Source organism: Myotis myotis, unplaced genomic scaffold (genome assembly GCF_014108235.1).
Source record: "Myotis myotis isolate mMyoMyo1 unplaced genomic scaffold, mMyoMyo1.p scaffold_m19_p_1, whole genome shotgun sequence".
Taxonomy (NCBI): Eukaryota; Metazoa; Chordata; class Mammalia; order Chiroptera; family Vespertilionidae; genus Myotis; species Myotis myotis.
Window position 1 is genome coordinate 178,652,138 of NW_023416313.1, and position 129,394 is coordinate 178,781,531.

A 129,394-nucleotide genomic window follows, 5' to 3' on the forward strand; every position below is an offset into this window, starting at 1 on the left:
GTGCTGGGAGGCATATTACCCTTTTACTATATAGGATAGAAGCCTGTTGCACGTGTGGGGGCTGGCTGGTTTGCCCTGAAGGGTGTCCTGGATCAGGGTGGGGGTCCCGCTTGGGTGCCTGGCCAGCCTGGGTGAGGGGCTGATGGCTGTTTGCATCTGGTCACACCCCTTTCAGGGTGGGGGTCCCGCTTGGGTGCCTGGCCAGCCTGGGTGAGGGGCTGAGGGCTGTTTTCAGGCTGGGGGGTGACTGAAGCTCCCAACCTGTCCTTTTTTCCTTTTTTTTTATTCTGAGCCAGCTTTAGCTCTGAGGCTAGGCTCCAGCTATGAGACCTCCGTTGCTGAAAGCAGGTTTCTGTCCTTTGTTTACCTTCTGTATTTGAAACAATGTTGCGGTCCTGCTGGCTGAAGCCCGGGGTTTTGTTTAGCTTCTATATTTGTTACAATGTTGCTTAGAGTGCAGCTGAGAGGCCGGCAAGGCAGGCGGGGAAGCTTGGCTTCCTCCTTCACTGAAGCAAGCAAGCCTCCCTGTTCGTGTCAGCTGCCTGGCTGCCGGCCGCCATCTTGGCTGGTAGTTAATTTGCATATCGCCCTGATTAGCCAATGGGAAGGGTAGCGGTCGTACGCTAATTACCATGTTTCTCTTTTATTAGATAGGATGTTAAAGTGGCTTCTTTAAGAAGAAGAAAAAAATAAAAAATATTGCTAAGAAAAAAATTCTCACTGACAAGGGCAAACACATAATAAAAACAATGAGTCAACCAACACTAAGGCCAGTAGAAAGGCTAAAAGGCAAAAGTAGGAAAGGAAGATCATGTGTAATTACAACAGCAAATTAAGGGATACACACAAACACACAAGAAAAACATAAACATAAATGTGCAGGGGGTGAATAAAAATGGTAGTGATTCTAGAGTATGTTCAAACTTAAGCAACTATCAACTTAAAATAGACTACTATAAACATAGGTTGGTATATATGAAGCACATGGTAACCACAACCAAAATCTACAAGAAATAAAGAGAAAGGAATCCAAACAACACTACAGAAAGTCATCAACAAGAGAAAAGAGCAGGAGAATAAGAAAGGAACAGAGCCCTAGCCAGTTTGGCTCAGTGGATAGAGTGTCAGCCTGCAGACTGCAGAGTTCCGGGTTCAATTCGGGTTAAGGGCACATGCCCATGTTGCAGGCTCAGTCCCTAATAGGGGGCATGCAGGAGGCAGCCAATCAATGAGTCTCATCATTGATGTTTCTATCTCTCCCTCTCCCTTCCTTTCTGAAATCAATAAAAAAATATTTTTTAAAAGAAAGGAGCAAAGAACTACAAAAAAATCAAACAATCAGAAAACAATAAAACGGCAATAACTACATACTTATAAATAATTACTTTAAGGACAAAATGCTCTAATCAAAAGATGAATGAATAGCTCTTTCTGCTGCTGTTTTGGTTCTGCATATATGTTAACCACACCAAGTGCCTGGTGAAGCTACCACCAGACCAATATTACATGAAATGTTTAAAGGGCTTCTTTAAGAAGAAGAAAAAGATTAAAAATATGAATAGTAAAATGGCAATAACTACAGACCTACCAATAATTACTTTTTTTTTTAATTGCTTAAAGTATTACAAAGGGTATTACATATGTGTCTTTTTTTTTTCCCCCGCCCTTGACTATCCCCTGGCCTCCCCCACCCCCCAGCGTCCCATGTCCATTGGTTATGCATATATGCATGCATACAAGTCCTTTGGTTGATCTCTTATACCCCTCCCTCCTGCCCCCCAACTTTCCCCGGCCTTCCCGCTGCAGTTTGACAATCTGTTTGAGGCAGCTCTGCCTCTGTATCTATTACTGTTCAAAAGTTTATAATGGTCTCTATTATCCATGAATGAGTGAAATCATGTGGTATTTTTCCTTCATTGACTGGCTTATTTCACTTAGCATAATGCTCTCCAGTTCCATCCATGCCGTTGCAAATGGTAGGCCAATAATTACTTTAAATGTAAATAAGTTAAATGCTCCAATCAAAAGACATAGGGTGGCTGAATGGAGAAGAAAACAAGAACCATACATTTGCTGCCTATAAGAGACCTAGATCAGATCAAAATATAGATACAGAAGAAAGCAAAGGGATGAAAAAAGATATTTCATGCAAATGGAAATGAAAAAAAAAAAAAGGTAGGGGCAGCAATACTTATATTAGACAAAGTAGACTTTAAAACAAAGGCTAACAAAAGACAAAGGACATTTCATATATTATAGCCAAGATATGGAAGCAACCTAAGTGTCTATCAATAGACAATTGGGTAAAGAAGATGTAGTACATATATACAATGGAATATTACTTGGCCACAAAAAAGATTAAAATCTTACTGTCTGCAACAACATGGATGAACCTAGAGGGTATTATGCTAAGTGAAATAAGTCAGACAGAGAAAGACAAATACCATACAGTTTCACTTATATGTGGAAATTAAAAAAAAATTAAAAATTATGTTGATTGTCAATTATAATTGAAAAATAAAAAATATATATCTATCAATATGATAAAAGCATAATATGCTAATTAGACTGGACAGCCCAACGACCTTCCATATGTCCTTCTGGATGACCTTCCAGATGAAGCCAGGGCTGTGAGGGCCGAGGCAAGCCGCCACAGCTGCAAGGGCCAAGCTCCTTGCACGAATTTCGCAAGATATATTCGAAAGATATATATATCTTTCCTTGATTTTTTCCTCTCCCTCAATTTGTGTAGCTCATCAGTCACTAAATTTTGTTGCACAGTTCCTAAATCTCTCTTCAGTTTGTCTGTTCCTCTGCAGACTCCAGCTATTTCCCTGACTCAGGCCACCATCATCTCATGCCTACAGTATGCCGAAGATGTCCTATCTGGAATCTCACTTTCCATAGCTGTGCAAAGATCTGACCATGTCACTTGCATGTATAAACCCAGGACTTGAGGTAAACTCTAACCTGCTGACCTTTCCAGTCTTATCTCTCATCCCTCTCCTCACATTCCTAGGACATCCTGAACTATTTTCTTTCACTAATGAGGCCTTTTCATTTGTCCTTGCATTTCTTGCCTGCTTCCTAGTTTTGCTAATTTTGAAGATGAGACCTGAATGGGTGGGTGTTATTGTTATCAAAACCTCACAAGTTTGGATTGGGTGCCCTTCCCCCTTCCTGTATATTCTCATAGCACCCTATACTTGCCTGTCTGGCTTCCCCACTAGACTGTAAGCTCCATGGAGACAGGAAGACATCTGTTTCATTGGTGTATTCCCAGTGCCTACCATTGTACTTCATACTTAGTAGCATCCAAAATGCATTTTGAATCAATGAACAAATGAATGGTTGAGTAAACATACATCTATCAGCACTGCCAGAAAACAAAGCTCACGTGAATTCATTACTATATTGTGAATTACTGGTAGCTATGTCAAACCCTTACTTGATAAATTGCTAAAAATGTGGTATTGCTTTTTGCCCCCTTCCCCAACAATCCCCCAGTTCTGAGGAATTCTTAGCAAACTATATTTGTATCCATGGTGTGTGCTTTCCTCCTTCCCCCAGTCACCTTTTAGGGATTTAACCCACAATATCACTTAGTACCCTATGTTTTCAGGTCTTGGGGAAAACTAATAGTAAGTTCATAAAAACTTAAGGAGAGCTGAAAGAGATTAACCAAAGAATTTGTAATACTCTCAGCAATAAAATAAAATAAAATTTTAAAAACCTTAAGGAGTCTGCACACTATTCTTAGCCTCAAATCTCTCACTTGTAAACCAAATTGTTGAAATCAGTGTAATGTGCTTTGTAAACAGCAATGTGAGGTGCTATTATTCAGAGAGAACTTGAAATAAGTTTCTCTGGTAAATAAGAATGAATTCTGAAGATGACTATTTTATTGGTTATTTTGCCAGTTTGGTCTAGTTCAGCCGCGGGCAAACTATGGCCCACGGGCCGGATCCAGCCCGTTTGAAATGAATAAAACTAAAAAAAAAAAAAAAAGACTATCCTTTTATGTAATGATGTTTACTTTGAATTTATATTAGTTCACACAAACACTCCATCCATGCTTTTGTTCCGGCCCTCCGGTCCAGTTTAAGAACCCATTGTGGCCCTCGAGTCAAAAAGTTTGCCCACCCCTGGTCTAGTTGCTTTCTTCTTCTATTCCAACAGACCTCAGGTAAAGAAGTCTTCACAGATGGCAGTGGGGGTGGGGGCAGACTCATTTCATTTTGCATTGCCTTCCCATTTTTTAAATGGACTTGGGAACTAAGATTGAACCAAAATATGGTCGAGATAGCATGAATACACATTTCCATGACATACCTCTGCATGAATTGCTAACTTCCAAAGTATTTGAGTAGGTTTTAACCAAGACACATAGATCTTGGCTAAAATTGAGGTAATCAAATTATTAATCTAGTGATAAAAGAATGTCATATTCCAGTGTCATGGCAGTAATTATAATTTTAAAAAGCAATAGTTGCTATAATTGACTATTAAATCTAGTTCCACGTTTCCTGGGAGTCAGGTAAAGCCTGAGTGTGATGAGTTAACTCTCAAATGTATATATATGAATGTGTCAGGAGGAACAAAACTCTTTCTAGCCCTGAACTTAAATAGTAAAGCATGGATCTATTAGAGATATTGAACAATGGGACTGAGGGGACTGGGTGCTGCCATCTTTGACGGTGGGGCAGTCAATTAGCATATCCCCTCCTTATTGGCTGTGGGCACTGCCATCTTTTGCGATGGCATGAGGGTCAATTAGCATATCTCCCCTTAGATATTGAACAATGATAATGAATCAGTTTTATAAAACATGCAGAAAAAAATAGAGATGGCCATTTCTTGTATAAAAATCTTTATTTGAGCCAAGGCACAAGCACATTACACTTCCGTGAAAGCATTTCTGCATGGAGCTGAAATAATGGAATTGCATTTGATAACTTTGATTCAGGATAGAACCACAAGAATCTGTCTAATGGTGAGTCACCCTACCTCTTTGAGCTGTTGTCTCTACCTCAGTTTTGATGGATGCTGGATAAGATATTTCAAAATAAAGAAGTATTCTGCGGAGTAAATGAAAAATACATATGTCTATTTTAAATGAGCAAAGGCGGCATTTTACCATAAAAATTAAATACCCGCAGATGTATAATCTGAAGGCCTATTTCCAGGTGACCTGTAAAACATCTTCATTTAAGTCCCAACTTTTGCCTACTGGTGTTTTTCTTTTTAATGTTAATTTCCAAGAGCTTTATTCATGGTAGACATTAAATAATGAGTAGGACTGGCTAACACAAATAGCACTTAATGTGCAGGCACAATCCTCAAAATAATCCATGAAGTATTATTATTAATATTCCCAATAAACATGGAGAAAAATCTTAGATATGAATGATCAGAAAACATAACCTCCCGGTTTTAATTTTTAAATCTCTCAGAAATTGTTAAATTAATATAAAATAACAAATGTTTGTAAGTTCCACTTTTTAAATTATTTCATTAATTGAACAGATATTCTAGGTGCTGCAGAAATAACAAATAACAAAACAAAGCCCCCGCGCTCCAAAAGTTTATTGTTAAGGGTGGAGACCAATGAGCAAGTAAAAACAGAGCAAGGAGATACTCCCCTTACTTTAGGGCAGTTATGGCAAACCTATGGCACGCGTGTCAGAGGTGACACGCGAACTCATTTTTTTGGTTGATTTTTCTTTGTTAAATGGCATTTAAATATATAAAATAAATATCAAAAATATAAGTCTTTGTTTTACTATGGTTGCAAATATCAAAAAATTTCTATATGTGACACGGCACCAGAGTTAAGTTAGGGTTTTTCAAAAATGCTGACACGCCGAGCTCAAAAGATTTGCCATCACTGCTATAGGGTGATCAGAGAAGGCCTTCAAAAACAACTTTTTTGAAGACTTGGAGTGGGGGTTGGGAAACAAAAGCAGCTGGCCAGCACAACTCTGGGAAGGACAGCGTGTTCCACCTCTATTTCATCCTTTTCCTTATCATGAGTCACCGCTATCCCAACTTGGGTCTTATTTATGATGAAGCACGAAGTTCCCGCAGCTATGCAAATAAAAAAATTTGCTTAAAAAAATTCCTTTATTTAGAAATGGAATCGTGTCTCTGTCGGGTACTGTTTTAGTTGATCTGGAATGTTACCCGGCTCCGGCCCCAAGGTGTCTGGGGGGACCTCTCCTCCTGTTAGCCTTACAGCAGCCGGCACCATTGGACTGATCTCTGTGGACGCGTAGCGAGACGTAAGGGGGCGCTACAGCTCCGGCACTAAAGTCGCCCTCAACGCAGCTGCGGGCCCAGGTGGGCTGCAGACGCTGGGTGAGACCAAAAGCCTTTCAGGCGGTGAGGCCCGTGCCCAGCCCGCGCCCCTGCCCCCACCACTCCCCTCCGTCACGCCCCTCCCCGTCCCATCCCCTTCCGCCACGCCCCATCCCCCTCCGCCACGCCCCATAGCGCCCCGCCCCTCCTCCAGGCCCCGCCCCAGCCACGCCCATTCCCCCGCCACGCCTCATCCCTCTGCCACGCCCACATATCCCCGCCCCTCAGCCACGCCCACCCCCTCCGCCACGCCCCATACCTTACGCCCGCGCCCCCACGGCGCCCCGCCCCTCCATCTAGCCCCGCCTCTCCGCCCCGCCCCACCCCCTCCGCCCCCCGCCCCGCCCCGCCCCGCCCCGCCCCGCCCCGCCCCGCCTCGCCCCGCCTGGCGCTCAGCTCAGCTGCGCTAAGCACTCCGCGTCTTTGCCTGGCTCCGCGGGCGCGGTCGCCATGACGGCGGCCGTGTTCTTCGGCTGCGCCTTCATTGCCTTCGGGCCCGCGCTCGCCCTCTACATCTTCACTATCGCCACGGACCCGTTGCGCATCATCTTCCTCATCGTCGGGTGAGGCGGTTGCGCTGGGAAACCCGGAACCGGGGCTCCCCTCCCCCGCGGGGGGTTCCGACCCCAAGCTTCCCCACCACACGGCTCGACCTTGGGCTTTGCGGGGGGAAAGGGTTGAGACGGGGAGAGCCGAGACCCGCCTCCGAGGGTCGGCAGGAGCGGCACGAGAACTCCCGTCCCCCGAGGCGGGCTCGGGGAAGGAGCTCACACTGTGGGTCTCAAACCCCCTGAGACTGGGCTCCTGAGTTTTGCTTAGGGCCCGTGGGTGGGCTGTAGTGAGTCGTGAAACCACTTAAATTGCATGAAAAAAATGTGGATACGTTCAAATACGCATCTTTTATTTTTCTGAAGTTAACTTCAGATATTGTCATCCCAAAGGGGTTAAGAGCCCGGGCATCTGGTGCTTTCAAACATCTCGATGCCCGGCCCCTACCCCAGGTCCGCTGAGTGGGAATGTCCAGGGGGCGGGATCCAACCTGCACCGACACAGAAGCACCTGTCAGTGCGCCTCTTCGCGGGAGCTTGGTCAGCACCGAACTCTGGCGGCGACTATGGTCACAGCCCGGTTTTCCTCTGTCCGGCGGCTCTTGCTGAGGCTCCCTCCTACCCTACACACTTGAGTCTCACTCACTCGCTCGGCACCGGGAGAAGCAGCCAGGCTAGGCCAGGGATGCGCACTTTTTCTGAGGCTCTTCACCTCTCACACCTGTGTTGAGTGCTGCATCACACTACCATTTAAAAAGCCATAGAGACTGGGCAGAGGGTTTGTAAAGCTTGTTATAATCGTTAGAGCCCACGGGAATGTTGCAAAAACCAGGCCTGGGAAACTGATCTAGATCAGAGCGCAGACTTTCAACTTCTGGATTTTATACCAATCACTCTATTAATAGAGATACAGACTTTTTTTTTCTTCCCTGGGAAAGACATATTTGCACATCAATGAGCAAAGCATCACTTAGGAGGAATAACAAATATTTCCAGCTAGACAGTGCTTGGCAGATAGTCTGCAGATGTACTTAATAAATAGCAGGGTCACTGAAAACGAGTGATTGTTAGGAAGAATCCTAAATTCCTTTTGGATCACATGTTCATCTCAACAGAGGAAATGCACCACTGACCCACTGATTAAGAACAGTGGATCCAGAACATCACTTTACGAGCACGTAATTTTTTTTTTTTAAATTAATCCTGTACTTATGCTTACGTGTGACTTCTCCCCTTCCTCCCCCCCCCCCCCCCCCCATTTTCAGAGCTTTCTTCTGGTTGATATCTCTACTGCTTTCCTCCTTTGTCTGGTTCGTGGCAAGAGCCATTACTGGCAACAGAGATGGACCGATAGAGAAATATCTGCTGATCTTTGGAGTGTTAGTCTCAGTCCTTATCCAAGAAATGTTTCGGTTTGCATATTATAGACTTTTAAAGTAAGTGAAACATTTGTTTACCCCTTTTCCCCAGTTAATTTGAAGTATGTTTTAGTAATTTGAAACATTAATGCAGTGTGGTTTTTGAAGATCCATGCCTTCCTGCACAGTTTGTAGCCAAAGGATTAGAACATTTTTAACCTGAAAATATTGAGTATTTTAGCTGTGGATACTCCTTCCTTCATTCAGTCATTCAAAAAATATTTTTTTTGATAATTTACTCAATGCTAGGCATTATTCTAGGCACTGAGAATAATATATCATGATTAAAAGACAGTTTCTGTCCTCATGGAGGTTATGTTATAATGGAAAGTGACAGGCAACAAATGAATGAGTAATTCATTGTGTATTAGAAGATAATTGCTATGAAGAAAAATACGCTAGAGAAATAGTCATTGAAACAACAACAAAAACTGTTTCACCTTAGAATTTATACCAGCTTCCCTTTGCCACCGACTAAAATAAATAATTCTTATAGATATTATGCCTACCATTATTTTGATTGTATTAGGGAAAATAAGGGTTCATTTTGTGATAGTTCATGTGATTTCATATCTGTAATAGAAAAACACATTTGAAAAAAAAGCTATGGGCATGAGTTCCCCTTTAGGGAACTTTAGGCCAGAAAGCAGGCCATCTAGGATTCATGAGGCCGTCACATGAAACCAGTGATTTGAAACACAGCTTGAACTTAGAATCATGTTTTCTTTCAGGCAGTCATGAGATTGGCTTTGATTATGTAGTAAAGTTTAGTAGAATGATAAATGTACTCTTTCCCTTTTGGCACATGAGATAGTTAAGCCACTCCATGAATTTCATGGATGTAACCAAGACAGAACCTCAACAATATCTCTTATAATAACTTCTGGTAATCTGTTCTTGCCAATATGCTAAGCTTTCAATATTGTTTACTGGTTGCTTTAAACAACAGACATTGAAATTTAATAATGAAGCAATTTAAATTACAAATTGAAAACCATGAAGCCATTGCTTAACAAGCAAAAGTCATATCTTAGAAAAGATTTAAATATGAAATTTCCATTAGTTCATGGAAATATTAAAAAGCAACCAACAGCTGTCAAGGATAAAATTTATGTTTCCACAGGAATACATTATCCTTATCAGATCAACATTAATCTGTGGTTGTATGGAGCATTTTAACAATAGAATATTATTAAGGTAATCAAAATCTTCCTCTTTCTGACCTCTGCCCCACTCAAGAAACATACAGTCAAATGAAATCTCTGTCCCCTGGTGGTTGTCTCTTTCACAGCTAAATGTTCCTCATTTCTTCACCTAGTCCAGTGATGGCGAACCTTTTGAGCTCGACGTGTCAGCATTTTGAAAAACCCTAACTTAACTCTGGTGCCGTGTCACATATAGAAATTTTTTGATATTTGCAACCATAGTAAAACAAAGACTTATATTTTTGATATTTATTTTATATATTTAAATGCCATTTAACAAAGAAAAATCAACCAAAAAAATGAGTTTGCGTGTCCCCTCTGACACGTGTGTCATAGGTTTGCCGTCACTGACCTAGTCCTTGGAAGACATGTCTGTGGCTTCCAAACCTTTTCCAGCCCGTGTTCTTTTATGTCAGTGGACATGTCCCTCTTGGTCAGTGCCTGGAGCCTGCCTGTGCTCCGGACCCAGCAGAGCACCCTGTGATCACAGTGGTGTGGAGGCCGGTGGCCCTTTCCTCTCTGCCTGGGCACCGTTCTCTTCCGACCTCAGCGTCAAAGGCTGCTCTGGGTTTCCTGTCAGCAACATCTCTGGCTCATGTTGGTTTTGCATTTTCACATACGGTGATTCTAATGTTGAAGCAAAACTTTGAATAGATTTTCACAGTTTAAGACATGGATTTAGTAAGCCTTTAGGACTCAGGGTATCTTATTTCTTCACAGTTCCCACCTGAAATGCAACTTTTTTAAAAAAATGTTTTTATTGATTTCAGAGAGAGGAAGGGAGAGGGAGAGAGAGATAGAAACATCAATGATGGGAGAGAATCATTGATTGGCTGCCTCCTGCACTCCCCACACTGGGGATCAAGCCCATAACCCGGGCATGTGCCCTGACCAGGAATCAAACTGTGACCTCCTGGTTCATAGGTAAACGTTTCAACCAGTGAGCCACACCGGCCAGGCTGACATGTAACTCTTTATTGGTACTAACCTTTGGTTCCAAAGGGCTACCCACTGAACATCGGTTGACATTTTAATGAGGGTAGTGAGGAAATAGGGCCACATGCAGAAGGAATTATGGCTGTCAATCTGCAGGCTCTCATGCCAGCAAGTTCAGAGAAGCCTCTTTGGCCTTCCAGAAAAAGCATGTTTACTGCTCCAAAAGGACCTTTGGAAATTTGCAAATAAGATATTAGAACAAACCTGTATTAGCAGGAGCCTTTGGAATGCATCTTTAGCAAGCCTTTGGAATTTTGTACAGTATCTTCCTAGAAGATTTTAGAAATGTTGGATGTTATGTAGTTATGTGTTAAAACAAGTTTGAGAATTATTATGATACCTTTATTCATGGCTAACATTTATATAGATGCATTTAAATTCTTCTCTTATGCTACACTATCTTCAAATATAGGAACTCTGGCTTAATCAATATTTTAAGTGTTCCATTGCCAAAGTGCATTTTGAACGTTTAAATTTAAAGTACGTCCTCAAATTTTTGTTATCTGACGTTGATACCAAGATGAAAATGTGGAGAGTGTGCACCAGTATTTTTTTTACATTTATGGACTTGAATCAAAATATTTATCATTGCAGTCTACCTAAGTTTATTTTATGGTCAAGTCTTCAGAACAGTACTTCATCTTGAGTGAATGAATTCTGACTTTCAGCCTAGCAAAGAGTTGCATTGTGAAAATTGGCTACAAGTAGCAGCCTTTCTATCTTAATTTCTTTTTAAAAATCCAAGTTATGGTCCTGTACATTGCCTAAAACCTACATTCGAATTTTTTTTTTGGCTTGATTGAAGTTTTTGTAGTTTAATTCAGTTTTGTCTTATAATGCTAATACCATAAATATTTAGTAATTTGAGAAGATTTTTCATTTATAAAATAAGACAATCATTGCTATAATTTCTTAAGAGGCATATTTTTTTAAAAATTTCTACAATGATGTATTTAATTTATATGCATATTCCTTTGTACTGTCCCTCTCTTATACACAAGTACAAAAAAAAAGAAAAAAGAATCAGGACAAAGGAGAAAGATGGAATGATTTACCATAGTTTTTCAAAGTTTATATTTTTAAAATCGGGCTTTTTCTTTTTTTTTCTTGGAAACTATCGTAAATGAAAACAAAGAATTTTCCACTTCAGTACAATGGTCGTAGTAAGAACACTGTCCCGCACACCATCAGTCATGTGTTTTGTCAGGAACACGGAAACGGGTGGTGGTTTGTACTTTCCCACTTCCTGATCTTAACATGGAGAACGATCAGTGCCATACACCTTTCCTCCCACGAACTTGTAATATAGAATGAGGACGTTTGTTAACTTCTGAGTTTATATATTTATTTTTTATTTTTTTTCCCAGCAGTTAGACAGTCTATTTTATTTTATTTTTTATGTATGTATGTATTTATTTATTTATTTATTTTATTGCTTAAAGTATTACAAAAAGTATTACATATGTCTCCTTTTTTTTTTCCCCGCCCTTGACAATCCCCTGGCCTCCCCTACCCCTGAGTTTATATATTTAATATATTTGGCGTAGTACTTTGCTATTCCAGATAGCAAACATCTTTTATTCATTACTGAGCAATTTATATAAAACAAAAATCCTCCAAAATTTATCGATTCTTTTATACCATTATACTATCTATCCATTTGTTGATGGAGAGTATTGCTGCTATGTGTCTAAGCTTTAATTAGCCTTTAACACCATTCCCGTGACACATACGTTTGTTGTTCAGGAAAATTGGACGTTTTAGTTGGTTACTGCTCCAGAGAAAGAGGTTGGCAGTCATTGGCTCATGATCCTACCAAATGGAGAATGAAATGGCAAATTGTTTCTTTTGAGTCTAGAAAAACAAAAGACTCTTTTTCGTTCTGCTTATTACTATTTTGGTTGACCTCTGCATTGCCTTTAATTTAATGATATTTATAGTAAATATAACTTAAGTGTCCCTTGAGTCAGGGTCATTGTCGCAGAGATTGTAGCCAACACGGGTTAGTAATAGTGAGCACAGTGGACCCGACCAGCCACACCTTACATTCCTAACACATTTGTGTGGGGAGCAGGGAAAGTTTGTGAATTGTCCACAGCGAAAGCACAGATGTGATCCCTCTAAGGATCATTTCTTGGTAAGCAATTTCCTCATCTTTCATTCAGGTATTCATTTAGTTTCTTTTTTGATGGTAGCATTATATTCCCCCCCTGATTATTTTTCCCCTGAAGCCTGTATGGGCGGGGAGGGGAGGAATATGAATCAAATATGTAAATATTTTAGAATCAGACAACCATATGATTAAATACCCATATAGGAGTTTAGACCATCATTATTATAGGATTTAAGAGAAAGGAGAGATAGTGATTACCAATCATTGGTAAAGACGGTTTCTTTGAGAAATTCCTGCCTGAAATAGACTGTGAAGTTTGAATACAAGTGAGGTTCTATAGAGTGGAAACCAGAAGGGAGGGTGGCAGAATAAGTATAGCCAGGTGGAATTATAAGGAAGTACCAATACAGCGGGGTTGAAGATGTATCTCTCTGGGAAAAGGAAAAATTTCAGTGACAGCCCTGGATGGTGTCACTGAGTTGGTTGAGCATCCTCCTGTGCATGAGAGGCCACCGGTTCCAATTCCCCATCAGGGCACATGCCTGCATTCCTGGCTTGCTTACCAGTAGGGGATGTGCAGGAGGCAGCTGATTGATGATTCTCTCTCGCTGACATTTCTCTCTCTCATTCTCTCTCTCTAAAAAAAAAAGTCAATAAAAAAATTTTAATATTCAGAGTGGTAAATGCCATAGGATATATATTTTTTAAATTTTTGGAGGGTTGACATTGCTTAATAGGATCATATAGATTTCAAGTGTACATTTCTGATTCAAGACCTGTATATTGCCCTGTGTGTCCATCACCCAAAGTCAAATCATTTTCTGTCACCATATATTAGTCCCCCTTAACCCTCCATCCCCTCTCACCCCCTTCCCTCTGGCAACCACCACATTGCTCTTTGTGTCCACGAGTTTCAGTTTTATATCCCACATATGAGGGAAATCATATGGTTCTTAGCTTTTTCTGAATGACTCATTTAGCGTAATATTCTCAAGGTCTATCTATGCTGTCACAAATGGCAGTATTTCATCTTTTCTTATGGCTGAATAGTATTCCATTGTGCATATGTACCACATCTTCTTTATCCAATCATCTATTGAAGGACACTTTGGTTGTCTCTATGTCTTGGCCACCGTGAAGAATGCTGCAATGAACTTAGGGGTGCATATATCTTTGTGAATACATGTTTTCGAGTTTTTCGGGTATATACCCAGGAGAGGGATTGCTAGGTCATATGGTAACTCTACTCTTAATTTTTTGAGGAATCACCAGACTGTTTCCCATAGTGGCTGTACTAGTTTACACCACTCACTCCTGAAGCAGTGCTCACTCCCTCCCTGTTCCTCCCAGCCAAAGGAAGGAATTGCTGGCTACTGCTGGTTTCCTCGCCTCTTCTGGCCAAGGGGGCTGGGGCCCGGAGCCCCCCACTGCAGGGTGCATCCATGGCCATCTGAGCTCTCCTCCCTTCTCGCCTTCCCATTTGTTCCCGTTTTCCCACCTCTATGTGCTTCAATGTGTGGATCCTGCAGGCGTGCCTCTATATTGAGCAGGGAGGCCTTTGTTGAGTTATAGTTGATCAACTTGTTAAAGTTTCAGGGGGAGAGACCAAGGTGCTCTCTCATGCTGCCACTCCTCTGATCACCATAGGATATTGAACTAAGTATTTACTAATCTCAGGAAGTAGTCAGAAGTAATGCTTTTTTCCTGAGGTCTTGTTTACTTATATTTTTCTCTTTTATGTGAAGATTAGATAAAAAGTAAAAGTGGGTTGGAAATTTTGGTTGACTTTAGGTTAATTGCAAATTTGCTGTTTTGTTTTTTAATGGATTTTGGATTTAGAGTATAGCCTTACCAAAAGACTTAATAAGTGTCTGGATTTTGAAGTATTGCATGTATTTTCCTGATATACTACTTTTTCTTTAAAAAAATTATCTGTGTGGTTTTATTTTAGGAAAGCCAATGAGGGTTTGAAGACTATTAATCCAGATGAGCCAGCACCTTCTATGCGACTGCTGGCCTATGGTAAGTTAGAATTGCATGGTCATTAAGAAAGAAATAAAATTTGGCATGAAAGCCATTTTTGTCTTTTACATCTTTGTGGATATAGTATTTTATTGCTGTCTGGTCTCTTGGTATATATTGTTTATTTTTCTAGCTTTTCAGGGCCCTTATGTAAAGGGGGAAATGATTGCAGGTGATGTTTATCTGTGTGTCCATTAAATATTAGCCAGGTTTGAAAGTTAAGTTTTTAAGACTCTAGTTAACTAACAATTTCTAAGTGAGATTCCTGTTACCTACTCTCGATGGTTACCATGACTTTGGCTGGACTAGGAGGACTCATTATATTGCTATAGTTAATACCTCTGCATATTCTTTAGAATTATGTTGTGTGTGTTTTTTTGTGGGGGTGGGAGGTTGTTAATCCTCACATGAGGATATTTTTTTCCATTGGTTTTCAGAGAGAGTGAAGGTGAGGGAGGGAGGGAGGGAGGGAGGGAGGGGAGGGGGAGAGAGAGAGAGAGAGAAACATCCATGTGAGAGAGACACATCGACTGTGCCTCCTGCACACACCCTGATTGGGGCAGGGAGCAAATGGCAACCCAGGTACATGCCCTTGACCAGGAATCAAACGTGCGGCCTTTGGTGCTCCGGTCGATGTTCTAACCTCGGAGCCACACTAGCCAGGGCTAGAATTACGTTTTTAAAATTGGATCTAGGTCTGTAAGTTGAATCGGCCAGTTTGGCCCAGGGATCACTTCTTACACTGCAGTCACACTTCACGTACAGTTCCGAGCTCTAAGCCATCACACTTAGGCTGTTATAACTAAAGCCAGAGCTTCAGCATCGTATCCTTCCCCATTTCACCTGTTGCTTCTGTCTAGATCTTTTTCATTTCTCTGCTACATCCCACTAGTCATTCCCTTTCCTCTTCTCACTCGATTCATCATTTAGCCAAGCACCTGCCTCTTCTGAGCCGGCTTTCCACTGTTTCCCCGATAGCATGTGCACCTTTTCCCCTTCCACAAAATAGTATTTCCCAGTCCTTGGAAATTTGAAGACAAATCATAGCGTGAAAGGGTTTAACAGTGTTTTTTTTCTGCCTCTTTAGTTTCTGGCCTGGGCTTTGGAATCATGAGTGGAGTATTTTCCTTTGTGAACACCCTGTCTGACTCCCTGGGGCCAGGCACAGTTGGCATTCATGGAGACTCTCCCTACTTCTTCCTAAATTCAGGTATGTGCCTGGTAGCTGTGAATGTTGAAGCTTCTGATCTAATTGATCATCCTGTTGGAGTTCCCTGGCTTAGGAATTCAAGCGAATAGAAATTTATGTTATATTTTCTAATAGGCACCACAAAGTAAAGGATAGGAAAAGAAAAACTTTGAGAGGAAGAGATCACACAAAGAGCTTGTATGCATACATGCGTAACCCATGGACACAGGCAATAGGGTGGTGAAAGCCTGGGGCGGGCTAGAACTAGAGCATTATCAGGGACTTAGAGCCCCTTGTTCCTCATCACTCCTTCCTCGAAGGTAACCTGATTCTGTTACTAATTTCCTAGTTTAATCAGGTTTGAAAGTCAGGTTTCTAACACGTATACATGTTTTGTTTTGAAAGTTTTACCTTCATGTATGTATCTGAAAGAAAATTAGTGTTTCCTTTTCTTGCCTTTGAACATTTAAAAATAAATCATACTATCTTTTTTAAAAAGAAATTGAGAGGAAAAATGATAATAGATGAGTTGACTTTTTAAACTCAAAGATGCAGTATAAAAGGACCAACTCATTTCAAAGAGCCTTTTTATCCACAAGATAAAAATGGTCATCATGATGTCGTGTTCACATTTGAGAGTTGGTGATGTACATAATTAACATAAGATTTCTCCTTAAAAGAATCTTTTAAAAGTACTTTTTAAAAAACTCACCATATGTTTTTTTTATCCGCACAAGTTATATCATTGCAATAACATTTCACACATTTTTCAAATTCAATCATTATTTATTGTCTACACTGAGGTAATTTCTATCCTCAAGGAAGTTACCCTTTATAGGAAGAACAAGACTAAAAAATGATTAAGCTTTTCAGTACAGCTTAATAATAGAAAAGATATACAGAGGTATGACCAAATTTAAAAAAATATTGCTGCAGAAGTTTAGAGACATTCTGCATGTTGTAGTGACCCCAAACCCACTGGACACTTGTTCACCATTTTGATACAGGCCTGGGCATCTCCTGCCTTGATTACTATCACCCACCTCCACTTTCCATGTGAATCCATCCTGTATGCAGCCACCAAACTATATAAAAATGTGTCATGGTTTCCCAAGGTCTGCAGGATAAAGTCAAGGCCCTTTGCATCTGGCTGTGTGATGAGGATGGGAAAGTGGGTTAGTGGGCCATACTTATTTAGTGGTGCTTCCAACATAGCAAATTATCTTTTTTAAAACATTCCATAATTAGAATATTTTTTAATGATTATAGTACTGAGTGTCAGTTTCTTAGAGTAAATGTAATATTAACAGCTAAAGTATGTTAGATTCTAATATAAAACAAAACAAAACATAATCAGGAGATTGTGTTACTGCAACAGTTTTCTTATTTTCTTAAATTGTCCTGTTAGCCCTAACCGGTTTGGCTCAGTGGATAGACCGTCGGCCTGCGGACTGAAAGGTCCCAGGTTCGATTCCGGTCAAGGGCATGTACCTGGGTTGCGGGCACATCCCCAGTAGGAGGTGTGCAGGAGGCGGCTGATCGATGTTTCTCTCTCATTGATGTTTCTAACTCTCTATCCCTCTCCCTTCCTCTCTGTAAAAAATCAATAAAATATATATTTTTAAAAAATTGTCCTATTATACTGCTACATCAGCAACCTTTGGATATGAAATAGTGTTCTCCTAAGGCAGCGGTTCTCAACCTGTGGGTCGCAGCCCCTTTGGCGGTCGGACGACCCTTTCACGGGGGTCGCCTAAGACCATCCTGCATATCAGATACTTACATGACGATTCATAACAGTAGCAACATTACAGTTATGAAGTAGCAACGAAAATAATTTTATGGTTGGGTCACAACATGAGGAACTGTATTTAAAGGGCCAGAAGGTTAAGAACCACTGTAAGGGAACTTACTTTTCTGCCACCTTTTTTCACTAGAGGGTGCTAATTCACTGTCGTGAGCTAGGCCGTTTTCCTAGGACTAGCTTTCAGTAATTCTTTTGGGAGAAGGTAAAAGAAACATATGCTAGCAATTTGAGGATTGTATTTGTAATTTCTATAAATTCTCAGAAAATTTTAAAGAAAATATTTGTCCGGCTGGCGTGGCCCAGTGGTTGAGTGTCGACATATGAAGTAGGAGGTCACGGTTCGATTCTTGGTCAGGACACATACATGAGTTGCAGGTTCGATCCCCAGTGTGGGGCGTGCAGGAGGCAGCCAATCAATGATTCTCTCTCATCACTGATGTTCCTATCTCTCTCCCTCTCCCTCCCTGTCTGAAATCAATAAAGATATATATTTAAAAAGAAAATAAAGTATTTTAATGTCTAAGTTAGGATGGCAGGCTGACCTGCTGTGAATATGGACCTGTAGAGTGAAAGAACAGCTATTACTTTATCATGTGCAAGAGTTTCTTATTAGTATAACACTGTTCTTTGTAGCATAAACATTTAAGAAATTGCCTTTTATCGTATTTTAAAATAACTCCTAATTTGTATATATTTGCGTTTGTTATTTATGATTGTCATTGTTACCATTTATTTAGCATGAGCCCATTTTGAATTTTTCAGTTAGATCTATAAGTTTATATGTTGTTTAACATATTCCATTACAAATAAGGAATATGGGGGCCATTAATTAGTATACCTGTGTTAGCGTAAGATATAGATTATATGGTAGCTATGTGTACACAGGTTTTCAAGTAAAATTGGTATAGGACATTGTCAGTACGGTGAATGACCTAGAAGCTGTGTCTTACGGAGCATGATAGGTAGCATAGGTAGGTATCGTTTATAAATAACATATATATGTATAAGTTCTTTTTTATTTGTAATGGTGTAGTAGGCTAGCATTAACTTGGTAATGCCATATAGAGGCAAAAGGATGGGAATTTGAGTCCTAAGCTCAAGTATTATCCTGGCTCATTAATTTTGTATTCTGAACAAGTCCATTTGATCATTTCAAAAATAATTATTAAGCACTTTTATTCAATAGGAGTTATACCAGGCTATGAAAATACAGCCCGGTAAAGGCAGCAGGGAATAAAGACAACAGCTAATTATAGTAAAGTGCGATAGACACTATGATGAGGAAGATCTATAAGCCCACAGAACACAAGCTCTGACCCAGGCTCGGATGCTATTGTACTTCTCCTTTGTGGTACTTACTGCAGTTGTATTAATTGGTCAACTGTGTAGTTATTTGTTTAGGTCTTTCTCTCTAAGATGCTAAGGACTGTCTGTCTTGTTCACTGCAGTATCCTCAGCACCTTGTGGAATATTTTGTTCTTAGGTAGATCCACAAATATTTATTTTATTTTATAACTTTATCTTTTTAAATATTTGTATTGATTTCAGAGAGAAAGGGGGAGGGATGGAGAGATAGAAACATCAATGATGAGAAAGAATCATTGATTGGCTGCCTCCTGCACGCCTCACACTGAGGATCAAGCTTGCAACCTGGGCATGTGCCCTTGGCTGGAATCGAACCTGGGACCCTTTAGTCCGCAGGCCAGTGCTCTATCCACTGAGCCAAACCAGCTAGGGCTGTCTTTATTGTTTGAAAGTATTACAGATGTCCCCTTTTTTCCCCATTGATCCCTTCTAGCCCTTATTTGCTCCCCTCCCCAGGCCTTCACCATACGAGGCACAGCTTATGGAGGAAATGATATTTTAGTAGAGAATTAATTGGTGAATACAGTCATGAACTCAGAACGGATACTAGGTTCTGAGAAATGTGTCGCTAGGCAGTTTTGTCCTTGTGTGAATGTCACAGATTGTACTTACACAAACCTAGATGGTGTTGTCTGCTGCACACCTACGCTATATGGTACAGCCTATTGCTCTTTGGCTATAAGCATGTATAGCATGTTCTTGTACAAAATAGCAACAGATTAAATCAAGCACTAGAGAAAATGATACAATCAGGAGATCCGGTAAACATGAGAGGTCTGAGGCTGCTGCTGGTGCAACATGGCACAGAAAGATTACCATGCCTTTCTGTAGGAGAAATCAATATGGTCCGACCACATATGGAATATTGTGTTCAGTTCTGAGCATTGTATTTAACAGGAATACTGAAGAACTAAAATTGGTATAGGACATTGTCAGTACGGTGAATGACCTAGAAGCTGTGTCTTACGGAGCATGATTGAAGGAAGGAGGAATATTGAGCTTGAAGAAAAATGAAAGTGTGAGGAATGTGGGAGATTCCATTTTTGTTCCAATTTGTCATTTCTCTGTAATAGAATTATACAGCCACATCCTTGCCTGGCCTCATGGTGGCCGGAATGTACTTCCCTGCCCCTGACTTTGAGCTCACTCATGTGACTTGCATTGGCCGATTAGTGGATGTGATATAAGTCGGGGGCTTAAAAAGCACTGGTATGGTTGGCCTGCCCTCTGGGGCTCTGCTCATGTGCCATGAGAACATGCCCCACATAGTCAATGCCCATGTAACCTGGACCCCAGAATGAAGATGCATAGAGCAGACCTGAGCCCAGCATGCAGTGGGGAGCCAAATCCAGCAGCCTGCAGCAGAGCTGCCCAGCAGAACCCAGCCTTCATTAGTCAACTTCAGACCAGTGAGCATGAGAATAAATCCTTGCGGTTGTAACCCAGTGAGTTTTCTCATTTATTCACTTTTACAGTATGTTAAAGTATAAGCTCTCCAATGTGGCAGTTTATTAAATGTTTGAATTTTTATTTTATTTTTTATTGAATTTATTGATGTGACATGGGTTCACAAAACCATATAGGTCTCAAATCTACAAGTCAGCAAAACATCATCTGCACACTGCATCGTATGCCCTTGACCCAAAGCAAAGTCTCTTTCTATCTCCATTTATCGCCCCTTTGCACACCTCCACCTACCTCCAACCCATTTCCCCTCTGGCTGTCACCACACTGTTGTGTGTGTCTGTGTGTTACATAATGTTTTTTAAATCCCTTCACTTTCTTTCATCCACCCACTCCAACTCCCTTTCCTCTGACAACTGTCAGTCTATTCCATGTATTCATGCCTCTGTTTCTATTTTGTTTGTCTATTTATTATTATTCTATAGATTCCACATATAAGTGAGATCAGATGATACTTGTCTTTCTCTGACTGGCTTTTTCACTTAGCATAATAATCTCCAGGTCCATCCATGCTATAGCAAAAAGTAAGATTTCTGTCTTTTTTTTTTACAACCAAGCAGTATTCCATGGTGTAAATGTACCACAGCTTTTTTTTATCCACTTATCTACTGATGGGCACTTGGGCTATTTCCAGATCTTGGCTATTGTAAATAATGCCGCAGTGAACATAGAGGAGCATATGTTCTTTCAAATTAGAGTTCCAAGTTTCTTTGGTTATATTCCAGAAGTGGCTTGTTGGGTCAAAAAGCAGTTCCGTTTTTAATATTTTGAGGAAACTCCATACTGATTTCCACAGTGGCTGCACCAGTCTGCATTCCCATCAGCAGTGCGCTGAGGGTTCCCTTTTCCCTACATACTTGCTAGCACTTATTGTTTGTTGATTTGTTGACAGCCATTCTGACAGGTGTGAGGTGATCCCTCATTGTGGTTTTAATTTGCATCTTTCTGATGATTAGTGATGTTAAGCATTCTTTTCATATGTCTATTGGCCACCTGTATGTCCTCTTTGGAGAAGTGTCTATGCAGATCCTTTGCCCATATTTTAATTGGGTTGTTTGTCTTCTTGGTGTTGAGTTTTATAAGTTCTTCATAAATTTTGGATATTAACCCCTTAACAGATGTATTATTGACAAATATGTTCTCTCATTTGGTGAGTTCCCTTTTCATTTTGTTAATGGATGGTTGTCTTTTTGCTGTGCAAAAGCTTTTTAGTTTGATTTGGTCCTACTTGTTTATTTTTTCCTTTATTTCCCTTGCCCAAAGAGACATAACAGTAATAAATGTTTAGATTTTTAAATGAAAGTTCCTTATAAGCAAGACTATCTCAAATAATTACATTACCAATTGCAAAGTGGTAGAAAAAAATACAGCATCTATTAATCACATGGAGAAAATGATAGGCCACAGAGATTAATCTGCAATTTTTACTCTTTTCTGAATTTATTAGAATGTTAATCCTATGTAATAAAAAATAGACTGAACGGTGGAACAACCGGTCACTATGATGCATACTGACCACCAGGGGAGCTGCCCCCTGGTGGTCAGTGTGCTCCCACAGGGGAAGTGCCACTTAGCCAGAAGCCGGGCTCACGGCTGGCGAGTGCATCACGGCTGGCGAGTGCAGCGGTGGTGGCCAGAGCCTCTCCCGCCTCCGCAGCAGTGCTACGGATGTCCCACTGGCGGGGAGTGGCTTAAGCGGGCAGTCAGACATCCCCTGAGGGCTCCTGGACTGCAAGAGAGTGTAGAGTGGGCTGAGGGACCCCCCTCCCTCCCGAGTGCACAAATTTCTTGCACTGGGTCTCTAGTTTCTTATAATAAATGATCACAGCTAATTACACTGGCTATGACACAAGGATACTCTATATGCTGTACTATGTTATCAATTTTTATCATTAAACTAGAGGCCCGATGCATGAAGATTCGTGCAAGAATAGGACTTCCTTCCCCTGGCTGCCGGCACCGGCTTCCCTCCAGCACCCGGGACCCGGGTCTTCTCTCTGGCTTCTTGCCTTCACTCTGGCTGGAGCTGCCTTCCACCTTCACTCGCCGCCCTCCTGTAGCTCACTCCACCCCCTACCCCAACCCCCTCATAGCAGGCGTCTGGCCCCGCCCCTGCCCCCGGCCGCTCAGTGCCTGCATACCTCCTCGACGCCCACAGGCCCGCCATCTTTGTTGAGTTAATTTGCATAGTCGCTCCTGATTGGCTATGGGTGTTGTGGAGAGATGGTCAATTTACATATTTGTCTATTATTAGTGTAGATGTATGTTTTTATTACATCTGTCATGTAATCATCTGTTTTCAAGCTGCTCAAATAACAGAATGGAAAATTGTACTTCTGGAAAGTCCTTTCACTAAACCGTGGCCTATTGTAGTCTCTAGTAGTCTGTGATATACTATCAAGTATGCAGAGCACAAGTAGCCCTCTCAGTTGATGCACTTCCATCCTTTCTGTTGCTCAGGTCAAAAACTTTGGAGTAATTCCCAACTCTTCCCTTTGTCTCCTAGCTCACATTCAGTCCAACTACAAATCTTATCTCCAATTTCTATTAAAATCTCACCCCAGTTCTTATGGGCTTGCTTTTGCTTTACATATGACCAGAGGAATAGATGGTTTGAGGGCTAGTTTGGAACAGACATTTAAAGAAAAGTTAAATCTGATGATGCTGAAATATTCCAGACCTGAGATAAACATGGGAAAGTCCTAGTTAATTTCAAGAAGTCAATCAATGAAGCATGAATACAAAGTAATAGAATCCTGAGAGCCCACACTCACTGTCTGCTGCCAGATCCCAGGTTTCAGTGAGCACTACTTTAGACCCCATGCTCCCACTGCCAATGCCAGCCAATGAGTTTTGATGTGGTTTATTATGTAGCATTTTTAAAAAATATATATTTTATTGATTTTTTATAGAGAGGAAGGGAGAGGGATAGAGAGTTAGAAACATTGATCAGCTGTCTCCTGCACACCCCACACTTGGGGTGTGCGGGGGGATGTGCCCGCAACCAAGGTACATGCCTTGACGGGGATCGAACCTGGGACCCTTCAGTCTGCAGGCCGACGCTCTGTCCACTGAGCCAAGCCAGTTAGGGCTTATGTAGCATTTTTGTGACAATAGCTGACTAATAGAGAGTTTCAAGTATTTTTAAATGTGTCACTTATGGAAAGAGTTGACTCATGATTCTTCAAGAGCTTTCCTAGGTCCTAGGCTTTCTTAGCACTATTGATATTTGGGGTCAGATAATACTTTGTTGTGGAGCTGTCTTGTGTATTGTAGGGTATTCAACAGTACCCCTGGTCCTATGTACTGTATGTCAGAGGTACCCCACCCCCAGCTGTGGCAACCAAAAATGTCTATAGACATTGACAAACGTCCCCTGGGGGCAAAATCATCCTCGCTGAGAATCACTGAGTTAGAAGGCAGATTTGGGTTCAGTTTGAGAATGAACATTCTACAGTGACTGTTTTAATGAAACAAACTCCTAAAATGGAATCATTTGAAGTAAACCCTGTGGGATCTACTTTTTCATTGCATAGGCATCTAGATCAAACAACTTCTAAGGGGTTTCCCCCTCACTCCACACTGATGAGCTAATTTGAGGAGAGAATTTCTTTATTTTCAACATTTGCCAGAGGGATTTTAAACATAAAATTATATCCTTGGCAGTCTTTTTGGCTCATAAACATACTTTGGGGGCATAGTCATAATATAAAATATTAACTGCTACTTAAACACCTGTAGTCATTCAAATTGTTTTCAGGATGTCTCCTTTATGATCTAGTTGGTATTAAGAGACAGTACTATGCCTTTCTTATGGACTCTGTATTATGAGATGATTTTTATTTTTTATTTTTTTTATTTTTTTTAATTAAATCTTTATTGTTCAGATTATTACATTTGTTCCTCTTTCCCCCCCCCCATAACTCCCCTCCTCCCAGTTCCCGCCCCACCCTCCGCCCTCACTCCCCACCCACTGTCCTCATCCATAGGTGCACAATTTTTGTCCAGTCTCTTCCCGCATCTCCCACACCCCTTTCCCCCCCAGGAATAGTCAGTCCATTCCCTTTCTATGTCCCTGATTCTATTATAATCACCAGTTCATTCTGTTCATCAGATTATTTATTCACTTGATTCTTAGATTCACTTGTTGATAGATGCATATTTGTTGTTCATAATTTGTATCTTTACCTTTTTCTTCCTCTTCCTCTTCTTAAAGGATACCTTTCAGCATTTCATATAATCCTGGTTTGGTGGTGATGAACTCCTTTAGCTTTTCCTTATCTGTGAAGCTCTTTATCTGACCTTCAATTCTGAATGATAGCTTTGCTGGATAAAGTAATCTTGGTTGTAGGTTCTTGGTATTCATCACTTTGAATATTTCTTGCCACTCCCTTCTGGCCTGCAAAGTTTCTGTTGAGAAATCAGCTGACAGTCGTATGGGTATTCCCTTGTAGGTAACTGAGTTTCTTTCTCTTGTTGCTCTTAAGAGTCTCTCTTTATCTTTTGCTCTTGGCATTTTAATTATGATGTGTCTTGGTGTGGTCCTCTTTGGATTCCTTTTGTTTGGGGTTCTCCGCGCTTCTTGGACCTGTAAGTCCATTTCTTTCACCAGGTGGGGGAAGTTTTCTGTCATTATTTCTTCAAATAGGTTTTCAATATCTTGCTCTCTCTCATCTTCTGGCAACCCTATAATTCTGATGTTGGTACGCTTGAAGCTGTCCCAGAGGCTCCTTACACTATCCTCGCATTTTTGGATTCTTTTTTCATTTTGCTTTTCCGGTTGGGTGTTTTTTGCTTCCTCGCATTTCAAATCATTGACTTGATTCTTGCGCTCCTCTGGTCTGCTGTCGGGAGTCTGTATAATATTCGTTATTTCAGTCCGTGTATGCTTAATTTCTAGTTGGTTCCCCAATATAACATCGAGGGTCTCATTAGTTTTCTTGTAGATCTCATTAAGTTTATCGGCGGCTTCTAAACAGTTCTTGAGAGACCTTAAAAGTGTGGTTCTGAACTCTATATCTTCCATTGACAATTTTGTCCTGTTTCTTTGTCTCCACATTTTGTTATGCTTCCTTGGTGCACCCCCTAGTGGTCTTTGTTCGCAGTCTTATAGTTAAATCTTGATTGTTGTAGCTAATTCCAGGGAGGGTTTGACCTCCAGGCCAAGTGGCTATGAGAATCAGCTGTGTCAGCAGTGAGAGAACTTCTGTCCTCTAGGGAGGTGCTAATCTAGCCTTTGCCTGAGGCTATCCGGCAAATGCCTGTGTGCAGGGCTTGGGCAGGGCGGGTCGCACAGGATCAACAGGGTGGGCCAGAGAGAGCAGTTATGGCGGCTCTCAGTCCTGTCCCCAGGGGCTCTGCCTCTCTGAGTCCCAGCACCCGCTGCAAAGCTCGGAGAGAAAGCTGCACTCACTCTGACCGAAGCCAGACAGTCCCGCTTCTCCCGTTTGAGTCTGGGTCCCTAAAGACTCGCCTGTATCTGGAGCTCAGAGTCTGCGACTCCCTCCCAATTGAAAACGCCAACCGCGCCCTCCGCCGCCAGCCCACTCCGCGCACTCCGCACCTCAGAATTTGACTTCAGCACTGCGCCTCCTCTGAGTGTCCGTATGCGTTTCTCTTTCCTCCTAGTTGTAGGACTTCCACTCAGCCGGCGTTCCTGTGGTTCTGGGTGCTGTCCCTTCTGTTTTTTGGTTTCACTTTTGAAGTAGTTGTTCAAAGCAGCAAACTCCGGCGTTAACCTATGCCGCCATCTTGGTTCTCCTCATGAGATGATTTTTAAAATGTCTCTTTAATCTTGAAGAATGTTATTTGACTAGTAATATATGTACATCTGTATTACAATAAAGTAGGTCATAAAATTCTCTTACATTTGTTAAAGCAAAGGTTTAAAGTTAAATCCCTGTTACAGGAAAGGCATTTTCATTTAATTTAGTTTTGTGGCCTGATTTCTACTTGGGCTAGGTCATTAGAGATTGAATCCAGGGAGTTTTTGTAACCAAGAGGGATCGAGGAGTGTCACCGAAACTTGACACTCCAGACTCTTATTTGGAAAAAGAAGTCTGAAACCCATTGCTAGTCACATCCTTTCTGTTGCTGCCCTCACCCAGCAGCAGCCCTTGGCTCTTTCTGGCATGGTTAGAGATACTCTGAAGTTGTCAGGGGAGGCCAGAAGATAGCAACTTCTGTGCTGGCAGGATCCAGTAGTACGATTAGTTGCTATCTTAGGTGATTGTCTTTGCAAGGGCAGAGAAGTAGAAATCAGGAATGAGAGAGAAAGGGGAAAATGAAGATATTTATGAATCTGTGTGCTAGAGTATTTGGGGTATATTCAGGAGGGATGAAAGAACCAAACAGCTAAATGTAGCCTCTTAAAGATAACACTGAAACATTTTGCTTAGAAATAGGTTAGATTGAAATATTTTGTACCAAGAGAATTTGATTTTAAAAATTATCAGTACAGGAAGTCCATTATCAAACTAGACAGCTACAGTTTCACACATACAATACTTATTAGAATTGTTTATCTTTTTATTAATGTTTCAAAGTATTACAAATTATGGAAGCTCCTTTCATTAATCTGGATTATAAACTAATTTTGATAGTCTTATGGTTAATTTAGAGAATTTTTTTTTTACTTTTAAGAATATTAGAACAAAGTAAATTTTAGGGATAGATTCACTGAAGGAACTTTAGAATTTTATATTTAGGAACATGAAGTGAGAAAGGTTTTGTAATTAAATGATAGTACCCTATAGATACTCTTTGTAAATTTTCATTTCCAGTTGGAGTTAATTCCACTTACTAGAGAGAAGTATCAAATGGTATGTATGTATGTGGCAGAATAGTTTAGATATCCACATCTCTGTTTCTGTTGGACCTTGAACCAATTATGGAGAGAATAAACAATAAAATTCCAGTATTTTAAATAGCACATTGTAATAGTAAAGACTTATGATGACCAAGGGAGTCAGCCAGAAACTAGTCCTAGCTGAATAAATAAGCAGTCCAGTAGAAATGTATGTTGTTTTAATAATTGCCCAAGAGATCAGATATTGTGTTAATAAGACAGTAAACAGTAAAGGTAGGGAGAGTTCCATGAGACTGTGTTTTTGTTTTGTTTTGTTTTAATATATTCTTACTGATTTCAGAGAGGGAGAGAGAGATAGAATGATGAGAGAGAATCATCGATTGGCTGTTTCCTGTATGACCCCTTCTGGGGATGGAGCCCGAAACCCAGGCATGTGCCCAGACCAGGAATCAAACAAACTGTACCTCCTGGTTTATAGGTCGATGCTTAACCACTGAGGAATACTGGCTGGGCGAGACTGTGTTTTGTGCACCATGATACCCCCAGTGCTTAGATCAGTGCCCGGCACAGACAGGCATAGATGTAGACTGTACTTTGGAGACAGGGCCAATCCATAAAAGGTATTTTTGGGGCCAGGAAAGGGCCTTGCAAACAGAAATGTGGGCCCAGAATTTGGAAGATACGTCAGAGCTAAGGATATCTTGAGGATCTTTGTCTGAAACTCACAGGAGAATGCTCTTTTAGATGAGAATGGACTGAAAATTCCCTAAGTTAGAGCATTTTCCAAGTAGCTGAACTCCAGGACATGGGAGCGTGATTGGCTGGTTTAATGTTCACGGTAACGCATAGGGGTGGGCAAACTTTTTGACTCGAGGGCCACAATGGGTTCTTAAACTGGACCGGAGGGCCGGAACAAAAGCATGGATGGAGTGTTTGTGTGAACTAATATAAATTCAAAGTAAACATCATTACATAAAAGGGTACGGTCTTTTTTTTTTTAGTTTTATTCATTTCAAACAGGCCGGATCCGGCCTGCGGGCCGTAGTTTGCCCACGGCTGGCATAGACAGAAGGGCAAACATAAGCTGACAAATAGATGACACATTTATGGTGCCATTGCTTTCTCTTGCCATTGGATTGACATCTAGGTTTTAGGAAAACCGTACAGTGTGAACGGTTGTGCTGTGCAGATTGTAGTTTCTACACTGTCTTTTCTGATACAGTACACTTAACTCCTGAGTGTCTTCAGGGGTGTCAGCTCTGCACCATCACTTCACCAGACATCTATCTTCAGGGCAGCTTCCCTTTCCAGGATCATCACTGGGTCAAAATACATCGTTTTAGTTTAGTCAACCTTGTCCTCAGCGTAAAAAATCCCTTTTCTACTTTAGTTAAAGTATTTACCATCATTTACAGAAAGGATAGCACACTATCACTAGATGTAACAACTTGCTTTTCTCAGACCACAACAGTTAGGTCTTTTTAATATTGTTTTGTGTGTGTTTTACTTTGTATAAGTGAAATAATAGTCATTTTTCCACAATGTTTTTCCTTCCACTCAGCATTATATTCTTGAGATCATTTATATTATAGATTATATAGTATTCCATGTGTGAATATATAGTACTACAGCCTATGTTTTCTGGTAATGATGGACATTTTTTGTTATTACTAAGAGTGCTGATGTAAATATATATATATATGTGTGTGTGTGTGTGTGTGTGTGTGTGTGTGTGTGTGTGTATCTCTGTGTGCAAATATATGAGAGTTTCTCTAGAGCAGAGGTTCTCAAACTTGACTGCATCAGAATCAACTGAAGGGCTATTTAAACAGATTGCTGGGCTCATTGTGTCTAATCCTGGGAGTTTGGTGGGGGTCCCAAAAATTTGCATTGCTTTTTTGTTTGTTTGTATGTTTTGTTAATCCTCACCAGAGGATATTGTGCCATTGATTTTTAGAGAGATTGGTAGGGATGGGGGAGGCAGGGAGAGAAACATTGATGTGAGACACATTGATTGGTTGCCTCCCGAATACGCCCCTATACGGGCTTAGGATTCAACCTTCAACCCAGGTACATTCCCTTGACTGGGAATCGAACCCAAGACCCTTCAGTGCACAGGCTGATGCTCTAACCACTTAGCAACACTGGCCAGGGCCCAAGAGATTGCATTTCTAATAAGTTCTCAGGTGCTAGTGATCTATTGATTCAAGAACTAACTGCTTCAGAGTCCAGATCTAGCTGTGGAATTGCTGGAGTGAAAAAGAGTGCGCAAATTTTTAACTTTAGTAGGTAACGCTAGATTGTTTTCCTACCAGCAGTGTGAAAGAGAAGCATCAGACCTGAATTTTTGCCAGACTGGTAGGTGTTAATGGTGTCTTATTACATGGCCAAAAAAGGGAGCTCTGTGTGCCTTTTCTTTTTTCATGTTAAAACTTTCAGAATATGTGGAACTTCACCTTTTAAAATGAAGAATGTTATCCAGGACACCCCCCCCCCCCCCCACAATATTCCACAGGAAAAGCTGTATGCGCTAATCAGATTCAATTTCAGTTGCCTCAGAAGAATTTTAGATAATTATGGCAATGTTGAATATGTTTATTCTTCCATTTGGCCTTTTAAAAAAATCCAAGGAGAAATTTCACTTCAGTGAAAACTAGTTTAAAACAAAGATATTCCTGCCCTAGCTGGTTTAGCTCAGTGTTTAGAGAGTTGGCCTACAGACCAAAGAGTCCCAGGTTTGTTTCCAGTCAAGGGCATGTACCTTGGTTGCAGGCTCTTCCTGGGCCTGGGCCCTGGTCAGGGCTCATGCAGGAGGCAGCCAATTGATGTGTTTCTCTCACATTGATGTTTCTCTCTGTATTTCCCTCTCCCACTCTCCCTAAAAAAAAAAAAAAAAATCAATGGGAAAAAAATCCTTAGGTGAGGATTAACAAAAACAAACAAACAAACAAACAAATAAATAAATAAAGATATTCCATTTAATTGAGAAAAGTGTCTCTTAATTAGTGTGGAAGGCTAATTTAGAAGAAGCTGATTAGATATCACAATAGGTTTATTGCATTCCTCAGAGAAACTTATTTTTGTTGTTGTTAATCCACACCTGAGGATATTTTTCCATTGATTTTTAGAGAGAGTGGAAAGGAGGGGGGGGGGGAGAGAGAGAGAAACATTGATTGGTTGCTTCCCACACACACCCCTCAGGATAGAGCCTGCAACTGAGGTACGTGCCCTCGACTGGAATTGAACCCAGGACCCTTTAGTGGCCTGGCCAACACTCTACCCACTAAGCCAAACTGGCTAGGAGTCAGAGACACTTCTTGAAAGCCAGATTCAAGTTGACTTTTAACAGGTTCACATTCTAGAGAAGCTGCTGCAGAGCTGACCCCTGGTTTAGAAATGTTGTTTTCCAAGTTACATTTGAGCGAATGTGTGTCCTGGTCCTGCTTCTGTCAGGTGGCAGCGAAGCTCCCCCAGTGGTGTGGACCCCCAAGAGCCTGTGTACCACGACCAGGTGACGTGTTCAGTGGGCTTTGGCGTCTGCTGTTCGAATGCCTGAGCACTAATGGGTGGCTGTCTTTCAGCTTTCATGACGCAGGTGATCATATTGCTGCACATGTTCTGGGGCATCATATTCTTTGATGGCTGTGAGAAGAAAAACTGGTACCCCCTTCTTGCAGTTATTCTGACCCACCTGCTGGTGTCAGCCCTGGTGAGTACGGCCACTGTGCTCAACCTGTTTTTTGGAGCTCAAGTCCACCTGTGTACAGTGGTAGATTCCACCCTAAATGAAGTACATGCTCATGGGAAAATGAGGAAATTCAGAAATGTTATTTGAAAGAATGGATGAATGATAGATAAATCATCTAAGTCTTACTACAGAAAGACAACTATTAATTTGTTGGTAGATCTCATTAAAGATGTTTCCCTAGTGTCTTTCTTTTTATAATGGGTACAGTCAAAACCTGAAATAGTCTTGAATTATGCTTTGTCGTGTAACACATCTTAAACAATCTCCATGTTCTTATAAATATTTTTAATATATAAATTTTAATGGCTTTATATCATCACAGAAAAATTGTATTATAGAATGCTTAACTGACTGATCCCTTCTGTTTCTACTTTTGGTTATTATAACACTGTCTTGGACATCTTTGTACATGAAACTTTTAAAATATATTGTTCCAAGGAATGGAATTATAAGGTTAAATAGTATGAATATTTTTAAAACCCTTGATGCAAATTGCTAAAATACTGCCCACGGGGTTGTATCATTTTTACTCTAACTGATCAATAACAAGAATGACCATTTCAATCCCTTCTCTCTGACATTATAATAATGCCAATTTTCAAGAGAAATGTTTAAAAAGAAAACTTGACTAGATACATTTTTAAATAATTTTGAATGCCTTGGGCCTGACTTTTATTATAGTTTGTCAGATATTTACATCAGAATCATTCCCATCACTGCCTTGTCCAGACCCTTATTATTTCTCATCTAAAGGATGTAAAAGCTTTCTTCTGATGGTGCCTGTCTTATGTTTCTCTCCTCCCCACCCATTTAGAATTTGTATCAGGTTTTCTTACATTGGCCGCCTTGTCCTGACCCAGTCTTACTGCCTCTCCTACCAGTGGTACAGGATACTAACGTTATCCATAATATGATGGCAACTGTGTAAAGTTAAATCTTCATGAGAGAAAAAAAAAAAAAGATCAGAAAGAGAGTGCATGAAAATATTAAATACATTTATCTCTGGGTGGATTCTTTTTTTTTTTAATATATATTTTATTGATTTTTTACAGAGAGGAAGGGAGAGAGATAGAGAGCTAGAAACATCGATGAGAAAGAATCATCGATCAGCTGCCTCCTGCACATCTCCCACTGGGGATATGCCCGCAACCCAGGTACATGCCCTTGACCGGAATCGAACCTGGGACCTCCCAGTCCGCAGGCCGACGCTCTATCCACTGAGCCAAACCGGCTTCGGCAATTCTTTTAACTCCTTATAGTTTTTGCCATGTTCTAAGTTTTTTACAACATACATTTTATAACCAGAAAGGAAATTACATGAAAAAGCAAATGTCCTTATGAATCCAATGGACCGTTCATTTGACAAATAATTATTAAGTGCCTTCTATGTTCCAGGTACTGCTCTAGGTGAATAAAACAGTTTAGTGACCAAAACAAAGATCACTGCCTTTATAAGCTAGTAAGAAGGAAGGGGCAATAAGCAATAGACATAACGAGAAATTATATAGCATCTAGAAATCGGTAGGTCCTATGAAAGAAAGGAGAAGTGGAGCAGGTTAAAAGGGATCCGGAGTGTGGGAGGTGGAGGGATGGCGAATTTTTGGATTAGTAGTCAGCATAGGCTTCAGTGTGAAGGTGACATTTGAGCAAAGACTTAAAGTAGTGGTAGTTCTGCAGCTGGTCTGGAGAAAGCATCCTGGACGGAACAGCCAGGGCAGGAGGTTGAGCATGTCTTCATATAGTTATTGGCCATTTGGGTAATCCTTTGTGAAGTGCCTGTTCCAGTCTTTTGCCCATCATTCTATTGGGTTGTCTGTTTTGTTTGGATTTTTTTTGGGGGGAGGGGGGGGGGGGTCTTTATATATAGAATGTCCAAAAACTGTATACACACATTGAATTTGTATCAGGTTTTCTTACATTGGCCTCCTTGTCCTCTGAACCAGTCTTACTGCCTCTCCTACCTAAAACCTTCCAGTGGTACAGGATGCTAACGTTACCCTTAACACGATGGCATCTGTGTAAAGTCAAATCTTCGCTTAGTAAAATATATTTAATTTTCAGAATTGAGCTATCAGCTGTTAAAGAGTGTATACATTTTTTTTGGGGGGGGGGGGCAAACATCCTGTACTCTTTAAAAGAGGGCTTTGTCAGGTGTATGCATTGCAAATAACTTCTTCTACAGTGTAGTTTGTCTTTATAGTCTCCTGATGTTGTCTTTTTATGAACAAAAGTTATTTAATGTAGTCTAATCAATTTTTTCTTTATGTTTTGCACTTAAAATTCAGTGGATTTAAAGTATAGAATTATTCTGAAGAAGAATCCAGAAAATGTTCAATACCTGCCATGCCCACAGATGCCTCTTGAGAAAAGCGTTCTTTTTACATAGGTGCTACCTGCAAATCAGCTATTTCCCTGGCCAGAGCTTGTAAGCAGTGTTGACACCTTAGCCGGGGACATGTACAGGTCGGGTGAGTGAGGAAAGTGAGGAGCTTTGGAGGCACACCCCTAGCCTCTGATTCGCAGAGGTGTACGGTGACAAACTGGCCCAATCAGGTCCTCCCTTTTGTTAAGTGCAAATGCTAGGCTAGATGCAAACCTGTCTCCCCACCTGACCCTGGCCCAGCAGAGAATCCCTCCTCCTGTAAAGGTCAGCTCCTCCATTTGGGTTCTAGACCTAATTCTTTCCTACTGAAGACTTTGCTCCTTTGACTGTCCTCTGTCCTCCTTCACCAGCCTTTCCATCTCTGTACCAGCTAGCAGACATATCTTCATAAAACTTCATTATTGCCTTCTCCCCTCCCAGCACCACCTTCTTTTCCCCTGTCCCCCATCACCGCAAAACTTCTCAGAGTGATCCCCCAGATTGTCTTCACTCCTTCACCTCTCATACTTCTAGCCCAATCTAGTTTCTGCTCAACCACCCCTTTAAAACTGCACTTGTCAAGGTAAAAAAGGACCTTCGTTTCTCCAAATCTAATGGGCAATGTTCTTTTTTCATCTCAGCAACCTTTAAAAAGAGTTGACCACTTTTCTGAGACATTTTTCTATTCTGACTTCTGCATCACACTGTCCTGGTTTTCCTCTGACCCCACTGCTGGCTCTTCTCAGAGTCCTTGCTGACTCTTTTTTAATAAGTCAGGCCAATGGAGTGGTGTTGACACTTCCGATGTGTTCCTGTGATACCGAACAGCACAAACAATTCATACATGTTCTCAGGGCTTGATCTTGACTTTTCTTTTCCCTTCTCTCTGCAGTAGCTCCCTGGGTAACTTCATTCGTAGCCATGGTTTTAAATACCATCTATGGACTGTGCCTCTATATTCCTGTTTTTAACCCAGGCCTCTCCTCTCCCATACTCATATATCTAACTGCTTACATGACATCTGCCTTTTGAAATCTGACAGGCATGTCACCCTTAACATGTCCTCTTTGGACTAGATTCTCACCTACCACTCCAAGCTTGGTCTTCCTCAAGTCTTTGTTATCACATTAAGTAGCACCACCATTTATCTAAAGCCAGAAACATCGCCTCTCACTGTCCCTCACATTCCATCCATCAGCAAGTCAGTTCTTTCCATCCACTCTCCATCTCTACCTCCACCTAGTCTAACTCACCATCCTATACTCTCCGTCCAGTACAAAATCTTCCTCACTAGTCTCACTGCTTTCACCATTGCCTCCTTTAATCTTTCTCTGCAGTTTAAAAATCTAACTCAAGTCATTCAGCTCCCCTACCGGAAACACTGTGACCCTCCATTGCACTGAGTGCAAAATCCACACTCCTTACCAACATGCTTTGTAGCTGGCTGCCCTCCTCTCCGACCTCCTCTCATGTGCTGCCCCTCCATCTCTACACGTGATTAGCATTGACTCTTCTCAGGGTCTTCTCAGCTGTCCGAGCTCCTTTTATTCCCTCCCTTAGTCTCCACAAGGCTGGCTCACTCCTCCTCCTGCATGTGTCTCAGTTTAAATGCCACTTCCTTGGGGCCTTCCTTGACCACCCTAATGGATCACCTCATTCTTACCTGTCCTGTCACCATCACAATTATAACTGTTCTGATCTGGTATTCATCACAGTTTGTAATTATGTAATTAATTTAGTTGTTTCTTCATTCATTACCTATCTCCCTTACAGTGTATGAACTCGTCAGGATAGAAACTAGGGTCTTCACTATTGAGTAGCCCATTACCTCTCAGCACCCCGTCAGTGTTTTTCAAATCAACTTTTGGGACCGACAGCAGTTGTGCAGCTGAAAAAGAGATGCTGCTGTTCCCTCGTGTTCCCTCAAATACTAAGGACTCATACTGAAGTAATTTGGACTTGTCTGGCTTTCTTCCACATTCTAAGAGCTAACTGGTTCTTGCACAGAAAGGATTATAAATGGGGCCCAGTTATATAACATGTATCGTCTGGTGGGTATTCCAGTAGGTTCTGGCTTCTCATTACCTCCTAGGGTTGCCATTCGAATACAGCACAGCCCAGATCTATAGGTGTCTGCTGCCTAGGTTAGTCCGTGTGTCTTTGTGGGTTCTGGTGCTCCCCAGGACAGGACATACATCGCATGTTTGGTGTTTAATAGCAGCCCAGCTATTACAAGTATTTCCTATTTCCCTTTGTCTTTGGTTATTCACATGTTTAATATGCTAGCCATTATTACCCACACTGGTTTATTTCTCCTTTGCAGACCTTCCTTAACCCTCAGTATGAAATAAGTCTTGTGTCAGCATATATGATCATGGTGCTCACTGGCATCTGGGCATTCTTCGTTGCTGGAGGCAGCCGCCGAAGCCTGAAACGATACCTACTCTGCCAAGACAAGAACTTCCTCCTCTACAGCCAGCGCTCCAGATAACCTCCCAGAGCCAGCACTCTCAAACAGTAAGCTGCATCTTTAGAGGAAGCATAACTGTGCCTTTTTCTAAAAATTCCTCTTCCTGGTGGAATTGACTGAAAAACAAAACTATCCAGCTGTGATATGGCTTTCATGCAGCAGCTCATCCTGCCTGCACATGAGAATGACCTGGTGGGGAAACAAAGAGAACACTGGTTTCTGGGCTTCCCCCTCCAGGTGTAATTGGTCTGGGCATTCGGTGATTTTCAAAAGCTTCCTCGATGACTCTGATGTGCAGCCAAGTTGAGAACCATCAGTGTCCAAATAGGAACTTGCTGAGACCACCATGAGTGAATAAGAACCCAGATGTTTAGCTGTCTCCTGACTCACCTTGTGCTGAATGGCAGGCAAGTCCTAGCCAGCCTTTGTCCTTTCCAGTTCTGAAGTCACAAAAGGCCATGAACTGTTTCCTGTACTTCACTAGTACCCTGTCTTATAAGAACATGGTAGGCTGTGCTTCTAAATGCAATAATACATTGCACTGGAGCACTATGATAATTTAGCCAAAGTAAGCTATTGACTAACAAGCTGTATTAGTCTGTAGTTTTTCCATTCTAGATTTTGCTTTCCGAGGCATTACATTGTTTTTCAGCATAAATTCAGTTTAACTAAAAAACCAATCATTTTCTGACTTCCTGGGAAGGTATTCTGAAACCAGGAATTTTCATGCAATTCTATGAGTCTTTTCTGAGAGTAAGGCTTTTCCCGGGCCCGCAGCACAGCGGACTGCTAGTTGCTGGGCTGGTTGAGGTGAATCCCATTGTCTGCCTCCGAGCAGTGTGGCAGCTGCTGAGTGATGTCCCTGCGCCAGGTTCGCTGGAACTGGAGGAAGTGTATGAGGAAAACGAACCAAGAGGGTGGCGTGGACATGATTTGCTCCTGTGGAACTAACCAGCACTTGCCCTGAATGGTGTAGTGGAAAATTGGAAATAAGTTTTCAACTGCCAAATTCATGCTTTTACATAATCTGTCTAATCTGTAGATCTACTAAATGTCTCTGAGTGTTGGTAGCAGATACATAACTCCATTTATAGGAATACCCAAGGTGTTTGTTCGGCTTCTAATTTGATTTCCTTTATAAAGAGAAAATGCCATGAATTGTGCCTTTACTCACTTGAAAAGGTTTCCAGTTGGTGGCTTTTAGGAAGCTTATGGTGTGAAATGGAGATTTCCTGCACATTAAAGTGATAACCTCAGCAAATCCCATATGTGCAGCAGACCATCCAAATGAAACAGGAGCAGCAGTGGCGGGGCTACCAGTGATAGGACGTATGGAAGAACTGGATCAACTGTAATGGGGAAAGAGTCATGAGCATGTGCGAAATGGAAATGTGGCCAGTATTTTGGGCTGCCACTCACCATCATTCTGGGAACCAGAACCTTACCGTTGAACTAGACCTTTTGCAATGAAATTCCCTCCTGTGTTTAAATTACTAGAATTTCTCAGTCTAGGGACTCAAGAACAGTTGTATTTCTAGCAAGGCTACAGTCTTGCCTGAAACAGCAATTGCTTAGTCCCCTAAACAATTACAGTTATTCTCCTAAAGTCTACTTCAGTCCTAAGCCAATGGTTCTGCTGGAGTTTGCAATTTTCCACCTTAATAAGAGATTTCCCTTAGGCTAGAAGAGTCATAGGAAAAGCAAGAGATGTAGAGACCAAACAGTGAAATTTACTGTGCAGAGTTGAGGGGAACAAGATTCCCACTGAATTGAGCTTTATTCCTATTGGAACATGGTATTTTTTGATGAACACAATAAGAAAAATACATAGTTGGTTATTGCTATTGACTTAAAATCTCTTAAATGGTTAGTCTGATAAAGTATTTGCTGGCCCGTAAAGTGTAGAAAAATCTGAGAATGTTAATATTATTCATACTTGACTTCTGAGGATGTCCTCTGTGCATTGATAGTTTCATATTAAATAAGGAAGCTGAGATATTGTAAAATCTCACTTATAAAAACTTCTCAGGTGAGAAGAAAATTTTCTTTGATGGTGAGACTGTTGTCTTAGTTCAGGAAGTTACTTAATAGTCCTTGATTACCTATGAATAAAGGAACTTGTAATCCCGATTTCTCGTAGAATGTGAGCATTGTCATACTTAGCTTCAGCACTGTTGTTGCAAATAGCCTCAGAGCCTTGCTTTGCCTAACGCCAAGAAAGCCCAGAGGGAGTGTACGGTCTTCCTCTGTTACTGTATATATATTGAGATGCAATTTTTAAAAAATTGTTATCTATAATGAGCTTTTTGAACCCTGATAGTATTTGGAGAGAGGGAGGTGGTGTTGATGTCGAATGCTCTCCACACAGAGCTTCCTCAGTTTGGAGGGACATGTAGTGGACCTTGAAATGTGACTCGTGTTGCCGCTCTTGAATATGTTGCCACGTGAATAATAGAGATTGATTTTGTTACTCTCTATACATTTGTACTTATTTTTAATTCATTTAAATTAGTCGTAGTAACTGGAGAAGTTCTGTTACCTCGATCCTGGCCTGCCTGTCTGGCAGGATAGCCTCTTTTAGTGCATCGTAATGAAAACATTGCAGAAAGGAATAAATGGTGATATCTGCAGACTGCATAGAAAATAGCTTTTGTTCTCAACGTTAGTATCTCTATTCTCAAGCACATTTAAGTGTTTGCTGAGAGTGTCAGATTCACTCATAAATGCTAGGTGTTCTTATCCACAGAGTTGATAGCACTCTCAAGCACTTGAGAGTTCTAGTTTTTTGTTAGCTGTGTTTTTCCTGGTCCCCACCATTCCTGACTCCAGGTAGACAGAGTACATGTCACAACAAAACAATTTTAAAGTGCTTTGCTTAGAGCACTTTGTTTATTGCAATGTTTACATTTCTCATTTTATAAAAGGCTTTTTACTTCATTCTATTAAATATTAGTGTTTAGAGAGGTGGGTATTATCTCTATGTACGTACAATAGGCATCATTTAATATGTTATACTGTTATATATACTTGCAATATCAGACCTTGCAGTCAGTACACAATGCAGTACACTCTTTCCAGACCTGTATTTTTCAGTGAACAATAAAAAGATTGTTTGGCACTATTCATTTTCCATGTGTCCTCTCTTTTTTTTTGGAATAATGTATCCTTTGGTATCTATTATTACAGTTTTTGTCCTTTATAAAACTTGGCTGTACATTCTGTTGTTTATGACTGTCAGCTCTGAGACATTTTTTTGAAAGATAAGTCTTTGTTATCTGGTTTAAAATCATAAGACCTATTTCATTTCTGTGTGTCCAGAAGCAGTTTGGTGCATAGAAGTTCCTTGAGATGTGGAGGAGAGTCTTCCAAGGTCCTGGAACCTCACCTTGAAAACTATAATTGTAAAATAGTGAATTTATAAAATACCATGTAATTGTGGCTAAAGATGGGAGTTGATTGACAAGGAGAGTGCAGTTTAGTTTCTACCCAGTGACCCTGAGCAGCCTATAGAATCCTTTTCCCCTTCCCCTTGGTGAGGAGACAGTGCAGCTAAGAGATCGAGCTTGGCCTTTGCCATCAAACAGGCTGCACAGAGATTTTTGTGCTGAAACAGAAAACCACGTGATTCCTGTTCACTCTGGTTTGAAATGAGGCTCCACGTTTATGTTGACTGTGTTATTAGATGAAATAGCCCCAGGGACCAAGGGCTCTTTGCTCCTAATTTGTAAGCCAGGGGGCAGGGGGTGTGTGCATTCCTCAGGTAACAGACCAGATTTGTGTACAATTTTGTCGGCCTTTCTACACTGAAACTGTGGCTCTAGTTTAATTGCTATTTCTGGTATTAGTTGGGACAGGAATTTCCCTGTGACCAGCCTCAACACATGAGAAACCTCCAAAGGAAAGACGTGTATATTTACCTCCCCCTCATTGAAAATGCTAAGTAGAAGAAACAGCTCAATTGGCTTATGGTCTCCGTCTCAGTAAAAGAATTGGGGGGTTGACACACTGTAAGGCCAGCATGTCAAACTCAAAGGCTAACACGGGCCAAATAAACGAGGCATGCAGTCTACTAGTAAGGTGACCATAATAGACTATGAGCCCTGAGCAGGTCCTGGCTTCAAGGCTGAGTAACGTGCAGGTGGTACTTGTTGCTTAAGTGTGGACGACTGTAAACCCTGCTACTTCTGCCAAAAGTAAAACCATATGTTTTCAGTGCTTGAGCACAGAGATGGGGTTTACAGTTTTAACCAGGGCTTCCCATGCACAGACAAAGGATGACAAAGAAAATAACAGGTGGTAGAGATCTCTGCCCTTGTGGAACATTTAATCTAACTGCCCAGATTGAAACACATAAGTATTACTTTAAGGCAGCTACAAAATGCACTACCAATTTTGAAATAATATAGAAGAGCTCCAATACATAAGATGGTACTTAAAATTTAGGAGTGGATGAAGGGCACCTGTGTAATGGATGTAGATCAAGAGGAAAGGTGGGAACTGAGGACAACCCTGGCTGCTCCAATTGAGAGGGTAGAAAGGGGAGGTGGACTTGTCACTGAGGAAAGAAGGAAAACCAGGAAAGTTTGGTGGCCTGAGAGCCAGGGGAAAGTATGTGAAATAATGCTAAATAATGAATAAGGTGAGGAGTAAGAATTGGTGGTTGCATATGAAGATATGGATTTGCTGGGTGACATTAATAAAAGCAATTTCAATGTGGGGACAAATAGCTAAATGGAGTGGATTATAGAGAGTGGGAGATAAGGAAGTAGGCATAGTATATAGAGTACAGATAACCATATAATTATAGTAGAGGTATGATAGCCTGAGGAGGATGTGGGGGAAAGAGAGGGGGTGTTTTCTTTCTTTCTTTCTTTCTTTCTTTCTTTCTTTCTTTCTTTCTTTCTTTCTTTCTTTCTTCTTTCTTTCTTCTTTCTTTCTTTCTTTCTTTCTTTTCTATACAATAACAGTATAACAGCATGTTGTATGAAGATAGGAATGACTCAGTGGAAAAGGAATAATTGATGATGCAGGAGAGAGTGAAGATACTTGTCAAAGCGAAGTGCCTAAGGAAGGAATAGAGTGGAACATTTTGAGCATTAAATGCTTATTAGGTAAGTAAAAATGGTTAAAATCAATGCCTTAAGCTTCTACTTAAGAAACCAGAAAAAGAGGAGCAGGTAATAAATAAATAAATAATTTTTCTAAAAAAAAGAGGAGCAGGCAACAGCTAAAATAAGTAGAAGAAATGAAGTAATGAAGAAAATAGCAAAAATCAGCTAGAAAGCAGAAAAACAACAGAAGAAATCAATAAAACAAAAATCTGGTTCTTTGAGAAAAATCAATATACTTGGTAAAGTTCTGGCCAGATTGATAAGGGGAAAAGAAGGCACAAATTAGGGATATCAGGAGTGGGAAGAGACATCACCACAGATCTTATATCTACACTAATAAAAGAGAAACATACAAATTGGTGTCATTCCGCTACGCCCACCAGCCAATCAGAGCAACTATGCAAATTAAGTCAACAAAGATGGCGGTTAATTTGCATACGGCCCGAGGGGATAAGCCTAGCCTCGAGGCTTGGCTTCTCCCCTATGGCTGGACCAAAGGCCTGGGTCCCAGGTGCCGGAGGAAAACCAGTGCCAGCAGCCAGGGGAAGGAAGGCCTATTGCATGAATTTTCATGCAATGGGCTTCTAGTTAATAAATAAAAAGGGAATATTATAAAAAAATTAAAGCTAATAAACACTTAGATGAAATGGACAAATATCTATCACTAATATACATACAAAAGTCATCAACAATGTTTTAGCAAATTGAATCCAGTAATATATAAAAGGTATAGTTCATATGACCAAGTGGAGTTTATCCCAATGATACAAGATTGTTTTAACATACAAATATCATTCAGTTCACCATAATAATAGACTAAAACAAACAGGATCACATCAATAGATGCAGAAAAGTTTTAAACAAAATCTAACACCCATTTTTTATTTAAAAAAAAAATTCTCAGCAAACTGGGAATATAATAAAAAAGAATTTCTCTAACCTGAAAAGGGGACATCTATGTAAAACCTACAGCTAATGCCATACTTAAAACGATAAAAGAGTGAATGTCTTCTCCACTAAGATTAGAAACAAGTCAAGGATGTCCACTCTTCCCACTTTTATTCAACATTGTGCTGGAGGTTCTAGCCAGTGCAAAAAGACAAGAAAAGAAATAAGTCATACAGATTGGAAAGAAAGAAATAAAATTATTTATTTTCAGATGGTATAATTGTCAGTGTTGAAAATCCTAAGGAAGCTACAAAGAGGTGACTAGAACTAATTATTGAACTTCGTATAGTCATAGGATTCAATATCAACAGACAAAAATCAATCATGTTTTTCTACACAAGCAGCAAAGAATTAGAAATTGAAATTGATTGGTCCTCTAGAACTAGTTTGCTTCTCAAACTATCTGAAGTGAAGAGCTATTTAAAAATTTTTCTCCTAACCCATCACAGATCAATACTTTTGTAAAACACAATAAAAATGCATTATTACAAAAACGATAAAACAGATATTCAAATTATAAACCCCAAATTGGTATACAAAATTACATTTCATTAAATAAAATAAAAACAAGGTAAAAGGAAAGAATTACAAAAACGTACATGTTCATTGAAAATGTATTTATTAGCAATTAATACAGAATCTTATTGCACTCAACGTCATGCCAGATGTTGTGCTAGATGTTGAGAATACAAAAGTGAAACTATGGTCCTAGCCATTATAGAGCGTATGATATGTATCCTATTAGTCTATGTAATTACAAATGTAAGCCCTGGAGATGTGACTCACTGGTGGGAGCATTGCCCAAGCGCCGAAGGGGAGCGTTTTGCTTTATACATAGTTATTTTTATTTTTTTCAATGAGTATACATTATTTATGTAATCAGATAAAACCATAACTAGGCACTTTCTGATTTTTTTGTCTTTATTAGAAAGTGTGTGTCATTCAAAGTCTTTCACAATCTGATCCCAACCACTTTTTCTTGCCTCCCACCATCCTCTATTCTCCCTTCCCACACATTCTCAAAACACATCCCTGTGGCCTCTGCTTACCATGCCCCTTGGACTCTCAGACCTCCACATTTTTGCCTTTGGTTTTAGTTCCAAACAGAAAACATCCTATTCCTCCGTCAAGGTCCTGCTCAAATGTCACTGTGAAGTCTTTCCTGATTAGACTCAGAAAAGTGGCTTTCTCCACTGTGATTTATTAGCATATTTTTTAATCAAAGAATAATTACAGTAAAATGCACAGATTTGAAGTGCATAATTAGATGGGTTTGGACAAATGTGTAACCACCATGTAGATACAGAACATTTCCTTTTCCCCAGCTGGTTCCCCGCCTTCCTCAGAGGGCCACTGGCTCCAACGTCTATCACCACAGATTAGTTTCACTTGTTTTAAACTGCATATAAATGGACTAACACAAAATGTACTCTTTTGTGTCTGACTTCTCTCACCCAGCATAATTTTCTGAGATTGATTCATGTTTTTGTGTGTATCAATAATTTGCAACTTTTTGCTGAATAGTATTCCGTTTTATGGATATACAGTTTGCTTAGCCATTCTTCTGTTGATGGGCACCTAGTATCCTCTTCATACTACTCTTCTTCTTTTTTTTTTCTTAATTAAATCTTTATTGTTCAGATTATTACATTTGTTCCTCTTTTTTCCCCCCATAACTCCCCTCCTCCCAGTTCCCGCCCCACCATCCGCCCTCACTCCCCACCCACTGTCCTCATCCATAGGTGCATGATTTTTGTCCAGTCTCTTCCCGCATCTCCCACACCCCTTTCCCCCCCAAGAATAGTCAGTCCATTCCCTTTCTATGTCCCTGATTCTATTATGATCACCAGATTATTTATTTACTTGATTCTTTGATTCACTTGTTGATAGATGCATGTTTGTTGTTCATAATTTGTATCTTTACCTTTTTCTTCTTCTTCCTCTTCTTAAAGGATACCTTTCAGCATTTCATATAATACTGGTTTGGTGGTGATGAACTCCTTTAGCTTTTCCTTATCTGTGAAGCTCTTTATCTGACCTTCAGTTCTGAATGATAGCTTTGCTGGATAAAGTAATCTTGGTTGTAGGTTCTTGGTATTCATCACTTTGAATATTTCTTGCTATTCCCTTCTGGCCTGCAAAGTTTCTGTTGAGAAATCAGCTGACAGTCGTATGGGTACTCCCTTGTAGGTAACTGAGTTTTTTTCTCTTGCTGCTCTTAAGAGTCTCTCTTTGTCTTTTGCTCTTGGCATTTTAATGATGATGTGTCTTGGTGTGGTCCTCTTTGGATTCCTTTTGTTTGGGGTTCTCTGCGCTTCCTGGACCTGTAAGTCTATTTCTTTCACCAGGTGGGGGAAGTTTTCTGTCATTATTTCTTCAAATAGGTTTTCAATATCTTGCTCTCTCTCATCTTCTGGCACCCCTATAATTCTGATGTTGGTACGCTTGAAGCTGTCCCAGAGGCTCCTTACACTATCTTCGTATTTTCGGATTCTTTTTTCATTTTGCTTTTCCGGTTGGGTGTTTTTAGCTTCTTCGCATTTCAAATCTTTGCCTTGATTCTTGCGGTCCTCTGGTCTGCTGTTGGGAGTCTGTATAATATTCGTTATTTCAGTCCGTGTATGTTTAATTTCTAGTTGGTTCTTTATCATAACATCGAGGGTCTCATTAGATTTGTTGAGGATCTCATTAAGTTTATTGGCAGCTTCTAGACAGTTCTTGAGAGACCTTAAAAGTGTGGTTCTGAACTGAATATCCTCCATTGACAGTTTTGTCCTATTTCTTTGTCTCCGCATTTTTTATGCTTTCTTGGTGCACCCCCTAGTGGTCTTTGTGTGCAGTCCTCCTGTAGTTAAGCCTTGATTGTTGTAGTTAATACTAGGGGGATTTGACCTCCAGGCCAGCTGGCTGTGAGAATCAGCTGTGTCTGCAGTGGGAAAACTTGTCCTCTAGGGAGGTGCTAATCTAGCCTTTGCCTGAGGCTATCTGGCAAATGGCTCTGTGCAGGGCTTGGGCGGGGCGGGTGGGTTGCTCAGCCTGGGGATCAACAGGTGGGCCGGAGAGAGCAGTTATGGCGGCTCTCAGTTCCGTCCCTAGGGGCTCTGCCTCCAGAGTCCCAGCAACTGCTGCAAACCTCAGAGAGAAAGCTGCCTTCGAGTTCCGACTGAAGCCAGACATTCCCGCTTCTCCCGTTTGAGTCTGGGTCCCTAGAGACTCGCCCGGATCTGGAGCTCAGAATCTGAGACTCCCTCCCGATTGAAAGCACCAACCGTGCCCTCCGCCGCCAGTCCGCTCCATGCACACTCGGTACCTGAGTATTTCACTTCAGCACTGCGCCTCCTCTGAGTCTGGGTATGATATTCTCTTTCCTCCTAGTTGTAGAATGTCCACTCAGCCAGCCTTCCTGTGGTTCTGGATGATGTCCGTTCCGTCTTTTAGGTGTGTTTTGATTTGGTTGTTCAAGGCAGCAATCTCCGGCGTTAACCTATGCCGCCATCTTGGTTCTCCTATCAGTTGGATTCTTCTACTCTTCTTTTTGATTTGTGGTTTCTGTCTGTCTCCCCAAGTGAGATTGTGATACCAGTTGTCATTGAATATGGGGACTCTATCTAAATCATGGCTGCATCCCCATCATGCAGTCTGTGCTCAGCAAACAGTAGTGTTCATTAAATCTTTGCTTTTGAATAAGAAGGTATGAGAAAGTCTGTTGGAAACTACTTTGAATGATAGATGCGAGATGAAAGGAAATGCCTTTTCCTTTATTCATAACCCTTCTGACACCAAATGTGCGGGGTTTTCGACACCAAGCAATTCTCCAGTTCCTGATGGACACCCACTGGGATGTTTTACAATTTCACTCAATTCTGGTACTGACTGCCCGAGGTTAGTGCAGACGCCACAAAAGCAAGGGCTCAATTCCACAAGACTCTCGCCACTTCAGACACCAATCCCAAGTCCCAGGTTGTCACCTGTATTTCTTTTCTTTCTAAAGTTTCCACATATGCACATAGTTTTATTATTTTATTTTTATTGAACTTATTGTAGTGGCATTGGTTAATAAAATTATATAGGTCTCAGGTTCTGTAATACACCGTCGGTATATTGTATTGTGTGTTCACCACCCCAAGTCAAGTCTCCTTCCGTCACCATTTATCTCCCCTTTACCCTCTTCTCCCTGCCCCAACTCCTTTTCCTTCTGGTAGTCACCATCCTGATGTCTGTGTCTACGAGTGTTTTTTTTTTCATTGTTGTTGTTTCTGCTTAATCCCTTAATCTGACTAACCTGCTCTAAATTGTGGATTCCCATGATCCCTCCCCAAGTCTGATCATTAGTTAGAACAGCTCACAACACTTAGAATAGCTCACATTTACTTATAATTCATAAGGAACACAGATGAATAGCCAGATAAAGGGGAATATAGATCGAGGCATGGAGAAGGAATTCAGAGTCTGTGCCCTCCTGGGTGCACCACCCTCCCAGCACCTGCCTGGATTGGAAGCTCTCTGACCTGTGGTTGTGAGGCTTATATGGAGGTTGCATTATGAAGGCATGATGGATTAAATCACCGGCCATTGGTGACTGAACTCCCTGGGGTCGGGAGTGGGGCTCACTAGTCATATGCTTGGTCCCTCTGACAAGCAGCACCCTCCCATCCAAGCACCACCTCCTTAGCGTAAACTGAGGTATGGCTTCGGGGCTTATCATGAGGATATTTAGCAACTCTGTGCCAGGAACTGGGGACCAAATAGCTACTTCTTGGTGTATAACAGTATCACAGGAGATCAATCCACATTTCCCGCAGCGACTAGGAGGGAACGGTAAGTTCCTGATCATGCATGCTCTCCGCAGAAAGCATGTACCATATTCAGGAAAGATTTTCAGATAGTTATGTGTTGGGTAGTTAGGAGGGAGGGGAACTGAGATACCTGAGAGCTGTTGTTGGATGTCTAGGTAGCGTGGGAAACTGGTTTCAGGAGGCACTAACTGGTTATGTCGCCTGCCTCTCCAGAAGAGTCTGCTCCTTCCAGAGGAGCCGGCTGACTCTGTCATCACTGACACGGAGTTGCTGGAGAGGTCTCAGTCCGCCCTTGAACCCAGGGGCCCTGTGTTTGTTGTCTTCCTTGCAGGTAATTAAAAGTTAATATTTGAAATGAGTGAACTCAGGCAGAAATAATGACTTTGACTTAGAGTATCGAGAGGTCACATCCAGCCAGGTGAATAGAGATCACGCAGCCTGGGCTCCCACCAAGTTTCTAGATGGACCAGGAGGAAAAGCTCTGAATGGACCTGCCAGAACGGGCGGGTGTCATCTGGCTGAGGTTGGGGGAGACCGGCAGGGTGTCATCTGGCTGAGGTTGGGGGAGACCGGCAGGGTGTCATCTGGCTGAGGGTGGGGGAGGCGGGCGGGTGTCATCTGGCTGAGGGTGGGGGAGGCGGAAGGGTGTCATCTGCCTGAGGGTGGGGGAGTATTTTTCCTTTTTCTTTGGCAGGTTTATTGAGTTATCATTGATATAAGATAGATGACACATATTTAAAGTGTAAAATTTGAACAGGTTTGACATATGTGGAGAAACCATCACCACCATCAAGATAATGAACACACCTTCACCTCAACCATTTCCCCGGCCCCCTCGCAATCCCTTCATTCCCCCCGTCCTCCCCACCTCATCCCCAGTCAACCACTGATCTGTTTCTGTCATGATAGTTTGCATCGTTTGGGATTTTATACAAATGGAATTATACTGTGGATGTGTGTTCCTTCTCTCCAGTTCAGCCTTAGGAAAAGGGAGGGTTCAATGAACGTGGCCTTGGGAACCTGCGCTGCTGCATGAAGAGGTGAGGGTACCCTCCCAGGTGCTGGGCTGACTCCTTTGCTCACTTGCAGTTGTCACTCCTTGGTCAGACTTTCCTGAACAGCGGCCAGGGTTTAATGTTACCAGTCAGATTGGAGGCAGGGGGTGGCTGTTGACTTTCCAGAAATCATTGGCAGAGACGCTTTAGTGCCTTTAGCCTGTGGGGTTTTATGAGGTTACGGCATGATGGAGATCAGCACAGTAAATTCTATTACAAGGTGTTTCCATGTCACCGGAGCTGTGGAAGCTGTGCAGACCCTAGCACTGCAGGAGCTGTGAGGCCTTGGCTTAGCCCAGAGCCAGAGCCCTGGGTTCGTTTCCCACCTGTAAGATGAGGGCCTTGCTCCCTCTTCCCTGGGTTGTTGGAGTGAAGGTGCATTGAAACAGTCAAAGGTATACAAGTGAGAGGCAATACTGAAGCCCTGGGTGACCTGCAGTCATAATGATATGCTGACCTGGTTGCAATAAGTTGTTATGGTGAATCATTCCATACCACAAAGCACTTGGTCCCTTCTCTCTGCCCAGTCATTCAATAATGAAAGGGCATGGTGAAGCATGGGACCCTCCTCACCTTCCCCCCCACCCTGGGCCATGCATGCCTGCCAGGCCGTTTCCAGTGTGGACATGGATGGTGATGCCAGAACAGTGCCCACGGCACAGGTGACACCCGTTTCCCTGCAGGCAGCCCCAGAGGTCTGGTTTCCTCTCCTAAGTGGATCTCAAGACTTCTCCCCCCCCACCTCGAAGGAAGAAGGGGACTTGTTCTAACAGAGGCACCACTGACAATTCAAGAGGTGCTGGTCCCCTGGGGGCTGGAGTGGAGATTGCCTTGTCAGGTGCAGGAATGTCGGACTGAGGAGATGGGGGTTGGGCAGGTTGCAGTGAGCCCTGGGTCAGGGTCCCGCAGCATCAGGTCCCTGGCAATTAACCGGGCGCCCTTGTGTCCACAGCCAGAGCTTCCCCACAAGGCACTGGGATGCCCCAGGCTGGAGTCACTGCTGAGCACCTGGACCCCAGGCCATGGCCCAGAGGCATGGCCAGGGCAGGGAGGTCTGGGGAGCGCTCCTTCCTGAGCCAGGGAAAGAGGTGGAGGGGGCCTGCAGCTAGCTGGTCTAAGGTCAGCTGGCCTGTTCGCCTTGGCCTGATTTTCCACCTGCCCTCTTTCCTTCCGCCCTTGCCCTCCATATCTGCCTCCCTGGGTCCTCCTAGCCTCTGTCTCCCACCCCCTGCCCCTCATGCCAGTGTTTATTTTTGTGTGCAAGTCCTCCAGGTCTAACCCTCTCAAAGGAAGAGGCCAGTGTTCCACATCCGCACGGTGGCTGTGCTGCCCTGGCCACATGGGCGGACGGAGCACTGGAGTGTGGTTAGTGAAATGAGAGAGACTCCGTTTATTTTATTTTCATAAGTTTAAATTTAAAAGCTGATAATTCAGTTATTTGGAAAACTTCTGGGTGTGTTTGGAGCAAGTATGTGAACCTGCTTTTTCAACTGTAAATTTTATGAAGTCTAAATATAGATAAAATGTTTTCAATGAAAACGTAGCATCTGAATTGAGATGTGCTAGAAGGGTAAAATACACACCAGATTTCAGACATGCTGTGAGGAAAAAAACCACGAATGAAATTCTTTCATATCAAAATATTGATCACATGTTGAAATGATAGTATTTTGGATCTACTGGGTTACATAAAATATAGTAAAATTAATGTCACTGGTTTCTTTTACCTTTTTTGGTGTGGCTACTAGAACTTTAAAATTTCACATCTTGCATTATATTTTACTGGAATCCTGCTGGGCTGTGTGCTTAGATTGCCCATTTAGCTGGATTTCGATGAGGAGGCAATGGCCGCACTGAAAGAGGACTGGAGTCTCCTCGGCCGGCCTGTGGCTCTTGTCACCACACTTGCCGGTCCTCACTGCGAGGGAAGGGAGAGCAGGGAGAGGGGGCGAGGGCTGGGGGGCAGGTGGGGGTGACTTGTGTTATACCCATCTCTGCCCTGGGGCGACTGAAGTGAGAACCGGGAGCTTTTCTAAGTAAGTCAGGTACACAGTGATGGCCTGGCTTCTTTAGCAAACCAGACTCTGAAATCTGGACTTGGACAAAAGATGGCACGGAGGGCGATAGTGTGTTTTGTAAAAAGAATCCAAAGTAAGGTCACATTCAGGCAACCAAGAGAGGCTACCACCTACGAGGTATAATATCTGGTAAAGGGACAGAAGACCCGTTTCCTGTGTTCACGGCCCTTTGGTTAAGAATAGCTCCCTCTTTTCCAAGCATCTGTTTATCTCTGACTTAGTTTTCAAGCTCTTTCCCTGATCGCTCTAGACCAGTGGTTGGCAAACTGCGGCTCTCGAGCCACATGCGGCTCTTTGGCCCCTTGAGTGTGGCTCTTCCTAAGCCTTAGGAGTACCCTAATTAAGTTAATAACAATGTACCTATCTATATAGTTTAAGTTTAAAAAATTTGGCTCTCAAAAGAAATTTCAATCGTTGTACTGTTGATATTTGGCTCTGTTGACTGAGTTTGCTGACCACTGCTCTAGACTTCCTGGCTCCGGGTAAGCGGCTGGGACCCTGGGCTGCAGGCACCGCAGGCCTCCACCTGCAATAGAGGGATGGAGGACTTCAGTGTGTGTGCCTTCGGAGCCAGGTGCTGAGACCTGGAGGCAAACGGCATTGCTGTTCATTCTGATGGGTCACTTGTCACGCGACCCTGGGAACTGCCGAGTGCCTTGCTGATAGTAGTGCTTTACCCTCACCTCCAGAAACTCAGTCTCCTGTGAAAAACTTTATTTATAATTTCTCATATTTACAGTGTCTTCATTACAATCATTCTTACAATAAATACATAAGTGCTAAACAGACCTTCATCACAGTGGCCGACGCTCCGTCCCAGGCACAGGGACAGAGGGGTGCTGCAGACCCCGGTGCTCCCCAAGGGTCAGCCAGGAGGCGCTCAGAGAGCTTAGTGAAGGGGAGAAGAATTTAAGGTCTGAACTTGAAATGCCATTAATAGTCAATGCAGCAAAATCTTAGAATGTCTATTAAGAAAACAGGTGCAGGTTTTTACTGTTTGATCAGAGGGTACTAAAGAAACAAAACGGAGAGACTCCTGACCCCCACTAGTGAGAGGCGACGAAGCCAGGCCTTCCCGCGCGCCCTCCCCCCACCCAGGTTTCCCTCAGTGGCGACTGGTGTCAGTGGGTCAGTGAGAGCCTGAGGAAAGGCTTCCCAGTCCCATAAGGATTAGGAGGGAGGTCGCCTGTTGGTTCTGGGAGCCTCTGCTTGCTTCCCCGGCTTTGTTTTTTCTCAGCCGAGAGGCCCAGGAAGCCAGAGCCTGGGCTGTGCTGGGGGAAGGGGGCAAGAGAAACGCCACTGCTCTCACCACCCAGTAAATCTCTCTTCTGATGAAAGAAGCCATTGCCAGGTACAGTGATCTCTCTGTTCTCGTACAAAATTCATCTACCGAAGGCGTAGAGAGCTTTTGGCTCTGGAGTGGCTGCTGTTGGTGTCTGATGGGCCCCGTTGGGCCGAGGCCAAGAAAGCTTTGCCTTGTTCCCCTCGCTGGTCACTGGGCTGTCCCTGCTGCCATCTGACCAGCATCAGGTGCGCTGACGGCAGCATGGGAGGCCCCCCCAGGCCCCAGCCCTGCCAGAGGCCTCGCGAGCACCCACGTGTCCCAGGCGCCGCGGGCTCATTTGTAACTCCGCCAGGCACACGAGCCCCAGGCCCCAGCCCTGGCGTCACTAGGGAAGTCGTGAGAGCAGAGAGTGGCGAAGACGTGTGAGAGTCAGAGGGAGAGCAGGAGGGGAGGAGGACAGAAAGGGACCCGTGCTTCAGGAGGACATTCCATGCTGTCAGATGAGGCTGGGGACCAGCGGGTTCTGTGAACTGGGAGGTGCTGACCTGAGAGGCTGCGGTGGGGGCCCCTCCTCGGGCCTGGGACTCCCTGGGCTCCTGAGCTCTGGCATTGGAGGGGACAGTGAAGGAGTTGTCTCCTCAGGAACTGCCTTTGGGACTTGGGGGGGAGACCATGAGGGATCTTTGGAACATTCCTTTGGTTTGGTCCCTGCATCCCATGCTGCCAGCCCAGCACAGATAACTCCCTGCTGTCATACCTTGAAATATCTTTTAACTAAGCTGTGGCTCGATCCTGAGGGTCAGGGAAGTAGCCGAGTCCCAATCCCACGAAGGAGGCAGAAATGAAATTTAGGCCAAAGGGACAAAGCTCATCAACCACTTTGCTTCTGCCTGTTTCCTAGGCTCTCAGAGCGCACGTCCGCTCCAGGAGAGAGAAAGCAACAGCACATTTTCAGGGCTGGGCCGATTACTGATAAACGCTACGGAGCATAAACCCTCACTGCCCTGCGGGCGGGCGGGTGGGCGGGCGGGCTCGGGCTTCCTAGTCTGACCTTCTCACACTCACAGCTTCCAAGGTTCCTCAGACTGTGTCTCCCACGCTCTCTGCAGTCTAGTCAGCGTGTCTGACCCCAAGGACAGGACTGGGAAGATGCCTCTTCCATCTTTCAAAGAATATCCCCTTCCTTTTGTCTCAGGCACCTTGACCCTGTGCCTGTGCTCCCCCCCCCCCCCCCCCCCCACACACCACTGCCCAGGTGGCAAGGTCAGACTAAAAGTCCTGTCACAGCAGGAGGATCAGAGGAAGACAACACCGGCTTCCCTGAGGCAAGACATGAGTCTCCAAAGCACAACGAAGTAGAGGGCGCACATGCGCACACGCTGGTGTGAAATCTTGGACAAGGAGCTGACCTTCCAGGACTTTCGAAACCACACCTGAGTGAAGCCCTGGAGAAGAGTGACGTTCAGTTATCGCAGCCCCACAGGCGGCGTGGGGTGTGTCCCCAGAGTCCAGACCTCTTCCAGTCTCACAGATGAAGGACACAGCTCCGAGTTCCTGCTCCTGGGCGAGCTCTCCCATCCACGATCGCCCTGGGAGAGGCCGAGCATCAGGGTGGGGGGCACCCCACGGGTCTGAGGTGTTTGTGGGGTGAGCTGCATAGAACCTTCGGGTAGTTCAAGTGCCCAGGGAGCCGCCGTGATGAAAGCCATCATTCACTTTTTTGCCTAAAAGCATCCAAAGCGAAGTCCTCCCTCGGCGCCTGCAGCGCCAGGACCTCAGGCGTGGGCCTCCGCCTCCTTCCTGAGGGCCGGTTTGTAAATGACGCCTTTATTGCTGCCACCTTTCTTGCTGCTGGAAAGAGAAGGACATGCACAGCTCATTAGTCAACGAGGGGAGAGAGGCCGAGCGCAGCCTGACTCAGCTATGAAACGAGGCAAGTTTTAGGGGCCAGATTCCTGTCTCGGGACCTTTCCTGTTGGTTTTCGGAGGGAATGGCAGCAACTAAAGCATTAACCAAAATGGGACCTGTTCGTTGTCCAACTGTTCTTTTTTAACACCTGACAATACTAGGCCTGCGTGTGGGAACCAGCACTCGTTACCACCCTTGCTTCAAACCTTCGACTTCATAGCAGGGTTCCTGGCAACCTTTTTTTTCATGCCAGGAAAAATCAGTTGGGTTTTAGGGGAAAACAATAAACATAACAATGAAATAGGAGCAAAGGGCACTATAGCTAAAGTGAGTGAAAAATAAAGTTTTCCTTCACTTTTCTTTTTGGATTCATAAAAGACAAATACCATATGATTTCACTTCCATGTGGAATCTAACGAACAAAATAAACAAAATAGAATCGTACTCATAGATACAGAGAACGGACTGACAGCTGTCAGGAGGTTTAGGGGCTGGGTGAAAAAGTGAAGGGATTAAGAAAAACAAACAAACTTGTAGACACAGACAACAGTACCAGGGGGAAGTTGGTGGTGGTGGTGGTGGTGTGTGTGTGTGTGTGTGTGGGGGGAGTGTAAAAGAGGGTAAAGGGAGGATAAATGGTGATGGAAGGAAACTAGACCCTGTGGGGTGAACACACAATATTCAGATGATGTATTACAGAATTGTACACTTGAAACCTATTAACCAATATAACCCCAATAAGTTCAATAAAAAATATACATATAAGAAAAGAGGACACACCAGATGTAAAGATCTTGGAAGACAGCCTTGCTGCTTACATTTAGGCAAATGGGACGCTTCCCCCCACCCCCCACCACCACCACCAATAGCTTTGTCCAAGGTTTTAGCCACAGCAGCAAGGCTGGCAGAACCTCCAGCACAACGACCCTTGTATGACCAGCATCTCATGCAAAGGAGGCCTGAGCCAGGGGTGTTGGTACCGGGGCAGGGGCTCTTCACTGTGCAGGCTGCCTTCCCAGACAGAGTCATCCTCAGGGACACATACGCCACCCACTCCTATTTCAAAGCAAAACCAGCTCACCTCTTCTTCCTTCTGAAAAGCCAGATGAATACTGCCAGGACGATGCAGAAGCCAAGAATGCAAGCCAGGACCAGCGAAAGGATGATTCCTGGGGAAGAGGCAGCAAACACACGTTACATTCCTCCCTTCCCCTTCCTCTCTCCCCACAGCACATGGATGTGACATCAAATGACAGGTACATAATCATCCACCGGAAGGTGCAATTTCCCCATCTCTGTTCCCAGGTTCTGGCCTTAGCAGGACTGGCTGGAGTACTTAGAGAGGGCCACGTGCAAACTGTGGGCCTTCTCCAGCAGGGGTTCTCAAATTTGCACCAGGATCGTCTGAAGAGCTTGTTTAAAATGTAGACTGTTTTGAGTCCAGCCCTCAGAGACTCTGATTCCATCTGGGTGGAGCCCAGGAATCTGCATTTGTATTAAAGCTCCTCAGCTGATGCTGGTGTACGTGGTCCATGTACCACCCTTTGAGAAACCCTGGGCTACAGAATAAGAACTTGCTCTACCTTTGCTTGTTGGGTATAAGGCCCACTGGGATGCCTCTGTATCAGGGTTGCCCGCCCCCCCCCCCCCCCGCCAGTTCCATTGCACAGTCCTAAACCAGGGGCCCATCCCCAAGGTCACCTCGCCAGTCCCCGACCTCCACAGTGGGCCCAGGCATGTTCTCAGGCAATGGCTTTCCACCATGGCCAACAAAGATTGGAGACAGGCTCTTTGGATGCACACATGCTGTACAGAGTGATTAGGTCTTTCATTAGAGGAGCATTTGATTGGCGGATCATCTTTGAATCAGAAAGAGACTTGAGGATCAGACCCACAGTGTGAAGGGCCGGAGCCAGAGCAGCAGCACAGAGAAGCACAGAGGAGGGTCAGGAAGTGCCACAGGCCCAGATCACACTGAGAGTCACAGCGATCACCCGCGGCAGCATGCACGGCGGCAGCCACATACCCAGGCTCAGTCCTGCGTAGGTGAGGTCTCGCTCTTCGAAAGGGAAGGAAAAGGTGGGAAGTTAACCGAGTCAAGCCGTGGCGGGCATGACCAGTGTTTTGAAGCTCTACCTTTCGTTGGGTTGGAGGTATTAGGCAGACGGGGTGGAGGGAATTGCCCACCGAGGGGATTCACACAGTGGCCCCTCCTTCTGATGTTCTTTGATCACAGCAGTTTCTCTGCTTGGGCCGGACTTCAGCTTTTCATACAAAATGGCCCAGGTGGCAGGTGAGGAAGGCTAAGCGTCAGCGTCTACTTGGCAGGCTGTCACCTGCCTCTCTGGTACCCTCCCCTCTTCCTCAGCAAGGAGCCAGCCATGTCAGGCTGGCGGGGCTGGCAGAGCGTAGCTGGAACCTGTCCCCACACTTCTGCTCCGTCCCCAGCCAGTCTTGTTGTCCTGGTCTGGTTCTATTATTCCTCTGGCCCCGCTGGATAAACGAGAAACTCCTCCATACCAGCCTCCCTTCTGTGCCAGGTGGGACGAGGGGAGTGTGGCTTCTCTCAGCAGTTATTGTTGCAGATAAATGGGGCGAGTTGGGCGTCCTCAGTGGGGCTGAAACAGTGCCCAGTGTCTAAGGAGAAATCCCGTAGTCAGCCTATGGGGGACCTCCCCGGGGGAGGGGCATGGTGACTCCATCTGCTCCCGTAGGACAGGGAGCCCAGTCCTGAAGCCTCGGGGTGCCCCAGCCTGCTCCATCCAGTTCTTAGAACCACTCATCCTCCTCCCAGCAGGGCCTCCATCCAAACCCAGCCACTGCTTACACACCCCTCTGGTCTGGTGGCTTCTCTGATTCAGGAGGAACTTGCGGCCTGTGTGTGTGGATGTTTGTTCCAGTTCACGGTGGAGGCAGGAGTTGTGTAGGAGGTGGCTACCCAGCCTGACACTAAGGCACTGAGACCCTGGGCGAGCCCTGGCCAGGTGTGAAGGGCCAGCAGAGGGCCAGACCCTTACCCTGGGATCACTTGACACCCTAGGGAACCAGACCCGAGACAGCCGGTGAGGTTCTGCTCACGCTTTCTGCCATGTGACCAGCGCCGGGCTGATTCCCTCGGGGCCGCCAGCCACTGTCCTTTCCTGCTATTCTGCAATCTCATAGTGAGTCTGCAGCCTCCTGGGCCAAGGCCGGCCCTGGAGTCTCTGGTCTGACTTCCCAGGTGGTCCCAGGAGTTGTAAGGATGAATGGCCGGTGTGGCGAGGAGCTGTCCTCAAGCACAGGGTGACCTGCTCTCTGGGCTCTTATCAGCCACCACCGGTAGCCCATGGCCCCCCAAGTGGCTCCCCTGCCTGAACACAAGGCCCGTGTGTGGCCTGGGAGGCACTCACACACGGCTTTCCCCTGGGAGTGTGTTGTGTTTGTGCAACTCATGCTTGTTCCCGCTCGGCTGCGGCCTCTGCTCTCGGGAATTTGGTATTGGGTGTGTTTTTCCTTTTAAGGTACCTGGAGGCGACCAAGGCCTCTAGGATCTTAAAAACAACCACCACCCAGAAAACCCCCAACTAGTCATGGTTGTCTTTCTAGGCCTTTCCATGAAATACACCTTTGTTCTTTGTTCCTAAAACTCCAGATGCCTGTGGTACCAAACTAGTTCTCACCACATGAGACTATAACCAGGAAGCCCAACCACTTGGCTAAGCCGTCCAAACCGGACAGTTTCTACCGTCGTCACCTTCACAGTCACCTCACACGTCCTGGGAGCCACCGGCCCCAACAGCCAGCAGGGCTCCGGGGCTGGGGGAGCTGCCCCGCGCCATGGCCTTGGGGAGCGGGGCAGCCTGTGGGGGCCGGGCCTCCGGGAATGGGCTCCTCTCAAGAGCCCCGCTGGGTGGCTTGTCTGGAGGGAGAGTCCGCTTTCCCGGTTCCCTGAGCGGTGCCTGTGCTGCACTAGGCCCTGTGCACAACGCCCGATTTTCTCCAGGGCTTGGCCGGGCTCCTTGCTCCAGGGCGACTACTTGTCAGGGCCCAGGTTGCGCCTCCGTGGAAACAGCGAGAAGAGAGCCAGCACCAAGACGAGGGGCGCCCCAAGACCGGGACAGAAGCTCTCAGCCACGACTTCTATGCAGCTTCAACAACGCAGCTTGACTGAGCAAGCAAAGAGCGCCAGCCACTCCGCAAGAGGGATGGGGGCAAGGCGCCACCTCCTCAGACTTGCGCCCTGCAGAAGCCCAGGGCAGGAAGGTGTTGGGATGCTATGCCTGCCCCCTGCCCCACCCACCATCACAGAAGCAGGGCTTCTCTGCAGAGCAGGGTGAAGCCATGGGGCCGGGGTCCCATGGGAGGCAGACACCAAAGCATCTACGAACTAAAGGGAGAGGGGAAGCCAGGGAGACTCTGGGGTGCAGGGAGAGCTGTTGGGGCGACCGGAGAACCAGGCCCAGAGAGAGAAACCAACGCCTGCATCACAGCAGCCTCTGGGATGCTGCAGAGAACAGGCGTCAAAGATGATGCCGGAGAGAAATTCATCTGCAGATGAAACACAGACATGGTTTGTTTCTGACGGTGAACAAGACAGGCAGTTCCCATTGAAGACCGGTGGGGCAGACAGGAGAGACGGAGGCGGGCTGGTGGACAGAGACGGACACGAGAGCCCCTGGATGAGAACACAGAGGAGCTCCTGAGCTGTGTAACGGGGGGGGGGGGGGGGGGGGGGGGGGGGGGGGGGGAGCGCTCGCCGGGCAGACGTGGGGGAGCCGTCCGCGCTCCATCAAGTGCTCCGGCGCATGTCAGGGCGAGCAGAGACAGGGCAATGCGACACGCAGAAGGAAACCACACAGACACAGAACGGGACTGTCACATGCCTCGCCCAGGAAGGTACAGCTTAGAGAGATGGGCAGGCTGCCGGCCACGGGGGCACTGCTACCTGGTCTGGCTGGCTCAGGAGCTGCGTCTTCCACTGGCATCTCGCTGGACCGAGGGATGCGGCTTAACTGCTTTTGAGGTCTTCTGAGGCCTCAAGTGCAAACAGAAAAGTCCAGCCGAGGAACAAGCGCCTCACTGACACAGCTCGCGGTTCCTGGAACAAGCCCAGCCTTTCCCAGGCTATTTGCAATTCTGTTCACTCAAATGGGATTTTGAGTAAAAAGGGATACAGTCCTTTTCAAAGTGTTTCTTTAAAGTATGGACGGTTTGGGTAGGGGCCATGTTACCTAGTGAAAATGGAAAGAGGCAGGGAGAGTGGGGGTAATCCCATCCCGAATGGCAAAACTCTGACTGTCATAGACTCAGGTCAGCGACATGCTAGCCCTCATCTGGATGATGCTTTGGTAAGAAGAGCAAGAAAGAAGCCCTCTGCCAAAACCGGTTTGGCTCAGTGGATAGAGCGTCGGCCTGCGGACTGAGGGGTCCCAGGTTCGATTCCAGTCAAGGGCATGTACCTGGGTTGCGGGCACATCCCCAGTGGGAGATGTGCAGGAGGCAGCTGATCGATGTTTCTCTCTCATCGATGTTTCTGACTCTCTATCTCTCTCCCTTCCTATCTGTGAAAAATCAATAAAATATATTAAAAAAAAAAAGAAAAAAGAAAGAAGCCCTCAGTCATCGCAGAACATCACCGTCTTTGGAGGACCTAACCGGGGACTTTTCCTTATTAACACTACAAAGAAATAATCCAGTAAAGAAGCAATTTCTACAAATAAACCGGCCAAGAAGATACTACGGGATTACCTGAGAGAACTGGTTTTCTAAGACCATGATAGGGACTAAGGGCCCTACCCTTCCAGGTTGCAGGAATGCATGCCCAGGAGAGGGAGCCGCCCCGCTCTAGGGCCTAGGTGCGGGCCAGTAGGCGCGGGTTACAGGGCCAGCCCGGGGTGCTTGGTAACCTCCCTGCTGAAGGAATGATGGGTGGTGAGACTGGGTCCTGTATCCTCATCAGGCCAGGGCAACTGGAAGCCTGGTAGCATCTCTAGGCAACTCCCTCCCAGGCCTTCAAAGCTTGGCAGCTAAGTGCCCATCTCTAGTTTTTCTTAAACAAATGAATGGATTTTAATGCTGTTGGCAAATTGATAACAAAGCAAAATAAAGATAAAACTAAAATGTAACAGTCCGCCAGGCTTATGTTCAAATCATTCTGCAGAGAAGACACTGGCGAGGGGAGGGGAAGGGAGACGGATTGGTTACATTCTTTCAAACTCATCCTGAGCACCAGGCACAGTGCCAGGCACAGAAAGCGAGAAAGACACCAATGGTCCCTGTCTGTACGGAGCCTGAAGTATGTGGACAAGTTAGATACTTTCCTGTTTCCGTGTGGTAACAAATCGCCCTGCGGCGCACTCAGAGTCAGAGACGGCGCGTGACCCCAGCTTCTCTGAGGGAGACTATGAGTCGCCATCCGGGGGATCAGGGAGACTTCTGGGAGGATATGATTGGAATTGGGCTTTGAAAGAATTTTCCAGGTGGAAGAGGCGAGGGGCCTCCCAAAGGGAATCGTGTGGGCGACGGAAATGGGGTGCACACACGGAGACAGCTGCCATGTTAGAAGGGGGCTGGCACCGTGTGGATGGGTGCCGGGCAGACGGTGCTGGACAGGGGAACCGGGCCACCTCGCCAAGGCAGCGCCAGCTCCCGGCCTGACCCCTTTGCCCACGTCGTTTCTGAGCACGGTCTGCTCCGGGCCAGGGGCTTGTTGTTAGGGGCAAGGTGACGCCCACGGCGGGCTCTCCCAGGAAAGCTGCTCCCTGGGCGTTCCCCTCAGAGCTGGGCCTGGGCTGTGCGCAGAACGCACGGGGTGTGGCGGCTGCCTTAGATGAAGGGACTGGGACTCACTGCTCAGCACGTTGATGATTTTGCTCCTGACCCGTCAGCCCCCGTCTCCAGGGGCAGCTGGAAGGCAGGCGCCCCTCTGGCCTCTCAGTGGGATACTTTGGAAGAACGGATCCTTTCCCATCTCATAGAGTTTATTTATAAATAGGAACTTGGAGAAACACAAGGTCAAGAAGAACCACACAGCATACATTCTGGTCTCGAAAAATTGGATAATTAGCCATCTTAGCTTGGCAAGCTTTTGTTCTACCTCTTTTTTAAAGGTTTTCTAAAACTACCCGGTTTCCTTAGGGTCAAGCGGAATCTGACTGTGCTACTCCACACATTTGCTGTGGGTGAGCGCCCCACCCCACCCCACCCCACCACCACTGTGCAGCGCTCTTGTCTACCTGCACCTCAGCCGGCTCGGGTCCCACTGCGGGGCATGCAGTTGCTCAGCGCAGGCCCACTAAAGACAGGATTATAGAAACTTTTTGGCTTCCTCTTGTCCCTCAGTATTGAAAACAGGGCTAGACAACATGAGTGCTCAGGTTGGATGGGCTCTAGCTTTGTCGCCCATCACCATCTGGACCCAGCGTCGGTGTCTGAGGCCAGGAAGAGTCAATTTGCAGAAACCAAGAACTGGGCCCCTGGACTGTGACTCCACCCCTGCAGCCCCTCCCTTCCTCATGGGGGCATCTGACTTCCTGTGAGGCAGGCGGGGATGGTCCCGGATGTGCTCCTCTCCCTGGATCCCGCCTTCAGGACAATGAGCCTTGTTTCCCCCCTTCAGTCCAGCTTTCCATTTGTGTCACTTAGTGGAGGCACCTCGTAGGAGCTGCAGATGTGCCTGGCACACCTGGCACCGCCCCGTAAAGAGTGGGCACTGTGACCAAAGGCAACGACGAGAGAAAACCTTGTACTAAGGGAGGGAGGGGAATGATGAGGGGATTCTGAGGGAAGTTGCTACCTGGGCGGCGTCTGGACCCTGGGAAAGAGGTTTGTAATCTTAAGGGTGAATAGTTCTCTCTCACCCATTTCTCTTAGCCTTGGACATACCCGATTATATAAAAGAATATGCAAGTTCTAAAAGAATATGGGGCCCAGAGTCCCTCTTGGGTTTGGTGGTTTGACGTGAGTAACCCCAGCCTTATTGTTTCAGGGGTAACCTTCTCAATAGAGTCAGCACCAGGGCGTGTGACGTAACGCTCTGGAGTCCTGTGGTAGAAAAGTCACTGCACGCTCCTGGGGCAGTAGTTCTCAGCCAGGGGCAACTGCCCCTCTGCCCCCAGAGACATCTGGCCACGTCTGCGGGCAGTTTTGGCTGTGACAGGTCGGGGGCTACAGGCATCTAGTGGGCAGAGACCAGCTGCTGCTAATGCTGCAGTGCACAGGTCAGCCCCACCGCGAGAATCACCCAGCCCCAAATGTACGGGCTGGACAGCCCTGCCGCAGGGCTAAGTCAGGGTTACACTACACCCCCTTGAGGACAGGACCCAGGTCCTGTCCGCCTTTCTGAGCACAGCCGAGGAAAGGGCAGGGCCAAGTTAAACGACTCCATCCCAGTCGTTCTAATCTGGTTCAGTCTCAGATCCTCCTCTCAGTCCATGCACTTTCTCTCCCAGAGGATTTCCTTAACGTTACTTTTCTCCTGGCAACGTTTTCCAACTCCGCTGTTCCCGATAACTTCCAGAGAAAACCCTGAGGGAGCCACACCTCATTGCAAACATGTCTCGGAGATAGTGTGTGCAAATAATCAAGTCCAAACCGATCCAGGCTCTCACTGAGCAACAGGCTCGCCCACACACCTGCAACCCCCACACACCTGCAACCCCCACACACCTGCAACCCCCACACACCTGCAACCCCCACACACCTGCAACCCCCACACACCTGCAACCCCCGCACACTTGCAACCCCCACACACCTGCAACCCACACACACCTGCAACCCCCGCACACCTGCAACCCCCACACACCTGCAACCCTGTCTGAGGCAGCCGGTGTGAGAGGGCCTCGTGAATGCAGTGCCCTGGTTTGGGGCTTCGCTCTTGTGGGGCTGCCTCCTCATTGCTCCTTGGTAACAGCCCCATTTGCTGCCCGCATCCTTTGGAAGTGAGAGGGAGGGGAGAATTCTGGCCACGTTTCTATAATCAGCCTCCAAATGAACAGGTTTGCCTTGGACTGCCGTGGAGTCCCACTCCAAGGAGAGAGCTGGGCCCAGCCTGGGCTCTTGCCAGCAGCAGCTCTGGGTGAGCCGGGCAGTGCGGGCAGTGGCAGCGCTGCATTTGGGCCTTGATCTTGACACCCTAAAAGCTGGGACTCGGTCTGTGGGCTGCTCCCTTCACCACCTGGCGGTCTACTGAAGCACCCCGCTACACCCCCGACGGCACCGCCCACTCTACAAGCGCCAGCTTAGACCTGAGCCGGTCTAAGAAGATGGCTAATTACTCCCCACGCCATAGCATATTGTTACAAGTGGGGGTTACTTTGGGATGCCAGCCTCAAGTTCCTGCGTGGCTTCTTCTCATCCTCTGTAACTGCCCTCAAACACTGTCCCTGCAACGTAAAGGCAGGATGGGAAGCCGTTAGTGTCCACTCAGGATCAGTGCATCAGCCCTGGAAGCGGTCGGCTCACCAGGCCTGCCTGGGAGTCTACGGCCGAGGAATCCAGGGCCAATGAGGGACATAGTTTGCCCACATCATACAGTCAGGAGGAAACAAAGCGAGTTCTTGAACCTCCGTCTCCTGACCACAGGGGAGCATTTGTCACCCTGGCCCCTGTGACGTGTATAGACGAGCCCGGAGAAGAGAGCCGATTATTATCTCAAATCACAAGCCACGTCCACCCGGTCTACATGGGCAAGTCCCTTCTCTGCAGGCAGAGTCCTCAGGTTTGTTTAAGAGACGAAGAATTTCTGTTTAACCTTTGGCACTATATACTCTGTTTAGAGGAACAGGAAAAGAGAAGGTTATATCCGGTTAGATCCCAGAGGGAGAATTCTGCACATCTGAGGCTTTTAAGGAGCCCTCTTAGTCACATCACGTACATTCTCAATTTTCAGGAAGGTCTGTGGTTCACAGATTCCGTTTTCAGGCAGAAAAAGGAGGGAAAAGGGGGAAATCACCTTAACTAGTGGTATCTGGAGAGAACACAGAAGATAAATTTGTGGGCAGTTCTTGATTAAGCAACTGACAGAGAAGGACATGCTTGTGACCAGAGGTATGGGTGATTCAGAAGGGCACGCTTCTAAAGCTTTCTGACTAAGGCTTTGAAATACAATCTTCAAATGTTTAACTAAGCTTAGTGGGTGATATTTATAATCTCACACAATAAGAAAGGAACAAAAAAGGTGGACCCGGTGAGGCACGGAGAGCTGATTTTCTGGCACATGGGTTAATGGGAACGTCTTGAAATATGAACACCTGGCCCAGTTCGGCCACCAGTGATGTGTAAGAGGATGACGTGGTCCTTCCACGCACCTCCCTGACCACTTGAGGCTCCCAAGGGGGGAAAGCTCACGCCTCTGCAGCGAGAGAGTAGAACTGGGGGTTTGAAGAAGGGCGTGGGCCCCCGGAGTGCCTCCTGACCCCCTTGTCCCAGACCCCTCGCCTCCTGCAGTGTCGATGGAGGTGCCGAGCAAGTAAAGATGGTAAGTGTCCTTCTGGGGAGTTATGGGTCTGGGTTTGAAAGGGAGAGAGGGGCTTTCATAGCAGGAGGAATAAAGCAAACTGTAGGTTTCCTTCAGGAGCCGCTGTGTGCCTGTGCCCAAGCAGCTTCCGGGGGAGGAGGTCGAAAGGCAGTGATGCAGGCGCTTCCCTGCCTGCTGGACCGAGAGTGGCTGTGCCCACGGATGCGCCTCCTCCCAGAGGAGACCTGGACATGGATGGTGCTGGTGGCCAACCACCCAGCAAGGCTGGGGACGGGCCTTGGGGCTCAGAAGGCCTGGAAGGAGACGTGAGCAATGTGATCGCAAAAAAGGAGGCTCCCATGTGCCTCAGGAGAAGAGGTGGGTCTCCAGAGCAGAGAGGTCCCGGAGCATTCTCCCTCTCCCAGCTGTGGGACACTCCCAGGCTGAATGAGGGCTCCGGTCTGTGTGCCAGGAGGCCCTGGCGTGTTCCCTACAAAGGCTCAGGGGAGTCAGGAGCACGAAGGGAGATCTCAGTGAACCTCCCCCTCCCCCCCAACTAGCTCCTCATGAACCCTGGTTCCTTTGTCGGCCAAAGTGCTCGTAACCCACCCAAGGGCATTGGGACAAAGCCTGGGGCGGGGCAGGGGCAAGGACATCTTGGCACCACACGCCCCCCACGCCCTGCATGTCCTCACCTTGTTGGAAGGAGATGTACACCAGCCTCTCATCAAACTTCTGCACCTGCCGGAAGTTGTTGACCATTCCCCTGGGGGATGGGTCGTTCTCATGTGTGCAGTACAGAGCTGTCTCCAGAGCCAGCAGCTGTGGGAGGGGAGCACACACCCTCAGGCAGAGTGAGGGCTCCCTGGCCTGACCTCAGGAGGGGGCACTGCCCTTCCCCCCACACAAGGCTTTGGCAGAGCCTCAGTAGAGAGAGGAGGGAAGGCCAGAGAATGGCCCCTCCCCTGCGGGCCTCTGGGTGACAGGCACTGGGTAAGGTGGCTGTCTGCCCACCTCCCAGGCTTGGGAAGGTTGGTGCAGTTACCTCCAGGTAGTGCTTGCCATCTGTGTGCAGGGAGGGAAGCCTGGGGTGCTGGAGGGGCCGACTCTAAGTCAGAGGGGCCTGGAGCTTATTCTGATGGGGCTTCCTCCCATCAGAAGGAAGGGAAAGAGGAGACAGGAGTTGCTCAGGTCATCTGATTGCCAGTCCCATGGGTTTTCATCTGCCCACATGGATTACAGAGTGTTTGCAAGGCAGTTTCCAGGTAGGATGTGACTGCTTCCCCACACGTTTCTCCCCTTGATTCACCACATCTTTATTCCTGTCTGCCTACTTGCTGCCTTTATCTAGGTTACTCAGATCGGTAGCTCACAGGACAAAAGGAGCCACTCTGCGGGGGTGACGGTGGGCTGGGCCGTGAGCCCCGGCTCCTGGCCGCTTCCTTCTTGAATTGAGGCTGCGTGTAGAGGGCCGGGCAGTGGCCTGGAACTCTTGGCTCTGTCACTAGCCAGCGGTGATCCCGCAGATCTCCTCAGATCTAACCCTCACTTTCATCCCCTGTACGATGAGAGGGGCTGAGATGACTGCCAGGCTCTGGCCCTCCCTCTCGCACTTGAGGGCGGAGACCTTCACTCCCTCATGGCAGCAGCCCCAGCTCCCCGGTTCCTGAACCGATTCAACCTGACCGTGCCTTTATTCCCACCTACCCACCCCCACCCCCACCCCCGCCCCCCTGCAAAGGAACCGCACTCCCTCCCACCTGGGAGTGAACACCATCCACCCAGGGATATCGTGGGAAATGCAACTTGGCAACTCTATTTATAGAACGGTGGAGATGGATTCGTTTTCGTTAGACTTGATAGCCCCACACAGCGCTTCCCGGGTGCCTGTGGCATTTGGGAGGTTGGAGTCGTAGCCAGTGAAACTCTAAGAGAGGAAAGCAAGCCCTTGGGGAGCCATGGGGGATACCTGTGGCCTCTGATGAGGAGGGGCCGACACTCACCTGCTCCTGGGAAATGTGCACGGGGTTCCGGAACACCGTCCAGAGCACCGTGGGGTTGCAGGGCGGCGTGGTCAGGGACCCTCTGTAGCGGTAGTACTCGGCCGGCCTCTCGGGCAGCAGCTCTTCAATGCTGAAGCCGGGAATGTGCACTTCTTGGCCTGGAGAGACAGGTTGGGGGATGTGTCGGCCTCGCTCCTCAAGCAGAGGAGCAGCTGAGCATGTGACTGAGCCTAGAAACGTGGAGGAAACTAGCCCCTTTCTGGGCCATCGGACCCATGGGCCTGGTCCCAGACACCTGCCCTCAGCATTCGTTTTTCTTCAGGTCACACGGGAGTCACTACCTCCGCCCCCACAGAGGGCGAAGCAGCACCCAGGACGCCTCACCTCTGTACTTGACGTGCTGAAGGTGACTGAAGATCTTGTCGTAGGAAGGACTGAAGGAGCCCGTCTGCAACAGAGACAGGGCGGGTTGAACTGGGAGAGATTTCTATAGGCCGAGCTGGACTGACAATGGCAGTGGGAGGGCTTGGCTGGGGCCACGGTCACTGCTGCCAGGCCTCCCTGAAGAACACCCTTTACGAGGACAGTTACGATGGTTCTCTAGACTGGCCCGGGGTTGGTAGAACGATCCTGCCTTCCTGTAGCTCAGGATGTGCTGTTTCCACCCAAGGCGCTGGGCTGGAGTGCCCCAGGGGAAGGGGTGTAGCCTGTGCTCCCGATGACCCGCTGTGCTCCCGAAGGCTTGTTCTCTAACCAGAACTCGAGGGAGGGAGCCTGCGCTCATGCCGCCAAGCCAGGCAGCGTGCATGTTGAGAAACAAGGCACACACTGTCTCATTAGGGAAAATACTGCAGGGGAATCGGGAGAGGGTCCCATTCTCTGGGACTAGGAAAGAACTCGTTCCAGGATGGAACTTGGATGCCTGGAGTTGTGTCAGGGGTTCAGGCATTTGATGGAACAGAACTGAATGATTCCTTCTTCACCACCACCACCACCACTACCTCCCCCTCAAACACACACACACACACACACACACACACACACACACACACTCACACACACACTCACTCACACTCACTCTCACACACACACACACTCACTCACACACACACACACACACACACTCACTCACACTCACTCTCACACACACACACACACACACTCACATGTCCTGTCCAACTGGGCAATTCCCTCCCTTATGCATTAGGGATGGGGACTAGGGCTCATTTTCCTGATGCCACGAAGGACATGCCCCTTTCTGCTGCTCAGCCACAGGAAGTGCTGCTCCCAGGCCAAGAAAGAAGGAACTCTATGGGGAACACCCCCCTGCTCTGGAGGCAAGACACCGGTTGCACGGAACCAAATGCCGAGTCTGATGTCATCCCAGCTTCAAACTTCACGTAAAACCCCTCTTAACATCTCTTACCTCGATGAGAACAGCTAGGACAGCGAGGCCGTCTGACTCGTTACTGGCGATGCTGGCGTTGGGGTACAGGTCCGAGTTATAATGGACAATGTGCAGCTGCAGTGGGCGAGAAGCCGCTATGAGGGGATGGGTGACTCATGGGAACCTCTGGCTTTTGCAAGAGACTGGAGTCCCATGAGCAGGACCGACCTCCCCCCCAGGTAGATCACGCCTCTCAGACCCTCCCCTCATGGCCGCCACAGTTTCCCTTTTCCCTCATTCCTCCCTGCAAACTGCCAGGCCAGACTGTCCACCTTACTAGCTCATTGTATCCCTGTGTCTGATATCCTGCTTGGAAAGTACCAGGTGCACAATATTGAATGAATGAAGAATGAATGAATGATCAAATGGGTTTTTATACTAGCCTGGAACTTTGGAACACTTCTCCCTTCTAATTTTCCTTACTTGTTCTGGAGCCGGGGCAAAATGGCCTCATGTGTCTGGCCCCTATGCACTTGATCTGGAAGCAGTGGGGGCTGGGGCAGTAAACCTCTAACTGTGACTTAATTGTAATTGTATCCTCAGTAGGACACGCATTTATCCCTCAGGTAGAGAAAATCGCAGGTCTAATATTTGGTCTCAAGTGAAAACAAGTCTACGGAAGCATTAAGACATTGTTGGGACAAATTCTGACAACGTTTATAACCTGCTTTTTAATCCTAAAGATGGTGTCATTTGTTCTCCAAAAAACCATCTTAGCAAACAGATCTGTAGGTTTGACACATGCATTTTTGTTGATTCTTTGCCTCTTTTTCCATCTTATATGGTTATATTTAGAATTCAAGAATATTTTATTAAATACAGCTCAAGTTCAATGTTCAAATACAGCTCAATGTTCTCCACTTTTCAAGTGGCCCTTCCTAATTTTTAAAAATTACATCGAACTATTGCTCTTTTTATGTGGACCTCTATTCAGAATTTCTTAGGCCCTCCTACTTCACCATCTTCCCCCCTCCCCCTCCCCGAAGGATGCAGCCTCCCCTATTGTCCAACACCATCCTTGCCTGGCATCGCTTTGGCAAAAGGAACAGAATCCTATATGGTTAAAACCCCGGAGGTCCTAGAGCCTTATTTTTACAGCTCACCTTTGAGCTTGTGGGCACTGTGTTCAGACTAATCGAGAGGAGGTGAAGACGAATACAAACGGAGGGAAGCCCTGCCGCGAGGAGGGCGTTGTCTTACACACACTCCACCCAGAAGAACCTCCAACTCCCAAGGACCCTCCATAGAGAACCCGCCACTTTAGGGTTCACCTGATGCACTGTCTCTATTATTGACATCTATGGTCCATCTTCACCAGGCTCTTGGCCTGATGATGTGGCTTAATAGCAGAAAATACAATAACTAGAAATATTTTTAAATGTCCAAACCCTCCAGGCCTACACCCTCACTCCTCTATTCCCCAGGGGAAAGTAGGGGCCTCCACTCGGCAATTAGCCTGGAAGAACTCGCAGTCCTGGGGGTTCAGAGAGGGGCCTGGCCTGGAATATGTGCACCTCCAGCAGTGCCATGCGACTGGGCCAGCATTACAGTCTTTCCACATTTGAAGCTCAACCTGTAATTAGCCTGAGGCATTAAGCAGTTCAGCAATTAAGAACAGAGGAGAGCGGTCATGTCAGTATTTACTGTGAGCTCCACTGGCTCATAAGTTGTATTTATCTCCTCGTACTGCCCTGTAAACATTCAGAACACACCCCAAGTTCAAGACCATGGGAGCTCTGACATAAAGCAACTCTCCCCTCTCCCACCATCGCACCGCCACGCCTCCTCCTGTCTTCCTTTGCCTTTTGGGTTAGTGCTTCAGGGCTACGTAACACAGTGCTCTGCTGACACCCCAAGCTGTCCTCGGTGAGTCTCTGGTTGCCATGATGCCCTGCACATTACGATGTCAGCCATCCCTTGGTTTGTGGCCGAGTAAAACAGTAGCCCTGGACTTGGGTCCCAAGTTCCAAGCACAGCCCATGTTCAGGGACAGGAAAGATGGGACGGGAAAGACCTGTGCCAACAACATGGCATGTGGAGAAGACTGAGAAGTTGGGGGAGCAGTTAGCCCAGGGTAATTCAGCAGGGGGTGCATCAGCTGGACGAGCTGGTGGATCTGTGCCAACAGAAGGGCGATGTCTAGAAAACGGGCCCCCCTGGAGCACTGCCTTCTGAGCAGCATCGCTCAGCAGACGATACAGAGACAAACTCAGCCTGTTTAGGAGAGAGAGGGGACCGGACACCGCAGAGGAGCCGCAGTGTGGCCGGAGTGGCTACACCGTCCTGTGCTGCTCACGGCCAGGTGTGGCTGTGGAGAGCATGAAGGCAGAGCCCCCACCACCACCTGTCACTGATCTTACAGCCCCTCCCGCCCCTGCCCCCATGCTCTGGTCTTATCTGCACACCAGCCAAGGGGAAGAATGCCAGATCACCCACCCTGGGCAGCTTCTGCCAGCCTGGCCGCCCCACTCACCTCGGCAGCGAAGTGCTTCCCACCAACAGTGTGCTCGGAGCCGTGGGGGTCATTCTGGTCCCCCCAGTGCAGGTGCAGCTGTGTGGCACTGTAGCGGGATGGCAGGCCCTGGATATGCATGCCCGGGGGCAGCTTCAGCTTCACTGCGGGGAGTGGAGAGGTGACCTTCAGAGTCAGGAGACAGCACCTGCTCGGGTCCCATACAGGGGGCAGGTGGATACAGCAAGGTGGAGACCCGGGAAACACAGCCTGTGGGTCAGGCACAGGCCTCCTTCCCTGAGAACATCTCTGTTTCACTAAAGCAATCCCAGCGGCACCAGCACCTTCCTGGTTCCCCTTGGAAAATGGAAAATGATGGCAGGAACACTGATACTAAACCAATGGATGCTCGTTCACATGTCCATGCATCGCACACCTGACCGTGAAGACAGAACCTTTAATGAAGCGCCTGCCAAGCTGTAGAGTTCTATCACAGCAACAATAGTAATTGCCATTTATGAAGCATCGACTCGATAACAGATCCCAACATACATACTCTCCCGTCTTCACAGTACCCACCCATATGCCCTTTTTCCAGGTGAAAGCTCAAGCCAGAATTCAGATCCAGGCTTGTCTGACTCCAAAGCCTGGGTGCGGGCCCGCAATGAACTGTGTGGCTCCTTGAGTTCATGATGCCCAAGAATTCCCTCCCACGCCACAGCCAGTGGCCAAAGGGGCCTGTCCCCCTCCTCCCCACCCCCCACCCCCCCACCCCCGCATCCCAAGACACGTGCTTCTTCTGACGGGTGCTGCCCTGGCAGAGGGGCTGAGCCCAGGACCCAGGCAGAGTGGTCTGGGCCCCTCCCCCTGGTGCCTCAGTGGAGCCCCCTCCCTGGCAGATGGACGAGGGCAGGCAGGCAGCCTAGGGAAGCTGGACACCTGCAGGTCTCTGGGGTCTCTCCCTCACCTGAGTGGCCGTTGTTGATCAGGGTCAATTGCTCATTGGCAGACACGTTATAGCCCTGGAACTCAAGGGGCACCAGGCTGGCATCGTACTGGAGGATGTCACTGTGCAGGTCTATCGGGGACTGCATCAGGCCCCCACAAGACGGGTAGCTCTTGGGCCAGCTCTTCTCCCCGGCAGGACCTGGAAGGAGAGATTCAAGCCCAAGGTTTAATCAGTTTCCACAAACAATTTTTTTCTAACCTTCTAATTCTGCGTTCAATAGAATTACACCTTTTATCTTCTTACTCCCCAGAGGTCTGTTCTCTGAGGCCCAGAGATCTCAGCCTACAGAATTAGGTCCAGCCAATGCCCCAGTCCACTTGCTGGTAGTGATGTGGGGAAAGGACTAGAGCAGCAGACCAGGGTCTAGGGCCCACCAGCTCTGCTTTATTCTGTACGTTGTTCCTATTTCGATACAGCACATCCTCCCCACATGAAGACCTGTTGACTTTCACAGTCTACCTGTTGTGAGCAGGGATCGCCCTGGGCCTTAGGGCCTCCAGGTTGCACAACAGCTGGAGCCCCTGCTGGCCCAAGCATGCATTCTAGTGGGAAGAACTTATGAATCTGCTGGGACGCCCAGGTGGGAAAAATCGGTGTCGGACTGACCGCAGTGCCAGGTAGGTCTTTGAGGCTAATGGGTTTACAGGTAGAATCTTCCTGAGAGGAAACCCTTGAAGATATTGGCTCTTGATACCCACAGCCAGGGTAAGTACAGAACCCAACCTGATAGGGATACTTTTCAAACATCAAGTAATTACAGGCCTGGAATCACAGAGCAACGTGCAAGGTTCACACTGAGAAAAAGTAAGACGGTACTACAAACTGATTATTACGACCTCATTGACAAACTATCAGTGAGGAGGCAGACTTAAAAATAAACCCTCCATGGCCCAGGCCCCCTGATGACTACCAGGTGATAGTCCTTCCTCTGGAAATGAAAACAAATAATCCCGTCCCACGGTCAGCTAAACCTTCTCGCTCCCACAGGGGAAAGTCTTTAAAGAATGTAAAAGCTATGTTTAAAAGATTATCTCCATGGTAATTAAACAGATTTCAGGCTGAGGTTTCTCCCGAAGAGCAAGTAATTGGCATGTCACGGCTTGTTAGAGTGGATGGTGGTGCCCTGTGGGCCCTCTCGGAGTTGGGAACCCAGCATTGCCTTCTGGGGTCCATCCATCAGTGCTCAGCACAGAGAAGGGTGGCAACTAGAGCAGAGGAGGAAGGAGCACCACTGCTTCTGGGGACCCTTCCATAGACAACAAGACTGTGAGTGCGTGTCCTGGCCCTCAGCACCTCAGTTCCCTGCACTGCAGTCTCTAACCATTAGACCTCTTCTGAGAGTAGGGAGAGTCAGAAGCAAAACTCAGTGCCCACATTCATTTAAAATGCTGCGAGGAGTATGTCCTAGGTCGGGACGCATGCAGTAGAACCCTTCTAGAACCTTCCAGGCTGTCAACCTTTGCATATACCTTTTCAGAAATGCTAGAGCTGGAAGGGACATCAGAATCTCCAGTCCAACCTTTCGCTGGACACGTTTCCTCACTTGCACACGTCAGTCAGAGTTTCCACTGAACTATGCTGTTTTTGTAGCCTAGGCCTCAAAGCGCTGGACTCAAGGCAACTCAGCTGCACCAAGATGGTGACTGGGGAGAGGCTGGAGGAACCGAAGCAATGGGGTAGCCGGGGGGAAGACAGTGATTCGGCTGAGGGCAAAACCAAACTCTTCAGGGACAGGAGGGAGCAGGGAGGTGTCATACAAACCCTAAGTGTCAGGAAGAGGCACATGGAGTGGGGGCAAGCCCTCCAGAGGAAGGCAGCCGCCTTTTCTCGCTCACTGCACCACCTGGGCCCACAGTCCAGGTGGCAGAAGCTGCCAGATGGGCATGAATGGAAATTCTCAGGAAGTAAAGAGGCCATGAGAGGACTTCTCCGTGCACACATGACTAAAGGGAACCAGGTTAGAAGAAGGACTTTCTTTTCCTAGAGCAGAGTTTCACGAAGAGAGCGTTTTCGTGGTGACTGCCCCAGGAGCTCCTTGGAGACTGGGCCATCTCATTTTCATCTCTGTGAATCCAGGTTGTGATGGGGGCCACACACCTAACAGGCATTTAGGAAACATTTTCCGAAGAATGAACAATCCCGGAGAACAGAGAGCTTGGGAAAAAGCTTGGGAAGAATTTTTCTCCTTTATTTTGTTCTAACTACCCTTCCTTGGACATTCGGCTGAATGAGGTGTTTGGAGACAGGAAAAGACTAAGGTTATAAAAGGCAACAGTGGTGGCCAAACCTCCCAGGAAAGAGAAGCAGCTCTCTTGGACCAGGACAGTCCGAGAACCAGATTCTGGCACCAGCTCAGTGACCTCCAGCCAGTGACATCCTGCCCGAGTCTCCTTTGCCCTGCGTACAAATGGGAGGATTGGACAGCATGTTCCAAGCGTCCCTTCTGCCTCTCAAGCTCTGGATTTATTAAGATTACTAGAACTAAGCGCCTTCACCCTCTGAATCAGGCGAGTTTGAACGAGTTGGAGAGGGTTGCTCATGCCACAGCAGCTCCTGGGCTTGTGACAAGGAACCAACTATGGGAATGCGGTTACAGGGCGCCGCTACTCCGGCGCTGGCTGGAGAGTGGGCAGCATCTGCATCAGGAACCTGCCCTGGGTCTTGGCTGCCATCCACAGAGGGCACGCGTCCATGAGCACCAGTCACAGGCCCTTAGATAAGAGGGCTACGCCTGCAGCTGCTGATGCAACTGCTGATGCTTTTTTATATATAAGGTATTAAAATATATATTGATTTCAGAGAGGAAGAGGGAGGGAAAGAGATAGAAACATCAATGATGAGAGAGAATCATTGATCGTTGCCCCCTGCATGCCCCAGACTGGGGATAGAGCCCGCAACCGGGGCATGTGCCCTGACCAGGAATCAAACCATTACCTCCTGGCTCATAGGGCAACACTCAACCACTGAACCACGCTGGCAGGGCTGCTGAAGCTTCTTTATTTATCATTGTTGTTGTTTTAATGGTCTAGAGCTCCTTACAGCTCTACAACTCTACCATATCAGCAAGGTAAGAATTGCCCCATTTTATAGATAAAAATGAGATGAACCGATTTGCCCAAAGTTAGACTTTGGCTGAGTTGCCCTGCCTGAGTCACAGGACCAACATGCCCTCTGTTTCAGCACTTTCCCAGGAGATTCTGCGCACCCCTCTCCTCCCTTCCTGTGCGCTCCTTGAAGACAAGAACCATGGCTCACTCATTCCGCCTTGACCGCAATGAGCAGGCCCTCGCGTGCTCACTGCGGGGTTTTCTCATGCTAATTGTGTGCTTGTTTGTCCCCAGGGAAGCACACACCTACATAATCTCCTAGCTTCCCATTCCCAGATATAATTTTTCCCCCTCAAGTTCAAAATTTGCCCTCCTAGCTTTCTAGTTAACATATATGACAATTTGTTCTGTCTGGGACCTCACTGGAAAAGAAACCTGGTCGCTGTCCTGTAGCCTGGGAGATGGCCTGCCAAGTATGGGCTTTATGGCAATTCCTGGGACCCTCCGCCAGCAGGTGATGGCTGGTGTCCCCCTCTCACATGACTGGGGATGTTGTCAAAGCAGCCTCCATCTTTGTGGCTTGTAAGTGAGAACAAGGTGCCATGTGGGTGGGCACCAGGCAACTAGTATCAGGGTGTCAGTGGGAGGCTTCTTTCTGCCCCCAGACTCTGTCTGGCAATGTGTGACCCACCTCCACAGTAGCACCGGCCTCTTCGCTGGTAGTTGAAGCTCAGGCTGTAATTTTTCAACTCAGTCTCAGCTTTCACACTCATGCCTTGTGTCTGCTGCCAGAAGACCTCCCTTGGGAACAACTCTTCCAAAAGAAGCATTTATTTCCAGCTACCTAAAAATGTGGCTTTTCTCTTGAGGGTTGGCTTTGCCTCTTCGATTGGTTGGATTCCTCCCATGATCATGATAAAGGAGATCATGTGTATCTCCCAGTTTGTTTCCACATAAAAGCAAGGCATTATTTCTTCCCAGTTCATGACTTTAACTGCTTTAGGCAAAACAGAAGAGGACCGAATTTCTGTTTTGAAATGTAACAAGAGATTAACATGGCACAGTTTTAAATGCCTCTTGTGATTTCTGATTGGAAACGATCAGGCCCAGGGTGTAAGACTTGCATTACCCGAGGCCCAGAATTTTTTTACGGAAAATTTCATATGTATACAACAGTAGAGAGGAGAGCACACCCCCAGCTTCAACAACTAACAATTCTTAGTCAATCCGGCTTCATCTACCCTATACCAACACTCCCCTGTTCTTGGATAATTCTGAAATGAATCCAAATATATGTCATTTATACATATTTCAGTATGTCTCTCCAAAATATAAGGACTCGGAGAAACCAAGATGGCGGCATAGGTTAACGCCGGAGATTGCTGCCTCGAACAACCAATTCAAGGGTACACCTAAAAGACGGAACGAACATCATCCAGAACCACAGGAAGGCTGGCTGAGTGGAAATTCTACAACTAGGAGGAAAGAGAATATCATACCCAGACTCAGAGGAGGCGCAGTGCTGAAGTGAAATACTCAGGTGCGAAGTGCACGCGGAGCGGGCTGGCAGCGGAGGGCGCGGTTGTTGTTTTCAATCGGGAGGGAGTTTCAGACTCTGAGCTCCAGATCTGGGCGAGTCTCTAGGGACCCAGACTCAAACGGGAGAAGCGGGACTGTCTGGCTTCAGTCGGAACTCGAAGGCAGCTTTCTCTCCGAGGTTTGCAGCAGTTGCTGGGACTCTGTGAGGCAGAGCCCCTAGGGGCGGGACTGAGAGCAGCCATAACTGCTCGCTCCGTCCAGCCCTGTAGATCCCCGGGGACCCGCCCTGCCCAAGCCCTGCGCAGAGCCATTTGCCGGATAGCCTCAGGCAAACGCTAGATTAGCACCGCCCTAGAGATCCAGCACAGAAGCTCTCCCACTGCAGACACAGCGGACTCTCATAGCCAGTTAGCCTGGAGGTCAAATCACCCCCGGTATTGCCGACAACAATCAAGGCTTAACTAGAACAAGACTGCGCACAAAGACCACTAGGGGGTGCACCAAGAAAAGATAAAAAAATGCGGAGACAAAGAAACAGGACGCAAATGTCAGAAATGGAAGATATAGAGCTCAAAACCACACTTTTAAGGTCTCTCAAGAACTGTCTAGAAGCTGCCGATAAACTTAGTAAGGCCCTCGAAAAGACTGGTGAGACCGCCGATAAATGTAGTGAGATCCTCAAGAAATCTAATGAGACCCTCGATATTGTGATTAAAGAACCAACTAGAAATTAAGCATACACTGACTGAAATAAAGAATATTGTACAGACACCCAACAGCAGACCAGAGGAGCGCAAGAATCAAGTCAAAGATTCGAAATGCGAAGAAGCAAAAAACACCCAACTGGAAAAGCAAAATGAAAAAAGAATCCGAAAATACGAAGATAGTGTAAGGAGCCTCTGGGACAGCTTCAAGTGTACCAACATCAGAATTATAGGGGTGCCAGAAGATGAGAGAGAGCAAGATATTGAAAACCTATTTGAAGAAATAATGACAGAAAACTTCCCCCACCTGGTGAAAGAAATAGACTTACAGGTCCAGGAAGCGCAGAGAACCCCAAACAAAAGGAATCCAAAGAGGACCACACCAAGACACATCATCATTAAAATGCCAAGAGCAAAAGACAAAGAGAAAATCCTAAAAGCAGCAAGAGAAAGAAACTCAGTTACCTACAAGGGAATACCCATACGACTGTCAGCTGATTTCTCAACAGAAACTTTGCAGGCCAGAAGGGAATGGCAAGAAATATTCAAAGTGATGAATACCAAGAACCTACAACCAAGATTACTTTATCCAGCAAAGCTATCATTCAGAACTGAAGGTCAGATAAAGAGCTTCACAGATAAGGAAAAGCTAAAGGGGTTCATCACCACCAAACCAGTATTATATGAAATGCTGAAAGGTATCCTTTAAGAAGAGGAAGAAGAAGAAAAAGGTAAAGATACAAATTATGAACAACAAACATGCATCTATCAACAAGTGAATCGAAGAATCAAGTGAACAAATAATCTGGTGATCATAATAGAATCAGGGACATAGAAAGGGAATGGACTGACTATTCTTGGGGGGGAAAGGGGTGTGGGAGATGCGGGAAGAGACTGGACAAAAATCATGCACCTATGGATGAGGACAGTGGGTGGGGAGTGAGGGCGGAGGGTGGGGCGGGAACTGGGAGGAGGGGAGTTATGGGGGGGAAAAAGAGGAACAAATGTAATAATCTGAACAATAAAGATTTAATTTAAAAAAACAAACAAACAAAAAACAAAATATAAGGACTCAAAATATCGTTACCACTCTTAAAAAGAAAACAATTAATTCCTTAATGTTATCAAATCCAGGCAAAATTAAAAATTTTCAAATTTTCTCATAAATTTGTAATGGTTTATTTGTAAAATTCAGGGTTCAAATGAGATCCACATATAGCAGCTAGTTGCTGTGTTCTGACCTAGATCTGAACTGAATAGAGCAATGCCTCATCAGTGAACAATTGAACCCACTATTCCAAGACTCAAAATCTCAGAGCCAGGCTGGCTCAGTCCATTCTTTGCCCTCATTTGGTCCTGGAGCCAAGTTTCCATCACCACCACAACCACCTCCACCAGGCCCTGGAGCCAAGTTTCTATCACTACCACAACCACTTCCACCAGGTCCTGAAGCCAAGTTTCCATCACCAACACAACCACCTCCACCAGGTCCTGGAGTCAGGTTTCATCACCACCACCACCTCCACCAGGCCCTGAAGTCAAATATCCATCACCACCACCTTCAAAAGGTCCTGGAGTCAAGTTTCCATCCTCTCCACCAGGTCCTGGAGTCAGGTTTCCATCACCACCACCACCTCCACTAGGTCCTGAAGTCAGGTTTCCATCACCTCCACCCCCTCCACCAGGTCCTGGAGTCATGTTTCCATCACTACTACTTCTACCAGGTCCTGGAGTCAAGTCTCCACCACCTCCACCCCCTCCACCAGGTCCTGGAGTCAAGTTCCCATCACCTCCACCACCTCCACCAGGTCCTAGAGTCAGGTTTCCATCACCTCCACCAACTCTACCAGGTCCTGGAGTCAAGTTTCCATCACCTCCACCAAGTCCTGCAGTCAGGTTTTCATCACCACCACCACCTCCACCAGGCCCTGGAGTCAAGTATCCATCACCTCCACCAGGCCCTAGAGTCAAGTATCCATCACCTCCACCAAGTCCTGGAGTCAGGTTTCCATCACCTCCACCACCTCCACCAGGCCCTGGAGTCAGGTTTCCATCACCTCCATCACCTCCACCACCTCCACCAGGCCCTGGAGTCAAGTTTCCATCACCTCCACCAAGTCCTGGAGTCAGGTTTCCATCACCTCCATCACCTCCACCACCTCCACCAGGCCCTGGAGTCAAGTTTCCGTCACCTCCACCAAGTCCTGGAGTCAGGTTTCCATCACCTCCACCACCTCCACCAGGCCCTGGAGTCAAGTTTCCATCACCTCCACCACCTCCACCAGGCCCTGGAGTCAAGTTTCCATCACCTCCACCACCTCCACCAGGCCCTGGAGTCAGGTTTCCATCACCTCCATCACCTCCACCACCTCCACCAAGTCCTGGAGTCAGGTTTCCATCACCTCCACCACCTCCACCAAGTCCTGGAGTCAAGTTTCCATCACCTCCACCACCTCCACCAAGTCCTGGAGTCAGGTTTCCATCACCTCCACCACCACCACCACCAGGCCCTGGAGTCAAGTTTCCATCACCTCCACCACCTCCACCAAGTCCTGGAGTCAGGTTTCCATCACTACCACCACCTCCACCAGGCCCTGGAGTCAAGTTTCCATCACCACCACTACCTCCACCAGGTCTTGGAGTCAAGTTTTCATCACCTCCACCACCTCTACCAGGCCCTGGAGTCAAGTTTCCATCACCTCCACTATCTCCACCAGGTCTTGGAGTCAAGTTTCCATCACCACCACCTTCACCAGGTCCTGGAGTCAAGTTTCGATCACCTCTACCACCTTCACCAGGTCCTAGAGTCAGGTTTCCATCACCTCTACCACCTCCACCAGGCCCTGGAGTCAAGTTTCCATCACCTCCACCACCTTCACCAGGCCCTGGAGTCAAGTTTCCATCACTACCACCACCTCCACCAGATCCTGGAGTCAGCTTTCCATCACTACCACTACCTCCACCAGGTCTTGGAGTCAAGTTTCCATCACCACCACCTTCATCAGTTCCTGGAGTCAAGTTTCCATCACCTCCATCATCTCCACCAGGTCCTGGAGTCAAGTTATCAGCACCTCCACCACATCCTGGAGTCAGGTTTCCATCACCACCACTTCTACCAGGTTCTGGAGTCAAGTTTCCATCATCACAACCTTCATCAGGTCCTGGAGTCAAGTTTCCATCACCTCCATCAGCTCCACCAGGTCCTGGAGTCAAGTTTTCAGCACCTCCACCAGGTCCTGGAGTCAGGTTTCCATCATCACCACTTCTACCAGGTCCTGGAGTCAAGTTTCCATCACCTCTACCTCCACCAGGTCTTGGAGTCAAGTTTCCATCACCTCCACCAGCTTCACCAGGTCCTAGAGCAGCCATGGGCAAACTACGGCCCGCGGAGCCGAAAGAGCAGAGGGTTCTCTTGCTCTCCCCTCCGCTCCTTCACCAGCAGCAGTGTTAACATGTATTAGTTCACACAAACACTCCATCCATGCTTTTGTTCCGGCCCTCCGGTCCAGTTTAAGAACCCATTGTGGCCCTCGAGTCAAAAAGTTTGCCCACCCCTGTCCCAGAGTCAAGTTTCCATCCCCTCCACACTCCAGGTTAGGCCCTCGCCAGGTCACACTGCAAAGGTTCCCTGCAGGGTCCCTGCCTCAGTCTTTCCTGTGAGCTGCCAATCTCCTCTCTAATAACCAGGGGCAGCCCCGCTTCTTTGGCCGTACTCCATCTCTCCACTCCCTTTCCTACAGCATGCCCTATCTCATCTCAGTAAAACAAAGCAGAACCATAGCCGTCTGTCATGACCTAAAACCCTTCAGATTGTCAAGGCCTTCAGAGGCCCTCCCCAGTCGGCCCCATGGTTGGCCAGTTCCCCCATCCTCAGAACAAGCTGTGCTAACCAACCTTCCCAAATGTTCTTATGCTAAGAGTTTGAATGAAATGCGTTCTTCTTTCCTCTTCAGCTTTCCAAATCTCGTCCACTCCTCAAAGTCCATCTCAAGTTCTGCCAAAGCTACTGAAGTGCTTTCTCCCTACCCTGAACACCTTAGCCAGCCTCTGTTGGTACAGTGACTTAAATTGTCATTTAACCTGTTTCACCCAGGACTGTCATCTCCAGGCTAGAGCACAAACCTGTTCCAGACTAGAACTCCAAGTCCGCAAGCTTCAAAGGCCTTTTGAAGACTGGAACTTTTGTCACATCTCTCCCCCAAGCCTGAGCACATAGCGGCACTTACTAAATGCTTAATGAATTGATGTGAAGGATTTCTTAAGCTCATTTCAGAAATCTAGCCATAAAGAGATGAGAGAAGAGTGTGGGTGCATACATACATATGCATTATAGGAAGATGAAGATAACAGTAAAACTTTGGTGTTTTAATGGAGAGATTGGAGCATATTTCCACACAGAAGCAATGGGAGTAGAGCAGGAAGGTGGATCAGGAGAGAGAGAAGCTCATTAATGGAGTGTGGCCCTGAGCAGATAGTAGATGGATTCGGCCAGCAGAGGTAGAAATTAACTCTGGGCTGAAGGAGGCACTCAGCTAATGTTTGCTGAATGGATCAGACCAGAACACCGAAGCCTGCCTGGAGAGGAAACCCAGAGAGTGAAAACCCAATCAAAAATCCTGGAACTCAGCAGGCCTGCAAAGGTGATCAGGAGGAAAGGAGACCAGCAGGGGTGTGGGTTAATGATTGATGGACGAGGTCTTATGATTTTATTATAAACAAGCAGAAGCCGAGGAACCAAACTGGTGTTGAAGCTTTTCCCCCATTAATGCTACAAATGAGTCAGAGCAAGGGCGGTGAGCACAGGCTAGTAGAGGGTCAGGGTTACTTACTACTTAGAAAGCTTCGAGCAGGACTGCCACTGCAGGCCCATCGGTCTTCCTGGGATTTTATGTTACAGATCAATACAAATGGAAATGTTTCCTAAAGGTGCTTTAATCCATTCTTTATATCAAACGTTTTCTTATTTCAGTTTTTGTGTGGATCAGCTTGAGAGGGAGGACGGGGTAAAGTCCTGCCAAGCCACTCTTGGCATCATTTCCAGTTTAGCCATGGCAGTGGGGGCCAGTCTCGCAGGCTGGAGGTGGGAAGACGTACACCGCAAGACTGGAGCTGTCAACTTAACTCTGAGGGTCCTTGGGAAGTCCTTCTCCACCTTGCCATATCTAGAGTCTCCTTCCCCCTCCCCCTACCTTCCCCAGTAACCCGTCTGCAGTATTGTGGGGGTGAAGGGAGAGGAGAGATCCAGGGAGTGGGTGGAGAACAGGGGCTCTATGTCAGGTTCTTTCTGGAGGGAAGGCTATATATATATATATTTCAGAGAGGGAAAGAGAGATAGAAACATCAATGATGACAGAGAATTATTGATCGGCTGCCTCCAGCACACCACACACTGGGGATCAAGCCCACAACCCGGGCATGTGACCTGACCAGGAATCGAACCTCAACCTCCTGGTGGATGCTCAACCACGGAGCCCGTCAGCCGGGCTGGAGGGAGGGCTGTTATGGGGAGGAGCGTGGGGTTGGTACGCTGCCAAAGGCAAATGGGTGGCAACTGTTTGCTTCTGCTCCTCCATCCCTGCCGCCTTCTTTGAGAGTGTTCACTGTGGAGAAGCTCTACCCACCTCTCTCCTGTAGAGCCCTTTGCATCTTGCTTTCCTAGCAGCACTACACTTATCAAAGTAAGATTTTATATCTTTCTACCCTGGTAGACCAGCGGCTCTCAAAGTGTAGTCCCTGGACAAGCACCATCATCACCACTGGGAACTTGTTTGAAATGCAGATTGTTAGGCCCCACCCCAGACCTGTGAATCGGACACTCTGAAGGGACACCAGGCATCTGCCATTGAACAAGCCCACCGGGCGATTCTGATGCTGGATGGAGGTTGAGAACCACTGCACCAGGCTCTCAGCTCATTCATTCTTGTATCCCTGCCTCCTACACAGAGCCTGCCACACTGAAGGGTTCAATAAATGGTTTCTGAACAGCAACAACAAACCACTAATAAGTTAGACAGATTTCTTTGGTGATAACAGCCTAATCCCAAGACTGAAACCTAGTCTGGCCCGTGTCACCATATTCCCTTTGCTCTTCTCTGACTCATTCACAAAGAAATTGTGGTTAACATGGAAATGCTAAGGCAACAGTGGAGCCAGACGCCCTGCTCTATGCTCTTTAAAAAGACAACGACCCTTGTTGACCATGAGAAGCATAACTTGCTTTTCTGAACCCATTTTCTTGGCTCATGTCATTGATCTTTTTTTTATTGTGGTAAAATATAAGTAACAGTATTGACTATTTTGATCGTTTATAAGTGAATTCAGTGGCATTAAGCACATTCACACTGTTGTGCAACCAGCACCAATATCCACTTCCAGAACTTTTCCCATCATCCCAAACACATATTCCTGGTGGGAATATAAAATGGTACAACCACTGTGAAAAAAGTTTGGTGGTTCCTTAAAAAGTTAAACATACAGTGATCACGAGATTCAGCAATTCTACTAGGTACAGACTCAAAGGAATTGAAAGCAGGGGACTCAAACAGATAGCTATACATTAATATTCATAGCAGAATTATTCATAATAGCCAAAAGGTGGAAATTACCCATCAACACCTAAGTGCCCATCAACACGTGAGTAGATAAACAAAATGTGGCATGCGCATACAATGGAATATTATTCAGCTATAAAAAGGCTCATCTCAGTTTAATGTACAGTTCCTTTCTAAGAATCTAACCCATTATATAGAGGAGAGTTGAGGAAAGTCTCTATATTTTCACAGCACAGAACCAAACTTATGCCCATGCTCAGGAAACACTCATTGGTTGAGTAAAACTTTGTGTAATTTACTTGGTCTAGACCAGTGGTTCTCAACCTTGGCTGCACAGTAGAATCACCTGGGAATCTTGTTAAAATCCTGATTTCTGGGCCTCATCCTCCAGAAATTCTGTTTCTTTGTTATGGGGTGGGGCCACAACATTAGAAACAAAGAAACAGAATTTCCGGAGGATGAGGCCCAGAAATCAGGATTTTAAAAAGATTCCCAGGTGATTCTAATGTGCAGCCAAGGTTGAGAACCACTGTTCTAGACTCTGAAGAGTGGTTGTCAAGCTTGAGTGTGCATCAGAATCCCCTGGATGGCTTGTTAAACACTGATTGCTGGGCCCCACCCTCAGTGCCAGGTTTGGGCTGGAGCCCCAGAATCTGCGTTTCTAACAGGTTCCCAGGTGCTGATGCTGGTCTGAGGACCACACATTGAGACCCCAGGTCTAGAGCAGCATTTCTCAACCTTGGGTGCACACTGGAATCTCCCAAAACTCCTAACTTTGCCCTGGGCCCAGCACCTGAGATCTGGTTTAATTGGTCCCAGGTGGGGCCCAAATACAGGCTGCTTTAAAGAGCTGCCAGGTGATTCAAACGTGCAGCCAGAGTGAAGAGACCAGGTAGAAAGCCCTTCTCAGCAGGTCTCGGCTTTGTGAGTGGAGCCAGGGCACCTTACTCTCCTGTGTCAGGTAAGGCTGCTTTTTTAAAAATAAAAAAATTATAGTTGACCCTTGAACAACTTAGGGTTGGGGCAGTGACACCTCCTGGGCTCCCCCGTGCAGTTGGAATCCTTGTATACCTTTTAACTCCCCTAGAACTTCAGTCATCCCTCGGTATCCTCGGGGACACCCTCCCCCACACCAAAATCCCAGATGTGCAAGTCCCTCCTATAAACCAGCGTGGCACAGCGCATTCTGTCGGCCATCCACTTTCCTGGATTCCCAACGGGGATGGAAATACTGCTTTTGATCTGTGGTTGGTTGAATCTGTGAAGTCAGATTCAACCAACCATATATATATATACATATATATATGTATATATATGTATATATATGTATACACACACATATATATAATATTTTATTTTATCTATCATCATTAACCCCTCTATGACCTCGTCTACCTCCACCCTCCCCTCCCCTACTACCCGCAATCACCATACTGTTGTCTGTGTCCATGAGTTTACTTTTTTTTCTTTTTTGCTCAATCCCTACACACACACACACACACACACACACACACACACACACAACAGAGCTGTCTGCCTGATCTCTGTCTATGGTCTGTATTTTACTTGGTAATTCATTTTGCTCATTAAATTCCACATATGAGTGAAATCATATGGTCAACCAACCATATATTCAGCCCTATGTATATTTACTGGGAAAAAACACACCCGCGTACAAGAGGGTCTGTGCAGTTCAAACCCGTGTTGTTCAAGGGTCAACTGTAATTAATTTTTATTGTGGTAAAAATATATACATTTTAATATACATACAAATATATATTAGATATATATATAAATTTACCATTAGTGATATTCACAGCGCTGTGCAACCATCGCCACTGTTTAGCTCCGGAGCATTTTCATCACCCCAAAGGAAACCCCATAGCCATGAAGCAGTCGCTCTTCGTTTCCCCTCCGCCCCCAGCCCCTGGCAACTGCTCGTCTACTCCCTTCCTCTCTAAGGATTTGCCTGCTCTGGATATCTCATTTAGAAGGAGTTATACAATTTGTGTCTGGCTTCTTTCACATTGTTTCCAAGGTTCATCCAAGTTGTAGCCTGTCGGTATTTCATTCCGTTCTATGGCTGGGTCATATCCCATTGAATGGCTATGCCATGATTTGTTGCTTTTGCTGTAGTTTAAATATTTGACTCTATAAAACAGTTGTTGACTGAGGTGGAGCGCTGGTGTTCTCCCGTGTGGGTTTTAGAAAACGAGCTGTGACTGGCCCTGGCAGAGAGGAAGCCGGAGGGACTACATCCTCTTCCTGGAAATGAGAGTCCAGGGGTCAAGAGGCTGTTATTTGTAACCAGCTTCTACTGAAAAGGGGGAACTTCAAACAATCCTATAGAATAAAGAGCTAATATGCTAATTAGAGTGAACAGCAGAACGACCGTCCGGACATCCTTCCGGGGCCGTGAGGGCCGGCCGAGGCTGCGAGGGGCTGCGAGGGGCTGCGAGGGAAGCCAGTGCCGGCAGCTGGGAGAAGGAAGGCCTACTCTTGCACAAATTTCATGCATCGGGCCTCTAGTAAGGATAATAAGGGCATATTCTGTACAAGACAATGTAGTCATGTTCTCTGGCACTAAAGAAACTGGGTGGGAGAGCAAATACTGTGAGCAGAGGCTGCTCCGTGACAGGTTCCTTCCTGGGCAGAGAGAGATTGGAAATCGTCACAGGTGCTTTCAATCGCTGGCATAGCTGTCTGTTCCGGCTGGCAGAACGCTGCCTCCCCCGTCCACCTCTGGGCACCCCTCGTTAGCATGGGGGGCTGGCTGTGCGTGCGCCGCTGTGACTTGCTTTGGCAGTCAGACAGCACATCAGGGACGATCCTGGACCGCTAAGGTGAACGTGGCTCTGAACAACTTGTTTAGCTGTGGACTTTGCTACCTGTTTACTAGGACGAGTGCCTCCCCTCTCTCCGCTCTGATGTCTCCCCTCCTCTTCCCAGCCAGCATCTTCCCATTCAGAGCTCACAGTCCGGGACTCTGACCTCCCAGCCAACATCCCACTGAATCGGACTCTTCAGGCCTCGGCCATAGTACCTTCTCCATCCCACTCCCCACCTCATTTCTGAAAGCTTTCCCAGTTTCTGGCGACATGGCTTTGTCTGAGTTGTTCTACCATTTCTTCTGCCCCTTCTGAGCTCTCTGTAGCTCCTTGCCCCCTCGTGTCAGCTGTCCCCGAGGTTTTGTCCTTGGCTCTTCTCCTCTCACATGCTCTCCCCTGGGATAATCCCTTCCCTGGCCTGCCCAGGTTTCCCTGAGCTCTAGACCAGTTAGATGCCTACTGGAAGCCCCCGTTGGATGCTCTGGGGGTTCCTGAAATCAGACATGCTGAAGCAGAAGGCAGACAGACAAACAAATAATTTTTAAAAATAACCAAACTTGCTTGGCTGGTGTGGTTCCGTGGTTGGGCGCCAACCTATGAACCAGGAGGTCAAGATTCAATTCCCTGTCAGGGCATATGCTTGGGTTTGGGGGCTCAATCTCCAGTGTGGTACATGCAGGAGGCAGCTGATCAGTGACTCCCATCATTGATGTTTTATCGCTCTCTCCTTCTCCCTTCCTCTCTAAAATCAATAAAAATATATTTTAAAAAATAAAATAACCAAACTCACCATCTTTTCCTCTCTCACCCTCCTCCCTCCACAATCTCCTCTACCTCCTCTGACATTCAGCTGATGGCACCCCTCGCCACACCCAAAGCCTGGAATCGCAATCAAGTCCTCCTTTCCTCTCCTTGGGCCCCCCCTTCCAGGCACAGAGACATGACAGTTTTACTCTTACAGGTATCTTTTCAAAACACTTTTCATTTAAAAACATTTTAAACATACAGACCATTGAGAAGAATAGTACAGTGAAGTCTCATTACTCTTCACCTAGAATCACTAGTTGTTAACATTTTGTCACACCTGCTCTCTCACCCTCTCTATATACATACATATATGTGCTATTATTGTCATTGCTTCTGAACCAGCTGAGAGAAAGTCACAGACATTATGCCCTGTCATACTTAAATACCTGAATGTCTATCTCCTGAGAACAAGGACATTTTCTTACATAATCACAATATTTATCAAAATCAGGAAATTGAACAACTAATACAGTGCTCTGATAAACAATCAGTGTTCAAATTTTTACACCCAGTATCAATGGATCTGCCCACAGATTACCTATTCTTTATAAAGTGGGAAATGGTGACATTAAACTGGAGAAAGTCAGACATCAAACAGACATCAAAATCATCACCAGTAATGGGACAAGTGACACCAAGTGCTTCTTGAGGAAATGCACAGTGAAGGACACTTTATTTCTGTGGGATTCATGCCAAAACCTACAACCTGAATCTCATGAGAGACCTTCCAAGGAACCCAAGCTGAGGGACATTCCATAAGATATCTGGTCTGTATGCTTCAGAAATGTCAAGGGCATTGGAGATCTAAAGAGATACCCAAATAAGTGCAAAAGGCTATCTGGATTGACTCCTGGTTCAGGAAAAAAAAGATGCTATCAAGGACCATTTAGACTTTAAAAACAACAACAACTAGACTTTAAAAAAAACCAACTTGGCCTTCATCTGTCTGCCCCAGCACAGCCCTTGTTCAGACCCACAGCTCCATGTCTATACCCCTCAGTAGTCTTGTTCCTCCAGACTTACCTCACAGCCCTCTGCTCTCCACACCTGCACACCACATCAGGACATTTCAGTACTGAAAGTTCTTCAGGATTAATCCCAAGGCCTGTAGTTCAGCACCCAAGACCCTCATGATTCCACTCCCTCTCCACCTGTCAAACACTGGGTGGGGGAGAGTGGTGGGGGGAGGGTCTAAGACCTGACCCAGACTAAAAAGTTAGCCTGCCAGTTTCATGGATGCTGGCAAAGACACAAGACCCCTGAGTCAGAGACAAAGGCCAGTTTAATATGGTAAATTCTCAATGTCGTTGACAGGTTCTGCAACTTAAAGCAAAACAACAGAACAAAACCTAGGGCTAGGGATGCTGCCAGACATCCTACAGTGCCCAGGGTAGTCCCTCCCAACCAAGAACTATCCTGCCCAAAATGTCAACAGTGTATACATAGGCTGAGAAGCCCTGATCTAGATTATTGTGACTGCATCGTCTGGACCACATGGAAGGCAGGGCCAGACCACAATTTTACCATGGGCTAATTGCTATCAACAAGAGTTACGTTCTTGCAGCACTTCAATGTGGTAACAAAACAACTTTGAACAAAATGAAGTTATGCGAGGACCTGCTGTACTCACAACAGTGACAGAGTGTCATCCGTGCCTGTTCCCCAAGTCCTGATTTCACAGAGTGATGCAATGAGGGCCAGATGAGCCTGCACATGCTAACTGCTCAGCATATGGCCAGCCGGCCAGGGAACTCCGAGTTTAGGAAACCCTAATCTTTTAAAGGGGGCAATTAGCAAGCCTGCCCCCACCTTCGCTCCCAAGGGAGACATTATCTTTACTTAACTGGATAGGAAACAAATCTGCTCTCTGCCCTGGCAGGAGACACACTCTCTCTATCTTATAAGACAATTTGCTACATAAACATCCTTGAAAAGACAGTCTGTAACAGAAGCCGTCAGTGCCTCTGCTCACACGGGATGAAACAGGACACCCGGGGAGAACTGTCTGCCAGCACACACCTCAAACACCTGGCTGCTGCGGTCCTGACTCTCTAACTGTGCCCCACGCTCTCTCTTGCCAGCTTTTTGGACGTCTGTTGCCTGCAGTGGAGTGCCGTGCCATCCCTGTAACGCACACACAGGAACACACACACTCTCCCTGCTCTGATAGCTACGTTTGCCCCCAAATTGAGACTGTTTGTCCCCGAGTCCATGGAACCAGTGTGCATTAGCATAGCACTTAATCTGCTCCATTGTGATTTCTCGTTCATACGCCTGCTAGCCCCTCAGCCGTCAACCCACTGAAGGCGAGTGCCGTGTTGTCTTGTGGATCCCCACTGGCCAGCCCACAAAGGGCATCGTTAAGGACCGGTCGACAGAATAAGTGAACCAGTGAATAAACTGGTATTTTGAGGCTCCCCCGCAGTTTCTTCCTGTCACTTGAGATGGATGTAAAAACTGATGCAACTAGGGAACTGGCCTGGAGTCAGGGGCAGGGCAGGCTGGGGTTCTTAAGCATTTCCTACATCCTGGGGGAGGGACCAGAAATTGTCCTTGGGGAGGTGCTACCCATGTTGCAGGAAGGAGCACTTGGATAAGCCTCCTTGGTTACGCAGACATGAGGCGGTAACTACCCAGGGTTTCTGCAAAAGCACAGCGCCAGCTGTAGCAACCAAATGCTGGTGCTGCAGGCTGAGATGCTCAGCGTTTGGTTTAGCCGTCCAGTGGTACCAACTGGGGGCATCTTTAACAGACCTGTGCCCTTAGAAGGAACGTTGTCTTTCTGAATGTGGATTTCATTGTCCTGGACTGGAATGTTGTTGCCCCCGTGATGTTTCAGAGTAAGCCGGTGGTCCTCACGTGGGGTGATTTTGTCCCTCGGGACGTTTGGCACTGTCTGGAGACATGTTTTGCTACTGGCATCTGAGGGGTGAGTGGCTAGGGATGCTGCTAGACATCCTACTATGCCCAGGATAGTCCCTCAAAACAAAGAACTATCCTGCCCAAAATGTCAACAGTGCATACCTAGGCTGAGAAGCCCTCTCTAGATGACTGTGACTCTGGACCACATGGAAGGCAGGACCAGATCACACACTGGGGAGCAGGTTCTTTTTAAAGGCATTGTGTCCTCTCTGTCAGTCATCCTGAGGCAGGTAAGAGGCCTGGCCTCAGGGAAGAAGAAACACAGGCGGAAGGATTCCAGGCCAGGAGAGTAAGGCTAGAGCCTACAGCATGATGGCAGGGGACCCCTGGGGAAAGGGATGGTATTGCCCGCGGGGAGTACTGATGACACAGCTATCTGTTTTGGCTTCTCCTTTTAGGCTGTAATCGCCTTCTGTCATCCCAGGGCCTCAATCCAATTTCGTTAAACTCCAAGGCCTGATGGGTTGTCAGCCTTCTCTAACTTACCATTAAATGAGCACTTACTCTGTGCCATGCATCCAGAGGTGAGCTAGTGTTTTCTGCAAAAGGCCAGCCAGTAGAGATTTTAGGTTTGGGGGGCTGTGCACTGTGGCTATTACCCAGCTCTGCTTTTGTAATGCAAAAGCTGCCACAGAGAATATGCGAACGGATGAGCACAGCTGTGTTTAAAGAAAACTTTATTTATAAAAACAGGTGGTAGACTGGATTTTGCCTATGGGCCATAGTTTTGCCCACCCCCATTCTATATTCTTAACATGTAGTAATTAATTCAATCTGCATTCCAACCAAAATACTCCCTCAGTTTTCCCTTGTGGGGAGAAAACTTGCTTTTCGATGGTTCTTCTCATACCTGTAGACCTTCATGCAGGCCATCCCCTTGCCAGAGAGGGATGAAGGGCAGTGAGAAGGTCGGGAAGTGCAGTGGGAAGGTCATGAAAGGCAGTGTAAGAGGGCTTTGCAGCCACCTCACCAAGCTGCCCCTCACAGCACTGCCACCCACTAGCTGTGTGACCTTGAGCACAGCTCTGAGGTCCCCTGAGCTTCACTTACACAATGAAAGTGGCAGCGCCGCCTTCCAGGGCTGGCGTGAGGAGTAAGTCGGTAGCAGGAGGGCAGTGTCCAGATGTGACAGACTTCCAAGACACGCCAGGGCCAGGCCTTCCTGGACTGACTAGTGTCAACTCTTCCTTTTAGAGAGAACTTGCTCTGACCTTTTAGAGCAGTGATGGCGAACCTATGACACGCGTGTCAGAGGTGACACGTGAACTCATTTTTTTGGTTGATTTTTCTTTGTTAAATGGCATTTAAATATATTAAAAAATATATCAAAAATAGAAGTCTTTGTTTTACTGTGGTTGCAAATATCAAAACATTTCTATCTGTGACAGGGCACCAGAGTTAAGTTAGGGTTTTTCAAAATGCTGACTCGCCGAGCTCAAAAGGTTCACTGTCCCCCTCACAGGTTCCCTGTGTCTCCTTTTACTTCTAATGAGAAATGCATGGCGCCGTGGCGTTTTGTTTCAGACTGGCTTTCCCTCTGAAACCCTCCCATCCTGGATCAAGTGCCACCTTCTCCCCGGGGCTTCCTCTGACTCCCAGAGCCAGCAATAGGGGAATAGCCGTTCTTCCCTCACCCGCGCAAGAAGTGTCTCCCCCTGCAGCCCTGCAGCCGGGCTCTGTCTTGCCCTGTGCTGTGCGTACGTGATATTTGCTCACTGCCTGCTCCCTCCTGCCCTGCAGCCCAGCCCACACACTCCTATCCGCTTTTCTGGCATGCTTCCTCACGTACGTGTCCCCTGCTCCCTTTTCTCCCGTCTAACACTAATCCTTCCAGTTTGAATCACCACACCCCTCAGCTGCCCATCCTCTTCCTGAGAATCTGAAAGGATCGTCCCCACAGGAATGCCGACCTCTCTCCCAGCTGTGCTACGACAGTAATGAAGAGTGGATTCTATTTTTACTTTTTTTTCCTAGCAACCACACTGGTCTTTGATCCACATTTCTCACGGATGTGTCACAAGGCACCATATCAAATATTATGTCAAGAGGTATTAAGTCCATTGTGCTTTCTTCAACCACTAAGCCTCTTATGCTGATGTGGGGAAGAAAAGCAGGTTTTGGCATAATTTGTTTCTGGCAAATCTATATTATTTTCTTTTTTTAAAAAAAAATCACTGCAGCCCTGGCCTGGTGGCTCTGTTTGGTCCCGTACACCAAAAGGTTTGGGGTTTGATCCCTGGTCAGGGCATATACCTAGGCTGCGGGTTCGATCCCTGACTGGAGCGCATACTGGAGGCAACCAATCAATATTTCTCTTCTCTCTCTCTCTCATCAATAAAAATACATCCTCAGGTGAGGATTTGAACACATTGCTGCATTTCCTCAGTGGCCGTTAGACAGCCTGGTGGTGTGGGTATAGGGCACACCGTGACCGGCATAAAACAAGCATTCGCCAAATGACCAGGGAAGAGCATGAGACGGGGGTCAGGAGACAGTTCTGGTCCCGGCTGGGCTCCTTGTGCTCTCTTTGGGCCAATTGCCTCATTGGTAATTGGGGGTGGGGCTTGGCCACATCAGCACTGCAGCCCCCACCCCCCGCCCCTGCCCCGTAGGTCCCACTAGGCAATGATGTTGGTCTTATTGATACTTCGGAATACTTAGTGTGAAGCCCAACAGAGCCAGGCACTCATCCCCAACCAGGCTGCACTGGCCAATTACAACGTTCGGTTGAATTGTACCAACAGGTCTGACCCCCATCGCCCCTCCCTTTGTTCAGACCCCTATTCCCTTCTCCCACATCCCTCTGGTCTCCCTCTGGTGTTGCACACTCATCCCTCTCCACCCTGCCGCCAGGATGACCCTCCTAAAATGCTTATCTGTTCATCTCAGTTTCTTACTTGGGACGCTCCTGCCATCCGCCTGCTGCCTCCAGAGTGAGGTCCCAACTCCCCAGCTTCCTGAGCTCCTCACACTCTGCCCCTGGCCCATCTCCCCAGCCCCTTCCCTCCTCAGTGAGGTCCTTGGCAGTCCCCGAATGTGCCAGCCTCGGTGATCTTCGCACAGTGTGTCCCTTTGCCCAAGTGCCCTTTCATCTCTTCCCCTTCGCCTTGCTAGCGCTTATGTGTCCTCCAGCTTGGAGGTCTCAGCGTGGACATCACCTCCGCCAGGAAGCCTCTTTAGTTTTCCCAAAGGCACTAGGTGAGGTCTCTCTCTTCCGTGCTTCATCTCCCTGTAGCATAAGGCCTGTCTAATGTATTTTCTCTGACCAGATTCTCAGGCCCATAATGATAGGGACCGTACCTTATTCATCATTCCTTAGTCTACGGTGGTTCTCAACCTTCCTAATGCTGCGACCCTTTAATACAGTTCCTCATGTTGTGGTGACCCCCAACCATAAAATTATTTTTGTTGCTACTTCGTAACTGTAATTTTGCTACTGCTATGAATCTTAATGTAAATATCTGATATGCAGGATGTATTTTCATTGTTCGCGACCCATAGGTTGAGAACCGCTGCTTAGGATCTGTCCAACACTTGGCACTTAGTATTTACTCAATAAATAATTGTGGAAGGAATGTGAGTCAGTTATCTTGGGATTATTTCATTCAGACATGAATTTGTTAAAACAAATCTTTTAAGCAATGGTATCCATGAAGGGGATGGCAGAATAAAAGAGGGATAAAAATGTAGGGTGCCACTTCTGGAAAAAAATCCCTGAAATCTATTTGTTACAACATTTTGGCTCAGGATCAGGAAAAATACCTGTAGACTAGAAGGGCACTAGAAGGGAGAACCTTTAGATTCACAAGTCCTAGGAGAATAGACAGTTACTCAAGTTGGAGCCACCAATCTGCCTCTGGGCTCCTGAGCTTCCTGGTGGCCAAAGCCAAAAGGGACAGCAGTTCTTTGCATGACTGCCGCAGACCTGCTACAAAACCTCTTTGTTCCACAACCTTCAGAGTCACCTCTTCTCCTTTCTGCACTTCTCATGCAATTCTCAGGAGACTGGGCACAGAGGAGGGACCACCTTCTGAAGGTAGCAGGCGCCATTTGCCTATGTTACTGTTCCCTGCTGTCAGTAAAGCTCTCTCTTGTCATAGCTGAGGGGCCTTTCCCGAGCTACGTGTCCTAGGAGGTGGGGCAGCATGAACCACTGGCCCTAAACCTGCAAGCATCCTTACAGAATCTGGGTGGGTCTCGGCCAGTTCACCCGGAAATCACAGCTGATCTAGCCACAAGTTAATGATTGAAAAATCATTTAAAGAGTTAAGATGAACTGAATGAACCATTTAGAGTTACACCAGTTCTGCCCTAGCCAGTTTGGCTTAGTGGATAGAGCGTCTGCCTGCAGACCGAAGGGTCCTGGGTTTGATTCCAGTTAAGGGCACATACCTCGGTTGCAGGCTCCTCTCCGGCCTGGGCCCTGGTCAGGGCACATGCAGGAGGCAACCAATTGATGTGTTTCTCTCACATTGGTATTTCTTTCTGTCTTTTCCTCTCTCTTCCACTCTCTCTAAAGATCAATGGGAAAATATCCTCAGGTGAGGATTAAAATAAAAAAGGTAGAGTTTACACCAGTTCTGAGTCAACCTTTTTAGACAGAAGGAGGCGGCAACTAGTATTTGTTCCTTCCTGGTTGGCATAAATCAAATGCTTGTCCGGTCACCGGAAAGCTTGTCCTTAAAGGAACTCTTTAGTAAATTTTTTTTGAATGGCACCTAAATTACTTTGTTTATAAATACTTGTAATACTGATCAAACGCCATCAAAAAGTATATGTGAACTATGAAGTGATTGAAAACTGGAAAAAGTTGTAGTTAAAAATCTAATACTCCCCATCATTCCTATATGCTATATTGAACAGTATGCAGACTAGCCATTATTTTTACACTTTTTTGCCACCCCTGTCTTCACGATTTAATTCTTGAAATTAATCATTTCGGCTCCTTTCTTTGTGTTCTGAGTGAGTGTGAGTGAGTGTGAGACAACTACCCTATTTCCTGGCTTCTAGATGCCACTGAGGACACATCCCAGTTTCAGAGACGCTGAAACGCAGGGAAAGTGTGTATCTGAGAATCGATGAAACACGGTCTGCGCCCGCAGCACATGGCGTGGCCTGGAAGAGCCTGGCCGCGCTCCTGGGCTCCACGGTGGTGCCCGCCGCCTTCACCCCCATGGCTGCCACCGCAGGGAAGATAGTAACACGCCAGGGAAGAGGGCCCCTGCTCCCTCCACGGAGGCCGAAACAGCCCCTGATCCATTCTCTCCCTCCTGGAAGCCAGACTTTTTAGTACATATCTGCCTGGAGCTGCCTTCATCAGCCTGCTTTGAATTCAGCCTCTTAGCTTTAAACCTTTCCTTTGAGTGGTGAACCGCACGGGCTCCTCTCCCGCTTGCTGCCAAGGGCATTAACCGGCTCCAGGGGAGCTGTGACCTGACCTCCCCTGAATGCCTGGCTCCCGACTAGCAGGAAGCAGAAAGGGCAAGTTTGAACACAGCTAGAGACCTGGCAGGGCCGGTCCCAGCCCCAAAGCCAGCTTTCACCTGCAGTCCAAGGTTCCACTCTGCTCAGGGAAGTGAGGGGCCCTGCATCGGGCTGGGCTTATGGAGCCCCAGGTTTCTTCCTGGGTCCAGGCCTCCACGCCTGAGCCCTAAGTCAAGGCTTAGCCCCGAGGCTCAGGTGGGAGTGGGGCCCAGCGGCCCTGGGCTCCGTGGGGAGGCCAGAATCGGCCTCCTCTCCCCTGACTTCAGCTACACGCAGAGGTGTCCACGGCTATGGAGCCAGATATCCAGTCCCTAGAGGCCAGGAAAGCATCAGGGAGAGTAGCTCCGACTCCACCCTGGTCGGAAGGAAGGACAAGCCTAGAAAGAATATTCTGGCCTCCGATGTCCTTGTGAGGCTGAGAGTCCTCTGTTTTGTTCAGCCCCTTTCTTTCTCACAAAGGGATGTGCCCTTTGTTCAGACTATAAGTGGATGCCTCCTGGCTGTTAAAAACTCAGGCAATTTGAAAGGCAGAGAGAAGCGGATCCTTTCTAATAAAACTCACGTTGGTTGGCTATTGCAGAGTTTACAAGCATTTCTCAATTATCAGCAGATAAAATTCTACCTTAACTGGGAGGTGAAGGAAAGAAAATGATGATCAGTGTTGCTGATTGTGTACAGTGCGCCAGGCACATCAGCCTCTCTCCGTGTACAGTAAGCCCTCACTTAATGTTCCCCCAGAGGTTCTGGGACTTTAAGCAAAATGACGTATAATGAAACCAATTCTACCATCGGCTTATTGATAGAAACAAGTTGGTTCTAAGGCGTCTTATTCAATGTATATCTTATCTAATCCTGCTGTATTCTTATTTAATCCTCACCACACCTCTATGAAGCAATTGGTACTCAAACTTGACTAAGCATCAGGATCACCTGGTGGCCTTGTTAAACGAGGCTGCTGGGCCGTGGCCGGCTGGCTCAGTTGTTTGCAGCATCGTCCTGTGCACCATAAAGGTTGTGGCTTCAATCCCCGGTCGGGGCATGCATGGGAGGAAACGGACAGATATTTCTCTCTCACATCGATGCTTTTCTCTCTCTCCCTTCCTCTCTCTCTAAACAGTCAGTCAATATATCCTTGGGTGAAAATTTAAAAAAGAGAGAGAGAGAGGTTGCTGGGCCCTGACCTAGAGTTTTTGAGTCACAGGTAGATCTGGGATGGGCCGAGAGAGTATATTTCTAACGAAGTCACACAGAAGATAGGCTTAACTATTTCCTCCCAGCCTCTTCCCATGTGTTTCACTTCTGATGTGCAGTGTTCAGGAAGGGCATCTGAGGGCCCAGACAATGCTGATGTTGCTGGTCCGGGGATCACACTTTGAGAACCATTGAGGTAGGTGCTATTGCTCTCATGCTGTAGTTGAGAGAACCAAGGTTCGGAAAGGTCCTTACTTTCCTAAGGTCAGTCCGCCAGAGTGTGAGCCGGCAGATATTTCCAAATGGAAGTCTGCCTGGGTGTGGCTCTGTACACTTCATACTTCTCCAGCCTGGTCTTCTGCCTCGTGCTGCCCCTCCTGACACTGCACCTGCCTTGAGGAATAATGCTAGCTTTCCTATCTGCCTACCCAGCGGGGAAGGCCAGCTAAATGCAGGCCTGTGGGCGGCCACAGACCAAGGTCCCCCAGAACACACGGACCTCAATGCTGCAACGCGGGACAGATGAGAAACAATTACCAGGGGGTGAATCAGGCCACAGCTCATCAGGCCCAGGCTGTCACAGCGTCAGTTAGAAGTAACTGGAACTGTAGCTCAGAGTTAATAAATGGAGGTTTGTTGGATTGCCAGCCTCAAGGGACGTCCCCAAGATACGGGGGTAAGGATTTCCTGGTATGAAAAACATGTTCTGGCCTTTCTCGCTCTCTCCCCAGGAGTGCCTCGCGCTTGCTCCCCTCAGTCATCCTCAGGAGAGAAGTCGCTGGTGTTTTAGTTGGCTAACCCCCCTACCTTTGGGGAAAACAAGTGCTCTCCTCCCTTCAACCAGCCTTGTAATTGCCCGCGCTCCCTGACTGCCCTTTGCGTTCTCCCGTGAGGTCTAACTTAGTCTGCTCTTCATACTGCCTTTGACTGTGAGGCCACATGGCACCTTGATCACCACTAACGAATAGAAGGTGAAGGGGTTTTCCTCCTCGCCTCCTTCCGTGTGTCCTCTGTCGGTTCTCAGAGTTCGGGCAAGGCTCAGGAGGATGTCCCAAGTCCCAGGGAAAAGTCATGCATAACAATTTCATATTCCAGCAGATTCAGGCCAGAAGGTGGGTGGAGGCGGAAGGCGGGAGCCCGGAGAAGCAGTGTTTGCCCCATGGAAGACCCCTTCCCAGTTCCCAAAGACAATTCTCTAAGACAGAGCATCCACAGCCTGGGAGGAAGGAGAGCACAGGAGGAATGCTGTGGCATTCCCGGGTCACGCGGGTGCTGCCAGGGCTGAGGGCTGCCCAGCCGCTGCAGAGAAGATGGGCAGGAGCCTGGGAGTGGCTGCAGCCTGCCACCCGCACCCCCAGGCCCAGCCACGCCATCCCAGGGCTCCCGCAGCAGGAGTGCTGGGCCGCTGGTTGCCTCGAGGGCCCTGACCAGGGGAAGGTGGGACTCAACCTCCAGGAGGTGGACTTGGCTTCCATGTTCCCTTTTCATCCCATCTCCTTTGAAGGGTGAAGGGTCTTATTTCTCCAGAATCTCTAGCAGACTGTGGTGGTGGCTGACTGCTGAACTAGCCTGACCCGAGGAGCACCAGAGCGACGCCTGGTTACCCAGGACGGAGCACATTCTCTGCTCACATGACGTGGTCTTGGGTTGTTCGTTCCAACAGAGTCATTCTTTTTGGTTGCTCTGCTGTTTTGAACACACACTGAGGAATTTTGGGGTTTTCTTGGGGAGGGCTAAACACACTATCGGGGGAGGATGACTCTCCCAGCCAGCTGGAATTGTTTAACTCTTTCCTTGGCTACAATATACACACAGAAAAGTGCCTGTATCATAGTGAACAGCATGACGAATTTTCACCAACAACATGAGCGGCTCCTCTCCTGGCGCCTCCTTCCATCACCCCCAGCCCCCGAGGGCACCCGTTCTCCTGACTTTACCAGCATGGACTCGGTTCAGCGGCCAGAGTCATCCTCAGCTCACATGACAGCCTGACTTGCAGCTGCCCTCCAGGTCAGAGTTGGTGAAGCTGCCGGGGCTCAGCTGGGTTGACCTGGGACTGATTTCCATTGGGGAGGGGCCCACCCAGCAATTCTCAACCCAGCACATGTCCAGCGGCTGCTTCAGCCGCCCGGGCAGAGTGCACAGGGGACGACTGGCCCCGTCTTGGCTACCACATGGCCCTCCTGTGTCCCAGGAGGCCTCTGAGAGGTCAGCCTGGTGACTCAATGTGGAGAGGGATGGGGGTAGAGTTCTCTTTCCACGTGTTTCTAGAAGTCCTGCCACGTGTTCCAGGCAGTGGGAGGTCCCTGATCAGGATGATTCAGCAGCTTCTACGTGCAAAATATCTGAGTCTGCGCCCTGGGCAAGCCACGTGGTGTTTGGTTGGAACTGCCCCATTCAGGGCAGCCCTTTTGCGTGGAAACCGTTCTTCCCCAGCACCTATGCCAGGTCCTGTATTTACCTGGGCGACTCTGAGCCCAGGTGCCAGCTGCCAGCCAGGACCCGTTTGCCTCCTCAGTTGTCCTCCATCCCGTCTTCCTTCACTGGCCCCCACTGAGAGCTAACTCCATATCATGAGCTCATTTCACTAATGAAAAGCCAGATTTGCCTTTACGCTCATCCCCCTCCCCCCTTTCATGGCATGCATCATTAGACTCTACCCTCTGCTTCCTCAGCAAATAGCTGCTTTAATTGTGCAGAACAGAGGGACAGAGGGCTGGCCAGAGCTAGTGGTCAGGAAAAAATGCTTCTGAACTAGTTGACGTGGCTGGACAGAGAAGCCCTCTTTCGGGGAACACCGTGTCATGACTAAGGTGCAGAAAGATCTTCCTCCCACACCTTCTCAACTTTCTGTTCTCTGGAACTATCTCACTCTGCCCTGGGCAAGGGGGGAGGGGGGCGGTCACACAGAGGCAGGGAGCCCTGGAGAGAGTGGAATTGTGTTTCCACTATACCTGGGAGGCTGGTACAAGAGGTGGAGCAAGCTACCCCATCTGGTCAGTGGTTCTCTTATAGAGTGTGTGCAAAGGTCACTTGGGAAGCGCATGAAATAGACAAGCTTTTGAGGTTCCTCCCTTCCCCAGGTCCAGGCTAAGTCCCAGCAATCTGCATACTAGGAAAGCATTCCAGGCGGCTCTGAGGTGGGGGACCCCGAGCCATAGGTGGAGGGACAATGATCTAGAGAGCAGCACCTTGCCCAGGTTACAGATGGGGAGAAGGCGAGACCCGGAGGACTCCAGCGGCTTACTAAAGATCATAGGGAATAAGGCCCAGGACCTGAGTCCCGCCTTCTTTACACGCCTGCACTGCTCTTGTCACGCCCCACACACTGAACTTGCCCGTGGAGCCCGGAGGCCCGGAGGCCCTGACCCGTCTATTCTTCCTTTGTGGGGCCTCTTGCTCTGCTCTTTCTTTCTCTCTTACTGCCAACACCATACACTGGATGTTAAGACACAGGATGGGATGTCTTCTCCAAAGGCCAAACTCCTTCTTGCTTCCTGCTTATCCTGCCCTCTCACCCCCCACCACCATGTTACTCTCCCTATAATGCAGATCACTCCCTGCCCTGCCATCTAGGGGACAAAGTCAGAAAGGCCTGCCCTGCACTTCCACGTCTCCCTGTTTGTCTCAACCTATCTTTTTGACCTCAGAACCCATCACTCCCTTGTAACTCCTTCTCTACATGATTTCCCTCAAATACCACTTTGTTCTTTCTTGCCTCCACTCATGTGATGCCATCGTCATCAGCATTGCCAACAGCACTTCTGCCCTGTCACACTGAATCCTCCAATCCCCCAAGGCCCAGGTGAAAGACCTCCTCCTCCAGGAAGCTTTCCTTGACCATGCAGCCCTAGCATTCTCATCCTTCTCTGAACCATCAGAGCACTGAACCATTTATTATCGCTTATTATTACCTTTTATATTCTGCTTTGAATTGTGAGCCTTAAATAATTCCCAGCTACAGATCACAGCCTACCCTTCTAGTTACCCACCCACTTAGCAACGGTGCTTTGCACGTAATAACTACATAAGGGATGTTAGTGATGCCGGAGCCATCAATGCTAGAGCCACGGAAACCTTGGCCTGTAGGTAGCTGACCAATTAGTTTGATGACTTTTCTATGCCTCCTGGGCTAACAAAGGCTTTTACAAATTTAAGCCAGGGCTTTATCTGGATTCTGCGTCCACTGTAGTAATCAACTTCCCTGCTTGTCAACAAGGCCAGTTCCACCCTCCCACTTACCATAACAAGCTATGTTGCAAATCCCTTGTGACTCTGTCCTAAATAGGACATAATAGTAGTTCTCCCTTATCCATGGGGATACATTCCAAGACCCCCAGTAGATGCCTGAAACTGTACATAATATCAAACCATATATATGTTTTTATCAGTACATACATACCTATGATACAGTTTAATTTATAAATTAGGCACAATAAGAAATTAACAACAAAAATAACAAAATGGAACAAGTATAATATACCATGTTAAAGGCTATGTGTGTGTGGCCTTCCCCTCGCCACCCCCAGAACCAAGAGAGCTACTAACTGACTAACATGCGGGGAGCTAGGCAGCGTGGATGTGCAGAACAAAAGCGATGATTCACGTCTTGGGCAAGACGGAGTGGGACGGCTCGCGATTTCATCACTCTACTCAGAACGGCGCATAATGTAAAACCGATGAATTGCTTATTTCTGGAATTTTCCATTTAATATTTTCAGACTGTGGTTGACCTTGGGTAACTGAAACCACAGAAAGTGAAACTGCAGATAAGGGGGGACTGTATTAGCATTCTGCACTTGCCAGGGGACCCAAGTACTTGGCCTCCCGTCCCCACTCCCGCTGATGACCACGTTTCCCATTCAGTGCAACACACCAGCTACGCTGATTTCAAGGTGCTTATCTTGCAAGCCTGCCAGCAGTGGCCAACGTCGTTCTTGACCCAGTCCCACAGAAACCCCATTGCACGGCTGATGTCCCTCTCTTCCCATTTAAGACAAGCGTCTCTTTTCACTAAGGATGTTCCATCTCCACTTGTCTAGTGCTTGTTTACAAACAGGGCAAGAAGTAGTTAATTCTAGACCTACTGACAGCTTAATCAGCGGTTCTCAATCTGTGGGTCGCGACCCCTTTGGCGGTCGAACAACCCTTTCACAGGGGTCGCCTAAGACCATCCTGCATATCAGATATTTACATTACAATTCATAACAGTAGCAACATTCCAGTTATGAAGTAGCAACGAAAATAATTTTATGGTTGGGTCACAACATGAGGAACTGTATTTAAAGGGCCAGAAGGTTGAGAACCGCTGGCTTAAGTCTTGGGGCCTGAGCCAAACTTTCAGAAAAGAGCCCTTTATTCTTTGTTTATTGTAGGGTAAATGTCCTACAAAAGAGAAAGGCTCTCTCCTGCCCACGGCCCTTGCAGTGTGGAAGTACCCTGGGTATCTTCACCTGGGAGGTCTGGTAGAAATCCGTGCAGGAATCTGGAAGCCTTAACACTGACTCAAAGTTCAAGTACACAGAGCAGGCTCATCTGCTAGGAGAAAGTGTAGCATGCAACCCCTATGGAGTGATTTCTCAGAGAGGCCTTTGTGCCTATTTAATAATATCAGAACTGCTCTCTCTACTACAAAAAAATATCTCCAGAGATCGTGACATTTCTGGCTTTCTCATTAAACACAGCCATCTCCTAAAAAAAATATTTAAGATCTCCACTTACCAATATAGGTCCAGTCGAACCCTGCAAAGAACAAAACAAAGCAAGTTAAGTACAATTATGCTTGAACAAGTTGGAAAAAAAACACAGATTTCATTTTGAAATGGGTGAGACGGAAAAGGGGGTGGATGCCCAAAACTTCTTCAGTAAAAGCCTCCCCAGACATCCTAGAGATGCCAAATTTTATTAGCTGAGTGGGTAATAAATTCACAAGGCTCAAAACCCAAAAGCTGCCGAAGGGTCTACAGTAAAAGTTCTTTCTCCTGCCAGATCTCTCTGTTTCCACTGGAGATGGCCAATTCATCAGTTGATGGAATCTTTTATGGTATGACTACACACACTTATGTATTGTATTCTTTCCGCACCCCCCCCCTCTTTTTTTGTTAATCCTCACCTGAGGATATTTTTCCCATTGATTATTAAAGACAGTAGAAGGGAGGCAAAGAGGGAGGGAGGGGGAAGGAAGGGAGAAAAGGAGGGAGGGAGGAAGGAAGGGAGAGATGGGGAGAGAGAGACATCAATATGAGAGACACATCGATTGGTTGTCTCCCACATGCACCCTAACTGGGGCAGGGGATTGAACCTGCAACCCAGGTACATACCCTTGACCCAGAATCCAACCCACGACCCTTCGGTGCACAGGCTGGCACTCTAACCACTGAGCACACTGGCCAGGGCTCCCCCCCCTTTTTTCACACAAAGGCTGGCATGTTGGAAACACTATTTTGCATCTTGCTTTTCCCCTACTTAACAACATATCCTGGAGAATAGTTCCCATCGGTACATAAGGAGTAAAACACTACTCTCAAAAGGAAAGTGTTTCTTTGGGGATGCTGCCGCCCTCGCACGAGTTAGATTCCAGGGGTGGGAGGAATGTGTAGGAAAAATTCTGCCAGGAATATAACGGAAGTCACCGGCCACTTCCCACTCCCCACCCTGCACACGTAAAAGTCCTTCATTCCTATATCAAAACACATTGTTTGAAAAGCTGTTGCAGACCCTGCCTGACACCTCCCTCCTTACCTCCAGAAGGAGATCGAGACCCTGAATGAAGACTCGGGGTGTCTCAGGGCCACATCCCAATGTGGGGACTGTCCAGCTCCTAAGTCCCTCTTTCCTAGCTTCTCCCAGTGTCTCCGTGTTCTCGGCCCACCGGGGACAGCGGGAAGAGGAAGGCTCTCCCATCCCCTTTCTCTCTCGGGAACTGATTTGAGTAAAATTTCACTGGTCACTTATGACAACTGGGCATCTCCTACTCAAGCCAATGGTGGATTTTAAAGGTAAAAGAGGACTTTGCTTTTATTTTTAAAGCTGGTTTAACTTCATATTTTTGTTGTTGTTCTGTTTCATTTCTGTGCTTCAGTGCTTTTAATTATTTTAATTCTCAATTATTAATTGGTAATCTTATCAAAATACACTTGTACATGGTTTATAGAGTCAGGTGGTTCTAACAAAGCTTTTTTTTAATCGGTCCCCTGACACCCCTAGGCTTTTTCCTGCTCCTTATGGCACCCACTTTGACTACTCTTTAGTTAATTCTTTTGGTATTATCTCCATATCGCTATAAAACTTGCCCCTCTTTTGCTCTTTCATGATTTGTTTAGGCTTAGGCATTTACAGACAGCCCACCCTAAGTTCCCATAAACTTAAGGAATCTTTGATTCTTCTTCTCACTCTTTGGGGGACAGGGGGAGACCAGACCAATCCAAGTAGCTGATGTAAACTATGGACCTTTTCCTCCTAAAAATACCTAAGCTTAGACACACACAAGTTTATGTACAATTAGTTTCAGAAGGTCCACGGACCCCTGGGACCTACTATGGACTCCACAGGCATCAACAGTCCCAAGATTAACCTCCCCTGGATTAGCAATTGGATGAAGGCGGTCAGGACCACAGGCGAACCGGACTTGTGTGTGGCTCCCACGTGTGCACCAGCTCTGCACTGAAACAGCAGACAAAAGGGACAAAGGAAGCACTGCCTTCAAACTACACTCCAGAAGACATCAAACCTCCTCCCCAAACATTTTCCTTCAGCGTTTTGTTTCGGGGTTCACTATTAAAATACAACCACAGACTTTACACAGAGAAGCAGATGGTTTCTACTTAGCCAGGCTGAGAGAGCTCTCCGAGGCCTGGGATGTCGTCTGACAGGTCACGGGAGTGCCCCTCACCGCTGCCCTGAGACACAGGCCACTCCAGGGATCCTGGAGGCCACCAGGAAAGCAGCTGCTGCCTAGGAGCAGTCCTGCTCTGGCCGGAAGTTTTAGCTGCACTTTCCCCCAAATCAAATCGTACCCCTAATACCCTGCGCCTTCTGCTCCGCTCCCGAAAGCTCACTCAGTTGAGGTTTCTCCTGTGATTGCAGCGCTCATCCTCAGATGAGGCACCAGCATGATGCTGTGGGAGCTCAGGGACCGAGGTTGCAGAGTGGACACCTGAGGCCCAGCAGCCCTAGATGTCCTTGAAAAGCAGCAACATCCAGAGCACCCTTCGCTGCCCTCCTCTCTCTGCCCAAGCCTGGTTGGGCCTCAACACTCAGCGCTTTGAGTGTAAGTGGCAGCGTGGCGGGGCTCGGGAGCAGGGGGCTGGGGGATTAATCGTCGTAAAATGGAAGCGAGGGTGATCTGAGTTGGGGGGTTCACCGGGGAAGGTCAGGCCCCAGCCCGGTTCACCGTCAGCTCAGACCTGACCTCAGGCAGACTTCATAAGGAAGTGTGTGTCTGTCTGCGCTTTATGGACGTGGCGCCTCCTGATTCCCCACCGTTAGCTTTAGGGACAGACCTCTTACTTAGCAGGACTAAACTGACCCTGCAGGACAGGTCAGGCCAAGGCTGCTGCCGCTGCCCCTTCCCCCTTCGTGGCCCTTCGGGGAGGGGAACTATTCCTTCCCAAGAGGGTGAGCCTTGGGAGGCCCAGCCGATGCCTGTTAGAACCTGCAGCCCAGTGTGTCCAGGCAGGGAGAATGCCCTGTGTGCTCTCCAAGGAAGTGATATTTACATAGATCCAAGTCAGGGGTTTGGGGCTTTGCCCGCTTCCTGTCCTGGGTGCTAGAAGCTTCCCTGAGTTCTTGAGACTGCCCAGCTCGCCACACCAGGTCCACACAGAGCGGGTGCTGCAGAATGCACTGCCATGTTTCCCCCCAGCAGCTAAGAACCCAAGGTTTTCTCCGGAAGACACCAGACTTCACCTGACTTTGCTCCCTCCCAACCTCAGAGTTTTCCTCAGACATTCTCCAGGGCCAACGGCTGGAAATTTAAATGCTCCGGGCAGAGGGCAGGCCACACTTTGACCCCATTACCAAGCTTACCCCTCCTTCAGCCCCAACCTTGGGTTAATACTGAACTCCACACCTCAGTGATTTTTGCCTTGACCTTGTCCCCAAGGCAGTTAAGACGCCCAGAATCTCATGAGGAATAATAAAATAAAAACTGTGTTCTTCAAACCTAGGGGTAGGCAGGTGGGCTGCTCAGTGTGGGGTGAAAGTGGAGTTTTTACACCATCTTAACTTGGAGAATGGGGAGGGGAGAAGGGAGGACAAAGGAGAGAGGGGAGAGAGGAAGAAGGGCAAGGAGGGCAGGGGAGGAGGGAGAAGGAAATCAGGCAGGAAGAGAACAAGCCAGAGGAGCTGCCCCCAGAGTGAGGGGAGTAACAGGCTTTCAGGAACGCCAGCCAATGAATGGCTGTTTCTGTCTCTGGTCTTAGAACAGCTTGGAACGAAAAGGGAGACTTTTAGTGAAACTTCAGGTCTCAGTGCAGCTTTCTCCAGAGGGGGATACATGCCAAAGTTTGCAGTTTTAAAAATTAATTTCCACTTTTACATAACGCCTTTCTCTCACTGACCTTCTATTTCTCCCGGGAGTGGGGGAGATAATATTAAGCATATCATGCCAGTGGACTGGAATTGAATTCAGAGTAATGGCAAAGCTGCTGACAGCCCAGCTCCCCGCTGTCCCCTGCCCTGCACCCCCTACCCCCCGGGGAGAGGGGGCACAATGACCTCCAAGAAGGAAGGGGGCTCCCGCTGAACAGGACCGATTCCCCACCACCACTGCCTAGCCAGGGGGTATACATGTTCAGCCGTTATGGTCGCTTTGGGTCCTTCTGTAAATATTTCAGCCTAACGGGTTCGGGATTATAGCACCCACACACATCTTTACAACTTGAGGCAAACTGTCAAGGGCGGGGCCACCATCAGTTACCGGGGAGTTTCCACAAAAGTCACCATTTACTCTCTCAGAACAGCATTCACCCAGCTGTTGGGGAGGCAGGCAAAAGCGTGGCATCCTCCCCCATGTGTTTCAAAGGACTGGCTAACCTGACCTTAGCTACTCTCCGCAATTCACTGCACAGACCTGAGTCTACAGCCAGGTCCACCCACCGCCTCCTCCCACCTCAGTCCGCACCCTCAGGGTTAAGGGCCCTAATTACACTCAGAAATAAGGTGTGTGTGCTCATCTGTGCGCGTATCCACACACACACACACACACACACACACACACACACGTTTAGGACAGTTTTTCCTGGAGAAAAACAATGATTAAGGATGGGATGCATCATCCCTTTGACTTGCAGGTAAAATCCAATGGCGAGGAGCCCCCCCCCCCCCCCCCCCCCCCCGGCCCAGTAAAGCACCCGCTCGGATGGGAGGCTTCTGCCCTGGAGCCACTGCGACCCTTCCTGCCGCGACCCTGCTCAGGATGCACAGTCCCCTTCCCATCGCGCAGCATTTAAAATCCCGGTTCCCGGCCCCAGTGAGCAAGTTCCCAAGCAACCCCTGCGGAGCTGCAGGTGCTCGGAGAGCACAGACAAATTTCAATAGGAAGACAGTGCGTTCCCCCAGCCACGGCAGGTCGTGCGTTCCAAAGGGAAACGGAGCATCCCTCCTAACAGTGTGCAATTGGACACGAGGCTTGTCCTTCCCTGCTCCCCCTCCCCGCACCCCCCAGGCATCCCCCTCCCCCTCAATGATTTTACTTTATCATTTATAAGCCCCGCAGGAAATCCCTCCGTCCAGGGGTGGCTGAGCGCTCCGGGACTGTTAGGAAAGAGGCAGAAACTTTACCGTTGAGTGGGGCTGTGCTGGAAAGCTGTTCCTTTAAGATCAAGAGCAGGAGGACGGCCGCCGCGCGCAGGCTGCTGTGGGGCATCTTCGGTGGCTCCTGCGGGGCCGGCGCGGACTGCCCTGGGCTCCGCTCCTTCCCAATCTGGTCGCCGGGCTGGGACCAGGGAGCGCCCGCGCGGGGACCGCCACACCGGGCACTGGGCACCGCGACCACGTGTGCGCAGCGCAGGCGCGAGCTCGGCAAGCACGTCTGTGCTTTGCGCTCCTGGATCCCTGCGGGCTGCTTTTATGGAGCAGCTCCGTGATGTCACGTGCGGAGGGGAAGGGCGCCCGGCCTACAGGTCTGGCGCCCCAGTTCCCAGGTGAGCTGTCGTCCTGACTTCAGCCACGCTCTGTGGGGCAGTGGCCTGGGCGCTCCTCCTGAATGCGGCTGACCTGGGATCCCAGTTTTCCGTGGGAGCAGCGGGTAGACGTGGGTGCGATCAGCCCCATCCGGAACAGTGTGTCTAGGGACTCACTCCAGTGGCCCTGCCCTTAATGAGAAGCCCCCTGAGTACCATGCCATGTGGACAAGATCCTCCTCCAGGGCCCCAGTGGTGTGTCAGCCTGGACTGGGCACCCCTTAGGGACTAGACAAGACAGCAGAGGGGCTGCATGCAAATTCAGTTTCTGTGGACTGGATAGTGCATCCTGATAAGGTCGTACCTTTGAAATGTAGATACAATGAAATTAATTAAGACTAGGTATGCCCAGCTGGAGTGGCTTAGTTGGTTGAGTCAACCCTGTGCACCAAAAGATTGCTGGTTGGATTCCTGGTCAGGGCACATACCTGGGTTGTGGGTTCCATCCCCCCATCAGGGCATGTATGGAAAGCAATCAATCTCTCTCTCTCTCTCTCTCTCTCTCTCTCTCTCTCTCTCTCTCTCTCTCTCCCTCTCTTCCTCTTTCCCTCCTTCTCCTTCCCCTCTCTAAGCATGTCCTCTGATGAGGTTAAAAAAAATAAGACTAGGTAAATAGCACAGTGGGTACAAGTGAACAGCTTTACTAAGCAATTAGATTTCCCTCTAGTATCAGGTAAGAAGACAAGGCTCATGCTGGTTCATAATACCCATTCATTCTCTGGGAAGTGGGATGGGTCCCTTCTCTGAGTAGCAGTGGAGGGAAGGGACTTCGTCATTTATTGAGCACCTAGTATGTGTCGAGCACTGTACTAGGTCTAAATCAGTGTCTGAGTTCTGTTTCCAGTGCATGTATTATCATCACCTGTTGCCCATTTCTGCCCACTTTCCTCACATATCTGTATTCATTTAAATGTGTAGACGTACATCTAGTCATACACATGTGGTTCTGATCCCCTTTGGGTGTAGTCCATGTTCAGTTGTTAAGTCAAAGGCCTAATTAACCTGCTACCCCAATTCTCCCCAGATCTTCCTGCTGCGGTTACTGTGACTTGCTGTTCTCACCGCCCTTGTCACTAGTGTTTTGGCTCCCCTGAGCCCTCTGAGCATCTCTGCACGGCTCCCGGTGCTGGGCTCAGTTTCCCTCCCGCTCCGTGCCCAGGCCTGTTCCCTTGGCTCCCTGCTGCCCACAGACATTGTTCAGGCCACATGGTGTGCTGAAGGGTGCCCACCCCAAGCCCTGGTACATGACCTCTGGTTTTGTGACCTGGTCCATCTTGCCCTCTTCTCTTGGCCACAGTGGCCTGACCAGCCTTTACCTCCCTCAGGTCTGTGCTGACCCTCAGCCTAGGTGGACTCTCGGTCTGGCCTCAGCGACCAGCGAAGCGTCTTGTCTGTGCTGGGTTTGGGGGGATAGAGAAAATTCTCTGCTGAGGGCCACCAGGAAGCACACGCCACCTGCATTTCAAGGGGTGCGATTGTTCTGTCCCTATCAGTTCAGCAATTGTTTGGGTTCATAAAGAGCTTTGAAGTCTTGTTAAGGAAGTAGTTACAATGACAATCTAGTTACAAGCACTTCCAGACCACAGTGGGCTTAGGGATGACCTTTGAAAGAGCCTTGAGTGAGCTCCCGAGTGGTGAGTGGTGAGTGAGCATTTCACTTGTGGTTCTTAGGACATTCATGTCTCCGGTCTGTCACCCAGGGCTGCAGAAGATGAATGTACTGGTGGAACGCAGGTGGGGGGAGCCACTGCAGTTCAGAGATGCGCATACTGAGCCCATGGAGGTGAAGTCACTCGCCCCATCTCAAGACACTTAAAGGTAAGCAGGCCGTGCACATGCATTTTGTTATTCCCACTCCAGGTGTGTTCCCATGATGTCTGGCTAAGCATTAAGTTCAACTTCTCCTCAAACATGCCCCTCTAAGTGTTCTCCAGGGATCCCCAGAGATGAAGAGGGTTTTTAAAAGTGGGTTGGATTCAGTGGAACCTTAAGGCAAAATTGTGAACTGGATTTGATGGAAAGACAGTGATGGGATGTTTACTGCATGTTTAGATCAGAGGCCTGGTTAATGAGGAAGAATGGGTAGCAATTAAATGAGAATTGAGAATATAAACTGAGGCCCATTGCCCTAATCGTTTTGGGGTAATTTTTTTCTTTAATCTTAGGGAAGCAAAGGGGAAAAGCAAACAGAAATGTATGAAATGGCCAAACTTCTAAAGTATTGAAGCTGAATGTCAAGGCCACCCCATTTCCCCCTCAAGCAGCCCGAAAAGCTAATCAGCTTAAGTTCCCAACTGTGGGAACTTTTCCTGCCAGAGGCTTCATCTGAGGCTTGTGTGGCTGAACATGTACCAACTTGCTTCACCGTCATCAGATGGGACTGTTGTCAATAAATATCCACTACTCAGTGGGTTAAGGTGGAAAGCAGACCTTCAGCTCAAAATGAAGCCGTTGGCCACCACATGACACACCCATTCAGAAGACTCTAGGGAACAGACCTTCTTTAAAATGTCACCATCTGCCCGGCAGGTGTGGCTCAGTGGTTGAGTATCAACCTATGAACCAGGTCATGGTTTGATTCCCAGTCAGGGCACATGCCCAGGTTGGGGGCTTGATCCCCAGTAGGGTGTGCGCAGGAGGCAGCTGATAAATGATTCTCTCTTATCCTTGATGTTTCTATCTCTGTCTCCCTCTCCCTCTCTGAAATCAATTTTAAAATATTTAAAAAATAAAATAAAATATCTGATCGGAAGAATTAATATTGTTAAAATGACCATACTACCCAAAGCAATCTACCTACAGAATCAGTGAATTTCCTGTCAAAATTTTAATGACATTTTTACAGAAATAGAACAAATAATCCTAAAATTTGTATGGAGCCACTAAAGACTCTGAATAGCCAAAGCAATCTTGAGAATGAAAAACAAAGCCAGGGATATCACACTCCTTGATTTCAAACTGTATTACAAAACTATATTAATCAAAACAGTATTGTATTGGCATCAAAACAGACACATAGATCAATGGAACAGAATAGAGATCACAGTAATAAACCCATGCATATATAGTTAATTTATGACAAAGAAGGCAAGGATATACAATGAGGGAAAGGATAGTCTCTTTAGTAAATGGTGTTGGGAAAACTAGACAGCCACATGTAAAAGAATGAAACTGGACTACTATCTTATACCATAGGGGACCCTAGTTGGAGAAACCCTCTTGCACTGTTGGTGGGAATATAAATTGGTGCAGCCACTATGGACAACAGTATGGAGATTCCTTAAAAAGTTAAAAATAGAGCTACACCCTGGCTGGTGTGTTCAGTGGTTAGAGCATTGGCTTGCACACTGAAGGGTCTTGGGTTCGATTCGGTCAAGGGCACATACCTCAGTTGCTCGATCCCCAACCCCAGTCAGTTAGGGTGCATGCAGGAGGCAACCAATCAATGTGTGTCTCTCACATTGATGTTTCTCTCTGTGTGTCTCTCCCCCTCCCTTCCACTCTCTCTACAAATCAATGAGAAAATATTCTTGGGTGACAATTAACAACAACAACAAAAAATTAAAAGCAATGGAAAAACTATCATCTGGTGAGGATTTAAAAAAATAAAATAAAATAGAACTACCATATGATCCAGCAATTTCACTAGTAGGTATGTATCCAAAGGAAACAGAAACACGAATTAGAAAAGATATATGCACCCCTAAGTTAGCATTATTTATAATAACCAAAGTATAGAAACAACCTAAGTGTCCATCAATAGATATATGGATAAAGAAGATGTGGTACCATATATACAATGGCATACTACTTAGCCATAAAAAGAATGAAATCTTGCCATTTATGACAATATGGATGGGCCTTGAGGAAATCATGCTAAGTAAAATAAGTCAGAGAAGGATAAATACCATATGATTTCACCTTTATGTAGAATATAAAAAACAAAACTCATAGTTACAGAAAACAGAATGGTGGTGACTAGAGGAGAGAGGGGTACAGGAGTGGGTGAAATGGATGAAATGGGTGAAGGGTACAAACTTCCAATTATAAAATAAGTCATGGGGGTGTAATGTACAGCATGGTGACTATAGTCAATAATACTGTAGCTCATACTTGAAAGTTTCCAAGAGAGTAAATCCTGAAAGTTCTCATCATAAAGGGAGATGGGGGGATTTTTTGTACCTTTGTACCAGTATGGTGAGAGATGGTAACTAGACTTATTGTGGTGATCATTTTACAGTGGATGCAAATATTGAATCATTATGTTGTACACCTAAAACTAATATGTTATATGTCAATTATACCTCCACTTTAAAAAAATGTCACCATCTGACTCGACATGAGGGTGAGGCTGATGAGTCAAAGGGCAAAGGAGTGTGGAGGACAAGAATGTGGGTTTTAGTGTCAGACGGTCTGGGCTGAAGTGCCTGCCTCACCACTGACTAGATGGCCTGAAGAAATAAAATTCTCTGTACTCTAACCCTTATGCCTGGAAGGTCAACGATTAGGGCAAATACTGCCAAATGGCACCAGCTTTGAGAAAGAAGAGCCTGGTGTTAGCTGTGCACTTCACAGTTCTTATGAAGTCATATAATCTAATTCTTACACCAACGTCCTCCCTCTCTGCCCCAGGACAGAATGGGTCCCTCCTGGTTATACATCAACCTTTTATTATGCTTATTACAATTGTAATGACAGAGTTATTATGAGATTTTTAAAAAATATGTTTTTATTGATTTTAGAGAGGAAGGGAGCGGGAGAGAGAGAAACATCAATGAGAGGAAAACATCAATATCGGTTGGCTGCCTCCTGCATGCCTCCTGCTGGGGATTGAGCCTGCAACCCAGGCATGTACCCTGACGGGGATTCAAACCAGCAACTTCTTGGTGCATGGGTCAACGCTCAGCCACTGAGCCATACCAGCTGGGCATGAGATTATTTGTTTTAAGTTGGCACATTTGCTCAGAACAAGGACTATGCCTAGCACAGTGTCTGACACATAGAGGGTGAATGAACAGAGGAATTTCCAATCGCCTTATCTTATTCCAGTTACATATCAATTCTGTTAGTGACCCAGGGGCGACGATTACAACCTTCCCTTTACAGATGAGCAATCTGAGGCTTGGAGAAGTTAAATCCTTTCCATACACGAGTTCATGAGGCTTTTGAGTGGTAGAGACTGAATTCTCAGCCAGATGACTGTCTCCAAGGCCCAGGCAGGCTCTTTCCACGGGTGTCCTAATACATGCCTCAAATGGAGCCGGTTTCTTTCTGGATCCCTCTGAGATGTAGATTCTCCAGTTTCCTAGATGCTGTGATCAGTTATCTGTTGGCCAGGAGCACAAGGCGGCGATTGCATAATGCCCAGCATGGGTCATGGCCGTGTCCTCCTCCCCAAGCCCTGTTACTGAGGGGCCCTGCACTCTGATCCATGCCCAGAGCAGCCAAAATGTGATAAGAGGAACCTGAGCCCACAGAGATTTGATTAAACACAGTAAACGAGACAGAGAATATGAGCCCAACCTCATAGTTCCGTGTTATATTAATGAAGTCTGCTTGAGGGTGTGGAGGGAAGCACAGAGTGAGAGCCGGAGGGACAGCGGGGAAAAGGAGGGGGAAAAGAAGAAAGGAAAAGGCCAAAGGGTTTCTTCTAACTGAGCAGTGGCTGAGGGACTCTCTAAGCCAGGACTTGAATGGACCCACTAATCCCAGTGCAAATGTCCAGGTCTTTGAAAATAGTCAGTTTTGTAGCTTTCCTCACAGCTACTTCTGCAGCTGTGGCTTGGAGTCATAACCTCTGTGTGAACCCTCGCTGCCCTGCTCAGTTTCAGGCAGATCAGTTGAAGGACAATGTGACCTGCAGGAAAGGAGCCAGACTCGTGGCTCTGCCTGGAGCCAGTTCTGGGCCCTTAGCAAACCTCTTGCCCGGTATATGCCTCCGTTTTCTGACCCATTAAATTGAAATAAGAATGTCTAACCTCACACAGGGTCTGTGGGTGTGGCATGAGACCATAGACGTGTATGTACCTTGTAAAACAAAATGAAAGCACTTGACATACAGAAGATACTCCTAAGAAGTGGGCTTGAAACAAAAGAAAGGACATTATTTTGATCTCAGGATTGGTTTACTAATCTAAGAAAATGAAAACTGGATTCCAAACAAGGGACTGGATTCACCCAGCCCCTGCCACCATGTACCATGGTTACTGGTGACTCTAGTCCAATTACTTGTCCACCAAATCCTTTACCTGCTGCTTCTGTCGAGTGAGGAATAATGGCTCGTCATCAGGACTTTTATAAAGCACTCTGTGTGATTAATAATAAATTACAATAATTCAAAATTCTACACACAAAGTTATCATTTTAAGTGAAAATAAACCTCGTCCAATATGTTTTACCTTTTTCAGGTGAATTATTCTGAAAAACATAGTTAGCTGACACCAAAACTACTTAAGAGATACATTAGAATAGAATAGCTTACGATTTCTCACAACCTTCTCCCCTTTCATACCTGCTGGAGCCACTCTTCTCTAAGGGGTTTGGTCCAGATCCTGTTCTTCTTGTTCTTAGTCTGAAGCACTGTCATCTCTCACCCGTTTTTAAAACCAAAGTACAGTTAGACTCGCAGATCACATTCTAGCAAACTCACATGAGCCAACCTAAAGCGAATAGTCCTAATATCAATCCTGACATCTTCCACCCAGGGACCCAGGGTTAGGGAGGACAAGGGAGGACAGGAGATTTGGCAGCACATGAACCTGGGTTTTGAAACTCAGCTCTACCACGCACTACCTGTGTGACCTTGGGAAAGCCATGTAACCTCTGAGTCTCAGTTTTCTACTTTTCCAGAAGATGAGGGCCATAGAATATGTATAGCCCAAGGAGCAATAGGGAGGAATAAGCATAATAAACTAGGCAGGTAAAGAACTTAGCACAGTGGCACATAATTAGCACTATAGAAGAGGTAGTTCTCTGCTGTAGAAAGCTCTTGACTGGCTGAAGGGGATCTATTTCACCCCATAGTTTCTAGTTTGGGTAGCCCCACCAAAACCCATGAACCCTAAGAGAAGAATGAGTGAAGATTTCCAGGTACCTCTTCCTCCCATAATTCTACACATTGGTCTCTGAAAGAACATCCTTTGTCATAACAAACTAGTCTTCCTACTGAACAATGATGCCTTCTAAGCAAGTAGACTCAGAACAACTTGGCCATAGGAAATGCTTGATCACTGGAGTCTTGAAGCTGGGAGGTATTCCTGAGCTCAGAGATGCCACATATGATTGGAATATGCTGGTAATTTCCTTTTGCTTGGATTCTCTATTTCTCTACAATTGCAAGAATTTATAAGCTGATCCCTCATTTCAGTTCCTTACACAGAAAACTGATTTCAGTTTGCATCCATCGCTACTGGTTATAGAGTGCTGGGAGCGCGCAGTGTGGTTCTCCTGCTTCTCGCCCACTGGAGTTTGCACACTGAGCTGGGCCACCTTGCTTCAGCTCCCATGCCTGACAAGGCTCATGCACTCACTGCACAGGCCGGACAAAGCCGGGTGCAGTTAACATTGCTGGCTTTGTGGCATGCACAGGGGAAGGCCAGGGAGCTTCCCAACAGACCATTCGAGTTGAGTTGCCTCTTGGCCAGAGGCCATCCCTGGCAAGGATCCAGCTTCTTCTCAATCCCTGAGAAAGGGCTGAGGTGTATCCCATGGCCAGCAGAGCAGGTAGGCAGCCAAGGCTTCATAGAGTCCTCTCACCCAAGACAATAAACAGCCAGCGAACTAGAGAGACTTCCAGAGGAGAAGAAGCTGCATGGCTAGCCCACTGAGCCAGACAAGGGTATCTCACCTATGGAGCTAACTTCTTTATGCCCACTCCACTCCTTATCCTTAAAATAAGAGTTTGGGCTCACTTTTTAGTGGAGCTAGTTATAACTAGACTATTTATGTTTTCTGGACACTATCTTTCTAGTGACTTCCTACTGCCTAGGTAATCTCTCTGCCAGATCTGAGTTCATTCCTTAGGTTCCCCAGGACAACACTTACTCTAGAGAACCTGAAGACCACAGCCCATGGATTCCTCATGCTGAAGGACAGAGAAAGTTGAAGGGGGGTGGGTGTCATGAAATAGAGAAGAGAACAAAAACAGAGCCAGCGTGAGTGTGGGGAGGATGGCTGGCAGCTGCCTAGAACTGTGACAAGAAATGAAATGGATGTCCAGCTCTGATGACTCCCCAAACATTTCTCTTCACTAAGGGTCCCGGTTCTCAGCCATGCCTCTTGGGCTCTTTGAGGAGCTCTGAGGTCCAGAAGCTTCTTTAGAGGGCCTATTGATGAAACACTGATCAGCATGAAAACTTAGAATGAAGACTCATTGTCAATCACGTGGCCGCCTCTGCTCTGGCTGTGAACTTGAACCCATCTTAGTGGGCCCACTTCCCCCATGTGACCAGCACTATATGTACACCCACTTCCCCTTGTTCCCAAAGCCAAGCCACTGACTTACTGGCAATCTACCCATTGCCATATTTATCTGAATGCATCACATTGGATCTTTATTGCTCTTCTAGGAGCTTCCTGACCTTCTTGAGGAAATCACTCAAGAAACTTGACTCCCTGTTTTAAATCGCTAGTCTTTCCAGGTTTGCCGGGAGCCGGTCCATCCTTGCTGTTTCAAGGGACCTGGCATATATGGCATACTGTTCTTAATATGTTTGCTCACCTTCTTGGCACTATGTGTTTTAACCAAGGTCTCCTCTCTGAGAAAGGTTGTTTCCCCAGGTAGGGATTTTCCCCTGAAGTTAGGGAGGGAATAAAACCTCTTAACTAAGTGCCAGGCGGGTAATTAATCACTTTAACTACGAACAATCGTGCTTAAGCTACATAATCTTTACTCCCTGGAATGAAGATAAGAAACGCCCTAACCTTTGTAATAGAGATTGATAGGATTGAATCAACTGGTATAAATACAGATGCAACAAGACAGCAAGAGTCAGAACTTAGAACACAGAACTTAGGACACAGAACTTAGAATACAGACCAAGAGAGACAGAACCTAGGCACAGAACCTACACAGAACGTTCTCTAGAGACAGAAGAACTTCGCTGGAGAGAACATGGCAAAAGTTCCTGGACAGAAACTGGCCTCAGAACCTAGAGACAGAACGTAGCGAGAGAACATGGCAAAAGATCCTGGACTGAACCTGACTACAGAAACTGGCAAGAGAACCTGACTAGAACCTAGTACTGAACCTGGCTGGAGAACCTGGACAGAACCTGGCTGGAGATCCGAACCAGAACCTCTCTGGAGATCCAGACCAGAACTTGGCTGGAGATCCTGGCTAGCCTGCTGATCAACTGAAGACTGTCTCCATGTCCTTCCTTCTTCGCCGACTCCGTCTATGCCTTTGGGGACCCCTGGACCTGCTGGGGCAGGACCCCGGCACAGGTTGTGTGACTTTTTGAAACTTGTGTTAAGATGTTATCATTGTGAAAATTATTAATACTGTGTAGAAATGTGGGGAAGTGCTTATGGTCCAGTGTTAGTTTTATTTTAAAGTCGTGTTCAAAATACAGTGTATTTACTCAATAGTAACCAGGTAAATATTTTTTGTTGACATGAACAAGAACAAGGATGGAATGTGCAAGAAGGAAGTTATTGTCGGGTAGGTTGGATTAGTGGATAATTTTTTCTTTTACAAATTCCCTCTAAATAAGTTTGTTTATAAAAGTCACTTGGCTGAGATGTTTCCCTGTCCTAGCTCAACGTTGGAGGTTCTGTTTCCAGTCTTGGCCAGGCATGCTTTGTCCAGCATTAAACCTGCTACTGAATCTTCACAAAATCACAGTGTTGCTCTTGCCCCCGGTGGAAGACCAAGGAGTTATCTTTTATTTCCCTGTATTTCCCTTTTTGTCTGGACAATGGCTGCAAGTCAGCTCTGCTCCTTTCTTCGTTTTTCTCTGCCCTCTTCCCCGTCCACTGACAGCTAATTCCATGAGACCAACTCTGAGAGGCTTACTCTTACTACTTCTGCATTGATTTCATTCCTATGAACTGGGCCTGTGTTGACTTGTACTTTCTCTCAGAGGGGTAATGAGCCCAGGGATCCTTCTTATCACAGACGGGTCTGATGCCTCCATTAAAAACAAACAACTCTAGTTACAAGCATCAGTGTAGTTTATAATTATGGATTGTGGTGTCCTTCCTAAACAACTTGAAAGAGTTTTCCGAATTCTCACTGGAATTAAGTGGCAGAGCCACTATTAAAAACATGGAATGACTGAGGCCTTTCCCCTTCCCTGTCCTCCAGGGGAAAGAGATTTTGAAGAGATAGCCCAAGTCGTGCCTGCGACCTGCAGAACCCTGGGCATCTAGAGACTCCATCCAAACCCCTGCACCAAGGGACTTGCCCAAGATTTACCATTTGTTCTCCCCAAAACCTTGCAGTAGTCACTGAACAGAGCCTGTCCTTGCTGCTTTAATTAGTGTCTGCTTTGTTTATCTTTGACATGCCCTGGAATAGTTCTGCCAGTTTACTTTCCACCGGATGAGCAAAAGAGTTCCTGTTTCCCTACAACCTTGCCAAAATTTGGCATTTGCCTCCTAATATTTGCCAGTCTTGTTGGTAAAAAGAGATATCTTGCTGTTGTTTTAATTGTCACTTATCTAGCCCAGCCGGTGTTGCTCAGTGGTTGAGTGTCGACCTATGAACCAGGAGGTCAAGGTTTGGTTCCTGGTCAGAGCACATGCCTGGTTTGTGGGCTCCATCCCGGGTGGGTGTCTTGTGGGAGGCAGCTGATCAATGATTCTCTCTCATCATTAATGTTTCTCTCTCTCTCTCTCCATCTCCCTTCTTCTCTGAAATCAATAAAAATGTATTAAAAAATTTTTCACTTATCAAATAACTAGTTGGATTGAGCAAAACTAGTGGATTTTCTTGGGTTCTCTGTCTTTTTCTGGTTGATTTGTAGCACTTTCTTATATGTTCTGGGTAATAATCCCTTGCTGGCTTTAGAAGTCTCCAATGTTTTTCCTCAGTCCAGCACCTGTCAGTTAATTTTGAAAACGATATCTACCATTACATTATTATTGATTTTTCATAGTTAAATTTATCAATTTTTGGACCTATGGGTATATTTGTTAGATCTTGTTTTTTAAAAAATCCAACCCAGTTTTAAGATTATACATTTTTCTATGTACATTTCTATCGATTTGTCTTGAGGGATTGCCTTTCACATTCACATATGTAATGCATCTGAGGTTCGCCTTTGTTTATGGTGTTAGGCATCCAACTTAATTTCTCTCCGTGCAGTGAGCTAGTTTTCCCTGCACTACCTCCTAGGCAGCCCACCCTCACCCCATTGATTTGTGGTGACTTCTTTTCAGTACAGAGGGCACAATCACATCCAGATGCATCAACATACACATATACGATTCTGAGTACTTTCTGATCCTTGGTCAATGTGCATGCTTCTGCATCAGCACCATAGTGTTTTAATGTGTAACACTGGAATATAGTGGGGCAAGTCCTTCCTCTGCTCTTTTTAAAAAAATGACATTCCTGTATAAGGTTAAGGTGCAGCATAGTGATTAGATTTACATAATTGTGAGATGATTACAATAAGTTTAGCTAACATCCAACATCTCTTATAGATACAAAAAAGAACAATATTATTTTCCTTGTGATGAAACTCTTAGGATCAACTCTCTTAATGACTTTCATATATACCATATATCAGTGTTAGCTGTAAGTCACCATGTTGTACCTTACATCCCAGTACTTACTTATCTTATAAGTGGACATTTGTACTTTCTGACCACCTTTATCTAATTCCCTCTCCCCCGCCTCTTTCATATAAATTTCTGAAGACATCTTTTCATTCCATCAAAAAAATTGTTGAGTGTGTACTGAAATTGCCTTGAATTTTTAGATTAACTTTGGGGAGAATAGATATCTTTACATGTTAAGGAGTCTTGTCCACCAATATGGCATATCTTTTGCCTATTCAACTCTTATATCATGTCTTATAATAGTTTTACATGTTCTCCAAAACTTTATTTGAACTTCTTATTAATTTTTAGGTACTTTGTAGTTTTGTGACTCTTGTGAAACATCTTATTTTCTATTATATTTTCTGATTGAATATTGCTGATGTACAAGAATGCTATTTTTTGTAAGTGGATCTTATTCCTGACAGCCTTGTCAAGCATAAGCCATAGTTCTAAAGGGTTTTCTATTAATTCTGTGAGGTGTTCTATGTATATAATCAGATCACCTATAAATAATGTCAGTTTTGTCACTTCCTTTCAAATCCTATACCTATTCCTTTTTCTGTCTTATCACATTGGCCAAGACCTCCAGTACTCTGCTGAGTAGGGCCGTTCCTGTTCTTAGAGGAAATGTGAATCTATCTCCACCTGCTATTTCCTTCCCATCCTAGGAGTGAAGCCTGCCCTAATGTAGCCAGAGGCTCCGCTTCCTGCTGATGTAGGAACGGTGATTCTGTTTTGCTCTAACTCTTCGAGTGGAGTTAGAGCAAACTGTAACCTGTCCATGAAAATGTGGGGGAGAAAAGAGCCCAAGATATAAGTTTTTCTACCTGTGCCACCTTTCCTCTTTACCCTATAGACTGTAGTCACATACCCCACAAACCCTGGGACCCAACACTTTGCTGTTCCTCTAGAAGCTTCTCACAGTTATTACATTAGATACTCAGACCCACCAGCTGCCTCATTTCTGGATACTCACAGGGCTGGGCTGTGTGAGACAGCCAGTAGCTTAAAATGGGTTGCCATTTTGTCAGGATCCAGAGGACAGAGTGACATTTCTAAAATAATTATAATCATGAGAATGCTTTAATCATAGACTCTTGGAGGCCCTCATTATAACATCTTTATTTTTATTTATTTTACTCCTTACCCAAGGACATGTTTTTCTTTGGTTCTAGAAAGAGCAGAAGGGAGATGGAGAGCGAGAGAGAGAAAGAAGCATCGATGTAAGAAAGAAGCATCAATCTGTTGCCTCCTACATTTGCCCCGACCAGGGATTAAACCTGTGACCCTTCAGTGCACAAGACAATGCTCCAACCAACTGAGCCACCTGGCTAGTGCATATAAACTCTTTCATAAGAACATTCAGGGTCTTGACAAGCTGACCTCACCTCCTTTTCCATTAACTAAAACATAGCCCACAAATCACCCTGGGTGATCTTCTCCAGAGCATGTAATGTACTTTAAACTTCACCTGTTTACCATACAATTCCCTCTCCGTAGTGTTCTCTCGCCTTTCTCCACACTGAGAAATTCTACTCATTCTTCAAGGCTCAGAACAAACATCATCATCCTTATGAGGTCCTCTCGAGTTCATCCCATTGGTGTCAATCATTCCTTCCCCAGTGCTCCCCATAGCACTGACCTGTCAGGTTTGCCTTATAGTTTGTTGTTAGTTATCTACCTGTCCCATAGATAGCGACCTTTAGGAGAGCAAGAACTGTGCTTCATTCATCTCTAGCTCTGCAGCAGTTCTTCATACAGTAAACGCTCAATAAGTGTTTACTTATTTGATTAAATGGCAGAGATCACAAATTATAGGAAAAAGAAGCAATGCTCTTGCCTAATCTTGGTGTCAGGAGGATCGAATGTGAACTTGCAGGGGTGTGGTTATCTTTAGTAATACTTGGCAACATGCAAATAGGAATGAGAACAGACACTGTAAACCCCTGGTCATTCTCTTTATGGTCTGATAAACCCTTAAAGTGCTATAATAGCAGGTATTCAACCCGTGCAGCGTTGTGCAACTATTTAGAACAAAATGTACCTGCAAAGTCTAACATACAGGGGCAATGGTGGACATTAGCGTGTGGTCAGATATTCCTAGGCTTCTGCTCCTGAAAAATGTCCTAGTTGTACTATTAGGTGGGTTAGGTGGGTGTCCCTACACACAGCCCTTGAGATGTGCCTATTTATAAGTGAAGATTATGAGACAAATGGAAATTTCTTTTGAAAATATTACCTCTACTTTTTTAAATTTTATTTTTCAATCATACTTTACACTCAATATTATTTTATATTTATTAGGAATTTCTAATAAGTGGAATAGATTGTTCATGTTGTGGAAGAGACACACACACACAAAAATAAATGAAGAAACTAAAGTAAAATTAATACTAATGTTTATAGACTCCCTTCTCTTTGAATGACATACAGCAGTTTCTTCTGTGTTTTTTCTTTTTACATCCCTAGGCAATAGGTAAAGAAAGTATTATTATCATTTTAGTAAAAGGGGAATAGGAAGCATTAAATTACTTCAGTAAATTGTTGTAGCAGCCGCCCTTAATCTGTTCCTACCTCCCTGAATCCACATCCTTGAGCAATATCTTTCACAGTGACTCCAGTCATGGCCATGTGACTTTCTTTGACCAAGGGGAAAAGAGCAAACATGACATAAGCAGAAATTTGCAGCCTGCCCTCTCTTAGTGATCGTTGGTACCCTGAAACCACCATGGTGTGACTACCATGAGAAGCCAGATTAGTCTGCTAGAGAATGAGAGGTCACATGGAGCAGAGACAAACCATCCCAGCTGAGTCCCCCTCAACTAACCAGGGAATCTCCAGGTATGTGAGTAGGCCAGACAGCCCCACATGAGCTACCTACAGACCCTCAGAGATCTGCCACACCAACCTAGATCAGAAGAACTGCCCAAATGACTCACAAAAGCATGAGAAAAAATGAATATTTGTTGTTTTAATCCATTAAGTTTTGAGGTGGTTTGTGACACAGCAAAACCCCAAGAGAGCCTACTCAGACTAGATCTGGAGGTCCTAGTCAACAGGTTCATGTTCAATTGCTGCCACTCCTCATCTAGTCAAAGGTGAGGTTGAGATATGCAAAACATAGGATATTGTTTTGTATCTTAAATGCGATCAAGCCTCTTCTTGAATTCCTCAAGAGCAAAGGCCAAGACTTGATTTTCCCAGCTGGCTTAGTACATTGCTTTATTAATAAACAAGATGAGAGATATTATTTTTCTGTAAAGGAACAAAAGTTTAGTTCTCATGAGGATAGAAGTTAAAGCAACACGTGGTGTGTATAACTCTCAAAATGTATATAGGGCACAGATATATATTTTTTTTTAAATCTTTATTGTTCAGATTATTACATTTGTTCCTCTTTTTTTTCCCCCCCATAACTCCCCTCATCCCAGTTCCCGCCCCACCCTCCGCCCTCACTCCCCACCCACTGTCCTCATCCATAGGTGCACGATTTTTGTCCAGTCTCTTCCCGCATCTCCCACACCCCTTTCCCCCCCAGGAATAGTCAGTCCATTCCCTTTCTATGTCCCTGATTCTATTATAATCACCAGTTCATTCTGTTCATCAGATTATTTATTCACTTGATTCTTAGATTCACTTGTTGATAGATGCATATTTGTTGTTCATAATTTGTATCTTTACCTTTTTCTTCCTCTTCCTCTTCTTAAAGGATACCTTTCAGCATTTCATATAATCCTGGTTTGGTGGTGATGAACTCCTTTAGCTTTTCCTTATCTGTGAAGCTCTTTATCTGACCTTCAATTCTGAATGATAGCTTTGCTGGATAAAGTAATCTTGGTTGTAGGTTCTTGGTATTCATCACTTTGAATATTTCTTGCCACTCCCTTCTGGCCTGCAAAGTTTCTGTTGAGAAATCAGCTGACAGTCGTATGGGTATTCCCTTGTAGGTAACTGAATTTCTTTCTCTTGCTGTTTTTAAGATTCTCTCTTTATCTTTTGCTCTTGGCATTTTAATTATGATGTGTCTTGGTGTGGTCCTCTTTGGATTCCTTTTGTTTGGGGTTCTCCACGCTTCTTGGACCTGTAAGTCCATTTCTTTCACCAGGTGGGGAAGTTTTCTGTCATTATTTCTTCAAATAGGTTTTCAATATCTTGCTCTCTCTCATCTTCTGGCACCCCTATAATTCTGATGTTGGTACGCTTGAAGCTGTCCCAGAGGCTCCTTATACTATCCTCGCATTTTTGGATTCTTTTTTCATTTTGCTTTTCCGGTTGGGTGTTTTTTGCTTCCTCGCATTTCAAATCATTGACTTGATTCTTGCGCTCCTCTGGTCTGCTGTCGGGAGTCTGTATAATATTCGTTATTTCAGTCCGTGTATGCTTAATTTCTAGTTGGTTCCCCAATATAAGATCGAGGGTCTCATTAGTTTTCTTGTAGATCTCATTAAGTTTATCAGCGGCTTCTAAACAGTTCTTGAGAGACCTTAAAAGTGTGGTTCTGAACTCTATATCTTCCATTGACAATTTTGTCCTGTTTCTTTGTCTCCGCATTTTGTTATGCTTCCTTGGTGCACCCCCTCGTGGTCTTTGCATGCAGTCTTATAGTTAAACCTTGTTGTAGCTAATACCAGGGAGGGTTTGACCTCCAGGCCAAGTGGCTATGCGAATCAGCTGTGTCAGCAGTGAGAGAACTTCTGTCCTCTAGGGAGGTGCTAATCTAGCCTTTGCCTGAGGCTATCCGGCAAATGCCTGTGTGCAGGGCTTGGGCGGGGCGGGTCGCACAGGATCAACAGGGTGGGCAGGAGAGAGCAGTTATGGCGGCTCTCAGTCCTGTCCCCAGGGGCTCTGCCTCTCTGAGTCCCAGCACCCGCTGCAAAGCTCGGAGAGAAAGCTGCACTCGCTCTGACCGAAGCCAGACAGTCCCGCTTCTCCCGTTTGAGTCTGGGTCCCTAAAGACTCGCCCGGATCTGGAGCTCAGAGTCTGCGACTCCCTCCCGATTGAAAACGCCAACCGCGCACTCTGCATCTCAGAATTTGACTTCAGCACTGCGCCTCCTCTGAGTGTCCGTACGCGTTTCTCTTTCCTCCTAGTTGTAGGACTTCCACTCAGCCAGCGTTCCTGTGGTTCTGGGTGATGTCCCTTCCGTTTTTTGGTTTCACTTTTGAAGTAGTTGTTCAAAGCAGCAAACTCCGGCGTTAACCTATGCCGCCATCTTGGTTCTCCTCCACAGATATTTTTAATTACAAAGAAAGTTTTACACTAACCTTCTCTCTTAAGAGAGAAAACAGAGAGGAAGGAAAAAGCTGGGACCATGGCTCAGACCAGAGCCTTGCAGAGCTGCTGAGCTGAACAACCTCACTGAGCTCCATGTGAGCAGTTTTCCCTGGAGTTGTTCAGTGTACAACTTACACAGCCACACATGAGGCCCCGGCCTGGCACACAGTGAATGTTCGATGAATGGCAAGCAGGCGAGTGAGCGCGTGTGCATGCATACACATGATGTTTGTGGCATTTAGCAGAGTTTTAACTGGAAAGAAAAATAAACCAAACTGGAATGAGGATCCCTGTTTAGTGCGCTCCCAGAGCATACCACTTTGCTTTTGGTGTGCCACAGTGAGAAAATATCAAACAAAATGTGTAGATCAGATGTAAATTCAAAGAAGAAATCAACATCATAGTATAAAATTTAAATAAAAAATAAAAATTCATTTTGGTTCATGGTGACACCTAGTGGCATATCAGATCTTTGGGTCTTCCTGGGAGTAGTTTATTTTGCACGTCAGAGTGGAGGAGTCCTTGGGATAGTGGACCCCTGCCCCCTTCACAGATTAGTTAAGGTCCGCAGGCCTCGCAAGGTCAGTGTGGGTGGGATGTTGTTCCAGAAGTTAGCCCTCCAGAGCACGGTCGCAGAGACCCCCTGAATAAATGCCAGAGGTGGTGGGAAGCCCCCTTCCAAGTCCAAGGTCACTCTTCGTCACTTAAGATAGCTGTTCTCAGCTGTCTGTGCCTTTCCACTGTGTCTTTCTCTTTTCCCATCTCCTTCCCTCAGTTCTTGTAACTGTCCATTTTTTTTAAATTATTCTCTTTCCTTCTCCTTCTCCTCTGGCAAGACCTGATGGCTCCTCTTTCTTCTCACTCTTCCTCTCCATCCCTTCCTTCTTTTCTCTTCTACTTTTTCTTTCCCCTCATTTATTCTCTCCCTCCTTTTAATACTCCTCAGTGCTCATTGATGTTCCCAAAGATGTCGGGAATCCCAGATCTGTACTGTTTCGTATGGTAACCACTAACCCAGGTGGCTATTCAAATTCAAATGAATTAAAAAGCCAATCCCTATATCACACTAGTCACATTGCAACTGCTCAGTAGCAGCAGTGGCTACTCTGTTGGACAGTGCGGAGCATGGTCACTTCTATCATTGCAGAATATCCTACAGGGAAGCGCTGGCCTAGAGCTTGGCTCACCTCCCTCTCCAGTCTTTCACCTTTTCCTTCTCGACACCTCTAAGTGGTAGTTCTTGAGGCGGTCTGCGCTCTGCCCCTTCCCGGCTCTCTCTACTCACTCCAGTTTATTTGGTGGCTTCTGTTCTCTGTATATTATTATGTAAACTCATTAAGATGTCCTTGCCAAGTGAACACAAAAATATATAATCATGCTGGCCAGTTTATTTGGGACAGTCCATGATTCACGGCATCTTGTTTTCCATGATTTGAAACTCATCAAAATATTTTTAAACTCAACACATCAACACATCATTTAAAAAAATTATACCCCAAGCCTTTCTCGTTCTCTCTCTTTTTATTCTTGCTTTTTTTAATCCACAGGTTTCTACCTTTCTACCTTGAGCTAAAATAGCTTTAAAATTAAACAGTACACCTTTTTATTAATGCCTGAAAATATATCTTTTTATGTATAGAATAGCTTTGAAATAACACACAGGAAACTGGTTGCAGATTGATGTTTGACTCAGATGAAATGGACATTCACTTTCTGTTGAATGCACTTTTATAATATTTTTTTATCAGATTAGTATGTGTGTAACTTTTTGAATTTAATGAATTCTAAATTACTTTTTTCCTCTGTTGGAAGTGTTATTGTTCCTGGGGAAAGAGAGGAAGGCGGACCCAGCCTCCTGCTGAGGGTGCCACAAGCCCTCACTGTGTCCTGTTGGCATTGATGGGGAGGTTCATGTGCTCAAGGAGGGCCAGAGAGGCCTTGAGCTTGGGCTGGGCTCTAAGGCATGCCACGTAGGCCGAGAGCACCAGGGCTTCCTCCCACGTGGCCTTCCCATACAGCCTAAGGAGGCCCAGAAGTCATAGGATGGCATTGGCCTGAGTGAGGCTTTCGTCCTGAAATTTGGGGAGTTGCCTGCATAGACAGGAGGCCTTGAGTGAGCCCTGCAGCCAGGTCTCCTTGGTCACCACCGCCTCCTTCCAGCTCTGCCCTGGTCAGCCAGCAGCACACGCATGGCCTCGCTGTGCCCTATAATAGGGAAGTAGCCTATTCATGTAGGGCGGTGTGGTTGCAGTGTAGACAAAGGCGGCAGAGCTCAGGCCTGAATTCTAAATGACTTTTGAAATTAAAATAAATGTCACAACCCTGAGAGGATGGAGCCAAAGACAGCCCAGGAAGATGAACTCTCAGAGAAAAGGTAAGTTTTGAATGAGCCTGCAAGGTGTTTGGGTGATGATGTCTCTTTAAAGAGATGATGCAGGCAGAGGTAGCACTGCATTAACTTTATTTTTTAAAATATACCTTTATTGATTTCAGAGAAGAAGGGAGAGAGAGAGAAAAAAAAACATCAATGATGAGAGAGAATCATTGATCAGCTGCCTCCTGCACACCCCACACTAGGGATAGAGCCTGCAACCCGGGCATGTGCTCTGACCAGAAATCAAACCGTGACCTCCCGGTTCATAGGTTGACGCTCAACCACTGAGCCCCACCAGCTGGGCTGCATTAACTTTAGATTTACGTCCAATGACGACCTGCCAAGATTCAGATGCCCTGACACGTGGCCCCTCCTGACTGTTGATAGAGGTTCCCATTAGAAAGAGCCTTCCTCTCCCTCCCCCCATGATCAAGGAGCAGTGACTGAGAGACTGTTCCCTCGGTGCCCCCTCCAAAGGGATGGAAAATGTTAGCCGAGAGCTATCCTTTCTGCCCAGGGATATACGCACCCGCCCCTCTCTCAGTAATGTCTTGATGAGTGAAATAAAAGGCACCACTTCTCGTCCTTGTCCTCAGCTCTCCCAGGCTGGTCCTGGCGGCATGTCCTCCTGAGGCCACTGGGTCTTCAAGAAGAAAGGAGGATGGAGCCTGAGATCCCTCCTGACTTCAGACCTTTCAGCCCAAAGGTACTTGGAAACTTGGACTTCCGTTGCATTTAGAGTAAACGCTCATGCTTCTTTAAAAGGGGATTTGGGATAGAACCCTCATACCTTACGTAACAGCTGGACTGCAATCTGAGATAAAGGGAAACCGAGGCAGGGCACAGTAAATTTGGTGTGAGCTGGGATTTGCAGTCAGTGCTCTTGACTTCCCGTAAGACCACAAGGCATGCAAACCGTATAATCATATGCCCAGACAGAACTGTAGCATCCCTGTGAACATTCATCTAAATAAAGCGCCGCCTGGACCATGCCACCCAGGGGAGTTGGTCTGTGGTTCTTCCCAACTGTGGACTTCTGTGGTGCCAGACTGGCCCAGGGAGGAATCGTGGTTCTCCTAAAGGAACAAAGGGGGACGCTTAGGCTCCGTGGAACACGCAGGAGTCTGTGTCTAATGAGAGGCTCGCGGTGCTCTATGTTGGGAAGACAAACAGCCGCCATTCCTTCAGCCAAGGACCAGCACTGTCCTCCCTTCAAGGGAGACTGGCCATGGGAGGCAGAAAGCTCAGGATCATCAATGCTACAAGGGCCCTCAAAACAACTCCAATGTACCCTCGAATTTTATAGAGAAGGAAACTGAGGTCCCAAAGGTTAGGAGGCCAAGGGACCTTCCTAAGATTGTGGAAGGGGATTGCAGTGCTGAGCCTCCTGCCAGGCTCCCCTGGCAGCCCAGGGACCCTGTGCAAAGACTCTTCCTCCAGGCTCACGGCCAGGTACAGACACCGTCACAGTGTTCGTTCATTGATGTGATTGCTGACACACCAAGGATTGCTCAGTGTGTTTGCAGGCCAGATTATAAAGGTACATCTGTGCTGTCTAATACAGTAGCTACTAGCCACATGTGGCTACTGAGCTCTTGAACCGTGGCCAGTGCAAACTAATGCATGCTATAACTGTAAAGTACACATCGGATTTTGAATACTTGGTATGAAAAAAATGTGGGTGAAACTATTCAGGAATAGTTTTATATTGATTATATATTGAAACGATAATATTTTAGATATATTAGGTTAAAATATGTTATTAAAATTACCCATTTCTTTTTACTTTTTAAGATATGGCTGCTAGAATTTTTCAAGTGACGTGTGGCTCTCATTACATTTCTATTGGATAACACTGAGATACACAACATAGACTCTGACTTCTGCTTTGCAGGCTAAGGCATCATGTTACAGTGGGGCCACCTGTGTACACACATGTAACGTACCTGCACTGGGAGGATGGAGGGTGGAGGAGGGAGAGGACAAGGGGAAGCAGGGCAGGTGACTTTCTGCATGCTCTGCGTGTGAAATGGGACATAGTGTTACACTGTCCCCTTGAGTGGTCCCGGTTCCTGCACTCAACTCTCGTGAGGTGAGCATCTCACCATTCCAAGAGCAGAGTCCAGTGTCTCACCACCTACACCAACATCGATAAACCTCAACAACCTAACGGTGAGCAAAGAAAGCAGATTGTAGGTGCCTGCAGATGGTTCCCGTTACAGAAAATTGTAAAGCTGCAAGGCTATATGTTAAATATGGACACTCACGGGAGCGATCAATGCCAATTAGGGACAGGGATTCCCTCTGGGGAGGGAGGGAGGGGGGAGAATGTGGTTGGGAGGGGCTCTCATTGCATTTACAATACTCTTTCTTTAGTTAGATGGTGGCGTACGGCTATTTGATATTATTTTCTATCCTTTGTGTAGACTGGACATATTTCATAACAAAAGTGCTTTAATATGCATACTTCTCCCACACTGATTAGGTACTGGGAGAGGCCGCATATATTTTTGATGTATGCAAGTTTTATTTGCCTAATATTGCTATTGCAAATTCTTAGGCTGTCTGCTATTTATCCTCTTAAAAGCCCATTTCTAATCTGTACCCCGTGTATGGAGGACATCCAAAGAAAGCAATTGCCTTTCAGACCTAAGCAACTACTTTTTCTTTAAAATGTATATATTATGGTACAAACCTTATCCTCAATATGTATTCAGTTAAAGAAAACATGTCCTAGAAATGATTTATATACTCAAGTATCAGAAAAAGGCACTGATAAAAGGGAGTGTGCGATTTTCTTAAGGAGAAAATGACTGATGACCGCAGTGATTCAAAGAGCATGGAGTAAAATCAGGCTGAAAATAAGAAAAAAAAATGTATAAGCTAGGTGTAAAAAGTCTGAGTTGCAGCTGCAAGAAAGGAGACATTTGTATATGCAAGAATTTACCTGCTCCCTCATCATGATCCTGGAAAAAAATCTAACTGACCTTCTGAAAATTAGAAAAAGAAAAAAGAAAGAAGGAAAAGGACAATTTCATCATCCCAGACAAACAGTCAAAGTATGGGTGCTTAGAATGAGTTGCAAGGCATGCTGAGTAGGGTCCTGCTGTGGCTGCTTTGGGCTCCTGACCCGGCCCTCACCAGCTATTTGACCTTGGATAAGTCATATAATAGCTCTGAACTTGAAGTTGTTACCTGTAAAACAGAAGCTTCAGGTGATGTGCGTAGCATGACTGGCAGTCAGTAAAACCTAGTACTTAGAAATAGTTTCTCGACCAAGTCCCGTTATTCTCTTTGAGACAAGGGATAAGCTTCTGCCA

At 46.4% G+C, this 129,394-nt stretch overlaps 2 protein-coding genes across 7 annotated transcripts; one reads left to right on the plus strand and one right to left on the minus strand.

The window, feature by feature from the left end:
* Positions 1-6,744: 6,744 nt before the first annotated feature.
* APH1B (aph-1 homolog B, gamma-secretase subunit) lies at positions 6,745-80,648 on the plus strand. 5 transcript variants are annotated; one of them, XM_036303990.1, is made up of 7 exons: positions 6,746-6,920; positions 8,171-8,341; positions 14,589-14,659; positions 15,747-15,869; positions 30,874-31,001; positions 35,726-35,919; positions 79,644-80,648. In XM_036303990.1, the coding sequence occupies exons 1-6, from the start codon at positions 6,808-6,810 to the stop codon at positions 35,891-35,893; spliced, it is 774 nt and encodes a 257-aa protein (XP_036159883.1). In that variant the 5' UTR covers positions 6,746-6,807; the 3' UTR covers positions 35,894-35,919; positions 79,644-80,648. The 5 variants fall into 5 exon arrangements, with proteins under 5 accessions (XP_036159905.1, XP_036159883.1, XP_036159894.1 ...); XM_036304001.1 differs by lacking the exon at positions 79,644-80,648 and having other exon boundaries at positions 8,246-8,341; positions 35,726-38,997; XM_036303986.1 differs by lacking the exon at positions 79,644-80,648 and having other exon boundaries at positions 6,747-6,920; positions 35,726-38,997.
* CA12 (carbonic anhydrase 12) lies at positions 50,554-106,525 on the minus strand. Of its 2 annotated transcripts, XM_036303972.1 has the most exons (11): positions 106,256-106,524; positions 101,195-101,215; positions 70,359-70,538; positions 69,413-69,555; positions 66,919-67,014; positions 65,877-65,940; positions 65,493-65,650; positions 64,185-64,311; positions 55,081-55,113; positions 54,136-54,223; positions 50,554-52,996 (listed from the first exon to the last, which is right to left on the minus strand). In XM_036303972.1, exons 1-11 carry the CDS (start codon positions 106,338-106,340, stop codon positions 52,921-52,923), a joined length of 1,071 nt encoding a protein of 356 aa, XP_036159865.1. In that variant the 5' UTR covers positions 106,341-106,524; the 3' UTR covers positions 50,554-52,920. The 2 variants fall into 2 exon arrangements, with proteins under 2 accessions (XP_036159865.1, XP_036159870.1); XM_036303977.1 differs by lacking the exon at positions 55,081-55,113 and having other exon boundaries at positions 50,554-52,993; positions 106,256-106,525.
* Positions 106,526-129,394: the final 22,869 nt, after the last annotated feature.

Bases quoted from the DNA above. Each gene is read 5' to 3' on its own strand.
- APH1B (XM_036303990.1), top strand. From the start codon at position 6,808: ATGACGGCGGCCGTGTTCTTCGGCTGCGCCTTCATTGCCTTCGGGCCC. The intron at 8,342-14,588 runs GTAAGTGAAACA...GTTTTATTTTAG, and splicing joins GCATATTATAGACTTTTAAA to GAAAGCCAATGAGGGTTTGA. The intron at 15,870-30,873 runs GTATGTGCCTGG...GCTGTCTTTCAG, and splicing joins CTACTTCTTCCTAAATTCAG to CTTTCATGACGCAGGTGATC.
- CA12 (XM_036303972.1), bottom strand. From the start codon at position 106,340: ATGCCCCACAGCAGCCTGCGCGCGGCGGCCGTCCTCCTGCTCTTGATC. The intron at 101,216-106,255 runs GTAAAGTTTCTG...TGTTCTTTGCAG, and splicing joins CAGCACAGCCCCACTCAACG to GGTTCGACTGGACCTATATT. The intron at 64,312-65,492 runs GTGAGTGTCGGC...CCCCTCCCACAG, and splicing joins TGCACATTTCCCAGGAGCAG to CTGCTGGCTCTGGAGACAGC.